General features: G+C 34.1%; 10 protein-coding genes across 11 annotated transcripts; 7 read left to right on the plus strand and 3 right to left on the minus strand.

Annotated features, from left to right (window-relative positions):
- The first annotated feature begins 19,731 nt into the window (after positions 1–19,731).
- On the plus strand, positions 19,732–22,117 carry LOC136813956 (piggyBac transposable element-derived protein 4-like). The gene is made up of 3 exons (XM_067070469.1): positions 19,732–19,757; positions 20,222–20,562; positions 20,604–22,117. Exons 1-3 carry the CDS (start codon positions 19,732–19,734, stop codon positions 22,115–22,117), a joined length of 1,881 nt encoding a protein of 626 aa, XP_066926570.1.
- Positions 22,118–22,156: 39 nt separating this feature from the next.
- On the plus strand, positions 22,157–22,782 carry LOC136813957 (uncharacterized). The gene is made up of 2 exons (XM_067070470.1): positions 22,157–22,369; positions 22,468–22,782. Exons 1-2 carry the CDS (start codon positions 22,157–22,159, stop codon positions 22,780–22,782), a joined length of 528 nt encoding a protein of 175 aa, XP_066926571.1.
- Positions 22,783–27,744: 4,962 nt separating this feature from the next.
- On the minus strand, positions 27,745–37,732 carry LOC136813886 (F-box only protein 32-like). The gene is made up of 11 exons (XM_067070383.1): positions 37,578–37,732; positions 35,208–35,275; positions 34,861–34,958; positions 34,509–34,604; positions 33,642–33,735; positions 33,207–33,278; positions 31,078–31,172; positions 30,724–30,921; positions 29,626–29,687; positions 29,134–29,206; positions 27,745–28,523 (listed from the first exon to the last, which is right to left on the minus strand). Exons 1-11 carry the CDS (start codon positions 37,661–37,663, stop codon positions 28,392–28,394), a joined length of 1,074 nt encoding a protein of 357 aa, XP_066926484.1. The 5' UTR covers positions 37,664–37,732; the 3' UTR covers positions 27,745–28,391.
- Positions 37,733–41,129: 3,397 nt separating this feature from the next.
- LOC136813887 (poly(U)-specific endoribonuclease-B-like) lies at positions 41,130–47,222 on the minus strand. The gene is made up of 6 exons (XM_067070384.1): positions 47,121–47,222; positions 46,922–46,940; positions 44,796–44,995; positions 43,565–43,790; positions 42,902–43,052; positions 41,130–41,485 (listed from the first exon to the last, which is right to left on the minus strand). The coding sequence occupies exons 1-6, from the start codon at positions 47,158–47,160 to the stop codon at positions 41,258–41,260; spliced, it is 864 nt and encodes a 287-aa protein (XP_066926485.1). The 5' UTR covers positions 47,161–47,222; the 3' UTR covers positions 41,130–41,257.
- Positions 47,223–48,636: 1,414 nt separating this feature from the next.
- On the minus strand, positions 48,637–56,682 carry LOC136813889 (uridylate-specific endoribonuclease B-like). Its single transcript, XM_067070385.1, has 5 exons — positions 56,484–56,682; positions 50,526–50,725; positions 49,842–50,076; positions 49,364–49,511; positions 48,637–48,978 (listed from the first exon to the last, which is right to left on the minus strand). Exons 1-5 carry the CDS (start codon positions 56,501–56,503, stop codon positions 48,736–48,738), a joined length of 846 nt encoding a protein of 281 aa, XP_066926486.1. The 5' UTR covers positions 56,504–56,682; the 3' UTR covers positions 48,637–48,735.
- Positions 56,683–57,004: 322 nt separating this feature from the next.
- Positions 57,005–65,132, plus strand: LOC136813890 (suppressor of SWI4 1 homolog). The gene is made up of 2 exons (XM_067070386.1): positions 57,005–57,294; positions 63,820–65,132. The coding sequence occupies exons 1-2, from the start codon at positions 57,234–57,236 to the stop codon at positions 65,025–65,027; spliced, it is 1,269 nt and encodes a 422-aa protein (XP_066926487.1). The 5' UTR covers positions 57,005–57,233; the 3' UTR covers positions 65,028–65,132.
- Positions 65,133–65,579: 447 nt separating this feature from the next.
- Positions 65,580–67,566, plus strand: LOC136813891 (transmembrane protein 14 homolog). The gene is made up of 4 exons (XM_067070387.1): positions 65,580–65,701; positions 66,194–66,295; positions 66,476–66,563; positions 67,380–67,566. The coding sequence occupies exons 1-4, from the start codon at positions 65,623–65,625 to the stop codon at positions 67,423–67,425; spliced, it is 315 nt and encodes a 104-aa protein (XP_066926488.1). The 5' UTR covers positions 65,580–65,622; the 3' UTR covers positions 67,426–67,566.
- Positions 67,567–70,147: 2,581 nt separating this feature from the next.
- Positions 70,148–73,685, plus strand: LOC136813892 (peptidyl-prolyl cis-trans isomerase-like). Its single transcript, XM_067070389.1, has 8 exons — positions 70,148–70,305; positions 70,485–70,852; positions 71,751–71,880; positions 72,072–72,151; positions 72,298–72,340; positions 72,604–72,742; positions 72,972–73,038; positions 73,280–73,685. Exons 1-8 carry the CDS (start codon positions 70,278–70,280, stop codon positions 73,346–73,348), a joined length of 924 nt encoding a protein of 307 aa, XP_066926490.1. The 5' UTR covers positions 70,148–70,277; the 3' UTR covers positions 73,349–73,685.
- A 195-nt stretch (positions 73,686–73,880) lies between these two features.
- On the plus strand, positions 73,881–93,033 carry LOC136813893 (vacuolar fusion protein MON1 homolog A-like). Of its 2 annotated transcripts, XM_067070390.1 has the most exons (16): positions 73,881–74,079; positions 74,357–74,469; positions 74,733–74,837; positions 75,255–75,308; positions 75,870–75,948; positions 76,189–76,275; positions 76,822–76,915; positions 77,294–77,408; positions 77,830–77,897; positions 78,248–78,319; positions 78,899–78,980; positions 79,221–79,435; positions 82,684–82,750; positions 82,912–83,023; positions 92,162–92,360; positions 92,893–93,033. In XM_067070390.1, the coding sequence occupies exons 1-16, from the start codon at positions 73,967–73,969 to the stop codon at positions 92,935–92,937; spliced, it is 1,620 nt and encodes a 539-aa protein (XP_066926491.1). In that variant the 5' UTR covers positions 73,881–73,966; the 3' UTR covers positions 92,938–93,033. The 2 variants fall into 2 exon arrangements, with proteins under 2 accessions (XP_066926491.1, XP_066926492.1); XM_067070391.1 differs by lacking the exon at positions 75,255–75,308 and having other exon boundaries at positions 73,902–74,079.
- Positions 93,034–104,774: 11,741 nt separating this feature from the next.
- On the plus strand, positions 104,775–107,005 carry LOC136813894 (green fluorescent protein-like). The gene is made up of 4 exons (XM_067070392.1): positions 104,775–104,862; positions 105,236–105,457; positions 105,819–106,101; positions 106,685–107,005. The coding sequence occupies exons 2-4, from the start codon at positions 105,237–105,239 to the stop codon at positions 106,880–106,882; spliced, it is 702 nt and encodes a 233-aa protein (XP_066926493.1). The 5' UTR covers positions 104,775–104,862; position 105,236; the 3' UTR covers positions 106,883–107,005.
- Positions 107,006–143,631: the final 36,626 nt, after the last annotated feature.

Consider the following 143,631-nt stretch of genomic DNA (forward strand, 5'->3'; position numbering starts at 1 on the left):
GTGAAAGAGGAAGCTCTAACCTTTATTTTGATGCCAGGCGGAAGTATGAAAATGGAAGGATTCCTAAAAAAAAAGCGGATTAAAATCTTCTTTTCCAATTTGTAGCAGAAGTACTTCGAAGCCCATCAAACGCCAGGTATCAAAAGATCGCTGAGTCATTCTTCTTTCGTTTCCAAAAAACCGCAAGTTACGGGACCGAATATATCTCAGGGAAATATAAGAAATGTAACTGCTGTTGTTTTTAAAATCCCAGTGCCGTAATTTAACGCAACCGCAGAAAACCAGCTGACTCGACAAATCGATTGTTGCGAAAGAACAAAGATGGCTGTAGACCTACGGTTTTTTGCATTGTAAAGGTGAATGATTTCTCTTGATATTGAAAAAAAAAGCATCTAAAAATACGTTTTCTTTGTTGAGATTTTTCTTCCTAAACCTTTTTTTTGTCTCTTTTTCGTCCGCGCCATTTTTGTCGCGTTCGAAAATCGCGTCTTCCGACCGCCCTATTAACGAGGGCGTGGTTTTTTCGTGTTTTAGGGAAATTCCCCAAATAGAGATTAAAAATAGCTCGATTTGTATTGAAACCGTGGGTTCGAAAAAAAGAAACCTTTATAACTCGTGTCTTTTTTGTAATATGATGATTTCTTTTGTTGAGATGGATAGGAAATAAGATTAAAGAAGTAGAATGAAATTATCAAGACTTTCTTACCGATTTCCTGTTCCACCTCTTCATTTTCCAAGTTTTGACCTGTCATCGGTTTTGGTAAAAAATCATGATTTTGGATATTCTGCATACTCATAATTGATTTATTATTTACGAAGATCGAAGGGAATGTTTTCCCATAACTACAAGGATATGTTGTGGCAATAGGTGGACAAGAAAGACCATTTGATGAGGTGTGAACATTTGAAGGGATTGGAACAGCTTTTGTTTCTGTGTTGACCGGCGAGAATTTAGGTTGGGAACAATCTGAAGCTGCCACCAAAAATGCATTATTTAAATCTTTGCAATGCTCTTTGTCGTATGATGTTTCAACAGAAGTATTGCCGCAATCTCCTTCATCATCTAAAATCAATATTATATCAATATCAATATCAATATCGATTGAAATTTTTTTTGAGTCCTTAGGAACAATGTTTTGGGCCTTTTGTGCACTCAAAGGAAGGAGGGAGAACAGACGTTACAATGATAACATTGATATTTTAATATTGACAGTGTGTATTATTATAGGTTTTTGTTGTTTGAGGCTTAAATGGGTTAGATGCTTTGATTGGGTTTGATTGTAGATTTGTTCGTTTTGTAATTTTGAAGCAGTTCGTCCGGCATTTGAGGAATAATTTTCGTAAATCTACAGACCAGACTGACGCGTTAAAAATATTGCAAATAAATTTACAGACTGTCGAATACTTTCGTGTCAAATGGGTTTTTTTTTTTTTTTTTTTTTAAGGTCTATAACATTTGACTTCTAAAAACGTTCGAAATTTGTATTGTTTACAAATACCCACTTCACTCGCGTATTCCAATCTCAATCAAAAATTAGCCAAAAGTTCTGCCAAATACAACAAAGCCAAGCAACCGAACCGGAACGCTGATGGTATAATTGTAGCTTCTTAAAGAAGAACTGAGATAGCCAATCAGGGAATTAAATCACTATATAGCTTCAAAACTTGAAGGTAAAAAAAACTGTATGGTACAGTGCGTTTTCCGTTTATGTGATTGCTGTTTTGTTTTTCTGCTTGGCTTTTTAAACTTTATGTCTATCGGTTTGTTGGTTCTTTTTCGCATAAAATTCTCATTTCTTGACAGAATGTTTGATTGGTTTGATTTATATATTTAGAAAAATTCAAAAAAATTGAAAAAAAACGTATAATTATAAAAATAGTAGTCCCTTTTTATGTTTCATCTTTATTTTATTTAGTATTTTCAACACTTTCTCTCCTTGAGGTCAGATCTCTGATCTTCACCATATATAGATAGGAAGGAGGTAGAAATTTAGATTATGACATATCAAACTTAATCATGGGTCTGGGACAGATATAAGTACATATTCATGGATCAATAGCTCAAGTGGTAGCGCGTCAGGATTAAGTATCAATGGTTAGAGGTTCGAGTGAAAAGCTTTGAAAAATGTTTATTCCCAAAGGGCAAAATCGCTAAACTCAGAAAGAATGTTCGCATTACATGAAAAATTGGGTGGTGCTTTCAAAAAATTTAAAAAATTTAATAAATTTAATTTACATAAAAAAAGATGACTCAAAATTTAACCACGGAGGAATGATTAAAATTGTCGTATGATGTTGTTAAAATCAATTTAAGCCATGCACTGGGCGAAATAAGAGATTTCCAATACTCGAAATATCTTGAAAATATGATATTTTCATACACTTTTGTAAATATTTCCAAAGTTGTGGAAATATCATATTTCATGATGTTTCACATTCTGAAATTCATTGAAACGTCATATTTTCAAGATATTTCCAATTTTTGTACAAAAGTATATGGAAATCTCTTATTTCACCCAGTGCTGGGTATTACAAAGGGGGTACCAATCGAAGGAAAATACCGTCTTTCGGGATCGAGGTATGAAGCTCATCCAATTGATCAAAGTCAAAGCGTTTTGTTGGTCTGGACTAAAAATATCAGACATGTGTTAAATCTTAATTTACGCTTTTAGCGTGGTTTAGAATTTCGAAAAACGAGTGGGCGTTGTTATTTGTTAATTCTTTAATTTCATGCTATTACAAGGGGCACCAGGTACGTTATTAAACTATCAATGGGGGACAGTACACTCTTTTGTTATAAGCATAATGTTTATAAGGATACTGAGGCTGAAATTTGGGTAAAAATTAAGCATATGCTAAGCATACTACCCAAGCCGAAAAAGGCTGAAATGCTAAAATTTTGATCAACTTTTCTTTCTTCCAGTATAAAATATAGTATAAAATCTCAAAATCTAAATGATCAATAAAGTCTGTCTCAAAATAATTTGCAAATTTTCAAAAATATTCATTCAATCAAAAGATATCAAACGATGGAAACTCAACCATAAAATCTTTTATGAAAATTGTATACAGTAGATCTATTGTAGATCTATTCAGACAACGTTCGATTTCACGTCTCGACAAAAACAAAACAAAATCAAAAACACAAATATTTTGTATAACAAAAAAATTCCTTATATTTTAAGTTTCTTTGTTGGCGATTCGGTTGCAAAATTAAAAGTACAACCATTGAATGTTCCCCCAGAAAATATTGAATTAATACTCGATTCTTTAGTTATTGTAGAAGTTGTGCTAGAAGTTGTATTATGGTTTTCAGTGTTACTCAAAATATTTGACATTTTGTGTCGTTGGTTTTTGCTGGCTGACTTATAGCTTCGTAAAGAATCAATGTTTTTATGACCACTGTGTTGGGCAACAAATACTTCAGGCACTTCAGCATCTAAAAGTTTTCCAATCCCAGTCTTTCTTACCGAATGGTTTGAGACTTTTTTCACTCCACCCAATCCATGTTCTCTCATAAACTCGCCGATTTTGGTCTTTTCTTAAGGTGTGGACATAAGCCATATCTTTTCTTTTTGGAAAACAACTTTTCGTCTTAACGATAAATAAAAGGGTGCTTCATCTTTCAACGCCTCAGAGGGTCTTCTTTCTTTGAATTCTTTGTACAAATCAACAGGTCAACGGTCTCCTACGATCGCATAAACACAAGGGTTGTAAAATCTTTTCTCTTCATTTTCCTTTCCTTGTCTTGTCTTTGAACCTCTCTCTTTAATTAAAACAAGACATTCTCCAACGTAATTTTCTTGATCCGTCTCTTGCACGAAAACCAAAATGAAGTGAGAGGTTCCACCACACTGTTCTTTGCAGTGGCAAAGGGTTTCCTCTTCCAGAAAATCCTTCGTCATAAAGTTTATCAATTTCAAACTGTTCGACTTCTTTCGTCGCATTGGGTTTTCCACCCTTAAGTTGTTTGGTAAGTAATTTCTCGACTGTTCGAATTCTTTGTCCTCTATAATGTTCACCAACAAATCATTGTCGTCTAAATATTTTGGAAAAGGGGTAAGAAGTCAATGAGGACATCTTAGGCGGAGTACTTACTGTGAGCCATAAAACAAATCGTGAAGTGAGGTGTGGTGTAGAGAGTTTTTTTGACTTTGCCAAAGTCCGAAAGCTATTTTCATATATGTTAATTTGTGGTGGCTAAATGTGTAAAAGGTAGATATTTGATCAAAGGGAAAGATAAACTTAGATAAGATTGATAAGGTGGTATTGAGTAATAAATTTGTGTGATGTTTTAATCGAGAGAGACAGTGGCCTTCCCTAAGGAGTGATAATATTAAATAATTTTAAATAAAGGAAGTGAAAATGAGTACTGAAGAACCATCCACTTGTGACTAAGTTACAATTTGCCTCAGTCATGTCACATTGGTGGATTAAGATATCATTGGTGCATAACTCATTTTCCATCGGTGCATAACTTATTTTTGAGAAATGATAGAAAGGTCATGAAAAAACGATAATGGAACTTTAAATTACTTTTTGTGAGTAAGGTTTGTAAATTCTTACCATTGAAGGTATCATTCATTTTGAAGGTATCATTCATTGCGCTCGCCATTGTTTTCAGTTTAAAGTCTTGTAAAATCTTTAATATCTTTGATAAATCGTAAGTATTTCTAGTAGTAGGTCTTGACTGTATGTGTCCTCGTGTTGAAAAGGTCCTTTTTTGCGTAAAGTCATTGAGTTGATGATTTCGCCAGAGTAAAACAATGATGTAATGTTTTATTGTATTTCGTTTTTGTGAGTTTATTCATTGGTTCATTCCGTTTGATTGTGTTTGAATTGGCGGTTCTTGGCTAAATTTCTAATCGCTTTGTTTTTCATGTAGGTTTTGTTGTTTGAAGTTGAATCAGGCTAAATTCTCTTTATTTAAAGTGTACAGGATGGAGTAAAGTTGTAGTGGTAGGGTGGAGGGTGTTTCGTTTGTTTATCTGAGTGTTCCTGTGAAGGGGATAAGTTATTCCAAATACTGTGATGTGAAAATTTTTGACTGATTTTTAGGTTTCCTAGGTTGGTGCCGTGTGGTGTGAAGTTAGTAGTTAATATTTTATCATTTTCAAATTTTCCTAGAAAAAGGTCTGCGTATGGAGGTGCCATCCTGGTACCCATAGCGCAACCGTGTTTTTGTTTGTATAGGTCTTTGTTTGGAAGAAAGTAATTGTTTTCTAGTACAAAGTGGAATAAGGTCTTTAGTATTCTATTATTTGGTGTAAAATCAGATACGTGCTCTTTGTATTGCTCAATGAAATGTAGGCAAGCATCAATACCTTCCTCATGGGGGATATTTGTGTACAGTGATTTTACGTCAATCGTGACAAGGTAGGTAGTGTTTTGTGTTTTCCTATTAACAATAATCTTTAAAAAATCTTTAGTATTGGTTATGTGTGATTCCAGTTCGAGTGTTAGTGGTTGAATACATTTGGTTAAAAACTCAGATATATGTTCGTTCACCTCTTTGAAGAGCTGTTAAACTATCAGGCTCATACTCATCTCCGTCTCGCTTCAAAGCTGTCATGTAAAATTTAGAAAGGATTGTATTCAAATCAGCTTTGCAGAGCAATAACTCCTCAATTCTTCTTGTCTCTTTGATTTCTGAGCAAAATTTGTTGAACCTGTTCATTGCAAAGTTCTTGTTATATTTTGTATTCTTCGCCTGTTGATCACTGATGAATTTTTAAGAAAATCATCTCTTTTATTTCATTACCAAAAAGAGAGTAGTCAATCAGCTCGAAAGAAGGGTTTTCAATCGACATTTTGTCCTTTTGCGCCTTATCGTCTGGTTTTGTTCGAAATTATTTTTTGTTTTCATTTTTTTTAAACTGCGTGAAAATAGAGACCGGTCCCGTGACACATCGAACGCCAATTGACCAATCGGCTTTCTTAAAAAGAGAAGCCGCTGTATTGCAGGGCTATAATACAACAAACTACTTTTTTTATTAAAAAACAGCAAAATTCTATGAAAAAGTACCCAAATAGTCTCCTGTACTTGCTTGAAGAGTGAAAAATACACACCCCCACCCCCAAAGTAGTACTGGGTACTAACTTTTTTGAAATGCAAAAATAGACACTGCCACCTGGCTATGGGTCAGTACCCTGTGTCTGTACCCCCCTGGTCCGAAATAATTGCACATTACCCTCATTGTAAGAACTTGATTTAGGACGGGAGACAGTATAGATTAAGCGCAAATCATCAAATTATTTGCGAAAAATTATATATCATGTTAGTATGAGTCCCTTTGAGCTGAAATTTAGATTGTATCTAAAAATAAAAGTATAAGAAAGTATTTCCACCTTGGATAAGTTGTGCGACTCTTTCGAAATGCAGAAATCTTTGCTTCCCTCTTTGCCCGTCTACAACTGTCATGGCGGCTCAAAGATGTCTGATTTTTGAAAATGTTTATCAGTCTTATTTTTAAAGAATTCTCTAGCTCTTTCTTTTTGTACATTTGCAGAAAAAAAGTTTGAAAGTAAGGCATTCCGAGCTGGATACATTTGTGAAATGTAATGTGAGAAAAACATCATTAGACAAGAAATTCAGACAAAATGCTTATAGTGACACGGAATTATCAATTGGAAATATCTTTCCAAGACTGTCCCCAGATGAGCTAAAATTAACATACATAAGACTTGAGTGTCTTGGCTCCACTGTGGTATGGAAATCCTTTGGAGGTACGTGGTGGCAAAGTGGTTTTTTTGAGGTTGAAGTTTGAAAATTTCTGGTGTCAACATTAAATTTCTTATACACAACACGTCTTTTGCATCTTTCTCACAGCTTGTAACATCATAACGACTTATAATTAGCAATTAAGTGGAAGAATCTGGCTCTCACAGGAAAGTTTTAAGTCTCTTTTGGGAATTGGATGAGTGATTTTCGATAAGAAATGCAATAAAAATGCTTCGAAAACTCATTTAATGAGGGAAGGAGAGCGAACAATAATATCATTGCTGCGGACATAGCTAGTACACGAGAAATCGGCAAAAATCTGTTACTTGTATATCCAGTGTATAATGAATCCTTGCTTTCTCATCACATTCCTTGTGTTTTCTTCAAATTGCTGTCCGCCAATCTTCGACAAATTTTTAAGCTACAAAAGAAACAGCGCATCATTCAGTAACTTTTGATCAATGAATAGGAGGGTCAGTACTTAGTTCTCGATTTGCACGAGTACTAAAAATTGAAAGGGTTCACTGGATTTATTTCATATAAAATGCATTAAATTTTGAAAATTGATATTTTAGATCACATATACTTAGATCTTAACTGTTTGGCTAGTTGAAGCAGCAGCATCAGATGTCATATGCGTAATACATTTATTAGACAGCTCCATCATTAATTAACTGGCTCTTTTGTTGTTCATTAAGTTGAAGCTGACTGCAATCCATCGAAATTTCTCTAGAAACACATCAGTATTGCTCGGTTTGAATTTGAGAGTCATTTCCTTCAATAGCTCAAAAGTTCCTTTGAGTTCTCCTCTGACATTTCAAAGCCTATAAAGACATCTCGAAAAGATGATGGAAAGCCCGTATCTTCAGCAAGGTAAGATGCTGATTCTTTGATGAGTTTTTTAAGATCACATGGGCCTAGCCTATCTTTTGCCGTTTTATCGAGCTCTTCTTGAATTTTCTGCTTTTCAGTCAACACAACATCAGGGTGTTTTGATACCCTGTGACGTTTGATACTGCCTTTGGTATTGCAGATTTTATTACATCCGTCAACATCACAAGTGAAAGACGATTGCTGGAAACTTTCCGCAAGCTGAAGAAGAAAACAAAGGGAAATCAAAATATAAAAACACAAGCAAAAATAAAGATTCTATACAATAGTGTGGTGACCAGAAAATGTGCATTGTATCATGGCTCAAATCCAACTTACATTTCTAATAGTATATATAAAACAAATAGGGAATCATTAGAGAGCATACATGAAAAAGAAAAAAGATTGATATGACCCTTTTAACTGAAAAAAAAACAAGCAAAAAAAACAAAACAAAGCTAAATCTTACATCAGTTTCAAGAGAATACACCTTTCTCGTAATTCGCGGATCATTGCGTCATCGCTGCTAAACTGGATCCTTTGAAGCTCGAGAAGGTAAACAAACCCGTTTGTTAGTGAAATCTGTAGGAATTTGGCTGAGAAATGTCTTGTGTTGTGCTTCAAGAAAATAAAAATCTCTAAAACTTCAACATAAAAAGTGTTACAATATACGAAGATTCACCTCAACATATTCATCTATACAACAACAGCTTTTTTTAAGCTACATTCAACTTCAACAGATTTTTTCAAAGCTACATTCAACTTCAAAAATGTCTTGTAATTGTGCTGTTCCAGAATGTCATAATGGAGATTACAAATTGATCCAATGGAGAGCAAAGAAATGTGATATCCATGCTCCTCTTAGACAACAAGATTGCCCAAGCGAAGAACCTTTCAAGTAAGCAATTTATGCTCTCTTTTTAGCAGTTTTCAGTCAGGTATTTAACTGAAAAGAAAAAAATAAAGAAGGAACGTTTTAGATTTTTTCTAGCCCTGTCTGCTATTGAAGTAGTTATATTATATCTCTATAATTCAAAATCCTTTCTGCTTTTCTCTATTTAAGGTAAGTATCAGCAGAAATGAAAGTAATTGCTGTCTCCTCAATCCTATCTCTTGACATTCAGGAATATCATGCCACAACTGAACTGTATCTATTATTATTTACAGATTGCGAGCTTTCCCTGGTAAGAAAAAGGACCCAGAACGTCGAAAGCATTGGAGAATTCTTATTAACCGCACAGATCCCAAAACGAACAAGCTGTGGAGCCCAGGATCAAAATCACGAGTGTGTTCTCGACATTTCAGCGAATCACTACCACACTACCCATCAAGATTTAGGGTATAACGGAGTCGAGGAGAAACTTAACCGAATGTTTCCCGAAAAATTTGCGAAAAGGAGGAAGTTTGAATATAAACCTTTGGAACCTTCGGAACCTTCAACTCCTGATGAGGCTGAACCTTTTTTCACTGATAAAGATGATGATATTTCTTTTGAAATTGAGACTTCTAAGGAGCGTGAATTGCAGGAAAAATTAGATCTACTTGAAAAAAAAAATTCAAAACTCACATCATAATTTGAAGCAAAAGTTTATACCCTGGAAAAGAACATTCTGAACTAACTAAGAACGTTAAGAATTTAACTCGTGCAATTAAATCATCGAATAGTTGTTCAGGCACAAAAGGTGTTTTTGTATGTAAAATGTGAGTGTAAGAAATCAATGGTGGATCATTTGCTTACCTCTGACCGTAAAACAAAATTTTACACTGGAATAGAAAATTTGCAATCGTTTTGTAACGTTCATGACATATGTAAGCCTTATATCATGAACAAATGGCAGGATCCAAAGAGAACATTGCTTGGGGGTGGCTACAAACGCAACTTCAAGAAAAAGGTCACCAAACTTTGGAGAAAACCGAAGCTCTCATCAGAAGATAAGCTATTGTTGACCCTGATGAAGCTTCACCTTGGTTTGATGGAGGAGGATTTGGCTCATCATTTTGGTACATCAACCACACACGTCTCCAACACCTTCATAACCCGGATTAAAGTGCTTTCCCTAGTTTTACGCAATATTGTTTTTGTCCCTAACCAGGGTCAGTTAAACTTCACCTGACCGCAACGTTTTGACAAAAATAGGGATGTTTGCCAAATCATAGACTGTTTGAATGCTTTATTGAAACACCAAAGTCCTTAGATCTGCAAAAACTTACGTGGTCAGAATACAAGCACCAACGTGTAGCAAAAGAATAAGCCATAAAGGAATTACTTGAAAATATGAACAACTCAAGTAAGAGAGTATCATAATGCATAAAAGTGTTAACAAATCTTAACAATATCTAATGTCAACACTGGGGTCCTGGAATCTGATTTGAAAAATCACTAATAAAAGTTACTTTTATTGTTCTAAAGTTCAACAATAGTCTCATTTTTCATTTTACATTCATTGCTCTTAAATGCCATCTGAATAGACATTTCCCACTGGTCTGTTGTATAGATAGTTTTATTACGACACGCACCTTCAATTATCGAATGGGCATTGTCATTTTCATTCTGAGAATGACCAGACACCAAAAAATTTAAGGAGATTGAATTAAAATTGAATTTTTCAAGGGCTTCACTCAACATATTTAAGATCATGCGATTGCATTTCTGGCCACCACACCTATCTGCAAACAAATTTACTTCCTTGTAGCCTTCAGAACTCTTGATTTCCAGATATTTCCACAAACAACTGGCAACCTCACATGACCTTAAAATGTGAAAAAATAACTAATCTTTTTGAATAAGGGGATAATCAGATTTAAAACAATCTTAATACCTACACCATAACTGGTAGTAAAGCTTGTTATTGGTCAACAAAATGAGAGAAATTCAAAGAATGATAGACATTGGTATTATACTCTACAAGACTTATAAATATCGCACTTAAAAAACTAGTATGTTCAGACACAATTAATATAAAAAATTTTTATACCTTTGTTAGCTTCTTCCTCATTCCACAGAAAACAGTATGTTTCCATCTTTGCTATATCAGTGATCGTAAAGTTATGATTATTGAGTCGTCTCGAATAATAAAATGAAGATGTTTGACCATGGGGGGCCAAGAGTACTTTCTCAAGGTCAAACACTACTAGGTCAAAAAACATTGATTAGGCCAATGTTCAATGCTTTTCATTGATTGTCAGCAAGTTTTATTGACTGTCAAAATCAAATTATTGACAAAAAGTACTTATCGCTGACTGTCAATCAATTTTCTTGAAAACTAAAAGAATATATTGACTGTCAATATTGAAAGTCAATTTTTTGTATTGACCGTTCATTACTTACATTGACAGCTAGCCTGGATATCCAGCCCGTAAACTTTTTTTTGATTTTGATATTTCTTATGTTTACGGTCTGGTTTACCTAGATCGTCTGCATTCTGATCTGAGGATGATTATGCGAATATTCTGATTGGTTGGGTTCAAGCGAATCAGAGATCTGAATGGTGGTGCGCGTATAAGAAATTATGCGAGCCAACTTGAAGTGTTCGCCTAAGTATTTGGATGAACCGCGCGGGCGATCAGCAAGGCGGGTATGCTGCTTTGTAAATCTCCCTGATTTTTCTTCTTCAAGGCAAATAACAATAGAATGCCTAATTATCTCCCTTGGGTGTTTGACCACGCATCCAAATAAAAATAACAATAATGGTAGAGAAGAAGTGGGAAGAGAAGATCAAAACATGGGAATTTTTAGATGTTCTGGTCGTTTTCTTTTCATACTTGCTTAGATATTTTGTTTTAATTTTCTTAATGACATGGTTGCACCGTGTAAAGAACTAAAGGTATATCTTTATTTTGCTTCAATTCTTCTTTTCTGTTTGCCAATTTTGTAGTGCTGTTTTGGGTTGGAAGTTTTGTTTTGATAATTTTTTTCTCCAAAATTCACTTTTATTGCACTTTCTGTCTAACAGACTTTCCACCACACTGTCTATATTTTATGGTCAAGGCTGCCATTCTAAATTGATTTATCACTGCTGAGGTACCATCTTGAAATTATGCATGTCATTATGTGCATATATTTACTTGCAGCCATGGGATTCATGCAAGAAAATCTGTCAACAGGGGTTCACCTGATTTCTAGGTGAACCAAGCTCTATAATTTTAGAACTTTGTCTGACTGAGGTAAAACTTATTTTTTCTAAAATTTTGAGCTTGGATATCCAGGCTAATTGACAGCTGGCAACAAAATAATTGACAGTCAATAAAAATCAATGACTGTAAGAAAGGAAATATTGATGGTCAATGCAAACAATTTGTTGTCAATAACTTACAAATGACAGTCAATAAAACTTGATGACAGTCGATAAATACATTGAACATGGGCCTAATCAATGTTTTTTGACCTAGTAGTGAAAGGCAGCAGTCAAAATGTCTTTTGATGCTCCTGCCTCAGCTTTCTTATCTTCTTTGAATTCTCTCGCTAATTTCTTCTGTCGAATGTGTTTGTCATGTTCATCACAGGCTTCCTTTGTTTTTGCCTCAGCTGGAGTGTTTTTAAATGTTGTACATTTATCGCATAAATCTTTTTTTGGTTTTTGAAACTTAAGGTTAAACTCTTCATGAAATACCCTTTTATAAAAGGCATAATTTTCAGGAGTATAATCTTTTCAGCACACCATTCAACATACAATCTGTGCATTTCAGTAATATTCAAAGTGTCTGGCAGATATTCAACTTTGCTAGCTTTTCTCACGTAATGTGATTCCACAACTTGTAACTTTTCAATATGGTTCATGACTCTTTCCTTCCTTTCCTGGCATGTTGCATGTTGATTATGTTTGCCTCTACAGTCTGGTTCCAATGCTCCAGTGTTTGTTGTTTTTGCAATTGCTGTGCTGACTCGCTTTTCATTGATGGATAATGTATTCAAGAAAGTTTTTTGGCATACTTGTATATCTTCTGTTGATGTTGGATGATCAAAGTTGTACAACCTCGCAAACTCGTTTTTTAGTTTTGTAGGTGTCTCTTTTTCTTTCTTTCTCCTTTGGAAGCATTTGTGTGAGAGCGAGAATGAAACATCTTTGCAACTCTATGTTACCCAGTTTCCAAAAGTCATCAAATATTACCAAACGTTCCTCCTCTGAGAACTTTTCAGTACCTTTCCGTCGACATTTCTCCCCACACGGAGGCTTCATGACCTTTGCTGGTTTCTTGATCTTTTTCCCATTTTGTTTGATCTCATAACCCTCACCACTATTTCTTTTTCTTTTTTTGATATTACACTTCCATTCTTCAGTGTTTCTTTTTCTCTTCTTTTCATTCCTTCTGGGTGGCGGTGTAGCTTCTGTACCAGAGGATTCATACATATCAGCTAGTCGTATTTTGATGACAGCCTTTGTTAGTAGGGGGAATTTTGTTCGATTTTTTGGAATCGCTTGACTGTTTTGTTAGAAGCACATTTTTGGAAAGCTAAGGGGTAGGGTAATCAACCCTTATTAACCCTTGAAAACCGTGTTTTTCAGCCAGAAACGGCTATTTTGTCCAGTTTTTGCGCTTTTTGAAGCTCAATATATCGAGTTAGGTACTGAAATCACCTATACTTGCAATATATCTCTAATCCTAATTTTTTGAGAGCTTTCCAAAAATATACAACAGGTCTCCGTTTTCTCGAGCTAAAATTTTCATTAATTTTTAACCCTATGATTTTTGCCTGAGACCGTCATATTTGTCCGAAAATCACACCAAAGTGTCCGAAAAAAAATTGGAAACATAGTAATTTCGATTCCCCTACCCCTTAGCTTTCCAAAAATATGTAACCAGTGCTTTTAACAAAACAGTCGAGCGATTTTACAAAATGCCCTCTACTATGTGCTCCATAAACTAGCTCCACCAACAGCATGTTTGTCAATATCAAAATCTTTCCAGCTAGAGGCAGATTTTAGGACCTTAGTGATGAAAAATCTAGCATCATTATCTTTCATTTCAACACCATGAACAACTTTATCATTTGTTTTCTGATATTTTGCTTTGAAGATCTTTTTGCCATCAAATATCAAGTAGACTTCTTCATTGTGGCACAGAGTTGTAGCATATTTGTTTGTTGTCACTATAAGAAAACAAAGAAATTTTCTTGCAACCTGAAAGAACGTTTCGCAAATATTAGTAAAATATCAAAAACGGTGTTATTATGTTATTCTCATAACATAACATCTATGCTATGTAGGACGATCGTCTAAAAATCGGAGGTAGCAATTGCTGAATGCAGGTTCACATCAGTATTAACTCAACTGCATAAAATTAGGGCAAGCTACAACCTGACCTGGGTAAAATAAAGTCAAAAAAAATTCTCATTCAATTCATATCAAATTAAATACCACCAATGGATCTTTAATATTTATATTGTCAAAGTGTACACCTTATAATGGTAGAAACACTTACATGGTGTACCTGGTGTTCCTGGTGTGCCTATTCTGTTTTTGAGGACAGGATTTGCTGAAGACTGCTTCTCATTCTCAGTGTCCAAATGCTGATTGTTAACTGTCAAGAGAAAAACAGGGAATTAATACAAAGTTTGACTGGAAAGAAATCATTTACTCAAAGTGTTAAAAAGCCTATCCCTAGTACCTGAAAAACTTACCTGGTGTACCTTCTACTCCTGTAGGATTATCAGAGTTTGCTGAAGATGACTGCTTCTCATTCTCAGTAGCCAAATGTTGATTGATAACTGTCAAGAGAAAAACAGGGAATTAATACAAAGTTTGACTGGAAAGAAATCATTTACTCAAAGTGTTAAAAAGCCTATCCCTAGTACCTGAAAAACTTACCTGGTGTACCTTCTACTCCTGTAGGATTATCAGAGTGTGCTGAAGATGACTGTTTCTCATTCTCAGTATCCAAATGTTGATTGATAACTGTCAAGAGAAAAACAGGGAATTAATACAAAGTTTGACTGGAAATAAATCATTTACTCAAAGTGTTAAAATGCCTATCCCTAGTACCTGAAAAACTTACCTGGTGTACCTTCTACTCCTGTAGGATTATCAGAGTTTGCTGAAGATGACTGCTTCTCATTCTCAGTGTCCAAATGTTGATTGATAACTTTCAAGAGAAAAACAGTTATTAATACAACTGAAAAAAGTAATGCCATAAAATATAATAATTTGGGAATAATTTCCAAGACAAAGAAAATGTCTAACTGTAATAATAACAAAAACAAGAACTAAGAGCTAAAACAGGAACCAAAGCTTAACTGTAAAAATAGCATTGGTGCAGATTATTGAAATATTTAGCACATACCTGTAGCACATGAATTTTCTTCATCATTTTCTTTGTGTAAAACTGTGGTCTCAAATTCTGATTCTTCGCCATCAATATCCCACAATATTAGCAGCTTTTCTCCAACCCTCTTTACAACTTTCCCAAAGACACGCGCATTTTTCCAACTTTCCCCAAATTGATTAAATGACCACCTGTCTTTCTCTTCCAAAATTTTTGCATGATCAAATCTCCATGCCTCTGTAGAGACTTGAGAACTAATTTTTATTCTTTTACTCGTCTTTATTTCTCTAAACAAAACAATCTCTATTTATTATTGTAGCCTTTAAAATTCACTGCTTCAAAAACTCTCAAAAACTATACCATCCTTACTCTTCATGGCATTATAAATGGGAGCAACGCAAAAATATGCTCTCTATCATTCTTGGTCTCTTTTTTGTAATGAAGACATTGCATTGCTTTTCAAAGACATTCGAACCTTCCACACTTTTTCAAAAACTCTCCAGACCTTAAAGACTCATAAACCCCCTCCCCTCTTTCTAGCCTGGCTCTATCAGAAATTTTGAACTTATCCTTTTCCTAATGTTAAGTGGCTTTATTGCTTTGTAAAAAGAGGCTGAAATACTAAAATGTTTAAAGTAATTAAAATGTCCAAACTATTCAATTTTCTCACTACACAGTAAGGAAAAGTGTGAACAAAAAAAGACCTATGTCCAAATTTCATTGTGATGGGACATAACTCTTTCTTTTATTACATAGTCCATTCAATTATGGACGTAAAGAAAATTTATCTCAAGAGCAAAAAAATATTATAAAAAAATGAACAAAATTTCTTAAAATTTATTGCCTGGGGAGCCAGAAAATAATAAAAACAAAAAATTCAAAAATTGGACATAAGTCTTTTTTATTCCACAGCGACGATATATGTATCATATTTTCATATAGGATATTGCCAACAAAACCTCCTTGCTTAGGTCAAGGATGTACAAAAGCCTGATCTTTGATACTAGATAGAATTTCCTCCTTTTCATAAGATCAAAGACATATGATAAATCTTTTTGCTGATGTGTTTTGAAAACTTTTTAGGGAAACGACAAAATATCAACAATAAAGAAGAATGTTCTTTTAACAAAAATGAGATATTTTGCAAACTAGTCTTAATAAAAACAAGTGTTTATTTGCAAGAATCACAGTAAAACTTTTTGTTTCTTGGGGGTATAGCTTCTTCAGTCAGGATCCATATGCATCCAAAGTGCAACCACACTTTACATTTTTCACAATAAACACTACCAGATTCCAATTTGTCTGGTTGAGAAGTCTTTTTGACATTTTGCATACAGATATACAGCATATTTTTTGCTGAAGACGTTGAGGATGTTTGTTTTCTTTTCCTTTTTGTTTTATTTTTTTTACTAGCATTTAAGATATTTTTGTTAGCTACATTTACTCCCTTCGAATTTGTTGAGGCTTCAGCTTTTTTCGTTTTTTGATTTGAAGAAGTTGATGGAGCACTGCTAGCCAATTTAAGGGTTAGACTTTTCTTTCCAAGTAAGGTTGGAGCCAAATAATTTTGCCAACAAAATATTAGATCTTCCAATATTTCATTGCACCAATAGTCTCTATCAAGTTCGATAAGCTCTAAGTGATGGCCATGTTTGGTGTAAACGAAAAACCAGGCCTTATCTCTACCAGTAACTGCCATTTGGCCCTGAACTTGTGCATAATAGACGTGTTTCTTGTGTAAAACTGTTTTCTCTGCGCCGTTTTCATTTGTCATTATATTCAAATATGCTATATTGTAAGAAGTTGGTACAGTTTCCCAAACAGAAAATGGGCATTTAATTTCAACGACAAATCTTCCACAGCAATCACATTCCCCCTCTCCATCTGGACTGACAGAAATATAAGGGTGGTCCTTGTCTATTGTCGTACCTGGATTGTCAGTGAATTTCAGAATTTTGTGGCCTTTTCTTCTTAAGATTCGTTTGAGTTGATTTCTGCCCCGGGCCTCCATATTTATGCCATGCTTGAGAGCATTCTGAACCTTTTCCCCCCTCATTGGTGGTCTCTCTATGAGATCATTGATCATTGATTAAAACATCAGGAGTCTCACTAGCCTGGAGATCCATGCTATGATTTCTTATTCTATATACTGATGGCGAAATATATAGCATGGTATGGGCTGACATATCCTAATAACGGTTGAAAACACAGCCAATCAAATCCTGTTATTGTTTCACTGGTCACACTTTCTTAAAGAAAGCGCAAGTTCCGAAATTTGGTTTTTATTTTAGTAAGTGAGGACAGCGCTAAATTCGAATTTCCCACTGTAATTCTTTTGAGGCCAAAATCGGACTCACAGCTCTGACCCGTCAAGTATTCATCAGATTTTAAAAAAATACGCAGACGGGTTCCTGTCTAGAGTCTCACCTGGTTTAGATTTCATAGTGTTCGTTCTTGTGTAAACGTTATAGAATTTCGAGTCTGACATCCTGCCCTTTCTCTGATCTTTCCAAATTTCTGACTTAGCTTGTTCTCTTGTTAGGTTATATATTAGTGTTATTTCATCATTTTTCAACTCAATAGATTTTAAATTTTGAAATATTTTTACTACTTGGGTAGTTAAACCTGGTAAAATTAGCAAATTTTAGCTATTTTTGTAGTTCTTTTAATTTTTTGGATGACTTTTCTGAAAAAATCTGAAAATTTTTATAATTTGAAAAAAATTTTGTTGGAAAGTTGTTTGCCGCAAACAAAAAATTCTCGACATTTTTTGTTAATATAAAAAAACTTTTAAATTCTAAGGGCAAAACTTTAGATTTTGCACTAAGTGAAAAATATGTCACAGAAATAATCATTTTTTAGCTTTTTTTGTAAAATAAGTCCGAAAAGCAACCAAAAAATAGGTGGTCTCCATGACAAATTGTCCAAAAAACTTTTACTACCAGGGTAGTAAAATACCTCTTCCAAGAATCTGGGTGGTGGTATGTAAAAATTCGTAAAAATCCTTTTACTACTCATAAGGGAGGGGGGGGTTGAAGGGGTTCCCAATTCCGTTTTTCCGTCATATTTTTGCTCAAATTCCGTAATTCCGGACACTTTAAAACTAAAATTCCGTCTCCGGCATGTTTTTTAGACGATATGACGATTGACATAAAATATATACAAATTTACTAAAACAAACCATGTAAATGTAAAACTATTACGCACTAAAAAGATAAAAACTATACCAAAATATAAATAGTTTATGAAAATTGTATGTATAAACGAGCCGCCCCTAGCGGAACCAAAATTCACGCCATCACGCCAATTTTTTTTCGATTTCTCGCCATCACGCCTGAAAAATTTGATTTTCACGATCACGCCAATCTTTTTTCGATTTCACACCATTACGCCTAGAAAATTTAGTTTTCACGCTCATATTTTGTTATATAAACTTAATTTTTGCCCACATATATGTGTGTTTGGTTGTCAATCAGGTTTTCGGCATTCTCATCATTTTTCCAATCGAAAACACCCGAAGAATCTGGAAAAAATTTGATCTCTGCTTTCCGAGGGGTAAAACACTCGGGAAAATCACGTACACTTTTTCGAAAAATCAAAAAAATCAAAGTCAAAATCATAAAAATCAAAAAAATCAACGTCAAAATCAAAAAAATCAAAAAAATCAGGGTCAAAATCAAAAAAATCAAAGACAGAATCAAAATAAAATTTGACAAAATTTACAAAATGTTTTTTCATAAAAAAAAAGACATGAAATTCAAAGAAATTAGATTTTCTTTTATTTTAAATTGGGGAATTTTCATTTTGTGCCATGTACCTAGTCATTAGTTTAAAAGAAGAGAAATGAAACCGAAACCATATTTCGGAAAAACACATATTTGTTAATTGATCATGAGAGGGGAAAACCACGACCATAAAAGGAATGTACAGAAAATGAGTAAAATGAGTAAAGTTCATATGCGAAGGAGAACATGTTTCGAGAGAAAAGTGACGTTTCAAGGTTGCAACTTATCACTTGAAATCAAATTTGTTGTGATATTTTTGTCACTGAATATTCTTTGATTGATTTGTTTTTTAAATGATGGAGAAAAATGACGGGAAAACCTCAGAGGTTTCGGATGTAGATAATGTAAATAGTGATGTAAATAAGACGAAGAGCTGCGTGGTTTGTTTAAGTAGATTAACTGAACCAAATACCATTAAATGCGGTTTTTGCCATGGCTTTTTTCACGCTGATAAATGTTCTGGTATCGGAGATGCCAATTGCCAATCGTGTGAAAAATCAAACGTCAAAAGTAAGTTTTTCTATTTATCTCAAGAAGAAATCTATTTAGTCGTACAAATTTTTTGCTGAGTTTGATAAGATTGAAAGATTTAAAACTCCCGGAAATTCAGCCGAGTTTTTTATTTTTATCTTTTACTGTTATTGAAACAGGAGTGACATTTTCCAATAAACTTTGAAACTCCACTACAGTTGTTTTCCAGTAAAGCTTGAAATTAAATGATGAGCTGACTGCATTGAGACAGGGATGACAATTTTCAGTAAAGTTTGAAACTTCACTAGGCACTGACTGTATCGATATAGGGGTGACTTTATAAGATCGAATTTCATTTTTTTACAGAACCATCGCAATCGATTGCGGATGACGAAGATAATATTTGAAATTCCCTTCCACCGAGTGCTAACTACTTGAAGGAGTGTATTGTTTTCAGTGGATATGATAACATTGAATCTATAATAAAACTGGAATCGGAGGATGAACTGAAACAAATGTTTGAATTTAATATGAAGATGAAAAAGTCGGTACCCGACCCTAAAGCGACGTTCGGAATATTCGAAAAGGAAACCGAAAATCTAATGCTACTTCCTGGATTAAAACATGTTTTTAGCAAATTTATCGATAGAGTAAAGAAATTTGAATCTCGAAAAAGAAGCTCTGTAAATCTTGGTGTTCAGAAAAAATCTAAAGGGACATTCAAAGCAAAAAATGCAGTTGCCAATAAAACGTCAGACCCTATTGTTGTTCCAACTATAAAAGAGATAGAACAGCAAATGTCAAGTTACATGACTAAAAGTAGTATTACCAAGCCTTTCACCATAACTGCAACCGAGAATCCTTTAAACTTTTCATTCAAGTGTGGCCATTGCAGATGGAACGGTATCATAAATATCAGTAAGCAGGGAAAAGCTTTACTCTCAAACGTCATGCGCCATTACAAAAGCCAATGCGACAGAAATTTTACCAAGCTCAAAACGGTTAACCCAAATTATTATTTGTGTATTTTTCCTTTTTCCACATTGAAAAAAGATTGAAAACACACTTTACACCAACTCCATAGCCTTATAGATTGTGTTTTACCTATCTTCAGGTGCTCAGTAAACCTCCATGAAGAAGAAGAAAGTCAATCTCAACCAACAAGCACCACAACAAGCAGTGAAAATTATATCGCTAGTACGTCTAACGAACAAACAGTTGCTGATGATGTGTACAAAGAAAACATTCAGAGTGTGGTAAAAACTACTTCCACAAGGAGCAAGAGGGATGTTGTTGAAGAGAGAAAAACCTACCCAAAGAGACAGCGAAAACCACTTACTACTGAATATTTTGCTGCTACGAACCCGAATGACTCCGACGAATACTCTGATGTTTGCAGTCCCTCCTCGCCAGTCAAAAAGAAGAAAGTTGAGAAAGACATCACTACGAAGAAAGGTAACCAAAAGTTACCAACCCAAAGAAAAATACACCCAAAGAACCTAAAGCTACTAACCCAAAGAGAAATACAGCCACAAAACCTAAACAACCTTGTGAACCACAAATCGAAAATTACAAATCATGCGATGATGTCGATTCAAAATTGAATACCGTAAAAAACTTTGCACCTAGTAGAAATCCAGGGCCTCAATTAAATGGCAACCAACTGCGTGGCTTGAAAACTGCATTCGATTTTTTCAGTTTATTTTTTGACAAAAATATTATTTCCAAAATTGTAAGGCACACAAATGAATATGGCCACATGACTATCCACGGTAAATCTACGTACGCTGGAAAAGATGGGGAATGGGTAGAAACATCAAAGGAAGAAATTAAAACACTAATTGCCCTTCTGGTATATCAAGGATTAGTAAAAGTTAGCACTCTAAAATCCTATTGGAGTACAAAGTCACTATATCATGGACTTTGGGCGCGGATAATGATGGGACGTGATCGTTTTAACGCACTCATGTCAATAATCCATATTGTTGACCCGGCAACTGAAAATAAAGCAGATAAATTGCGCAAAGTCTCTGGATTTGCAGACCTCATCAAGGAGAAATGTAAGGAACTATACCACCCCTATAAGAATGTTGCTATAGACGAGAGGATTGTGAAAAGCAAGCATCGGTCAGGTATCCGTCAGTATATCAAAAACAAACCCGTTAAGTTTGGTTTGAAGCTTTGGGTTTTGGCTGACAGTCGAAATGGTTACACGATTGACTTCAATGTCTATGCTGGGAAAAATGGTAATCAACCAATTCATGAGAATGGTTTAGGTTATCATGTAGTTACAAAGTTGATGACCCCATTTTATGGGCAAGGGTATCACTTGTTCACAGATAATTTTTACAGCTCGTGTGACCTTTTTTCTGATTTATTTGATGAATCTATCTACTGCTGTGGTACTACAACTGAGAATAGAAAAGGCTTTCCTGTTTCTATGAAGGGAGGAAAATTTTGGATGAAGAAAAAACCTAGAGGAGATATGAGATGGTCCAGGGATAAACCTAATCTAGCTTTACAATGGAAAGACAATAAAGCGGTAACCATGCTTTCTACTATACACAACGCCAACGAGTTTGTCATGGTGAAACGAAAAGAAAAGGTAGAGGATAAATGGGAGTCAATTGATGTTAAGCAGCCAAAAGTTATATCAGAATACAAAAGTTACATGAATGGGGTAGACAAATCAGATCAAATTTTGTCATCCAACAATCTTCTCAGGAAATGTTTGCGGTGGTGGAAAACATTATTTTTTCATCTTATTGACATCGCAATTGTGAATAGCTTCATTTTGTTCCAAGAATTACGAAAACAAGGCAAGCTTGGTGATGTAAAAAGGCCAAAAGACTATTCCTTGCTACATTTTAGAGAGGAGCTAGTAAGAAATATCTTGGGTATACCAGAATTTGCAGACCCGCCGATCTATAAATTGTTGACCCCCACAGAGCGTAAAGTCCCGATAACGCACATCCCTGACTTTACTTCATCACGGAGAAATTGTCATTGATGACCTAAGCAACTCGATAGAGACTTTTATGTGACCGAAATGGATGTTAGAACAGCCATCCAAGGCCTCAACAAGAATAAAGCCCCGGACCCTTTTGGTATCAAAGCTGAACATCTCATCAACGCTATGTACAGTCAAAATCTATCATCTTACCTAGCTCAGCTGATCAATGATATTTTCCAAAACGAATCATTACCAAATCTACTTTCAAGGTCATACATTATTCCTGTCATCAAATCGTACAGAAAACCAGTAAGTGACCCAAATAACTATAGGGGCATTAGTCTCATACCCATAATAACAAAACTGATTGAAAAGATAATTGTAAATAAAAATGTCCGCAACTCAAGGATCATAAGAATGCTCAATTTGGCTTTGCATCAGATGCATCCACTTTACACGCAGCATTTCTGATAAATGATACTATTTTGAAATATAACACCGAAGGGACCCCAGTGTACATTTGCAGCCTTGATGCCGAAAAAGCGTTTGACAGCTGCAATTGGTATCAACTATTTGACAAACTCCATCAAAACAACACTCTTCCGAAATTGGTCATTCGTTTTCTCATCAACCTCTACATGAACGGTGAAGCTAATACGAAATACAAAGGAACAGTATCGAACAGCTTTACACTATCCCAAGGAGTACGACAAGGCTCATAATATCTCCATATCTATACAACCTGTATACACAAGAACTCATCCAGAGAATACAAAACCTATCGATTGGCACCTATCTACCCCCAGGCATCAACACCTCCATTATAGTATTTGCCGATGACATAATCCTGATGAGCCCCAATCTATACCAACTACAATACATGATCGATGAATGTGTCAGGTTTGGCCTACCGAAAAGCATCAAATTTAACAGCGACAAGAATAAAACCCAATCGACAACCCTGTACTGAAAATGAACAACGAGACAATTTACCCACAGAAAAAACTCAAGCATCTTGGCTTCACCTGGTCAGTCCACTCAAACCATATTTCTCTTCTCAGACATAGACAGGATCGCATTTCTGAACTGTGGGCGGTGACTTCGTCCCTAGTATCGAGCGGGATTCGTAAATTACACCCAGACACAATCACCACCATATTCAAATCAATAGTAATTCCAAAGATGCTCTACGGAATGGAATTAGTGGACACTAATAAATCATTCTCTGATCTGATGAATAGGCAATGTCGGTCGGCTCTCAAGTGCTTGCTGGGTCTCTCGAAACACTCAACAAATGAACTGTTAAAGCACTATCACCTATACGATACAGCACATTTGGTGGACCAACGAAAAATCAACTTTGTCAAACAACTTTTGAAAAACGAAACTACTCGGAATTATCTTTTCAACCTCTTACACAGTGGAAGTCAGTCTTACTCTTGTATGAAAAAAGTTTTTGAAATTTGTTCTACTGAAAATGTTGATTTGGTTAGTTTAATTCTGAACCCAACCTTGAAATATAGAATGATCGTTGATGGAGTAAACAACTTGGATCCGGAAACTGAGCAGAAATTGAAGGACTTACTGACTAACTGGCACATTTATGAGAATAGAAAAGAACTGAAGGCAATGCTTCATAGATTTATACCATCATAGATTACTTTATATTATAGACTTATCAATTATCACTTCTACATAATCTCCTTGTGAGGCCTACCCCAGTGTAACTTTCAATCCAGCAACTACTATTTTTCAAGATTTTCAAGCTCAACACCATTATTGTGTGTTTACACAATCGGGGAATCTCCCCTGTTTTTCGAATTCTACATATCATTTCGTGTATGTGTGTACCAAGCCCTATTTTAGGCCCGTTTCCCATCTAATCATTCTATTTCTATCCAGCCTGGTTTAGCGGTGGTCTCTGTTAGGAGTTTTTCTTTTTACTATATCAAAAAAATTCATTCTGATGTCAAATAAAAACTGAACGGATGTGGAAAATCTACGAAAACAACCGAATTCAGCATCAATTTACGACCTTTGCAGCCCATCTGAATGTGTTACAAGTGAAGAAGGAAGATCCAAAGGCACACTTGAATGTAAAAAGTGCAATCGAATCGTACACTACATTTGTTCAAAGCTCCCCGTCTATCAAATCCAGTTATGTCTAACATACAAATCGAGAGCTTTTGTCTGTCAAAACTGTGTCGTGTTCACCCCTGATCTATTGGAACGGGTCAACTCATGTAAAACATCAACAGTTTCAAGATTCCGAAAGGAGATAAAAGTTTGCGAAAATATAATGAAAGCCCAGGACGTAGAAATCACTCAACTGAAGTCCAAAGACGTTAATACAATGATCAGCGAAATAAAGGATAGCTTTGAGACCAGAATGGCAACGATCGAAAAGAAGATGGAAGACATCGTTGAGAAGAAAGGAGAAAATAGATCACAAAGCTACGCAGCAGTCGCGTCGAGGCAAATCGAGAAAAACATAGAAAACGTACTTCGAAGGGAAAAACAGGAGGAACGACAGATTCAATCCACGGCGTGCAATCTAATTCTTCATGGTGTTGGCGAGTCCACTGAAGATTCAGAGGAGTCAACCAAAATCTACGACGAAGAATATCTAAATGAAACAGTCTTACCTAAGAAACTAAGCTTAAGGAATATAAAGATTGAAGAACCTCAAAGAATCGGAAAATTTTCGAAGGAAAAGGAAGATGAAAAACACTATCGACCAATAAGAGTCCGATTTGCAAACGAAGAAGACAAAAATACAGTGAAAGTGAAAAGTGAAAGGAAGACAATCAAAGAGTGGTGTATGAAAGCCAAAGAAATGAACACGTCACTAAAGGATGCAAACTTTAAATTCAAAGTCAGGGGGAGCCCTAGGAAAAAACTCTATTTTAAGAAAATTGTAAACCGAACAAAGAGCGGTTCATAGAGGCCCATGTGCTCGCACGGTGGCCTGCGAACTTGTATAGCATTTTTATTATTATTATTACTATTGTTCTTTGAAAAAGATGAAATCACCAAACCCGCATTTGACAAAAAAACCTGTCAGTCATACTTCAAAAAGACACTATCGAGAGAAAAAACCAAACGCACCTTCGAATTCCCTGCTTGGATGAAGCAACTTGATGCACCAACGGACATATTCGACCTTCAACAACCGTCATACAGAGAAATCACCGGGATTATCAACAAACTAAAATCAAGCGGATCCCCTTGCCCTCACGATCAAATGAGCATCATAATCCTCAAACGGTGTCCAATACTAAGAACAGTTATGCACAGAATCATATCGAAATGCTGGAGTGATAAAATCTTCCCTAGCTGCTGGAAACATGCGTTCACCATTCTGATTTACAAAAAGAATAGCAACACTGACCCAGCTAACTTTCGACCGATTACTTTACAACCAGTATTTGCAAAGGTTTATTCGTCACTGATACGGAACAGAATTTACGGTTTTCTAAAAAAGAACAACTATATCGAGTCAAATATCCAAAAAGGTTTTTGGAAAGCTATATCAGGAACAATTGAACACACAGAACTTTTGTCACACATCATCAAACATGCCAAAAACAAACAACGCCAAGCTATTGTTACACTCCTCGACCTTAAAAATGCCTTTGGTGAAGTCGACCATCGTTTGCTATTAAAAGTTCTGAGTTATCATCACATCCCAGAAGAAATTAAATCACTCATCAGTGACTATTACAAACATTACAGCATAACAGTTGGAACCGAATCCTTCTCAACTGATTCTCTCCTTGTCGAGAAAGGAGTCCTCCAAGGAGATTGCTTAAGCCCACTTCTCTTCAATATGATAGTTAACACATTGATCAAAACAATCGACAACGAAAAGATCCGCTGTATGGGATATAACTTTTGCAACACCCTAGCACCACGCCATTGGTTCCAATTCGCTGACGATTCAGCTCTTGTCACATCAACTGAACAGGATACTCAACTATTGCTGAATGTATTCACTAAATGGTGTAACTGGGCAAACCTGATTGTCAGAGTTGATAAATGCGTTACCTTCGGTATCAAGAAAAACGGTTCAACATCAGCTCAATTCAAACCTTATCTTCGTATACTAAACGAAATGGTACCTGCAGTTAAAATTGGTGATAAATTTACATATCTTGGAAAGGACTTTTCATTTGATATGAGCACAAGTAAAGTGAAAGAGGAGCTAATCTCAGAGATGAACAAGTACGTTGACACCATAAACCGTCTTCCAATTCATCCGAGAAATAAATTGCTTATTATATCGAGATATGTATATAGCAAAATGCGCTGGAGATTTTCGATTTACAACCTTTCAACAACTTGGGTGATACAGAATCTAGACTCTATAGTGAAAGAGTACACAAAACGTTGGCTCAGATTACCCCAGAGTGCAAATACCAGACATCTTTACCTCCCAGTCAAGAAACTTGGTATGAAATTTATGTTACCATCTGATTGCTACAAATCAAGTCAGTTGACTACTCGTAATATCCTGAAAGAATCCGCCAATCCTGAAATTCGCAATCTTTACCAGTTAACAGCACAGAAACACATCGAGATAGATACCCTGCTTCATCTGAAAAAACCGAAACAACCGAAAGATCGTCTTGTCAACAAAACCGTCGAAAAGATTTTAAACGATATGAATGTTTTAAAAGAACAGAACACGATAATGAATCAGGTTGCTCAGGAATGCTCTGTCAGTGCCATCAGTCAATGGCAAACCGTTTGCGAAAAGCTCCCAACTAACATCTTCGTTTTCGTTAGAAAAGCAATCATTCTTCAACTAGCGAACAACACCAATTTATTTCGATGGAAAAAGATCCAATCAAACCTTTGTGGATTATGTGTCAACAATAAGCAAACCCAGTTACATATCTTCAATAATTGTTCGTTTGCTTTAAATGGTGGAAGATACACATGGCGTCACGATTCTATTCTGTTCACAATGTGTCACTATTTGAAAACTACTTGAGAATATGGGCTTTGAACTTTTTGCAGATCTTGATGGATTCCGAAATCCAGCTGAATTCTTTGATGGACCACGCCCAGATATCTTATTAAAGATAGGAAATGAACTTACTGCAATTGAACTTTCGTGCTGCTATGAAAACAATTTCACAAAAGCTCACGAGTATAAAATCAAACGATATGAAAATTTAAAAGACACTCTAGTTAATAAGGAGCATGTTCTGAGTAAATTGTTTGTTGAAATTTCATCTCTTGGATTCTTCCCGAGAAGAATCAAAGACTTTCGAAATTTCTGCAGACAGTTTGCTCAGATCAATACCACACGAATGATGCTTAAAATGTCTGAAGTAGCAATTAGAAGCTCTTATTTTATTTATTGTAGACGAAATAGTATTGAATGGGAAAACCCTGATATACTTAAATTTTATTGATATATTTTTAAAATTAATTTTGACGATAACATAGATATGGTGGCCAACTTTTGTAAATTGTTGAGATAAACATATCTAATTTTTATTGTATATTTTAGGAATCTTTTTAATTTTTAAATACAAAAAAAATGAAGTTTAAAAAAAAAATTATTATTACTATTATTATGAACTCCTATAACTATGAGAATCAATAACCATAGCAGTATTTTGAAAATGTGAGGTGAGTGTTTGTCGTGCCGGGATAGAAAATGCAAAAACGCATTTGAAAATTCAATTTCTTCCAATTCTATTGATAAGATACGTCTTAGCTTATATATACAAACGATAAATGCGAATAGATACAAACAAGGAGGTAGATATAAAAATATTTACAAAAATAAAGCTTGTCAATCACGCAATGGACTCGTGTTTAAAACAATATACAGAGCATCGGGAGAGCATCCGATAAAAAGTCTAGTATAGTTTTCTTGTTTACCTATTGCGAAATCAAAATTGTAACAAAACAGAAAACTGCGACAATGTTACAAGCATTACCAGAATAACTTTTCGATGTATCAATTTTGTTTTAAGTTTTTACACACTTCACTTTCCTTGGAGGCATTTCCACTATTCTTATGTTTCGTTTACGGCTCTTTCTAGTTCAATTGATGTAATCCCCTCAACTGGAGAGTGGTATAATATACTCTCTATAGTTCGAATCTCGTTTTCAAATTTTTGGTCCTTGAAGATCGAATTAGGGAGAATCAGCTTTGAAAATAAATTTATCTGAAGCTATGACTAGTGCAATGTTGGATAGGTCATGGGTCACGTGACTCTGCCTTTGAGCGATCCACTTGAGGTTGAAACACGACTATTACAAAAACATTTTTCACATAGTACTATTTACAATCCAATACCTTTGATAATGTTCATCTTTCGAACAAATGACAGAATCCTTTGGGTGTAATGGGAATTGCTATAGGTGGTTTCTTACTGATATTTTCATTCGAATTTTGTTGTTGCTGTTGTTGTTGTTGCTGTAGTGTACACAAGTGCGTTCCCTAGAAATAAGGATATTTCGAAGAAAAATATTTGTTAGGATTTTTTCCAAGCTAGTTTAAAATAAACAAATAATCAAAGGCCAGGGCAAACCGATCCAATATTTCATCCAACATGCTTTTTTCTGATGTTGGATGAAATGTTGGACCACCATCAAACATTTCATCCAACATTTACGGCGAGATCAAAGAAGCTCTCTCATTGAATTGTGTAATTTTTCGTGTTGGATTGGTTTGGTGGTACTTTTTTCTTTATTTTTTGAATTTTCATTTTTTTCCAAGTCATGTCGGATGAAATGTTGGATCGGTTTGCCCCGGCCTTGATTTTCGCTTCATCCAACGCAAGTTTTTCCATCAAACATTTCCATCCAACATTTAAAAATCATGCTGGATGAAATGTTGGACTGGTTTGCCCTGGCCCTAAAATAATTGGAGCCCTTGCATTCTTTATATTTGATTAGTGTTTAGCTCCGGATTTTCCATATTCAATGGCTGAAAAATCCTTGTATAAAGCATAAGGTTTTTTATAGCTTGGAAATGCGAGGCAAATTTTTGTGATTTTGTTGCTCGATTCTGAAGGCATTGGCAAATACAAGGAAAACCATAACCTCACCTTCCAACAAACAAAATGACAATCTGAACATATAATCAACAGGTCTGCGAATGAATGTCGCATCGTCGTACGTCTAAAGTAGAAAGATATCGCATCATTTTCCGCGGGATACAAAATGTCGACAGCAGCAACATAAACAATGTAATGCAATGTCGTATATAATACATGTATATGTCTGAAAATTGTGAACATTTGTTGTCTAAATTCATTTAAAGTTAAATTTAAGACGGACTTTTACAAGCCGTGTCACACAGCCCGCGCACAGTCAGTGGAAAAATCCACCAAACCTGCATCCCTGGTGATTGGAAACTACACTAATTCTTAAGCCCCTGGAGGAGGCATCACCCATCCTCATTTGTATTCCCCTTTATTTAAACCTAAATTGTTAAAAGATTTTCAGCATCACTGAGAGAGACAGGGGTTTACATAGGTTTTTGTAGACAATGTTTAAAAAAGACAGGTTTATTAAAGTCAGCTAGATTACTTTCTTACTTGATATATGTTTTGTATGTGTTTTTCCATGATGAAGGTATGTTAGGATCAATTCCCACTAGCTGAAAAAAAAAACAAGAGTGAGATTCAATTAACAACGAGGCTCCATTCTCTTCAAGTAATAAACTTATATAAATCGAAACTCATGTTGCGACAAGTTTTGTACTACATGCATTGTGTGAGCATAACCATGGAATTCACTTTTTTTGTTGTCTGAAAATTTTGGTAATTTCAAAATACTGACTTCATAAAGTAAAAAATTGTATCAAAATGTACCAAACTTAGGTTTTCTTCTGACTTTTGCGTCCTTATACAGTGTCTCATCATGAACATATAAACGACTGGACATCTATCTTTTATTGTCTCTTTGAAGCGAGCTTCGTTGCCGCCTGTATTTCAAAATTGGTATGAAAAATCCGACAATATTCCGTCATAATTTTATTTATTTGAATTATCTAGGTAAAAGGATTGATAGAGCTTGAACATTACTCCTAATGCACAAAAAAATTATTTTCGAATTTTTTCACAAGTTTGCAATATATTTTATCAACATTTTCATTTCTAAAATGCAGAATTTCAACTGCGTGTATACTTTTGAATTCCTTTTGTCACTCCAATAATTTTTTTTATGACTTGCCAAAGTTGAGAGCCTGTGTCATAAGAATATCGAAATTAGAATGTGACACTCTCTAAAATTATTAGACACTTTTAAGTCAAAATTTAGAAATATTAGTTGGAGTTTTGACAAGCTGACGATGATTTTGCCTCAGTTATCTTTGCTATGATATAGATAAAAGACTTGAGAAGAGTAGAACAACAGAGACTTTTGTCGAAGTTTTGACGTTTTAGCAAGGTATTCCTAAGAGATATACCATCAAAATTTATTGTTTCATTTGATGATTTTAACGAGGCGGCAACGAAGCTATCAGTGTTATCTTCAAAAATACAAAGGGAGATGGATGTCCAGTCGTTTATATGTTCATGGTCTCATGTAGACCCTTGTTGTGCATTTTTGAAAGCTTAAGAGCTCAACTTTTAAATATCCCGACGACCTTTGTCGGGCTAAGGTAATAATATGACTATGGGAATATAACTTACTTTAGAAGGTGGTAAATGATATAAACACATGTTTTTCCACAAGCCTGGGTCCTTTGATAATCTGTTAAATTGCTGATTGACACAGGCTAGTGCGACGATGTCTTGATGGTCAGAGAAACAGCGGAATAAATAATGCAACACAACACTTGGTAGATCGGTTAAGTGAATGTTGCTTGAATTTCTTGTTCCACGACATATCTGTTGAAAGAGAAAATGCGGTGAAAAAAAAGAGTGGTTAAGAATGAATTCTTAAAAATTCAGTACATCATACTTCATGTCTTTGTGTGCTTAATTCGTTCACACAACTGATTAAGTTGAATCTCGGACAATTACGCTGGAAAGAAAAGAGGCTACCTTTTTAACATGAAATCTGTGTAGTCTTCTCTCCATGCTACTGATCTTATTCAGAACTGTGTTCCATAATTTTTGTCGTTTGAATGTACCTTTATCTAAAATAGAAGATGACAGAATATAGTTTTCTATGATATCTATATATTAATACACTAAAACGTGTGTGTTTACAACGTTTTGTAAAAAGTTTCCGAAAATCTAACAAAGCTATACAAAGCCTCCTCTTCACGGCGTTGAACCATCGTCTTTTTACACCTCATGCAGTTTTCCTACCACTAGACTAACTTTGAGACGCTAAGATACTATTTTCTATACAGGAACATTGGACCTGGATGGGTTAAAATCAATCTTTTTCCCAAATATAATTTTTGCTTTTGAAGAATTCTTATTCAGATGCTCTTTAAAATTTTCTGTTTATAGCGGCTCCCTATCCATTTTAAAACATTTTAAGGTCTTTTAAAGCATGAACATATAAACGACTGGACATCCATCTCCTTTTGTATTTTTGAAGATAACACTGATAGCTTCGTTGCCGCCTCGTTAAAATCATCAAATGAAACAATAAATTTTGATGGTATATCTCTTGGGAATACCTTGCTAAAACGTCAAAACTTCGACAAAAGTCTCTGTTGTTCTACTCTTCTCAAGTCTTTTATCTATATTATAGCAAAGATAACTGAGGCAAAATCATCGTCAGCTTGTCAAAACTCCGACTAATATTTCTAAATTTTGACTTAAAAGTGTCTAATAATTTTAGAGAGTGTCACATTCTAATTTCGATATTCTTATGACACAGGCTCTCAACTTTGGCAAGCTATTTTTTTCAAGTCATAAAAAAAATTATTGGAGTGACAAAAGGAATTCAAAAGTATACACGCAGTTGAAATTCTGCATTTTAGAAATGAAAATGTTGATAAAATATATTGCAAACTTGTGAAAAAATTCGAAAATAATTTTTTTGTGCATTACGAGTAATGTTCAAGCTCTATTAATCCTTTTACCTAGATAATTCAAATAAATAAAATTATGACGGAATATTGTCGGATTTTTCATACCAATTTTGAAATACAGGCGGCAACGAAGCTCGCTTCAAAGAGACAATAAAAGATAGATGTCCAGTCGTTTATATGTTCATGTTTAAAGTCACTTTCGAATGTCCAGTCACGATGGCTAGTCACGATGGATAAAAAGATCCGGAACATAATTCTTCTAAGCCATTTACTTAATTGTGGTTAAAAAATGCAATGCAAGGCGAAAATAAAAAATGTAGTGTTTCCGGAAACCGGCCGGGTGAAAAAAAATAATTTTCTGACCCGGCCGCAGACTTCGTTAGTAATTGATACATTAGTAGTCAGGGCTTACTTCATACTGTTTGTACATAAAAGTTATCTTTATAGCTCTATTTCAATGATCTTAAGTTATCAAAAATAGCAAAAAATAGCAAAAAAAATAATTTTTCCGGCTGGCCGCATGAGAGCTTTTTTCCTTCACCCGCATTCCAGAAACACTGCATTTTTTTATTTTCGCCCAATGTTATCTTTTTTTCTCTTTCTTTCATAAAATGAAAATCGTATCATTATTTCGGCAGCTATCTTTCTTCCTTTAGAGTTTTTTATATGTATAGTGATTCGCTTGATTGGGACACGCAGCGTGCGACGCTGCGCATACGGTTAGTTTTAATATAAAACTTCTTGATACTACCCATTAGGAACGGGACAACTGCACAGCCTCTATGAAAATTCCACCCCCACCCCCCGGAGGGGGGCACTCGATTTTGAAAACGACCGTACGTTCGGCCAAAAACCAGGTCTCTAAAATCGGACCTTTATAGTGCAGGAAAAAGTTGGCTGAAAATCGACCCTTATATATATAAATTTTTTGAAATTTCTCAAATTTTACCTCAAAATTTGGTATTTTCTCAAATTTTACACCCTTACAGTGCACTTTTTCCCACTTGTTCACAAATCAACCCTTACAGTGCACTTTCCAAAGTCCAAAAAACCTACCCTTAAGGGCCGCACGTCCGGTATGTCACTTACCTGGAGTGCCCCCCCCCACGACTATTTCCATCCCCAAACTATAATAAATCTCAAATGATGCTAATGACATTTGGGTTGAATAGAGATCCTTACTTTTTAAATGTTTTTCTTTGTATAATGAGACCAGATGTTTTGCAATGTGGACATTTATTTCTGTAGATAAAACTGCAAAAGAAGAACAAACGAAGTCAAAATTACAATCTATTGACATATGCGAACAAGCATTAAGAGGCCAAGGGTAAAAAAAATGTCAAGTTGTCAATAATATGGAATTAGAAAACCATTGAGGTTGAGTCCCTCAAATATTAACAAGTTAAAAGTTCAGCAAAAGATGGTTAACGGATAGAAAACTCATATGATTAACCAATGTAATAGCCTTAAAGATCACTTCTATTGAGTAAAGCAACCAGAGTGCATCAATCGAACTTTCGGAAAATTTAAATTAAATCTTTTTGTAATAGATACTTAAAGCCAATCAATAATGACACAGGGGTGTATGGATAACAAAATTCCATATTTTCAACATACCAGTATTGACGAGTTGTTCAAAGAGGGTTAGCAACTTTTTCTGTGATGAACTACATGTGGAAACAAAATCTTGCTTCAGAACAATTTCCAGCATCTTAAAAAAAGGAAAAAAATTAAAATTGAAATCAATCGTTTTTAGCTCAGAAGCAGGAATTTGATATATGGTTTGTCCGTTTTTACTCAGCGAACCGTTGGTAAATAATTGGCTAGGAAGCAACTGTTGTCTCCCATGAAACAGATTTGGCGACTTTGTTTGAGGATCTACCGTAGACATTTTGAACTTAAATACAGTATCAATGATTATCAAAGTGAAAATTATTTTCATTAATATCAGGTATTATCGGCGATCCAAAAAATATCTGCAATCTGATTGTTTAAATTGAGTACAATATATCTTGTATTTTACATGTACAAAATATAAATGGATTAAAAGATGTTGTTGCATTGTAGCGGTAGCAGCAATCTAACGTCAATTTGCTACAAAAGTGCCCTGCGCTTTTTTCCAACACAAAAAGTGCATTTTTTTGGGTCACCTATAAACCAGTTATCGGACAGTTGCGAGTACAATATGGGAAATATTTTACGAGTTCCGAGATTTTTCCGTACAATATTTTCCGAGCCTTTAGGCGAGGAAAATATACGGAAAATCCGGAACGAGTGAAATATTTTCATATTGTGCGAGAAAATTACATATACTTATGCAGAAATTATCCTTGTCAGTAACAAAATAAAAGTTTCCGTTGAGGACGTCCCCTCTCATTATTACACGTAAAAGCTGTCAAATTTGCGCCTCAGTATATCAACATTCTAGTTATCCTTCTTCTTCTGTACTACCAAGGATTCGAACTAAATAATAAGATTGCTTACATTAGTGACGTAATTGAATCGTCTTGGATTACGCAATGATTGTTTAAAAGAAAGTTTATTGAAGATGTAGACAACAGGAGGTGATTTGATCGTGCACTAGAAAAGGGAAAAGAGAAATTTAATAAATGCCATTCTTTATTACTGCATTACATTTGCCATTCGATGTTACCCCGATACTCCAACATAAGACACATGATCAGAGAAGGTTGGATCTGCCTGAAAAAATGATATGTTTTCCCGGATCCACACTTTTTGAACAGTGTTAAAAATACAGCCTTACAAGAAGAATGGATGGCGTGTGGATTGGTAAAGACTCTCTTGTAAAGGTTAAGAAGAATGCAAAATAGTTTACCTGTGTTTGCGAGTTTCTGGAGATGAGGTATGAGGTTTTACGACATTCACCAGGTAGAATGACAAACGGTGGCCCACATTCCCAATATATCCCACAAACTAGTGAACAATTAGTGAAACTTCATATTAAAAATTTAGGAGAGAAAGACAAGGGGTATGATAAATGAAAAGTCTATAAGCTACCCTGTATAACACTATATCCCACTGGAGCTCTTAGTGGAGCTCTTTCATATTGCCCTCTTATTTGGCAAGTCCTCACAGTGCTAAATCAATTTAACAGAGTACATGATTCACTACTAGCTAACATTCCTCTTAAAATGCATCGAAAGTAGTAGGTGCTTGGCGTACCGTGTTGTGTTCGAGCGATCACTTCATCTTCACTGTCACTACTGTAAGGACTCGTCACCAGGGGAATCCTAACAAGAAAATATGACGATAAGGTGTTAGCTGTAAAACTTGATATTAGTCAATTTTGTAGAGCGCTTCTGGCTCTTAGTTTCTGAGCTAATTGACAATTCTGAAGTGCCAAATGGATGGCCCGTGAAATTCTCACACCTACCAGACCTCTCTAGGACCTTCTAGACGACCGAAGGAAAGTTTCTTATTTTGCTCTAAATAGGCTAAATTCGCTTCAACATTCAAAAAGTACAATTTCCAGCCCCTTGCAACTAGAGTGCACTGACTGGTCCATGAGTTTTTCATATTTGACCATCATGCTTATTTTGTAAGGAAAGAAGATACAGATTCGTGAACAAAGCCAGGAAATAAAATAAACAACAATCTTTTTACAAATTCCCAGTCTGGTTTCCGCAAGGGTGACTCTTGTGTGTCTCAGCTGTTATCCATAACACACAACATCCTGAATGGTTTTGATGTTGATCCACCCCTAGATACTCGTGGAGTGTTCCTTGATATTTCCAAAGCTTTTGACAGAGTTTGGCACGATGGTTTAATTTTCAAACTTAAGTCATATGGTGTTTCTGGCTCCCTTCTTTTATTAATCCAGAATTTTCTACACGGGAGACGGCAGCGGGTTGTTCTTGATGGTCAAGCTTCTGATTGGACGGAAGTCTTGGCAGGTGTACCTCAGGGATCTATTCTCGGACCCCTCTTTTTTTTGATTTACATTAATGACCTCCCTGAAGGAATCATTTCCATGATCAAAATTTTTGCTGATGACTCATCCTTGTTTTCGCTTATCCTAGACCATATTCGCTGTTCTCAACAACTGAACAGTGACATGCAGAAGATAAGTGAGTGGGCTCATCAATGGAAAATGTCCTTCAACCCTGATCCTTCTAAACAGGCAGTTGAAGTGTACTTTACCCGGAGGTTAAATCCAGCTGACCCCCCAGAAATTATTTTCAATAATGCAGCCATTGCAATTCAGGATCATCAAAAACATCTTGGTCTCATACTTGATCAAAAGCTGGCCTTTGACCGTCATCTTGATGAAAAAATAAAAAAAGCTAATCAAGGTATTGGTCTTATTCGCAGACTTCGTAAGCTTCTACCCAGGGAATCTCTTGTCACTATATACAAAACCTATGTTAGACCACACCTAGATTATGGAGATATCGTATATGATCGTCCTGGTAATTCTACATTTTCTGAAAAACTCGAGTCTGTTCAATATGATGCCTGTCTTGCAATTACTGGATGCTTCAGAGGAACATCCAGAGAAAAAATATACCTTGAGCTAGGCTTTGAAAGCCTGGCAGACAGACGGTTAATTAGAAGACTCGTATTTTTTTATAAAATAATCAATGGCTTTGCTCCTGCTTATCTTACGAATATTCTTCCTCCCCAGAGAGGAGAGGAAGAACGCAATACAGGGCGAAGGATAAAACCACCACTCGAGGCACCTTTCTGTAGAACCGAGCGTTATCGTGCCTCTTTCTTTCCTTTTTGCATAAATGAATGGAATAACCTCGGAGATCATATACGAAATCTTCCCACTATTAAGTCTTTCAAGCAAGCAATTCTCCGATTTCTCAGACCCAGTGCTAACTCAATTTTCAGAGCTAGTGACAACGATGGTGTTGTTCTCCTTAACCGATTAAGGGTTGGTTTCAGTCATCTTCGTGAGCATAAGTTCAGGCATAATTTTGCAGACACAGTTGACCCCTTCTGCAACTGTCGACAAAATTCAGTAGAAACAACACAGCATTTTTTGATGCATTGCTCTGATTACTCTAATGACAGACTTGTGATGTTTGACAGCCTTCTTCAACTTGACATAACCTTGTTTCCATTTAATCCCAAAACATTGTGTAGAATACTTCTTTATGGCGACCCCGATTTTAGCATTGTCCAAAATCACGATATATTGAGTATAACAATAAAATTTATCCGTGACACAAGCCGTTTTGGGGGACCGTTTATTTTAGTCTTTTACTCTAACTGCTCTCCAAGCTCTTTTTGTTTTTGTTTTTTTTTTTTTTTTATTTTTTTTTTTTGTTAGTATTTATCCTCTGTAGTAAGTTTTTTTTCCATGCATTTATCAATTGATTTATTAATTTATTGTTAGCTTAGTTTGGGTTCCTTCCTCCTGGCGGTATGATCTGGTGGTCCTTTTGCGGGAGGTTAGGAACCCTTAGTTTTGTACTATTTGTTCGTGTTTCATATACTATAGATAAAAAAAAAAAAAAAAAAAAAAAAAAAGAAATAAAATTTTGCGACTAATGATCATTGCCAGAATAATTGATCAATGCATACCTTTGTTGTTTATTGTTGATGACGATGGTTCTGATGGTTCGCCAACCTGTTTGTGTTTTGATCCATGTTTCTCCTTTAAATGGCATCTTCTTTTCTAGGCATTCAATTCCAAAAGCTTTTTTCTAAAAAATCGTCTTGAAGAAAATGAGAAAGAGGTACTTAACAATAACAAAGTTTTTCCTATATCAATTTAAATTCGGCAAATTCAAACCTTTTCAACATTACGCCAGATTACGCAAAAGAATGGAACCTTAAGGTTTGGCACCTCAAGTTCCACGTCGATATCAAAAAAAATCACTTTCATTTAAAGTTTCTGGCCATAAGATTTCAAAGATGGCCCTACGTGGGCCCTACGTCTTAAGATGAAAAGATATGAAAACAAATTAACATCGCAATGGTTAAACGGCCAAAAAACGCAGCCAATTATGTACAATTGTAATTCATTGGAGTCGAGCATTCCTATATGCCTGATGAAATATTTTCTATGATAAGATAGAGGTTTTAAATGATTACGCAAAAATGCTTGTTTATGTCATGAAAAGTAAAAGTAGAAAATTTTTTAAGTTTGGTATAAAAACAGGAGCAAAGAAAAACCGTTACGGTTGACGAAAGCAAAAAAAGTTTAGAAAAACATATTGGAGGTCGTGAGAAACTGGTTTAAGGTTGACTTTTCATCAAAGGTCAAAGAAGACATCTTATCATAAATAAACATACGTCAGAAGTTTAGTTTCCTAAAACAGAATTCAAAATAATCAAGAATAGTATACTATATCGGAAAATATTGACAACTTAAACAGATTCAAGAGGGGTGCACGATGCTGCAGTTGGGAATCTTTTGAGTCATAAATCCAATATCATTAGACAATCAAGGACTATTGATCGATTGATTCTATCCTCATAGGAAGAACTAGAGAGCTTAAATTACTGACCCAGGTTCTTACATCATTTTGACCGTTAAGTGCGATACCGTAGGCCTGTACATAACTTGCCAAAGCAAACCATGCAAGTGAAATCTTATGTACAGGCCTACGATATCGCATTGAACGGTCTAAATAAACACTTGCTTAACCTCGCTAATGTCATGTCGTAGGTGGACCTTTAGCAAGTTCAATAACCTTCAACTTTAGCTGTTTAACAGATAGAATTCATAAGGACATTCCCTACTACAGTGCTCCACCGACCAATTCGACCAGCAAGCAAAGAAAAAGGGGAGAACAAGCAATCATGCCTTCGTTACAAGTAGAACTGCTCTCATGACATAAACATAAACTTAGTAGGTTTTTAATTGACTCAATCGGTCTCAAGAGACAAACCGCAAGCCATATCCGAAAACATGTCCTCCAAAATCAAAACAATAGCTTTTCTGTGTAACACATTCTTTGCAAACTCTTTGTAATCTGCAAAGCCTATTATAACATACATGGGAAATGTTTGTGGCTTGTTTTGAAAGCCTTAGTACTACTAGTATTTGTTTCCTAAAAACTTGCAAAGAATGTTGTTAATTTATGCGGGACTTTATAACAATCCACTTGAAAAGGTCATAAAATAACTATTGTTCTCTATGCTATTCTGACCATCAATCTCTTGTTACTGAAACGAAAGATGGAATCGATAGGCTCAAAATTGAAATTCGAAAGTCTCTTCGCAATACTGTCAATATGATCCCAAATTAACGGTACTCAATCAATCAATCAATCAATCAATCAATCAATCAATCAATCAATCAATCAATCAATCAATCAATCAATCAATCAATCAATCAATCAATCAATCAATCAATCAATCAATCCACCAAAAAGAATGAACAGCTATTTCTTTCCAACCAGCCAAATCCACTTTTCTCAACAACTACAATTATACTGTTTCGTTTCTTAAATGGAAAACATACAGTTTATAATGGAATTACAATCTCATCGAAGTATTAAGAGAGGAACTTCTTGCAACCGGAAACCCTCAAGCCTTGATCCATTAATTATATAACGACATGTTATAATCATCAATCAATTCGGTTGATCAATGTGTCAATCATACTTCAATTAAAGCAGTGGCGACACTGTTGGAATGCATCACTATATCTTTGGAAAATTGGAAACGTTTTTAATTAACTCTGTTTAAAATGCTGTGAGGTAGAAAAGTAAAAAGTAAATATTCAATTCTATAAATACATATTGGCCAAATAGGACAACCTACACTTCATTGGAGAAAATTGTTAAACAAAGTGGAGATTAGGTTCAACATCAAATCCTTCCAACAATTCGTTCTTCATAATTTAAAAGTGATCACATGACACAAAGGAAAGAACTCAACATTCCAAAACAAAAAACAACAACACTACCAAACTGGAACACATTCTTCACGAATAACCAAAAAGCAAGTTATATTGATAATAATTGATTTCACAAAACAACAACATCGTAACCTTTCATCGCAGAAGGATTACATCAACTTTACATAATCATTTCTTTGGAAAACTCAATGAACTTGATGTTGTTGTTGCCATTATGCCCATCAATCAATCAATCGTCACATGTTCTCTCTCTCTCTTTCTCTACTTACTCGTACTTATGAAAGAAACAAAAAGACATTTTATAAATACTTGTTACTTTTTACTGGTCTTTAGCTATAAGATGTGTTTCTTGATAAGAACTCACTATAGGTTTCCTATGAAAAAAATACTACGATTCTATTTCTTGGACTTGAGTCAAATGAAGCTGAAAAGCACTGCTACGAAAATATAGTGATTGGAATTTTTCCCACATAATACAACCTATAAAATAATCGCAAACCACCATAACACTAATCGACAGTTAATAACAAGTCTGCCAAATAAATATTTCAATACAGTAATGCAAATTTATGTATCTTCTTATAAAAGACTCTTAAAACGTTAAAGATCTAAACAGTTATAATATCATTATCAAATCAATTCTAACCCACGTTGTACCGCACTTCTTTCTGAACATGTTGAATATAGAAAGTATCATCCGACAGGACCTCTTGTTACGACTATAGTTTTTCTCTTCAAACAAAAGTTTTTGTACAGTAACATAGGAAATCTGATAACGGTTTAGCTGGTTCTAACCTCTTTTATCTTTCGAGACAAGTCATGTGAGAATAATAATTTTTTTTCTTAGCGTAGGTCATTGTAATGTATTCTGATTTCGAAAGGAATAAAGGTTTTAAGGTTCCATGGGGTGATTAATGAGTAAGACTCCTGTAGGTGGTCCAACAGAAATCAGAGAACTATTTACGAGAATATGGTCGAAATCTTAGGACAAAGTAAATTATCAGTTCATCGATATACAGTCAACTCTCTCTAATTCGAACCTCTATTATTTGGTTTGAATTACTCTCTACAATCCCAATCTTTCTCTAATTCGAAGAAAATTTTTTGCCCCTTGAAAATCGAATTAGAGAGAGAGTCAACTGTAGACATGTAAGCCAACCTCTGTAAAACGAAGCCTAATGCTTAATAAGCACGATGCGTAAGGAAGATGACAGCCGTCCCCATTTTGCATATAATTGAATGTACAAAAGAGACAATCTTGGAAATCTAAAGGTCGAAAGGAGAATATTTTCATCCTTTAAACAAGTTTTTTAAAGAGTAATAAACGAATATTCTTCAGCTTATTCAGAAAAGGACTATCAAAATACCAAAAAGCTTTTAAAAGAAAGTCTCTCTAGACGAGATCGGGATAACAAGTTCCGATATTACGATTTCGGTTCATTCCAAAACACGTGATTTTGACTTGCATGCCGTCCAATGAGAATTGAAGTCTTTCATAACCCATCATGTACACCAAGCTGTATAACGCAAATTCGAATTCAGGTGAAGTACCATAAAAGGAAGAGCCAATATGTTTGATTTTCTTTTGCCATGTGTATTTGACAATACTCAAATATGGACTCTGAAAAAAAAGGAACATAAAAAGGATAAGTTCAAATTTGCAAATGAAAAAGATCTGACTGAAAGAATTGCTCAAGCTCAGTGAAGTAATTATTAGTTTTTCTGGCTTTCAGTTATATGGATTCCGCAACAGAGAAACTTCACTAAAAGTACTGTAATTTCGAGTATCTTTTCAACTGCAACAGAGCATGAGTGCGAAAATAATCTTTAAAAACAAACGAAGGGTAAAGTTTTGTAAATAGCCTTCAACTGGTTAAAGACTATCAATACAAATCCCAGCCAGGCAGCAACTGGCTAAAAAAATCTGGACAGCTAATTCTAGGTAGTTTGTGTCTAGTTCTCTTTTTCATCTTACTGTCAAAAGTCTTTCTTTTCGTTCTTTTATTTTGGTAGAAGACATTTTAGCACATGATTAATATTTTCATACGTTTACTTGCCGAAAGAAATAAGAGGAAGTGGTAAAGCCTATTACATAAGCTTTCATGAACCGGCTTATTTTCGATTCTGTGCCAGATTAAATTCAATTTCTCGTATTCGAAACATTTCTTTTTGACTTATTTCTATTTTCGAATAGGTGAAAAAAGTAATTTCTTTCTAATTCGACGTCGGAAATATTCTTTTTAAAAATCACATGTTTAGTTCGAGACTGTATTAAAAATGCCTCGTTAACCTTAATAACTTTATAAGCCGCTCTGATACATAAGACAAAGCTTTCAAAGTTTTTCCAAAAGGCATACTGAGTACAGAGAATCTGATGACTGTCTAAAAGCAAATTCCAGGCATTAACATCCGGCAGAAATCATATATCTATTCCAAAAATTTTAAATTTCCCGGCCTTTCTTTTGATTATTTCGATGTTTCGACCAATGATTCGGCATCACGTAATTTGAACCATCCATTTTCATTAACAGTGGTTCCAAAAGTTGATCAAAATTTTATACCAAGCAAATTTTGGTCAGTAAAAACAGGTCCAAAATAATCTACTATTTTCTTTAATCTACTTGCAAACCACACAAGTAGACCTCATGATATCCAACGTTCCAGGGAGGGGGAGTAGGGATTCACTTTGAAAAACAAACAGTGCAAAAGGACAGACAAAGTTATTTCTGCCGAAAATTCAATTTAAATGCTCCTTGTGGTTAATTTTCATAATCAAATTAAAATAATGAGTAAAAATTTTTGCAGAAAGTGTATAAAAAATATAAATGAAATTTCGAATAAATAACTGAAGTTCAAATAACCAATGAGGTTTATCCTGAAATAAATAAGTAAACCCAAGGGGAGAGCCACAATTGAGCGAAATTTCTCGAATCAAGTGGGGGTTCAAATAACTGGCGGTTTATCGTATCCTAACCGGTTAGCAGCTGCAGTAGATTCTTCTTTTCTATAATAAGCAGTCGACAAAGTATTTTCTTACCGAGCTACTTTTCTTGAGATAGCCATAATAATTCAAATTGCGATTTTTCTCTTCCAAGTAAAATTGAATCCAGTTATGAAATCCAGATACTTGTCCATCAGATTTTGTTTCACCAACAAACACGTGTTCAAAACCACTGGAACCACGAACGCTGAAAGCCACAGAAAAATGTTTGTGTACATGCTGTTCATTATGGTATCGTGATAGGAAAACTGAGCAAAAAAGGACTGTATAGCCCAGCTGGCACACAACGTTATTTTAACGTTCAAATAACGTTATTTGGACGTTATTAATGTCACATGGACGTTGTTTTGACGTTGTGTCCCGGCTGGGAGTCGTTAGTGGACAGTAGCAAAAAGTAGTAGATTATATAAATTTTGAATATCGAGTCAAATATTTTCTTTGTTTTTTTTTATGGAAAATGAAAGTTTAGTCAACCTTTTTTTATCAAATCCCTGTAACTCGAACTGAAGCACTGAAGCATTCCCCTCAGATGGAAATTCGTTTATAATTCGACCCTTTCTTTAGTTCGAAGAGAATTATTGGTCCTTTGCAGATCGAATTAGAGTCATGTGTAGTAGTAAAACAGTAATATTTAAAAAAAAGTAAGCTAAATTGAGTAGTTAAAGAGATTTAGAATTCACATCTTTTGAAACCCATTACCTTGATCGATAGTACATTTGAAACCACAAGTCATATAAAGCCGACTTAAATTGACTAGAAGAGTAAGGAGCTTTGTTCTTTCGTCTCAAATACTCGTGAACTTTCTTCATAGCATTTGTTTTCAATACTTCATTCAAGAAATAATAATTTTCGTTGACTTCTGATGTAGGGACAGATTCTCTGCTGTACGTGTCTGATTCATAATTGTCCAATAACGCAATGAATGCTGAAAAAAGAAAGAAAACGATACATCGTTTTAAACAGGGGGGGGGGTCGATAGTAAAATCTCAGACATATATGAGTAGTAAAAGGATTTTTACAAATTTTTACATACCACCACCCAGACTCTTGGAAGAGGTATTTTACTACCCTGGTAGTAAAAGTTTTTGGGACAATTTGTCATGGAGACCATCTATTTTTTGGTTGCTTTTCGGACTTATTTTAAAATAAAAAATGATTATTTCTGTGACACATTTTTCACTTAGTGCAAAATCTAATGTTTTGCCCTTAGAATTAAAATCTTTTTTATATTAACAAAAAATTTCGAGAATTTTTTGTTTGCAGCAAACAACTTTCCAACATAAAATTTTTTCAAATTATAAAACTTTTCAGATTTTTCAGAAAAGTCATCCAAAAAATTAAAAGAATAAAATAGCTAAAATTTGCTAATTTTTACCAGTTTTAACTACCCAGATAGTAAAAATATTTCAAAATTTAACACATAGATACCACCCATTTTAGTATTTAACTACCCTAGGTAGTAAATTTTTTTCTTCGATTTTTCGTCACACCACCACCATAGTAAACGTCATTATGTCTGAGATTTTACTACCGACCCCCCTGTTTAAAACGCAGACATAAGATGGGTTTGAGTTTACCAGGGTAGAAACCCTCTACCAAGTGCGAGTCAATATGTCATCATCATAGTTCGCAACCCCCTCCCTGGGTAGGGAAGTCCTGAAAATCGCAAAAGGGGGGAAGATTTAAAAAGAGGGGAGGTTAATCTAGGAAGGGGGATTTAAAACGTTAGCAAAATTCTTTGAAATCATTTTTCTAAATTTCTAGAATAGACTCAAAAGAACCTCTTTTTCAAGAATGAATATGCGATTACTTTAGTTAATATGAGTGGTGCATAATGCCTTGAAAGTGGGAATAAATCCCTCTCCCTACTCTAGGTTCTAACAAATCTCACATTATTGTAAAATGTATTGTCGAATGTTAAATAAATTACCTCTAAACGTTGGTTTACTGAACACGTTAGTGTTGACCGAATAAAACAATGGTTTGTATGAAACATCTCTGGCTGTCGACCATGAAGCTTGGTTTTGGTAATTCAAACGAATGTCTTTACCAAAGACTAATCGGTTGGTGTCTTCTTTCCACAAAGTATTTATCAGAGATTGTAATTCGTAGCTTGCTTTGACTACAGTGCTGGTGGAAGAAATAAAAACTATTGTCATTCGATACAAGAGCTTCAAAAATTGAAGGAAGGACGCATAGATCTTTAGAAATTGAAAGACAACGACCTATTTTAAGAATTTCAACAATACTAATGAATTTCTCAAAATTTGGACATAGATTTGGAAATAGATCCCTAAAAGAAATTTTCTGTTCCATTCCAACTTAAGGTATGTGTACACCTTTTTTTCGATTTTTTGTCAAAAAAATTTTTTTCAGTCAAAGTGGAAGAATAGTTACTGGATTTCATTTTGGTAAAATCGCGATCTTAAAATCTTTTTTTGATCCAGAGTTATAACCATTTAAATTTCAAAACAAAGTTCGTCTTATGATGGATTATTTACTCAAAAATTGTCTCTTCGGAAACAACAAAAAAAAAAGAGAATTCAGGCTGAGTTTATTCTCACCTCTATTGAATGTTATATTTTTGAAACATTTCATGATTACTCAATAAACACCAAAACTTCGTTAAAATTTCAATTGATGTAGAAAAAACCGAAATTTTCCACACCATACTCTTTTACGAAGTTATATGCACCCATAGCATTTAGATATCGCTTCATTTTTTTTATGAGATTCCCAACGATCAACTAAAAAGTGTCTTAGGATTTTTTAACCGAGTTGTTTTCCTCCTTTCAGATAACTGAAAAACCACATTTAAATTACTTTTAATCAATATTTACAGAATTTAGGATTTAAAGAGTAAAGTCATTCCAAAAAAAATCCAAGACACTTTTTAGTCAATCTATGGAAATAGTATCGAAATTTTTTTTCAAAATTCAAAAGCTATGGGTGACTTTAAACTTTAAAGTAGGTAAGGTTAAATCTTACGATTTTATTCCTGCCCGTTTTTAATCAGCTGAACTTTTACATTAGAAAGAGAATATTATTGGCTTTCAGAAAATATATACTTTTGATATATAAAAATTTGTTGTTCTAAAGATATGATAAATTAAAGAGAATGTGTCAAGAAAGGTGAACACAATACCTTAACCAGACCATGGAGGTATAAAGAAACAGGATAAGTATGCTATTATAACCATGCTCGACCTACGATTAAAAATATTACGATGTATGCATGCTCATAATCTCATATATCGTGCATTTTTAATGAGCTCTTTTGTTGATAGGTAAGGGACGAGATTCATTGTTTCTGACATTGGTGTAAGAAAATATTTGGATTAAAAAAGGGCCTGTAAACTTCGCAATCCTTCATCAAATGACAAGATTTTTCAATCAACATTTTCTTCAAGGTGAACTCTATTGCTTAATACTTTCCTCCAAAATTCTCCAGCGACTTTTTGTCTACAAATTGGGTCTGAAATTGTGTGTGCTTATAAAGAACTTTTCATTTTCTGGCTTGAGAAAATATCTTTTCAAAACAAAATTTAATGGATGACAAAATTGAACGCAAACTTATTTCGTGGAGCTAAATTTTATTTTATTCTCGTATATTAGAAGGCTGGAAATCTTCGATGCTGATTGATAATAAGAATGTTCAGAGCAAACTTGAGTTCTACTAAAAAGTCGTATTTCATCGGGCGAGCCTAGAATTTCTTTTGATTTATTACATAAGCGAAATCAAAAGACTTTAACGACCAATTACCGACAAATTCATCTCCTGTCTTTCTTTATACCTCTATGACCAGACTTAACTTCCAAGTAGTTGTACATTTCACACCACTTCAATTAGTTAGAAAAAGCGTTGTAACATTTTCCATTTTAGGAATATGAATATTTTCTGGAATATGCCTAGCTGATTTACGAGAAATGAACGATTTCCTTACTAGTTACTTGAGTATTCTAAAGAGTTTGGGATCAGTCTGAATCAATATAAATCTTTTGCTTTCACTAGGCGACTCTCGATTATCAACTTTTGAAAGGAGAGGTTACACTTACCCACTGCCACATTCCACACCTAAAATTGAAAAGAAAAATTTAATTTAATTAAAGAACATAAATCAATAAGATATTGTAGGTTATATTTTCAAATTATGACACTGATTATATTTTTAATGAAAATAACAGAAAAGAAAATACTAAAAGTAACAAAAATCAAACGAATGAAAGAATGAGTAGAATCATTACTAACACTTACTGTGAGCAAGAAATACCAGGAATAAAACGGACAGCATCATGTTGCTTTATCCCCTGTAAAGAAACTTAGAACTTGTTAAAGAACTGTAATGGTCGAACTCTCGACATTTATAGAAACTTTTTTTAAATTACCTGAAAAAAAAGAAGATATTATTTGAACAACTTGGTTATAATATAATATTATGGTAGATGCAGCTTTTCAATCGTATAAGGGGTTTAAACAAATTGTTTATTTTTGTGTGTCAAAACGTGGCAATGGTGATTACTTTCACCTTGATTTAACGAGGACTGTTACATTTCGTGTTATTACATAAGAGAGATCAAATTTTTACTAAATTTAATATACCAATTTCTGAGGTCATCAGTGAACTTAGATGTCGACAGAAATAATCAAATATTGATGCAATACTTAATTTCAAAATGCAGAGAATTAAAGAACGATTTAAAAAAGGAAAAATCATTTTGAAAATAAAATCTATTTATTCATTTATTCCATCGTGACTAATAATAAAATACAAATTGGATACGAAAAGTTCATGAATGTGTAAATTGTAAATTTCTCCCATCAAAAAATATAAATTGAAAAATAATATTGAGGATAAAGAAAGATGTATTACAAAAAAAAGTTAAAACAAGCTAGATGCTGAATGGACCTACCTGATGATGAAAGTTAGATAGCAATGCAAGGAGAAAAATGAAAAAAATCAGTCAGAAAACATAGCGTTTAGCGAAAATGCATAACGCAATAAATTCATCATTGATTGTTGATGAGGGGAGAGGGAAGGGTTGTAGGGAAAAAATTAATAGAAAGTTCTGGTCGCAAAAATCAGTTTTATCGACAATTGAACCATGCTTGATCGTGGACATTGCTATTAATAATGTTTTTGTGTGAAAAAACAACGAAATATAAGGAAAAAGTCCGATGAAAATCTGCAAAAACGGCGATTTCCGGCATATTTTCCGGCATTTTTCGGCCGGAAAGAATTTTTCTCAAAAATCGGACTCTGCCATGTTTTAGGGGCATGCTAATACGCATCTTTGTGCAAAAAATCTGAAAAAACTAATGATGAAATCTCGAGAAAATGCCAAAAAACCGGTTTTTCCGGCATATTTCCGACATTTTCGGCCGGAAATGATTTTTTTTCGAAAATCGGGCTCCGTCACATTTTGGGCATTACCATTTTGCATCATTGTGCCAAAAATCAGAAAAAACTAATGAGCCAATCCTGAGAAAAGCTGGTAACAGACGGACGGACGAACGAACGGACGGACGGACGGACGGACATCGGTTAATTTATAGGACCTCTACCCCACCGGGGTAGGTCCAAAAAGCAAGTGGACATGTACGAAAAAGCCATAATACGAAAATAAAAATGTTTAAGTTAAAAAAAATAAAAAAATAAAAGTCAAAAAATATACCACTAAAATTAGTTGAAAAATTCTAATCAAAATCCACTTCGCATTCCCTCTAGCCCTCACCACACACTTTAATTCAAACAAACTGCCTGAAAGGCGTGACTAAAAAACATATAAAATGATAAATAAAATACCATGGATTCATACTATAAAACCTTTCGCAAGGATTTTAAGAATCGTTTTAAAACGACTTTTTGTCTTTACTTTCTTCTTCCCTGCCATCTTGGTAACTGTGGGTAACAAGTACCGATCTTACCTGCAGTCTGATGGCACTTGATGATCACCTCTTCTCCGCCCAATGTGATCTTATAAGAGTGCTCACCTAACATATAGCAAACTGTGTAAAGAGCTAGCTCAAATTCAGGTGAGACACCGATGAAGATACCACCTTTTGGTTTGACTTCGCCTTTCCATGAGAATTGGACTGTCAATAAGTGAGGGTTCTATTGAATGAAAAAGCAAGATAGATCTACAGCAAGTTGAAACAGAAAAATGAAGTGAAAACCATTTCTAAACAAAAGCAGTTTATAAAAAACGAAGAACTGTTTATCTATTCAAACTTTTTTATGGGATTGTTGATTGATTTGACGGGGCAAGATACATCATAAACCTTAATAGTCTATGAAAAACCGAATATGTTCCAAATAGCTTCCCACTAAACGGCTCAGTGATTCAAAGTGAACAAATAGTTATAATACAAAATTAACCTTTTCCTAATTTTCCCCTCAGTAAATGTAAGCGATGATTGAAGAGTTCACATCTAGAATGACACGGGGAAGAAAGACGACGATAATAAAAAGTTGGAATTGAAATAAAAAGGCTACCAACCCTGTCACTAGCCATGAATCCTTTGTAATCAACATTCTTAGCTTTCTCTTGTAAGTAGAATTGAATCCAGTTGTGGAATCCGATGACTTCTTTATCGCCCCTGGTCTCCCCAACAAACACGTGTTCAAAACCAGATGAATCGAATTTTCTAAGAAAACATTAAAAATGATTTTGGTTAGTAAATTAAGTTGAAAGGGATAATTAAACATGCTGAATGGAATATCGACCGCATATATTTATGAATCTAAACGCACCCTCCATTTAGAAAGATCAAGCATGAATATTTCAGATATTTTTCAATTCTTCGCTTTGACAGACTTTAGATTGAATTCTTAATTAACATTATAAGTCACCTTCTATTCTTCACACCATAATTTCAACTTTCATTGAAAACTGTTTGCTTTGTGACAGAGTTCAATGTGATTAAAATTTTAAGGCTACTTTGATTAATGACCATTTAAAAAGAGGGCAGACAAACCTAGTTTCCCTCGATCGCCTGTACATTTTGAACCACATATCGTACAATTCTTGTTTGAATTCTTCAGGTGATTTATTGATTATCTTTTTGAATTTCAGATATTGATAACAAAGTCGCATACAGTCGGTCTTGTAGCATGCATTAATGAATTCCCAATTCTCACGTAGTTCTTTTGGGGTGACCTCTTCAGCTACACCAGTGGCTGTTTCGTAGTTGTCCAAGAGAGCAACAAAAGCTTTATGAAAATTGATAAAAAGTTAACAAAAAATGAGACAATGAATACCCTAAAAAACGATCTTGTATGTCTTGTCTTCTTGATTGTCATAGTTAATAACTTTACACGTTTTTTTTTAATGAGAATATCCAAAATTTTTAAAGTCTTGAAGGGATGTTCTTAACTTTTTGGGTTTCAAGCCTTTTGAGACCATTTTTACCCATTTTCCTAAGAAAACGGTTGTTTTTGAGTACACAAAGCCTTAAAATACTCTTAACTTGTTCTTAACATTTTGGCCATTGAAGCCCTATGTTCTTATAAAAGAAAACGCGTGTCTTAATAAGAATAAATTCGCTAAACTATAGTGTACATATTTCAATTCTCTTTGCTCAAGGTGCTCAAGGGACAGACGAAAAATCATGGTTCACTTTCATATAGCATCTGTATATTCAATTGATCAAAAAACAAACCTTTATATGTTGGTCTCGCAAGAGCTTCTCTAGATACAGAAGCAAAGAGAGGATCAGCAGCCATGTCTGGTCCGTCATAAGAGAAACGAGTACGTCCTTGCAAATCCAATTCATAATCTTGATCAGGAGTTAAACGATTCTTATCATTCTTCCACAGTTCTTCGCACCAGTTGTTCAAACCATTATCCTCAAAAGGTGGACTAAATGAGACAAGTTTTTGAATAGTTTATCCAATTTCCTGATACTAAGAAATGTGAGACCATGAAGGTAATAAATACAGATGGCGAGTCAATGCCCTTTGTTCTATTCTGATTTATCATCGGAAGCAAACAGCTGTTTGGTTGCTTTGGGAATAAGATGATTAATTTTGGGTATACTCACGGGAATGTTTAAGATGAATGAAAAGACATTACATTTTTAACAAGTATATTGAAAAATAATAGCCTTGTCATGAAAAATTGTAAAAAAACTTCACATAATAAGCACAATACTCCAAACTTCTAGGGGAAGCTGCCCATAAAGCCATCGATAGATTTAAAAAAGAATTACGTGTTACGATTAGGAACCTTGTATCGATCATTTTGTCAGAGTATGAAAACCGCTGCCCACTTAGACGTGAAGATTTTAAGATAAGAAACTTTCAATGATAATGTGATGCGACTACCAATTTTCACAAAATGCCCGCTCAAAAATATATCCTTATGAAATCAATATATTCTTTTATCCTTAAATCAGTTGAAACTATTTCGAATCGCATTTTAACCAAGATTTCTCGCAAAATTAAGTTTTTCAAAATAAACGGACCAGCCTCTTTCTGTTCTTATAAAGTTATAAATTAATGTTTTTTGCTTCCAATGATGGTACATCAAAGAAAAGCCGCTTTGAATAGATTTATAAAAGATTTCAACCACCATTTAGGTCATTACCGAGACGTTTTCTCTCCATCTATATCTTTATTACCTTCATGGTGAGACAGACAAGATTGTTATCTTAATTAAAGTTTTTTTAAACTATGTTGACGTGTCAGTCGGATAGACACAATTTTTGTCTAACTATAGTACCAACTTTTTGCAAATGAGTCAAAAAGGTGGTATGACCCATTTTCAAGGGGCCTCTGGAAATAGAGGAACAAAAAGTTATCCCAGAAGAATCCCAAATGAAAAGAAAATCCATTTCGGCAGAAATAAATTTTTTTTTGAGACAATCCCATGGTGAAGAATCGAAAAAGTGAAACAAACTACATGAAAATGAAAGAACTAGAATTAGCGAATGTGATTTTTTAATTCCTCACCTTTTTCTGATAATTTTATAAGAGGAACACCTCAAAATTACTGGGAAAGTCTCATGCAGCTTAAGATATACTCACTGCAGAAAAGGAGAGAACGATATATACTTGGAAAATTCTAGAAACAAAAGTTCTAGTACCAAACATCAATGATAGCTTCAAAGCAAAAGACCACTCGCGTCTAGGACAAATGTGTGTTAACAAGTAGATTGGTCCAAATAATTTGAAATTACGTAACAGCAGTACCTTAGCAATAAAAGGTGCAAAGCTGTTCAATGCAATGCCAAAGTGCATTAGAAACTTGAAAAACGTTCCTGTTGATAAATTCAAAACTGCACTGGATAAGCACCTCAAAACAATTGCCGATGAACCCCATAGTGAGGTCTGTTAGCACAAAAATACTTCAGATGGCGATTAAGCATGAAATTTGGCACAGATGATCCTTAGAGGGTCTAAAACTTAATTTTAAACATGTATAAAACATGAAATTTGGTCAATTTGTACCAAAATTACAAGGTTTTTAAGTTTTGCCTGGAAAAGCTTATGATGACGTCATCAAAAAACTTTCAACCTCCATAACTTTTGATAGGAAGATTTTCAAGGCATGTTTTATACCTCAATTTTTATCAGCATTTCATGCTCTTTCTGCTGGAACCATCAGATTTTAAATATTTTCAAAAAAATAATTTTTTGCCCAGCCACCTGATGACGTCATCTGGCAGGTTGCCATGTGGCAAAATTTGGTGTTACTGTTTAAAATTAAGTTTTAGACCCTCTAAGGATCATCTGTGCCAAATTTCATGCTTAATCACCATCTGAAGTATTCTTACGTTTTTATGTGCTAGGTGACCTCACTACCAAATCCGTGGTTATACAGGGTGCCCTCTCTGCTGTTCCATTTTTCCTTCAAGAGTTGTGGATTTAACAAAGATTGTGGTGTGGATCAAAAGATTCTTGCCAGAACTATATGCTCGAAGACAATCAAAAGTAACCAAAAGTTAAGTAAACAAAGTTTCAGCCTTCAACTAGTTATCCTCCTTTTCCAGAAACATTTGTCCATCAATAGTCGCAACTTTGTTTTCTCCCGCGGCAAACAAATTTTGAAATGTTGCAAAACGTTTGGCACTTTATCAATTTGCCGTCTAGCCTGTGTGGGCGTCCACAGCGTTATACACTGCTAAAAAGCTATAAATAAGATCACTGGCTTTCTTTTAGTAAAAACCGGAACACTTTAACACTTCAGCATAGCTACATAGAAAACAGTTAGAAGGGTTCAAAGTTCACAGAAAAATGAAACATTTGGTTTGACAACATCAACCAAAGTTGTGTGACTTCTGGAGTGGCTAACTCATGACGTCTAATTTCGAAACTGATTACATCAACTTTTTTATCAATATTTCAAACGAAGGAAACTGTATACTATTGGGCTGATTTTTATGGAAATGCATAACATACTCATCGTCTTTGACAAGTATTTTTATGAATGGTAGTTGAAGTTTTTTTTTCTCGTGAAGCTTTTTTGTGTATAGCGTACACTTGCCTAATTACAGACGATTTTCAATGTTTTCAATCAAATCTCAAGCACAAATTATCAAATGAAAGTTTTTGTTAATAGAACAAAATTCAACCTTAGGTAGGGGCCTTTCCAAACAAATATTTCAAATATTCCATTTGCCGTTAAATAAATATAAACAAAAACATCAAGCTCCCAAACGTTCCTTATTACAGACATTCGTCCCTAATTCCGGATGATTTCTCTTTTCTACAAAATCAAGCGAACTTTCACTTGAAATTTTTCTTGAAAGTTGAAATGAATTATCATAATTCAACATAGAATAAATAAAAAATAACAAACTTATCCCATGTGATTGCGTAGATGATCAAAGGTAAATAGCAAGGAAAGCCTTGCGGGCTAACTTCTTTGACTGGCTAGTTCGAGTTGTAGGTAAGGTATCCGGAATTAGGCATTGTCCGGAATTAGGCATTGTCCGGAATTAGGCAAGTGTACGCTATGTAGCTATTTTGTATATGTTATAAAAATACTGTTTTTCGCACGTTTGTTTACATAGGGTAAAATGGTGAAATGCGAAATCGATTAGGGAAATACTTTTTATGAAACATGGCAATACAAGATTTGACTTTATTTTTTTATTTCATGAAACAAATTGACAATGAATGGGTAAGCTTTCTAGAAATCCAAACATGAATTGCATAGCTTTTACCAAAAAATAGCAGTTTATGATCAGAAACATCAAAAACCAGCTTTTACCAATTTTCATTGATTTACAGGAATTTATTCCTTTTTTGTTTTGATCCTGTTTGATCTGAAATTTTCAGGAAAGGTGGCCAACATGGTTCCCTCGCTCATGTCAAGGCGGCGTGGGATGAGGGTAACAGAATCAAAGTTTCTAAGTGAAATCTTTTAATTATCACCCAAAAAAGTGCCTTTTTTGCCCATTTTTTAAATAAATACTCCCCGCCTTCAGTAAAGCTTCCTATACCAAAAGCAATGGCCTTAATAGTTTTCTTTCAGTTCCTGTAGCCAGTAGTGTTTATCTTATTTCTATTTTATTTTGCATGGGTTTTTCAATAGAGATGTCACATGACTCAACATTGGACTAAAGAAAGCAAAAGTGAAATCGTGCAATCTGATTGGATGAAAAAGTTTCCATGTAAACTGGCACAAAAAATAATTCCACTGATCTTTGTATATCCCTGGACCAAGTTATTCAATGCCGGCCAAGCAAAACATTATGATCAGAGTTTTTTTTTAATTGGTACCAGCGGAGAGACCACTAGATCTTATTTCTCTTGTACATTAATTATGAAGACAGTCCAGACGTCCGCGCTCGATAGGATCGATCATCGGAACGGCTTGATATGTGATCGATGGATTACTAAACGATCCGGATAGGAGATCGATGGAAGATTCAGCCATTAAAAAGTCTTGAGTATTGATCCTTCATTGATCCATTATCGAGCTAGTATTTCAATCAAGTATACCGATTCGTCATCGATTGTTAATCGATTCGTCATCGATTGTTAATCGATTTGTTATCGATCGTTAATCGAGTATAAGTCGATAGGGTCGATAAGATCGATATCGTATAGCTGCAAACATCGATATCGTCGATGATAGATCGATAAATAATCGATAACTAATCATAAGCTTAAAAAAATCTTGAGTATCGATTCTCTATCAATCTCCTATCCGGATTGTTAAGTAATCCATCAATCACATATCGATCCGTCATCAAGCTGTTCGGATGATCGATCCTATAGAGCGCGGACGTCTGGGACGGTGAAGGTTTCTTCGTAAAGACGAAAGACATGTATCTATTTTTCGGATCCGGTATGCGGGAATAGTGTCAGGACCTGCAGGCGACCTGGTAGGGTTGGTTATGGGTGTGGTTTGGGTGTGGTTACGTATCAGATTGGCTAGGAATTGGGTTATTATCAGTTAGGGTTAGGGTTGGAGCTCGAAACAAGCACTCTTTTGTGATTTTCTCTTAATACAGTCTGGTCTGCAGTTTGTACAATATAAATAGCCGTCAGAAGCGCTATCCTGGCATGAATCCGTGGCGCAGTGGATAGGGCAATGGGTTTCAAAACATCGGAACTTTGCATTTAGTGGGTTCGAATCCCACCGGTGGCGATTTGTCGGTAAGTCATTCAGTAACTTAGAAAACATAGAAAATAACTCACAAAGAATTGGAAAGTCAGAAAAACTACGGACAAGAGACTGGAAAGTACGAAATAAGTCCAGATCTGTCTTTCGTCTTTGTGAAGAAGCCATGACAGTCTGGGACAGTCAGGATATTGTATACATTTTTGATTCGACGTTCGATTCGTTCGATTGACACCGTCGATTGACACCGTCTGGCAGTGGTGGTCGGAAATTCCGATAAAAATTCATGTATTTTTGTAAAATACATCAGAAATTCCACTCTTTTTTGCCTTTTTTAGTTCAATTGCCTTAAAATTCATACATTTTCTTCTCAGGCCTTGGAAATTTCGAATTTTGGTGTGTCGTTCGCCCCCCTCGCCTCCTGTCACAGACAAATTCTAGAAATGGCCCATTCATATATTCGCAAACTAGACGGGTCGCCCGAATTGGGAGGGGGGACTCTAAGGCGGTCATCGAAAAAATACTCTGTTCGCGTCGCAACGGGTGTTAAAAATGCATGCGGGCGGACGGGCGGTCAAAAACATTCCCAGCTTTTTTTAATCACCACGCCAGTAACTCACAGCTGGGCGGGTGGTAACGCGTGCAAAACAATTTTTCGATGGTCGTCAAAGCAATTGAGAAAAAAGCTATACTTTAAAAGAACAAATTGCTTTTCCCAGATTTTTTTCCGCATCTCCGCACGCACCCACCGGAAAATCAGCAGAAAATTTGATGCGGGCAGGTGACGCGAATAGACCCCTTTCATAATTTTTCAGCTTGTTTTGATTTTCTCGTTTAGTCTTCTTTTCTGTATGGTATTTTTTTAACAAAATCTGGAATAAAAGAGACAGAATTCGGAGGCAAAGTTGGAGGCATATTGCCTCTATCATCCAAATTTGTAATATATTTTATTTAGGCTAAACAAGGTAATCCAAAACATATGACATCACATGAAAGGGGTCTATAGAACAATTTTTCGATGACCGTCTAAAGCATAAATACTTACTCCTCTTCTCTGTAGGGCATCCTTGTGGATTGAAATTGTTGCAGTAACTGATGAGATATGAATGCTAAAAGTGTGAATACAAAACAGAAGGAAAGTGTATCCACGTTGTTTGACGTTGCGTTGCGTTGTCGACCGTCGTCTGTCGCAGTCTGTCGTTCGTCTGCAGCGTGGCGCACACCTACCTACTGATTGTCAGTCGGGACGAGGGGAAGTAGTTATTGGGAAATCAAAATACCATATACGCACAGCGCGTGATATTATAACCCAGAGATACTACGGTATAAGGTGACGGCCAGGCACGAATACCGTACAGATTATCTTATATAATACGAGTGGACCCGACTGAACTTGTAAAGTGATGACGGAGCCTCATTACCTACTAAAAACGCCAGAAGTTTATCTTTGTCTTCGCGCGATTTCAATTTATCTTTTTACACGATTTTTAGTATTTTGCTTCACCTCGCAAGAATATTCGAAAGAAACTCTAACTTTAGGTTTTTCACGAGGCTAACAAAGGGATACCAGAACAAAAAACATAAAGGAGATAGTTTGAGGCATTTCTTGCTATAACAACCTCCCTAATATTTTATCTACAAATAAAAATATGACTTCTTTGTAAAACACGAGCCAAATGTACCAAAAAAGAATAGAGCTGAAGGTTTGCAGAATTTAAATTTATTCCTGCTCACTTTTTACTTTCTCCTGGCCGGTGGGGATTGATTTTATCAATTTAAATTATCAATTTAAATCATGGGTAAACAACGAAAGAAGAAGAACCTTCCAGCTCAAGATGAAGTTCAGGACACTACAGGTATTGATCTCAATAACCCAAAAAAAATAAAATGTTTTCCTTTTTAAAATCTCTTTTATTAAATTAAAGGCCTGCCTTAACCTTTTTGAACCTAGGTACCTCAAGAACCTAGGTACCTGAATGCCGTACTTGATACATCCTGCTTCTGAATGCCGTACATGTACGCAATTTAATAGACACGTCTTTCTTGCGCCATATCTTTTATTGGCTTGCTTGGTAATCCCCCAGGCGTATTAATCGAACAGTTAGATTACTAATCAAATTTTGTCGAACTTAGTCGAATGACAAAAGTTCGTTTAAATTCTTTAATTGAACGACAAAAGTTTGATTAAATTCTTCAATCAAACTTTTCAAAAGTCGCTAAAATTGTGAGTATTTAAATTAAGTTTGACAAAACATAATATTACGACCCAATCAATCTAGAAAGTAAGGCATGTACGCCCCGGATAGCCTGGGAATCCATGCTATGATTTCTTCTTTGATAAACTGATGGCGAAATGTATAGCATGGTATGGGCTGAGAGTTTGAATTTCTCAGATCCTAATAACGGTTGAAAACATAGCCAATCAAATTTTGCTATTCTTTTACTGGTGACACTTTCTTAGAGAAAGCAGGAGAAAGCGCAACTTTCAAAATTTGGTTTTTATTTTAGTAAGTGAGGACAGCGCTAAATTTGAATTTCCCACCGTAAAAAATGTGAGTCCAAACAGAGGTCCCGGCCGGGGTTCTGCGGGGAGTTGGGTCGGTGCCCACTGGTCAGGGGATGTGAGGGTACACGCCTGCACCGGTGGGGGTCCTTCAAAGTTCCTCAAAGTGTTGTCAAAATCCGGCAAAAATTGGAAAATTGGCGAAAATTGGTCAAAATTGGGAAAAATGACCTCATTTGGGTACCACCGTGGACGGCCCCTGGGGGTCCCGGCCGGGGTTCCGGGAGTTTGATCGGAGCCCACTGGTCAGGGGGATGTGAGTGTACATGCCTGCACCAGCGAGGGTGCTTCGAAGTTCCTCAAAGTGTCGTCAAAGGCCGGCAAAAAGTGCCTTCAGTTGCTTGGGTTTTCTCAAATTTTTATTTGATTAAATTTGACAAAGTTCGATTAAGTTTGATTAAGTTCGATTAATGTAATTGAACTAATCCAACTGTTGAGGTCTCTTTAAAAAAAGTATGATTAAGTTCAATTTCAGTAATCAAACTTTTAAATCGAACTTTGTATTTTGAGAAATTTGTGAGTATTCGATTAAAGTTTGACAACCGAACTTAGTCATACATTAATCAGCCAACAAAGTTCGATTTTTAAGTTCGACAAAGTTCAATTAAAAATATCGTTCGATTGGTTTGATTGATTACGTCTGGGTAATCGTCCAAAAAAGACAAAAAAGAAAGTAGAGAGTCTAAGCTTTCCCTTGATATATAATGATGTAATGGTGCTGTGGTATAGTGGTCATTGACCTTGGTTGTTACACAGGCGACTGAGGTTCGATTCCCACTCGCAGCAGTTCACTTAAGGCAAGTGAATGAACCTTCCCCCGGGTCAACCCATGCCATAGGGGAATTGGGTAGTCAGTCCAAGGTGCTGACGGGGCGCTCATTGAAAGCGTCTATAGTTGCAAAAAATAGGCCTCAAAGCCTCCTGCAACTCAACCAAATAGAAATAGAAATAGAAATGTTATTATCATATGGTGAGTCAGCACTTTTCAAAAATAACACTTATTCAAATGGCGGACAGAAAATCATTGATTTCTGAGAAAAGTGACTGCTGTTTGGAAAGCCATTGTGAGCAGTAGAATGTTTTTTAGATGCTAATTTTTGGTATAAGGCTTCAGGACTAAGTATATAATGATAAAATACTAAAGAAGAATTTAATAATTAAACTTCCCCCACTTTTTTTTGCATAGGAAGTGAAAAATACCAAAAAAGTGACATTACCGAGAAATGAGGAAAAAAACATGGTGAATAAGGAGCTACCATTTTAGTTAAAGTATTTTATTTGGATTGATACCCAACCTAAAAGCTGCAAAATTTAACTAGCTTTTCAGCAATCTCTGTCCTCGAGATGATTTCTGCCATACTCTGAAAACTGGAAGATCAGCAAGACAACCTTTGTCCTTTGACGAGGAAAGTTGCATTCAAAGTTGCAATGATTTGACTCAAATCATATCACTTCATGCATCAAAAGAAGCCAAAAAAGGCGCTGTGGTTTAGTGGTCATTGACCTTGGTTGCTGCACAGGCGACTGAGGTTCGGTTCCCACTCGCAGTGGTTCGCTTGGCAAGTAAATGGGCCATTCCAGAATTTGTCTGTAAAAGGGGGGCAGACGACACGGGATTTCCAAGGACAAAAGTTTTCACCAAATTTCAAAATTCCAAGGCGAGAGAAGAAGATGAATGAGGCCAAAAAAAAAAGTAGTCTTGTTTCCGGAAATCGGCCGGGTGAACTTTTTTTTGGAAAAAAATAGATCTCACCCGGCCGCAAATAGAAAAAAACTTTTTTTTTTGTGCAATCGAAGAAAAAAAACTTTTTTTCAAACTGAATATTTCAGACAAGTAAGCTAAAGAACGCAAAACGTTTTCTCAATATGTGACGAGTGCAAAGGTAACGGAAAAAAGTCATGAAGAGGGGTCCAATCCAAACCGCCAAAGCAAACAAACAGCGAGCTCGTCGCAATAAAAAAGATACATAAAGAGTTTATTTTCCATTTTACGATCCATTTAACGATTTTATTCAAAGATTTATAAAGAGTTTATTTTCCATTTTACGATTTTACGATCCATTTAACGATTGTATTCAAAGATTTACGTATGTCACTTGTGTTTTGAAAAAGAAAATCTTCTGTCACAAATGTTTTCTACTTTCCTGTTTTATGTTGTTGTGAATAGAATTACCTTAGAGTACAGCTTCTTCTTAAAATTTCGTTTTTTCAAGTAAAGAGACATCAAACCTGGATTATTTTTTTGTACACGTCAATTAGAGTTTTTCTAGGAAAATTGAAAAAAAAAAAATTTTCCGGCCGCCCGGGTGAGATTTTTTTTCGTCACCCGCATTTCCGGAAACAAAACTACTTTTTTTTTTGGCCTGAATTTCCAAGGTAATTGAATTAAAAAAGGCAAAAAAGAGTGGAATATCTGATGTATTTAGCTGAAGTACATGGATTTTCATCTGAATTTCCAACTACCACTGGAAAAAAAAAAATATTTCCGAGGCTAGAAAAAATTTAAAAATGCAAACAAAAATTTTCTGGAGTGGCCCAATGAACCTTTGCCCGGGTCAACCCATGCCATGTGAGGATGACTGGGGGTAGTCAGTTCAAGGTGCTGACGGGGCGCTAATTGAAAGTGTCTATAGTTGCAAAAATGAGCCGCCTCAGACAGTGTTGCTGGAATCCCTCAGATCCTTGTTTAGAAAAAGCTATACCTGTTTACTTATTTCTTGCCAGATTCAACAAGCCATCAACCAACAAAATTAATACTAATATCAGAAAATTCACACGACCTTTCCACTAGACACTTCTAAATTATCTGCCATTATGAAGATGTTCCGAAATTAACCAATCGGGTTTACAATCGGAATTCCTCTGGGAGTTAGCGAGTCGGGAAATGTAAAGTTATGTAATAGGTAATACATAATTTTTCCGGGGGTAAAACGTATAAATAAAATTGAAATGGTTTGTTTTTTTCTTCATTATAAATTTAAGTTTCTATTATCAAAATTCTAGAAATGCTAGTTTGTAGACCATATTAGAAAATGGTTATATATTTCGCAAAATAAACACTTACAAAAGCTATTACTTACTTTTTTTACCCCCGCTTTTTAAACAGCGTCTTCTGTGGGTGTGATATCAGGCGGAGACAAAACGCCCTCATCGTAAGATTCTCGGGTCGTCTTATTGTTTGTTCCTTTTGTCGAGTCTGTCGGTCCTATTGTTCATGCTAAATCCATACACGATGACGTCAATGTTTGGCGGCATACCTGAAAATAAAAACAAAACGATTATCATATTATTTTTGCATGAATTACGCTACCTTATACGTCATTATAAAATTATACAAAACGAAAGCGAGTCTAGGCCGCCTGCCTAGAGCGCGGGCCCTAATATTTTTTTTCTCGCGGTCTTCAGGGGAAAACGAAAGTGATCGATATTCTTCGAAGGAAGAATTTGCCAAACAAACCCCTAGACAAAAAGATGTATTTTGAGGTTGGGAATGGATCCTGCGAAGATGAAAAAATTTTGACTTGGCGTTTTTTTGGCAAAGCCAAAAACTCTAATTTTTTTTTTCTCTCAAGCTAAAAAGGTTACGGGTTTTGGGCAATCGAGGCAAAAATCAGCAAAAAGCTGGTGTTTTCCGTAAATCTTAGAATCGCGATAAGATCCTCACTGTCAAAGCCTCCTGCGACTCAACCAAATAGAAAAAAAGCCTATTGGAGTGTAATCACTGAGAATTGCTATACCATGATTAATATTTTCACCCAACAAAAGATATATATGGGCAAGCATCTAGACCTTTTTGCCTTTTCATCCGCCATCTTGAATTGTATGCAAAAAATGATGATGAATTTGTTGTGGTTAGATCTCATAGGAAAATATGCAAATCAAAGTTTGTAAATATGAATGGCAGCTTTCAAGAGCTTAATCTTGGTACCATTGTCAACTTCCCCCCAACTTGCCTTTCCTCAAAAGTGAAGAAGAAGAAATATGTGGCATTATGATGGAGTGCCTGAGGTCACCAGCGGTGGTATATTACACACTTGTAATTTGTTCATTATATTGAAGCGTTATCTAATATTTCCATGGCAGATTGGCGGCCGCTCACGCTAGAGCTCTAAAGGAGCAGGTCAATTTCCCATCAGAGAGGAATGATAGTTTGCCTTTGATGTGCTGTATCTCCAGTCGGGTTCAAGTACCCTTGTGCGTAGACCTAAAGATATTTCGCGGAGGGCGCTCTATAAATTTCAAATCAATGTCAGCTATTTCGAAAAATAACAAAATAATTAATAAAGCGCGCTAGCAGTGAAAATTCATTTGTCATGGTCTCTTGTTGCACAAATGTTGGCTCATTCGTATTGTTAAATGCTATGTCTATGGACACAAAAATACGACTATGTGTCCTACAGATATTGTTCCAATGATTATAATATTTCTTTATAAGATGCTTTTTGTCTTTTTAATCTTTTTGTAAACTTGCATATGTTTTGCATATTTTTAAACTAAATCCAACCATGGTTTTTTCATTCCTGTATTTTTACATATATAATATAACTCAATATGGCGTATGTAAAGGCGAAAAGGTCTATACTGTTGCTAAGATGTTACCTTGAAATAAAAAATAAAACCACTGAAAACGAAAATAAAATAGACCCATACTCTAAATCTCATAATTTCGATATGCGAGTTTTAGTCTAAACTGTTTGGTTATCACATTAACCCTTTTTCCCACAAAAACTAAATATGTGTTTTGTTGACTAAATAAACATTTTATAAAACTACTCAAATTATCAACGCTAATTGGTTTCCTCCTGTTTGGTGGCCATTGAAAAATTATTCTTTTCAAAACAATGATAAGGAAAAATAAATGCACATAAATACGCATAAATATGCATTAATGGGTCATTGTTTTCATGCTGCAATTTTTAATTTTTCAACATGCCATCCCTACTAGCAAAAGGTCTATTCAAGGTCTGTGCAGGCCGTCAAACAAAGGGAACCCGGACATGGATATCAGGTTGTCTTTTGGTTTTTAAAGCTGCAAAGCGATCGAAAAGAAACATGGAAAAGGACAATTTGGCATGGAATGAACTTCTCTAAAATCGATATTTCGAGTGATTTGCATACCATGAATAAACATCCACCTACCAGGGCCTGAAATAACGGTGGGACATCAGAATTGTCCGACCCAATTGCTGGAATGTCTGACTAAATTAGATTCTGGTCAAACATAATATCTGTCCCATTTTCTTTTCAGTTCCCTTTAAAAATTGAATAAAGTTAAAAGATTTGACTTAAAATTAAAATTTGAAGTTAGCAACTTCCTTTATTTACACAAAGAAACTCTCTGCAGTTAAAAATTTCCTCTATTCTTTGTGTCTGAAAGCAAACAATTCATTCTTTTTCAAGTTTGCTTAAGTCAAAATCATTAGTTCCTGAAAATTACCAAGGAGTCTGTTTACCTTCTTTGTGATCAATGCAAAATTTTACAAGAAGCTGGTATTAGACTAAGGTATTGGGGGCCTATAAATTTGGAAATAAATTGTGGAACACCAGGTGAATTTTCATTCATAAAATAAAGACTACCCATAAATTGCTTGTAAGAAACGCAGTAGGTTAAGATAAAGAGTCCTGTCTGAGAGGGAGAAGTAAAAGGATCTTGGATGTATCACAGATTTTAGATCAATTTGTAGTACTTCTTCAATCTTTATATAATATCAGAGTACTTTAGCACAGATTAAACAATCAAAATCTTTTTCTTAGCAAACCTAATATTGTTGCTACCAGTAAACATTTTGAAACTTTTAACTTTATTTTTCTATCATAGGTGTTCCTCGCTCATTTGTTTTTCACCGTGGAGTTGTTGGAAAGACAGTGGTCAACTTGGTCAATGACATCAAACATGTAATGCAGCCTTTTACAGCCTTGAATCTCAAGGTGACCAAAAATAATGTTCTAAAGGACTTCGTTCATGTAGCTGGACCATATGGTGTGACTCATTTTATCATTTTATCCAAAACAGAAAAGGCACCCTATTTAAAGATTTGTAGACTCCCTAGAGGCCCTACACTGACTTTTAAAGTGAATGAATATTCTTTAATGAAAGATGTTATTAGTATCTTAAAAAGACCAAAATCTCTTGATCAACAATTCAAGCACCCCAGTCTTGCAGTACTGAATGGATTCAGTAATGAAGAAGCACACACAAAGTTAATGTCAACAGTTTTTCAAAACATGTTTCCTCCTCTGAAAGTTCAAAAGGTCAAATTGAGCAATATCAGAAGATGTAGTGTTTTTGATTATGATAGTTCTACTGGTTTGGTGGAGTTTAGACACTTCCATATAGAAGCCAAACCAACAGGGCTCAGTCGTGGTGTGAAAAAGCTTTTGAAAAACAAAATCCCAAACCTCGGCAAACTTGAAGACATCAGTGATTTTATGGCTGGTGGTGCATACCTTTCAGAAAGCGAGGGAGAAGAACCTGCTGAGTCTCAAGTCACCCTACCACAAGCAGTGCGAGGACGTGGAAATATGAAGTCGTCACAAAGTGCCATTAGGCTTACAGAAATGGGTCCAAGACTTCAATTGATGTTGCTAAAAATTGAAGAAGGAGTTTGTGAGGGAGAAGTGATGTATCACAAGTACGAAAGCAAAACAAAGAAAGAAATGAAGGAACTTAAAGCACGTAAAGTTAAAGCTAAAGAAGAGAAGGATAAACGCAGGCAAGAGCAAGAAGGAAATGTTGCACGCAAACAACAAGCAAAAGAAGATCACAAGGAGAGGAGTTTGGCTGGCATGAAGAGAAAAATGGAAGAATCAGGGGAAACGCAGGAAGGATCTAGTGAAACTGTGGAGGAAAATGAGAAGCAAGATACCTCAATGAGTGAAACAGAAGAAGAAGAACAGGAAGAAGTCGAGCTAACAAAACCAAAAAAGAAAAAGAGAAATATACCTCCTCAACCAAAATCCAAAGCAAAACCAGCTGGCAAGTTTAGTAAAACAAAAGGAAAGAAACATTTAAAGCATAAAAAATGATGTAGTTTCTACTTTTGTAAACAACTTTTTATAGGGTTTTTATATTTTACTATTTTACTAGATAGCATAAAAACAATCATGATATGATAAAAAAATTTCTTAAACTATTTTCTTTGATGATAAAGACGGAGCCAGTCAAAATTCCAAGCAAATAGTCTCTAGCCATTTTTTATGTAGAAATTGAGTTTTGGCCTTCAGAGTAACAGATCTAGGTGGTAAATACCTGCTTCAGGCCCCACAACTTTTTGAACTCCCTCAAGTACACCTTATGAAGTTTTAATTTCAAGGATAAAAAAAAATTTAATTTTGTTCACTATCTTCATCATTTTAAACTTTTTAATACAAAAAAAAACAATAATTGAGTTTTTCAGTTGTATAACGGCCACAAAAAAGTGCTTGGAATTTTCACTGACGCTATATGATTATTGTTGGTCTTGGTAATGACATTGTTTTCAAATATTTCTTACCTATCTTTTCGTCCCAGAAAGTAATGTCCAAGATCCAAAAATGAAAAATTTTTGTAAAAATTCCTCCAGCCTATCCATTCCCTCTTATTTTATAGTGTAAACATTGTTAAAAAAAGGAATAGTTAGAGATGGCATCAACAGATTATACTTCATACATTTTTGCTATTATTGTTTTGCTTGGAGGTATTATTGGTTATGCAAAGAAAGGTATGTTGTACATACCTTAAAGTGGATTAGATTTTGGCTGGATGTATTTGCAAAATTTTTGATCATTTTCATGATTGGTCCCTGCAAAAAAATTAAAATCCAAGAGAAACAGGCAAAATTTTGTCAATCCGAAATTTGCAAAAAAAAGCCCACTTGAAAATTAATCCACATTAAGGTATATATAATGTGCTATAACTGATTGAACTGCCTTTATGGGTTCCCACTGGTACTGCCACTGTTAGGTCCCAGCTGGTGGTATGCAGTGCGAGGTAGCGTATCTTGAACAGGATGTTAAATGACATTGTAAAATTAAATCTTAATAAATACTTCAAGGCAGGGTTTCATTTGCAAGTGTGTTCTTGTGTCAAAATGAAAAAATATATAAACTAGATATATATAAAAGTATTTTATAAGCATCAGTAGTAGCAAGCTTTTTGCTTTGCAATTTCAGAAGGTACTGCTTACTAGGTTTTAACATTATCTATGTTTTAGGAAGTATTCCATCTTTGGCAGCTGGTGTTGTGTTTTCAGCTATTCTTGCCTATGGTGCTTCAAGGTCTTCAGCAAACTCAAGAGATGTAGGAGTCTTGCTAGGTAGGACATCAACAAACCAATCAGTAATTTCCAAGTCATTTAGATTGCCATTTTGATTGTTTGAATAAAAGAGCAATATAATATTTTCAGTTCTAAAATTGTGTGTCATCTTACAGTAGTCAATACTTTGTTACTAAGTAAACATTATCAATATTCGATTTGCTCTACTTTTAATTTCAGTGGCAAGTCTAATTTTGGCATTTGTTATGGGCTCAAGATTTTTCAAGACTGGAAAATTTATGCCAGCTGGACTTGTTTTCATTCTCAGGTAAACTAATAACTATAATCATGCGAGGTATGTAAAATACGCTTGAAAATACCAAACTTTTCTCTCTCCATTTGTGTCTTTTTCTATGTTTTGTTTTCTTTTTTCTCTGTCCTCTATTTTGATAAAATCAACATCAAAACATTTGAAAAAGAATCGAGTCATAAAAAATGGAAACATTTCATGATGACTCTTTCTATAACTTGTTGTATATTATGGATTGAAAGAAAATTTTTCAGAGCATAGCATTGTACAATTAATAATAATGATATTCATATACTTTAGGCGTACAAACTTTTGCGGGAAGAAGCTTTTGCGAGGTTGAAAAATCGCAAAATTTACAACATTTATTTTCGCAAACTAGAGGAAATCGTTGGATAAAAATGAGAATTTCTGAATGAAAATTGACTTAAAAGTGAAAATTTTCATAAATCCGATTAAGGTGGTTGCTCTTCGACTTTAAAACGGCATGAAAGGATAATAATATTATGCCAAAATTTGATATTTACTACGATTTCATGGTTTTATAGATTTTTTTTGAGAATTTTTCGCGAGCATAAACTTTCGCGAATTGCCCTGTTAATTTACTTTTGCGAAAAAGGCCAAAATTCGCGAAAATCGCGAAAGTTTCTGCTCGTGAAAGTTTGTACGCCTTTGTATGCCCAAAACATAAGAAACAAAATGAAGGTAGTAAATCCTAATAAGGGGTTTCAAACCATATCTTCTATAACTAACTTGCATTAGCTTTTTTTAGATTACTGTTGTGTTGAATTAAGACATGAAATTAAATGTTGTTTTTATTTTTGTTCTTCGTTTTAGTGTTGGAAATTTGATTAGAAATGCATACATCTACAAACAATCATAATAATTTTGCAACTATTTTGTAACTAGACATTATTTTGTATTTGCATTTTTTACTACTCTATACTGGGGAAAAGGCTTTCGCTCTTGTTTTGAATATCTTAAATTTTGTATTTATAGAGGTGGATAAAATGGAAGTTTTTTTTACTTTTTCGTTTATTAAATTTGGCCAAGAATTTTATTAGCCTATCCTTCTAAAGCGTTAGAGTGCTATAGACAATTTATCTACCTAGCACTTAAAAGAAAAGATGTCTATTTATTTTAAGCAGCAGTAATTGTCAATTGATGTATGTTTATTTTTTAGGAAAAAAGAAAAAAAAGATGTATTGAATACAAAGAATTGGAACTTTGAAGATGTCATATTCTGTGAAAGGTCGTGTTGAATTTAAAGACGAGACAGTGATTGTCTTGAAACCTGACCATGTCTCACTTGGAAAATGTGCATTATGTAATAACTTTGTTCGAAGGTATTCCTCTGTCAACGATCTAGAAATTGAAAGTATGCTGAAAGATGGATGCGTTTTTAAAGGTTACAAAAAGGTCAAGACGGTATCTGTTGAGGAAGAGGCATTCTCCAATATGCATTTTGTTTTGTTGCTGTCGAAATCAAACAGTGATGTCGACGATGAGGTTAAACAAGTTTGTATCCGTAGAATCGCCAAAGTTAGAATCCCAATGGAAGGATTGGGCACCACTCATGAGGTGGTCACCAGTAGCAATGCATCCTCGGTCATAATAATCATTGACAGGAAAAACAAAAAGATTTTCCTCTCTCATTTCAAAAAACAAACTATGAAACAAATTGTTATACCGATCGACGAACAACACAGGGGTCTTTGGAAATTTGAACTTGTATCGGATGTGTTATATATTGATAATAGTGAACTGCAATTTGTTAATTTCAACACTGAAGTTCCCTTTTACCGTAAAATTCATTTGGGTTATGGTCAAGTTGCTTTATTCTATTCCAACGATATGGTGGCACTTGCTCAAAAGAATGGGGAAAAATCGGAATCACCAGAAGCTGCTACGATTGTATGTGATATGTTGAGGGAAAATATACACCACAAACAAGTTTTGGTTGAAAAGGAACTTCTTACTCTTCTGCTAGAAAGTACAATAAGCGTCTTACATATCAACAATAAATTTATTTGGTTGGTTTTTAATGGTTCTGAAATTAAAGTTTTCAATACGTCTGGTTTTGTTAATGATTTGATCGAAATCACAACATTGAACGTTTTGGATTTATTTGTAAATTGTGATTCAGCTTCTTACAAAGGTGTTTGTTATTGTCGGAACACACAGCAAGCTTACATTGTGTATGCAAGGACCATTCATGAAGAAGTTTCAAGCTCTATTGTTGGTTTAAATTTACAAACCCTCAAAATTTCATGTGTATTAGACTTGCAATTAACTTTGAACAGAAGGCCTGAGATCAAGATTCACGTATCACCAATAGGGCACAAGCTATTTGTCCAAGAAACATTTGATGACAAATTGATTTTCTTTCAAGTTTTTAAACTACTACCTGCAGATTTGAAGCTACAAAATATTATAAAGCAGTACATTTGGGAAAACTTATCAGAAGATGCTCTGCTCGATCGTTTTTTGCCCAAAGATTTAAAAGCAGAACTTGAAGAAGGATTTTAAAGAACATCAGTTTTATTATTGGCAATACATTGGAGGGCTCTACCATTATATTTCAAAAGAAATTGACGAAAATTTTTGACTTAGATTCATAGTAGAGTTTTTAAACTTAAAATTTAAAAAAGATATTTTTTAAAAGACATGTACCTTTTTAAAAGGAGTACTTAACTTAGCTTTGTAAATGTAAAAAATAGCTTGGTAATAATTTATGATGAAAGTGTTGATAGGATTTGAGGAGTACGAATGAAAGAATTGGCATGACTTATGGTAATTTTCATTTTTAGAGTTCTGACAATAAACAAAAATTGCGAAGGATGGGTGTGTGTGACCTGTGTTCTTCTGAAATCTGTTTATAAGCCTTCATTATCCATTGCACAATAATGAAATTTAGCAGATAATTTAGTATGAATCATAGTGTATGTAAATTATACACTAAAAGTAGAGTTTGTAAATGAGCCTTCAGAAATCATAATAATCTTTTGTAAATATATACAGTTTTCATTCTTTACTTCATATACTTGTAGTGTTATTTAAAAAGAAATTTTAACAACGATTTCTTTTTTTAATCCTTCCAAAACTATCTAAACCTGTCACTACCTTTAAATGGGATTAAATTTCGCGGTTGAGCTCATCAACGAAATTTTAAGATTTCACGAGGACTTAATTAATAATAATAAAACATATATTGCAAGTGGCATGCTCCGAAAAATTCTTAAGAGTTTGGCAGCTGAAGAATTGTTCCGGCACAAAGGGCCACTAATTTCGCGGATGGCACTATAAGGAGACAATATTTTCACGATTTTGTGCCTTTTACTGCCAGATCATGATAACTTGAAAAGAAATTTATTTAAAGTTTTTTGAGTTATGTTTAAAAATTTTTTGCGGTTGAGCTCTTTTCAAATCTCCATTCGGACTTAATTTCGCGGATGACACCCAAATCCACGACATTCGCGAAATTTAATTCCCGCGATATTTTATCCCATTAAAGAAAGATCTTATCCTCCTATTTTTTCAAATTCCAAAAGGAGGAGTAAAAGTTTTATGCTACTTATAATAATTATAGTCTCTTCTATTTACATTCAGAAATAAAAAAAACAACATTAGAAATAAAGCAATAATACCATCAAAGACAATGTTATGAAAATAATGACACACTTTGGGTTGTGATTACATGAATAATACTTGCTGGTATCCCTACCACGTGGCAATATGGCTAACAAAAAAATCATCTATATTGGTAACTCTCAATTTTTTTTTAAATTGTTTATTTATGTTTGGTTTGGGTATGTGATTTTTCCCGGACTTCTCTAAAAAACTCAAACAATTTCTTTGGCTACCAATTCTCTGCCCTAAATAGAAACCTATAATCTGCTCAATAAAATGTCCATCTCGTATCAATTTTTTCTTTAATTTTAGGTGGTCTTGCTGAGGAGGTTGACGATAAAATGATTCAAGCAGCGTTCATCCCGTTCGGTGATATATTAGACGTCAACATTCCTATCGATTACGAAACATCCAAACATAGAGGATTTGCATTTCTTGAATTCGAGCTAGCGGAAGATGCAGCAGCCGCCATTGATAACATGAACGAAAGTGAACTGTGTGGTCGAACCATTAGGTGCAATATTGCCAAACCGATGAAGAATGTGGAAGGAGCTTCAAGAGCAGTGTGGAACAGTGATGATTGGCTACAGAAACATGCAGCAAATGAGGGCGTCGATAAGGAAAATAGTGGCGGCGAAAAAGGCGACGGTGAAAAAGTCGCAGGACAAAACCAAGATGAAGTAATTAATATATTCGTTAATACTGCAGTGTTGATTTTAGATGCAATTCCTTTCTTTTTTTTTATGAAAATATTCCACATTGTACTCAAAGTGTCCTAGTGACTTTGATAAGTGTTGGAAAGTGATACCGGCTGACCCACGAAAAAGTATAAGAGTTTGGAGGGTAACTGTGTCCGAAAAAAATTGAATTTTAACTAAATTCTCTTTTCGTGATAAAGAGGAAAGGCAAACTTAAATTTTGATGTATCATTTTTTAATTTTGGAAAAGTAGTTATCGAGATATGGCGGTATAAAGTCAAAAGTCATTATAAAAAATAGTCAAAAAACGTCAAAAAAGATTTATTAATTAATTAATTAACAAATAAAAAGAGACATCGAGTGAGAAGCATATTTTAATTTCTTTTACCGGAAGGATGATAAAGGTTGACAATTCTTTTTTAATCATATTTATTCATTTGGAAAAGTGCGACCCCTAGCATTAATACAGCGACGATCCCTAGCCCTTTTTTTCTTAACGAAAAGACAAAGAAATCGCAAATGATCAAAAGAAAGATGTTTGTTCTGATACAAATTTGTCTTTTTTGACGTTTTTTAACTGTTTTTTATAATGACTTTTGACTTTATACTTCCATATCTCGATAACTACTTTTCCAAAAATAAAAAATGATACATCAAAATTTAAGTTTGCCTTTCCTCTTTACCACGAAAAGAGAATTTAGTTAAAATTCTTTTTTTTTTCGGACACAGTTACCCTCCAAACTCTTATACTTTTTCGTGGGTCACCCGGTAGTATCACCACATTTAAGTGAGATCCTTACTGAATGAAATAAATGCGGGCCTTCTTTTAAGCTTAGCAACGAGAAGTATATAATAACTAAAGACCTTTTCATTTCACCAGACATCTAGTGAGCCAGCTGCTAAGAAGAAACGCACGAATCCTAAATGCTATCTGGACATCAGTATGAACGATCAGTACGCTGGACGAATCGTTATTGAGCTTCGAGCTGATGTTGTTCCTATGACTGCTGGTATGTGAATTTTCTAGCAATTTCCTGATCATTGATAACTTCATCGTATTCTCATTATAACCTTTTCTTCCTTGAAAATTAATAAATGAACTAAAGTTGCCCCTAAATGTTTTATTTGTTGTGTTAACTGTATAGATACTTCTACCCCTATTGTACTAATAGTTTGTTTGTTTTTTGTTGTTTTTTATCAGAAAACTTCAGATGTTTGTGCACACATGAGAAAGGATTTGGTTATCGCAAAAGCTCATTCCATAGGATAATCCCTGGATTTGTATCCTTTTCAAAGAATTTCTTAATATTGTTTTCTAAATTCTACTAACTTCTACTAAGATCGCTTAAATAATTAGTTTTAAGATTTTATCAGATGATTAATAAAGAATACAATTTCCTTAACATTTTTATCAATAATAATAATAGATGTGCCAGGGAGGTGATTTCACGAGAAATGATGGCACGGGAGGTAAAAGAACTACTTTCATATAATTTTGTTTGAAAATCAGTGGAAATGTGGTACTTCCGGCGAATCTTCATCTGCGAACATTTCGTCCGTGCGAATTTTTCTTCGGCACGCTAAATGTTTCTTCTTTTATGGAATATATAAATAATTTGTTCTAGAAATTCTGAAACATTATTGTAAAATGGTAATATTATTTTGTATTCTGATTGTAATAAGATCGCTACTTACTTTGTTATTGAAATTTGTTTTGACTCTTTTTTATTCAGGAAAATCCATATTCGGTAAAAAGTTTGAAGATGAAAATTTTGTGTTGAAACATACTTCTTCTGGTATAATGTCGATGGCCAACTCAGGGCCAAACACGAATGGATCGCAATTCTTCATTTGTACTGAAAAAACAGAATGGTAAGAATATTCTCACAATAACTAAATTACCCAGAATTACCTAGGTAGTCCATTTTTTTAGTTTATCATTATAGTCCATTTTCTTTGAATACTGCGAGACTATATATTGGTTGTATGTACATTCTGCCAATGCTGTGATTGATTCATCGCTATTTCTCATTCCATATTGTCAGCAGAGCTGAAAGACTCATGATGAATTATTAAACTATATACGTTTCTAAAACTACAGGTTAGATGGTAAACATGTTGTATTTGGGAAGGTGGTTCAAGGTATGGAAATTGTCAGAAAAATGGAGGTATGTTTTATGGTTTTCTGCACCCATTAAATTGGATGCTAATCTGACTACTCTGAATGGATTCGCAGAAAATAGGAACTGAGTGAATCGCTTGAATTCTCACATTAATTTATTTTGCTGTTGTCGGTAATGGTTCGTGTATGTTATTCTCCAACCTCTTTGGGAATATTATAATGAGATTGATCAGCGTAAACAAGTTTTCCTGTATAATAAAGATTTTTGAATTTGAATTGAATTTTAGAGTGTTGGAGCAGAGTCTGGGAAAACAAAAAAGAAAGTTGTGATAGAGGACTGTGGTGAATTGAAATGAAGTAGTCTTCAACATGGCACTCGTTTGTTGGAGATGCGCTGAATGGAGTATGCAACCCTGGCATGATAATGTCTACAAAAACCAGTCAATGGTGAAATAAAGAATTAACCCAAGAACTATCGAAGATGGAGCAATCTACTACACTTGCGATCTTTATAGAATTTGATGTCATTGGCATTTAATATTTATCAGAAAACAAATTTTTAACCGTTTTTCAAACTATTTGTAAAATTTTCTTTTAATAACTTTACAATGATAGGAGGGCTAGTATTTTGACATAAGCTTTATGATACAGTTTACAAACGTTTTGTTTTCGAGAGACGATTTTAATTTTCGACCTTTGCTTTGACTCCAGTGTTATTTGTATTTTTATTGTTCTTTCTTAACTACCGGACCTTTAATTGGATTTGCAGACTCGAAAAAATAAATCTACGTGAAATTGTCAAATTCCTTTGTTGATACAAAAGTTACTTTCGATATACTCGTATAAAACCCCTGTGCAATACTAACAAAATGTTGGTTTTTTTAATTTAGATTAAAAACGAAAATAGAAAATGACAATATAACAGAAGAGTTAAATAATGATGTGTTTTGATATGAGATGATGAATGAAGGAGAATGGCGTCAACATCTTCAGCAGCAGCAGAACCAGATGGTACATTTGAAGAAATTGAACAAGTTAACAATGAACAAGTAGAAGAAACATTAGTCGGAAAAGAACCCGGTGCTAAGTAGGTATTTTCAACAGCTGTAAGTATAATAGGGTTGATATTCACGGGCTCTATGGCTAGCCGGAACGGTTATCTATAAACTAGACGGGACAAGGGAGGTTTGCTCCGCTACTATCGGTCTTTTTTATTGTTTTCAGTCTCCTAAGGATCTGAAAGACTTTCTTTGGGACTGGCGGCTTTAGTAATAAAAACACAAAACACGAAAACAGGATATTCTTTAAAGGTTAAAAACTGATTTTGTTAACACTGGTCCTTTTTCACATTCATTATTCTTCAGGAATCCTAATGAATCACTGTTCGCAGCGGAATCTTTCGAAGATTTGAGCAATGAGGCAGTTGGGAAACTTGACGGAGAATGTTCAGCTCGCACCCTTTCTGTGGGTTCAAGAGGTTTTGCTCTCTTTATTCAATTCTTTTAATTTTCATATTTATTGAGATTATTCAAACTCTAGGATATCTTTTCTACAGATTTCCACTTATTTTATCTTTTTTTTCCTTTAATAAAAATCGGGGATCTTGCCTATTTTGGGTCAAATGAGTGCTACGTTCGTTTAAAGTGGGTTGGCTATTCATTTCAAATCTTCGAACACATCGAACTTTACTTAATAAAGCATCTAGCACTCTTCTATATTTTCATGTTCTTTTCATGCTAGGTGAGCTTGAAGCCTCAGCTGAGCTTGAAACCTCAAGCGAGACCAATGAAACGCAACCAAGTCAACAAAAGGTCGATGAAAGTAAAGCACCTGAAACGCTCGATGGTAAAGCTTTTTTCACATGCACGTAAAATCCTACTTAAGACCTTCTACGGAAAATAGTTCGTAAAGCTGTCTTTTGGGAATTTACCCGATATTACGTAGAGTTTTTATTGATTAGGAGGGTCTTACGTGACTATTCCTTCCGTTCAAAACATTTTGAACGTAAGCAAACTTCACGTAAGGCCTTAAAACAATACGTAAGCTTAGGGAAATTCCCCACTCCTGAAACTCTTAAGTAACATTATTTTTACGTGCAATCATGTGAAAAAAGCTTATAGGACAAGAGAACTGATATTTCCAATTCCGTTGTGTTTTGATTTCGATTTCCCTTTTAAATGGACTTCACTCCTCAGAGTTTAATTTTGTTCTTTTTAGTTTAATTTTTTTTTGCTATTCGTAAATCTTGTTTTCATTTTTTAGAAGTCCGTATGAAACGAGCAGAATCGATTCAAGAACGTCAAAGTTCTATCGAGGGTAGGTGTATCTTTCTTCATATCAACAAAATCTTACAGCCCGTTGCGGGTTTGAGAATAGAATCTTGAATTTTATGACAGAGATTGAACCATGAAAAATAACAGTCACCATCTTTAAATAAACCCGCAGCTCCTTTTTATCCGCCACCGTGCTCTTGACCTTTTGATAAACATTCCACTCTTCATGACGCAATACAATTGACGCTCTCTAATTCGATTTTTAAGAAGAATTACAGAGCATATCAAATAATAGAGCATCGTTTATGAGATATTCTTGTTGACATCGGTTTTCAGTATTATCGAATAATGGATCGTATCGTATAGTAGAGCATCGAATCAGAGAATCAGAGAGCGTTCCTAAAGTATCGCAAACTGTGTGGATGGACAACGTTACGAACAACGTTGACTTGTTCTGAAACGACTTTTTAGATGGTTATCTTATTCGTTTCTGTTATTCAAAGCGTAAGTTGTCGGGTAGAATGACCAGCGTGAGCAAAGATCGAATATAAAAATAGATTTTAAACTCTTCAACTTGTTATTTTATTGCCTTTCCTTTCACTAGACATGAACGATCCGGTGTGGAAAGGACACAAGAAACATGTCTTCATCCTTAGTGAAGCCGGTAAACCCATCTATACCAGGTAAAACACAACGAAGGGTTTCAAAAAAGTTCTTAATGGAAAAGTACATTTCAAATGGTTAAGTTTTTTCATATTGGGGAATTCCAGGAGAGGCGACCGAATGATCAAAGGTTGTCAAGATCTTGGGGAGGGGTGTGAAAGACGATTTTGAAATCCTAAACAACTATTTTTCCCATGTAGAGATGCTCGTTCAGTCTCTATTCTTCTTTGAAGTAATATTTTCATTCATTTCGTGTTCAGATATGGTAATGAAGAGAACTTGGTGACAATGATGGGACTCATGCAAGCCATCGTCTCTTTTGTTCAAGACAATAAGGACAGTATCAAGTAGGTATTCTGTGATTACAGTAGAATCTCGCTAGTTGCAACTTCTATTATCCGTTAAGGGGAAGACCCACGTAAGATACTCTCTGTTATTCGAATCTCTCTGTATTTCGAACAGATAGGACTTCCCGCTCGAATTCTAATTCATGGTATGCATCACTGCAATGTCTTCGACATCACACCCAAAGACTCAACAGCTGATTGGTTATAAGTTACGTAAAATCAATCAATACCCAACCAATCAGCTGTTGGGTCCGGATGATGTAATGTTAGAAGACATCACAATGATGGATTTCATGAATTATTAAGAGTGAACTTTATGAATTTTGATACGTCACAAATACCTTATCGGTGAATGTGACTAAACCTTGGAGTGTTGACCATATCTTTCCTGGTTAGAACTGTAAAATTTAAGTGTTTATATAGTTTGTCTTAGGAAAGGTTTCTTCCCTGTTTCTGCCTTTCATTACAATCCTGCTATTGGTAGAATTGTCTTATGAACTTCAAAAATGCAAAGAATAGTTGTCAGATGCCTTCTCTTTCATTTAGATGTGTATCGGCTGGCAATCACAAATTCGTTTTCTTAGTCAGAGGACCACTCATCTTGGTAGTTGTTTCTTCTTCCAAAGACTCGCAAACACAGGTATTACGTGTAACAGTACGGTTTTTCTAGCCCAATGCCGAAACTAAGCAACTCAAGTACTTAATGTTTGGAGGGGAGCTAAAAGAGATATAAAACGATTTAAACGAAAATAATTTAAGTCAACATTCTCTCTACTATTCAAATCTTTGTATATTTCGAACAGAAATAATTTTCCCCTCAGCTAGAAATTAGTATGAATATTCTCTAATTCAAAGGAAATTTTCGCTTCCCCGAGGATTGAGTTAGGGAGAGCCAAATATATAAGTCTGAGAGGAAGTGACAGACTAAATGTGACTTCTTTAGAAATTCATCGTATACGTATACATTATCTGTATAATCACCGATTATACACGATGACTTTAATTTTTTTTTTTCAAGTTGAACGTACAGTTGACGTATGTTTATCACCAAGTACTAAGCGTCTTGACCTTCACACAATTGACCAGAATATTCGAACACAGGCGCAACTATGATCTTCGCAAGCTTCTTTCAGGTGCGTAAACCTCGACTTTGTCGATAGAAAATTTAAGGGTAAAAATTGAGTTAAATCGAGAAAAACTCATAAAAAGGAAAATGTATGCGATATAGGAGTTCCAGACTAAAGCTATTTGTCTTTAGCGAAAGTTAGATTTTAGTACTTGGCAAGAAGTTACATGCTAGATGCTTCGAATTCAATACGGAGTAATAGTAATAGTAAAATTTTCATATCAGAGGGGCTTTGCTTTGTTTTTGGTAGACTGGCGAATGAAAAACTAACTCCGGCAATATTTTTAGCAAGCCCAGTGCATTGATTTAAATTGATATTCACTTGAGGGGGCGAACCGAATTTTTTGACCGGTAAATTTTAATTTTTACTAAATGAAACCCCTGCCAATCAATCTGTTATATGTTATTGTTTCACCCTTTCTATACAGGTACAGAACGTTTCATTGATAATTTGCTAAACTTGATGAGCCACGATCCTAGTTACCTTCTTACTGCTGTAAGTTTTATTTGAACAAGTCAATTTCCTGATACTTTAAACTTTTTGCATTAACGCCGCGTTGTGCTTTCTAAACATTTTAGGAGTTGTTAGATTGACCAGTACGTTCAAATCCAAGCTTTGCGTGTGCGAAAATTTTCCAAATGCAACTAAGTTTTTTTGATCTGCAAGATTTCGATAAATTTTCGCGGGGATTAATTCGGCTACTCAAATTTGAAAGGCATCCGCGAACTAGTCTGAATAGATTGCAACAACCAATCAATTTGTTTTGGAATTGCGAAATCCACAACCGCGAATGTAAAGCGAGGTCTGAAATTCATTTCGCATTTTTATTGAACTTTTCTTTTTAGGTTCGATGTTTACCTTTGCCTAGTAATATTCGAGATCACATAAGCCAAGCATTGCAGAGTCCAAAATCAAAGGTATGTTCATTCTACTTGGCCATAACTGCTGTAGTTTTAATCACTCTAACCGAAGGCGCAGTAGTGTAGTGGTTATCAATCTTGACTGCCGCATAGTAGGTCGAGGTTTCGATTCCCACATTTTTGTGCTTCGATTCACTTGGTACGTGAATGTACCCTAGCCCGGGCAAACCTATGCCATGCAAAGGGAATTGGGTAGACAGAAACACAAGAAGCCGTGCTGTGCTAGGTATTGATCTCACGATACACCACCGTCTATGAGATGAGAGTACGCTGGCCTTGTTCCCTTTAGTGGTTCACGCCGGATTAACGCACATGATCCGAAAAACTGAGTGTCAGTGCCTCGCGAGCTGGCAGGAAGTATAAACTACAGCGTTATACGGTTGTAGCGAGATTCCTAGACTGCCCAATACAGACCCGGGTATCCTCTGCAAGGAGGCACCAGTCATTATCATCATCATCATCATCATCATGAATTTTTTTTTAATTTGTGGACCATTCTATTATTTTAAACTCTTAAGTTTTCCTCCGTTATATTCGAATTTCCGAAAATTTACCTATTTGATTTTTTTTACTCAGGAATTATTATTTGCAATTTTGGTGGTAGATAATCAACTAGTTACGATGGTTCGACCCAAGAAAATAAGTCTCCATCCGTCAGGTAATTATCGAAATTAAGGAAGTGTTAAAATCAATTGATGGTATCAAGTCTTCATGGCTCGCCCTCTTTTTTTCTTAAGATGGGATGGCCCTCCCGAACAAACCAGGAAAGTTAAGGATTTGAAACTTTTCGCAAGAAAAAAACTTTTTCCTGGTCAGGAATTTTTAGTACATTCAAAGGAGAAATATTTGCCAAATTTGAAATCCAGATGTTCTTTGTATCTCTCCTGATCTCTCATAGATTTATATCTGATTTTCAACTTGGTCAGTGGATCAACCTCCTTTCACACCGCCGAATCGTGGACGCCTATTTGTCTGCCTCGTTTCGATAACAGTGGTTACCTTTACGCGCATGTCTCTTATCTTGAAGATGATTGTCCCGCGTGTTTGCTACTCATGTCAACTGACAGGAACGCTTTCTTTGAATTATCTGATTGCAAAGCCAAAATATTAGAGGTAAGCATTTTTGTGGAACTTTTAACACGAGACTTATGGACCTTAATCGTTTGATAATCTATTTTTTTGACAAAAATACCTGAAAAAAAAACACCCGAACGCCTTTGGGAGATCTTTGCTTTTTTGAAAAAATCCCGCTTCCACAGAGACATCCGGAGAGTACCACACTTACCTATAACAATCCAAAAAAAACCCTAACAATCCAAAGGCGCCAGAATCGCAAAAATTCGGAAATTGCTGCGGTAAAGCCAATTATTTTGTGATTTTGTAGCTTTTGGATTGGTAGGGGGCTTTTTGGATTGTTATAGGTAAGTAGGGTAACAAAAGCTGTTTCAGAAACGAAATGGTACCTAACTGTAACAAAGTCCAGGGTGTCTACGGGACCTTGAAAACTTTGAAAACCTTGAAAATGAACCACCCAACCTTGAAAACCTTGAAAACTATCAATTTTCTTGGAAAAACCTTGAAAACCTTGAAAAATCGTTAAAAACCTTGAAAAGCACTTCTTCCTATTCAATTTTCATGAATAGGAAGAACTATCATAACACTTTTCTGAATAAGACAGTGGCTAGAGTCTAGGTTCTTTTCTAGTATGGCAAAGTAAGGTATCTCCATCCCTCTACTAGCCTTTCAATGAACTAGGTTTTTTCATCATTCTATCGATTGTCATTGGTTCTACCAAGTTATTCCAGTAACTCCTAAATTAGTTTTGATTTGTAATGCTCTTATTTTTTAATACTAGCTAGGCTTTTCTCATTCATTACTGTATACTAATTTTAGTATTTTAGTTTTTATCGTTATATACATACAGGTGGGCAAATAAAGTGGTGAGACAAAAACATGCTTATTGCATGGAAATTAGTGCCATATAGAAATTCTAAGACTTTGTCCTTTTATCTTAATGAAGTCTTTTTACGACATCCTTGAAGACATTCCATCTTATTGCCGACCCAAAAAAATATCAGCGTTTTGATTGGTCGAGAGCATCGAGATATTTGCGATATTTCATATTTCTTTAGTCTGGAAATATGACCGCGTTGACTTTTGGGGGACTGGGTAAGCGGCGGGAGAAAAATCAAAACAAAACAGCCGAAAAGAACTGACTTTCGGAGAAACTGACTTGGGAATCAAAGGGGAAAACGCTACGCAACAAAAATATGTTCAGATTAACTTTTACTTTGGAGTTCTTCCATAAAAGACACTAAAATCAAATCTGATGAACTAAGAATTTATTATAAAACTACTTGACACCCCCCAAATATTTTCAACTTTTGGCAAATTTGTCCGTGTGATAACCAAACAGTTTTTTATCAATGCATACAAAAAAACTTGAGATTCTTGAATATTTGCCAATAAAATTTCTCATAACATAACAAGGGAAGTAAAATGTCTTGTATTAAACCAAATGACGAGTGATTTTTATAAAAGTTATATCCTAATTCTCGTTCTCGACAACAACGTACGTCCTTGTGACTTTTCAACTCAACAATCATTACATCTTCCTTCTAAAATTCGAAACATTTAGAGCTTGAAGATAATCAAGAAAGTATCCAAATTGTTTTGCTGTTGAAAAAATGTTGTTCTTTAACCATTATTAAAAGCATACATTTCCAACGTGGGACTCCTTTCCTCTGCTATTCTTTCCCATGGCCATGTCATCGAAACAAAAACATAGAAAAAGACTGAATGTTATCAATCTGATTAATCCAATGATGGAGGGTTTATTCTCTATCGAAACAATAATGTACATCATCTGCATTTTGAATTATCAATCTAAAAACTTTCAAATACATAGCTCTGAAAAATCTGCAACTCTTCCAAAACAAAACTTCTGGATCGAAAATGATCGAAAATGTTTCTCTATTTTGTTTTTGTGTGAATATTTTCGGCGGGAAGTTATCGAATGTTATTTTGTTCGAATCTAACGTTCGAATTAGATTTTCGAATAAAAACATTCGAAACTACACAGAAGCAGAAGAAGGCGGAAGTAAGTTTTAAAACAAAAAGATGACAATTTTTTTGAGTCGACAATAAATTAGTTATCACATGACTTCTCGTGCAATACTCGATATTTTACTCGTTCCGAGATTTTACCGATATTTTTCCTCGCCTAAAGGCTCAGAAAAATATTACGGAAAAATCTCGGAACTCGTAAAATATTTCTCGTATTGCACTCGAAGTCATGCGATAACTAGTACGTAGTTTCAATTCAAAATGGGTGCAAATCAAAATATAAAGATACATGAGATTTTGACTGCCAGACTAGTAATTTATCAGTCCCCAAACACACCCTTACATTGTACCCAGCTAAAGGAAGACCTTTGTAGTGCACCCTATCAAAAGTACACCCTTACAGTGCATTTCCAAGGTCTCGATAAACCTACCCTTAAGGGCGGCACATATGAGTGCCCCCGGGTGGATACCTATTGAGGAAGTGGTCTTCCTACCTTAGGGGGGGTCTTCCTGTTTAAGAAGGGGTGGTCTTGACCCCTCTAGAAACTGATGTGATGTCTATCAAATGTATGACGAGGTTTCCAGTGCAACTAACAAAAGAGAAATAGAATTTCTATGGCACTAATTGCTCTACAACCAGGGAAGGCACTCAAGATAAACGAACATGTGGCTCTATAGGGTCCTTTTTCCAAGCTTCCCAAAGTGCACTGTAAGGGTCAAAATGAGCAAAGACAAGAAAAATTGCACTCAAAAGGTGTAAAATTTGGTAAATTTGACCATATTTTGTCTTGAAATGGTCAATAATTTTCAAGAAAATGCACCATAAGGGTAGATTTTTCCCCAAATTTTCTAAAATTTGGCTAATTTTCTTCTGCACTGTATGGGTTCAACTTTAAAGGCCTTATTTCTCGCTGCATCTACGGTTTTTAAGTCTATAAGTAATTTTTGATTTCTATTTGCCTCCGAATATTTGTTTTTCACAATGTCTACTAGTAGTATCTTACAAATCTTATCTGAGAGCCGTGCCAACTGATTATCAAAAAACCTTGAAAAGTACCAAAATTTTTGCCTAAAAACCTTGAAAAACCACTTAGAATGACCAAAAAAACCTTGAAAACCTTGAAAACCCTGAAAAAAAATCAGTAGACACCCTGCAAACCCTACTACGCAGTTCTTTTCCTACGAAGAAGAATTGTGGCTGCAGGCTAGAGATAAAGCCATACCCACCCTTTTGTATTAAAATTATTTTTTTTTTATAACGCCAACAGAAACCTTTTTCTACGTTCCCTTTTCAGAAAATGCAGAAGTACAACTGCCTGCAGTTATTGACAAGTGCAGCTAAAAAGGGAAATTATAAAACTGGTAAGAGCTTTTCTACTATCTTAAAATAAGTCGTTTTCAATACTAATTCGTTCATAACCCTATGTTTCGTTTTTTTCCGTTCTTTTACTGCAAGTCACTAAATTTTCTAATGAACAAGCTACTGAAAAACACTTTTAAAAGGCTCGACATTTTCTTCGCAGAACAAGTTGGTATATCTGAGCTGTGGCATTTCATCTACAAATCTCGAAGTTCTTCACAATTTACGTCGCCGCAAGTCGGTGCTCCCTACAACACTGCTGACGAAAAAGAAAGGTAAATCTTATGAATTCTCTCCTACGCATTCGTAACTTCACTGAGAAGTAATGTGAGATTAACTCGTGAATCCTTCACTGTTGATAGTTGATATTGTGAGCTGTTGATAGTTACTGTGTGTACACCTATCAAACCTTATCTGACCGTGTTAAAATGTCAGCAGCCCTCTTACGAACCGACTGCGTTTTTAAAAGGTTGATGGATTTATTATGGTGAATGAAAGGTCAGAACCGTCATTTCGTTTGGTAACCTTCTTTTGATCGATCCCTTTTAAGCAACAACTCGCTGTTTGTCCATTGGTTATTTGGTAGCTTCGTGATGGTCCTGTATTGGGCTGTTCCATTAAATTTCCATACAGCGTGGGGGTCTACAAACCTTTTCAAGTCAAAAAAAACACTCTCAGAAAAGTGTTTTGATTCCCGCTGGAAAAAAGCAAAATTTGCAAAAGAAGACTTCGAAAAATTCATTTCACACCTTAAAAGTGAGGGTGGACAAGCTAAAATCAGTTTTTCATCCCCTGGAACTTCTTCTCGTATTGACGCCCCCTGGAAATGCTCATCCACTCCCCTGTATGCATATAAAATGGAATGGGCAATTATTTCTTCTCTCTAAACATTAAAGTGTCCTAAATTAAAAATACTTCCCGATTCCGTACAAATTTGAAATTATTTGATAATGTAAACGATAAACATTGCACTGCTTTGAGAAAAGCAATATATATTTGAATATAGAAATACTGCAACGAATTTTGCGCATTCTCTAACCAGCCAAATTAAGAAGCACTTTGCTCCGTTTAATTAATACATAGATCGCCTGATATTTATCATGTACCGTTAGTTTTGGCAGGTTCTGGAGCATTGCGAGACATACCACCCTGTTTTTTTATCCCGCCCAAATGGAAAATAGGGCTGATCTGCCGTCCAAAGCAAAAAGCAGGTAAGTCCATAAAAGTCAACATTAAGAAAAACGCAAAAAACCATTTGACCTTGGCCGAGGTACCTTTTCTCTATTAACCAGCTCAAGTTTTGTATTTTTGGAAAGAAAGTAATTGTAGAAAGTAAAAGGCTAGTCAATTTCTTTTACTCAGCTATTTATTATCGATTTATTGAGAGATTGTGGACTTACCTGCTTTTGACATAAGAAATGAATGTCGTGGTTATATAGTATTTTTTCAAAAAAAGAAGGTAAGTCCATGTTTAAATTAACAAGACGAGTTCAGAGTGAGGGGAATTTCGAAACAAACAACATTTTGTTTTAAACCGCAAAGGAGCTAGAAAGGCCGAATCTTCAAGTAAAAAATGCGCCGCATTTAGAATGACGGATTGAATCTTGCTCTTTCTTTATTTTTCAAAACTTGACGATGGGTTTCACTTTCAACCTGGTGTTTGCGTGAAAACCACGCGGGTCACTCGTTTTACATGGGAAATAAGTGGCTTCATTTTCCGACCGATAGTTTCAAATCTAGCCCCTTCGGGGCTTTGAAATCAATGCAATGGGTATGCTCCTTCCAAATAAATATTGGACCTACCTTGGAGGTCCTATAAATTAACCCATGTTCGTCCGTCCGTCCGTCTGTTACCAGCTTTTCTCAGGGTTGGCTCATTAGTTTTTTCTGATTTTTGGCACAATGATGCAAAAATGACAATACCTAAAATGTGACGGAGCCCAATTTTCGAAAAACATTTTTTTCCGGCCGAAAATGCCGGAAATATCCCGGAAAAACTGTTTTTTTGGCATTTTCTCGAGATTTTATCATTAGTATTTTCTGATTTTTTGCTCAAAGACGCGTATTAACAATGCCCAAAACATGGCCGAGTCCGATTTTTGAGAAAAATTTTTTTCCGGCCGAAAATGCCGGAAATATTCCGGAAATCGCCGTTTTTCTGGATTTTCATTGGACTTTTTCCTTATAATTGGTTGTTTTTTCATTCAAAAACATTATTAATGGCAATGCCCACCATTAAGTATTTGAAGCCGGAACTATTCAAAACTCGCCGGAACAACCTGATTTCGCCGGAAACACAGTATTTCTTGAATTTTTCGAGCTGTACTTTATATTTTTTTATGACATTTTGCACACTAATGCAAAATGCTAATACCTAAAATGTGGTGGAGCCCGATTTTCGAAAAACATTTTTTTCCGGCCGAAAATGCCGGAAATATTCCGGAAAAACCGGTTTTTTGAGATTTTCTCGAATTTTCATCCTTATTTTTCTCTGATTTTTTGCACGATGATGCGTATTCTCAATGCTCAAAACATGACCGAGTTTGATTTTAAAGAAACAATTTTTTCCGGCCAAAAAAACTGGAAACTTCCGTTTTTGCAGATTTTCGTTGGATTTTTTTTAAGAATTATTTATAAGAATGTCCAGGATTAGTGTGCTGAATATGAAAAAGCTCATTTTTTGAAGAAAAAAATCTTTAATTGGGCCCAAAAATGCTAAAATATAGGTTTTTTTGGACCTTAGTATTTGTACAAAGAGAAGAAAACTTTTGGCACCAATTTGCAAAATTTTATTCAGTTTTTTTGCTACATTGCCTTCATTAAACTTTTATTATTCATTTTATGAACAGGTAGGTCCATAAAAGTATCACTTGTTTTTTGCAGTTTTGAAGTAACGGAGTGCTGGCATTTAATGGGTTAATAATATTCAAATGTAGAGGAAGAAGTCAAAACACTTTTTTATATCTTACAAAATAATCATTTTGTGATGTGTGATGAAAGTTAGTCTTAGAAAAAATTGGTTTATACGAACATACCTGTTTCTCTATTCCGACGTCATTAATGTTGTTCACTGTCTTCTATTCATTTGCTTCATCTCTTGAGGTGTTGAGGATTTCACTATACACCATCCAAAATAATACTTTTTAATCCTTTTGTTTTTCAATATGTAAATTAAGGCGTTGATGCCTGAGCATGCGAAATGGGGTAAATGGAAGAAGGTGTGTAAGTAGACTATGTTATAGTCTAAGACGAATCACTATCAAAGAAAAAAGCCCAAAGCCGAAGAAAATTCGCAAACGGGTTTTTTTTGCCGAAAAGAGTTTACAGTCGGTAGAGTTGCTAGTCTTAGACTATACGATTTTGGTACAAAATACAAAAACAGCTCAAATTGTATGAATTGGAGTTTCCGTATGCGAGGCCAACTGTGTTCGGTATTCGAAAAGATCAAAACAAAAAAAAAGAGGCGGGAGAAAGAAACTGAGATTCCTAGAAATAATGTCTTTCTTTTTGAATACCCTCTCCCTTTTATTCCTTTTATATTTTCTTGGAACTACAATTTCTTTTCTTAGAATAACAAATTTTTATGAGCAGTCAATTCTTTAATAAATTTGTAATTTCTTTGCAACAAGGATATCTATCTAAACTTTCACCTTACAAATTTCTTAAAAAACATCAAATCATGTAAAGTTTGTTTGTTTGTTGTTGTTTTTTTGCCTGAGGATTATATCCTTATATTTACCCCTTTTATATATTAAAGTCCATGTAAATAAAAAGCTATAGTATATTCTCCCCACCACCATTTGCTCAAAGACAAAGGATATGTATACAAATCATTGACAGTTTTGTAAATACTTGCAATTTCGAATTTGTGACTTTCTAGAAGGGGCCCCATCTAGTGACTTTCTAGACGGGGCCCTATCTAGTGACTTTCCTGTTTTGTTTGTTAAAAATTTTTACAGTAGTGGATGAAAAATCTTATGGTAACTTTTGCAGGGAAAAAGTAAAAAAGTTCCAGCTTGTAAGCTTTGCAGTATGTTGATCTTGCTTTGATTTGAGCTTGAATTTCTTTCTACCCAAAAAGAGACATTAAAAATGAGGATGAAATAGGAGAAAAGTTAAGAAATCCCCAGAAATTAGCTTAAAATGGAAAAGTACCAATTAGTAAAAACCTTGAGGCAGATTTAAATGACATTAAATTTCTTATTTACAAAACTGATAAATAGGTAATTCAATCATGATAAACAAATGATTCTAAACTGTCTTCCGACAGTATTACAGTCTCGACTAATTCCAGAAGGCTGATGTAAATTTTTCCAAGTCATAATCTCAAATTATATCAGGACGACGTCAAGTGAAAAATTGCATATCATGATGACATATTTCAGTAACAGTCTCAATTTATACCAGGGCGTCGGTGAAATATTCCAAGTTATAATCCCAAATTAAACCACGACGTGAAGTGAAATATTCCAAGTTATAATCTCAAATTGTACCAGGACGTCAAGTGAAATATTCCAACTTATAATCCCAAATTAAACCAAGACGTGAAGTGAAATATTCCAAGTCATAATCTCAAATTGTACCAGGACGTCAAGTGAAATATTCCAATAGAGGCAGATTTAAATGACATTAAATTTCTTATTTACAAAACTGATAAATAGGTAATTCAATCATGATAAACAAATGATTCTAAACTGTCTTCCGACAGTATTACAGTCTCGACTAATTCCAGAAGGCTGATGTAAATTTTTCCAAGTCATAATCTCAAATTATATCAGGACGACGTCAAGTGAAAAATTGCATATCATGATGACATATTTCAGTAACAGTCTCAATTTATACCAGGGCGTCGGTGAAATATTCCAAGTTATAATCCCAAATTAAACCACGACGTGAAGTGAAATATTCCAAGTTATAATCTCAAATTGTACCAGGACGTCAAGTGAAATATTCCAACTTATAATCCCAAATTAAACCACGACGTGAAGTGAAATATTCCAAGTCATAATCTCAAATTGTACGCAGGATGTCAAGTGAAATAAGTTATAATTTCAAATTAAACCATGACGTCAAGTGAAATTTTCAAGTTATTATAATCTCAAATTATACCAGGACGTCGTGAAATATTACAAGTCTTAATCTCAATAATAAACCAGGATGCTGTGCCAAATATTTCATTTCTGTATTGTGCTCTCTGCAAATTACTGCCATATTCATCCTATTTCTGAATTTCTGATTCTTACCTAGAAAATTTAGAATAATAATCTGATAATTTTTACAGGTACGACTAGGTAACTGAACTTCTCGACAATTCAAATCAAAATGAGAAAATGTGAAAGTGTTTGAACAAAAAGTATGTTTTAAAAGCATCAGTCAAGTCCACAATTGACAATAAGTACTTTGTTTGACATTTTTCAAAGTTGTCAAAGAACTGCTAACACCAGATGAAAATAACTTTTTAAGAGTGGAGATATGAGGGTATTCACATATCTAATGAAACACTGCCTGTGATTCATAGGATTCATAAGAAATATACAAACTGACTTACCTTACTTAGTTTCTCTGTGTCTTTTTGCTGTATGTAGACTTGTTGAAAAATCATTTTAAAACAGCTTCTACAGAAGCATACTTGAGGAAAAAGTACTCCCTTAAACTAAGTTATCTTGTAGTCTCAATGAGACAAATGAACCAAGAAGAAAGAATCCATAATGAGCTGGATTTTCACCGAAAAACCATAGATCCATCCATCTTGTCCTTGTCTCTCTTCCCAGTGACCAGCGTGTTTTTGATCGTTTGAACCAAGCTCGGCCTTTAAACTTAGGCGGTTTTCACCACGGAGCGACTAACCAGTCTCACTGGTTAGTCCAAGCAAAACCGCAAATTTTTTTTTATGCCAAAGAGTTATCGTCCGTTTCTTCGAAACTCTCCCGCCCATTTTTTCCCGTATACCGCCATAACGCCATACCGCCAATTTTCCCGCCTTTACTATCACTGTAACGGACGATAACATCGTCTAGTGTGTAAGCTGAATAAAATACCAAAGAACCGTCTGTGTGTTTCATGAAATTGTATTGAGATGGCCAGGGCGATGGTAATAAAAACTGAAAGATAATGTACATATGGCGTACACGAACGTTATGGTGTTGAGCGTTCCCACTGCTGCTTGATTACGTTTGAAGGTCTGGTATTCTGATGTACTGAACATAGAATCTGAACGTTTTACTTTTAAAATTTTGTTCGACCAAAGGTTCAAAAAGATGACGAGTAGAACAACAGCTCCTGGAATCAACGCATCTAGCATCCATGATAGAATGTAAAGTGATAAAGATGTGTATTTCGGTTCGAACGTGAAATATTTCAGTAATGCTTGCAAGAAGGCGATTAGTAATAGTAATGATATGACATTGAGGGAAATTAGGGATTAATACCCCGAGTTTCATTTTGAAATACTTTGAAATAGCACGAACGAAGTGAGGGCTATTTCAAAGTATTGCAAAATGATACGAGGGGTATTAATCCTAATTTCACGAAATGCCATATCATTCCTGGTTAATTATATGACTGATTTTATCATTTCTTAAAGAGCTATCCGAAATCGGGATTCCAGAATTAAGACAGAAAATTTATGATGTATTGTAGAAATATGTATTGCTTCAAAACACAAATCATTCCATCCCATATCACTTTCAAATTTTTGCAGATAAATATATCAAAAATATAATGTCAAACAACAAAACTAATAATCTATTATCCAAACTTTCAAACAATATTATCGGTAAGAAGATTCTTCATAAAAATTGTATTTTCGGCTCCTTTGCAAAGACGCCTGCATTATTATCAGCGAGTCGGGCTCGTAATCAGTGCCATACTCTTTCTTTCGCGTATCTTCACATAAAATGGTCACAAATGAAGTGTTCATGGGTATTCGGATATGTTCTCCCGTTCTCCTCAAAAGTCCACGAGACTTCGCCCATTTCTGAAGTGTGTTTATCCAAATGTTCGTGTTTTTGTTGTCTGAAGTTTGCCATAATAAAAGAATACATGTTTTTTTTTATAAGCATAACGCTTATAAGCATATGAAGGCTCAGATTTGCCAAATTCCTAAGCATAACATGAGCATATATGTCAGCCTAAAATATTTTTCAAGTTGTCATTTTTATCTGTTTAAAAAAGGTTTGGTAGAGGTCAAGTAAAAAATAAGACATTCCACGGCTAGCTACATTCCACTTTCCCCAAAATCTGAACAAATTTTTACAAAATTTCTGAAATTTCATTAAAAACTTGGCTCGGGGGTGAATCATAAGCATGATTCTTAAGCATATAATAAGCATAAACTAAGACTGGATGCTTTGAGAACTTAAGCATACACGAGCCTGACCAAGGGGCATACACTTGCTTATAAAAAAAAACATGTAACATCATCATCCAACAGCCTGAATTTGTTGTCATCTTTATTCTTTGTACATTGTTCTTGTACTTTTCCTCCTTTGATTTTGATCGAACGGCTATCTTCTCAAAATATTTGTGTTTTTTTTTTTAAATCGAATGTTGTCAAAAATAATCGAATGTTTTGGAAATTCGAACACTACTCGGCGCGTGAAATTATGTTAGGAGAAAATGGTTTTGATCAAAAATATTATTTCTAAAAATAAAGTGAAGCATCTTAATTTCTCCTGAATGGTTCAACAGTTTTGTTGTTTTCGTATTTGTAATCTGCGTTTTGTTTGTGGCGGGACGGCGGAAAAGAGGGCGTATTATCAGAAATTTTTGGCAGGAGCGGGGTATTACAAATCAAGCGGGGTATTACAAAATAATACCCCGACTTAGGATAAGAGCGCGCAACCTAAATAAAATCAGTCATATAATTACATATACTTAGCAACATAGCCAAGAATACACAGCTTGCACTTGTATCATTTTGAACGACTTCCGAATGGCTAAATTACGGAGAAATGAAATGGTAGCGAAAGTGAACAAGCCGATGGCAATCGAGTATAAAGAAATTGCCATCCCTACACTATACATTGAACAGGTACCCATTAATAACAAGTCGATTGCTACAAAGTAGGGTATGCATACCAAGCCTATAACACCATCACTTGTAGACAAGTAAATGTACAATTTTTGTGAAATGGTCAGTTTTTTGTAAGTTTTCTTTAAAGCAATGATCAAAGCTAAGTTAGTTGTGATAAGGAAGATACCAAAAACTCCCAACAAAACCATTTTTGATGGTGTCAGCTGGAGGCTCTCTATTGCACTGCTTTTGACGACTTCGTTATCAAGTGAAGCATTTGTGATAAGGTGTTCATGAATAAACGGCATACAGATGGCCATTTTGGTGTTCTTGGTGTGATGAATCGATTGATTTCGATGTAAATCGTATAGAGATTGCTCGCTCCTTTCTCTATTATTTCAAAACTAGAATAGAGAAACTTTCCTAGCCCAAGTATTAACAAACATTTTTTTTACCTAGCGTTCGTTTTATTGAAAATTAATAAAAAGGATTTGGTAAATACCAACTGAAAATGTATGCACAATTTTCTGTTAATTAGAACGTATACATCCTAATAAAGGCCGACCATATACATAATTAAAAAACGCGAAATTTCCCAAGATATTGTAATGTCTGTTTCACATGTTTTTGCCACAAAATATTGTACCTTATTTTAATGATACAGGAAGAGGGGCCTTTAAGGGTGCTCCCAGAAAGAAAATAGAGAAAGAAAAGATCTTAGGTTTTCATCTTGAAGATCATAACTATTGAATTTTTTTTCAAAAAGTGAAAAAAAATTGAACGAAACTTAGCATCGTTTAATTTTCAAATGAACCATTTTTTTCGACCCTGAATTCATTAAAAATTACCGGAACAGCCAAAAACCGGCGTCGAATGGGTTTCCTTTCCCTACGTCACAAAATGTGAAGAAATTAAAACTGAAAAATGAAATAAATTATCAGGTATTACACGCTTTACTTTTTATAAGAATAGTGTTTGGATGAGGGTCAAGTATTCTTAAGAAATTGCCAAAACTGAGGGTGAAATATTCTTAACGTATTCTTACTTTTTTAGACTTCACTTTTTACAAACATGAGAAATGATTTTTGGACTTTTGAATGAACTTTTGGAACTAAAATTACATTTCTGCCTAAAAGTTTAAATTCAAGTCTAACAAAGGAAGCAGTTTGTTTCTGTTAGCCAAATACAAGATGACTGTATTCTTATCAAATTCTGTGATAATCACCCTAGAGTATTCTTAGGGTATTCTTACGATTTGGCCAATTTTCACCCTGATATTCTTATAGAAGATATTCTTATAAAAAAAGCGTGTAATTTATTTATGAATGATTGTTGACAGTTTCAGTATTTTTCTTTATTAGATTCATCTATAAAATAATCACTTACTTTTTTGTTGTAGGTTATTTGGCTTATACCTTCACCTGCATGATCGAATGCATTCAATATCACGCCCTCTTAAGATGCTTTGTTATACTACACCAAAAGAAATGTTGTTGGGCTGGGTCTCACCTGCTTTCGAATTGTATGCCGCATTCACGCCCTTGACCAGCAAAGCAACCGCCATGAATGCCATCACACGCCTCTTGCGATGGATCAAGGTAAGGATACGACTGTTGATTTAAAATATGTCTCAATAGACCTTTTCATAAATTACGTCATGAACATCACTTGCCTCGTTTTGAAATTATTGCCATGGTGATTAACTCCCAGCGGATTTTATTAAAACTACTTCAATCACCATAGTGATTGTTTGAATACGAGGCAAGTGACGTAATTCATGAAAAGGTCTATATAGACCATGGCCATGAACAACTTTTTGATATGTTTCTTACTCAATTTGAGGGTGCTGATTCCGAATTTGAATCTTACCAAGCTTGAAACCCCGCAGTTTTTGCGTGATTTGTGATTTTTTACGTTTTTAGGCAAAATTGTAAGCCCTGAAAATGTTTTTTGGGGGGTCTTCAAAATCAAAAAAGACCTTTACCAAGTGATAGAGCTCTTCAAACTGCGCAAAAAAATGTATTATATCAAAGTTTCAACTTTTCTAGATATTTTGTCATTTTCATTTTTATATCTTGATGGAAATTTCTCATCAGTCAATGTATCCCTCGTGTTTTTTCTATTTTTCAGAACGAGGAAGATGTGCTGTTCATTTCAAACTCTCATTTCTTCTGAAACTGTGTGTCAACACTGAAATAATTTTTTTTCTTATTATAAAATTTAATTTCGTTTATTTTTGTATAGGCTTCTAAGTTAGACTTTCCTTCATGGGTAAGTTCAGGGGAATCTGTTGTACAGTATATTCCCGGGATACTCGATGTAAGCGACCCAACGTAGGTGCGGCCTTGAAGGGTGTGTTTTTGAGGCTTCCCAAAGTAGTCGAAATGCGAGAAAGTACATTCTAAGGGTTTAAAAAGCGGCAGGTACAAAATGCATAAAACATAATGCATATTGCATAATGCATAATAGTATTGTGTAATTTACAGAACGATTTTATATTTTCTAAAACTCTCTTTTGTAGAGGCTAAACACACGATCCCTAATCAGAGGGATTTCCCAGGACATGATATTTACTTTTAGAATCCGAACGAAAAAGAAAACATTCGAATCATAACTTTTCCGTCAGCATAAATAATAAGAAGATGCATCAGAAAGGTTTCCCCCTTCTTCTTTCTCAAAAAAAGGTAAACACATAAACATTCGAATGTAAAACGATTCAAGGTCTATTTTATTGTTCGAAAAGATCTCTGAGAAAACCCAGAATAAAGATCTTGCTATAAAATTTACGTTTTCGAGTTTTCGTTTTCGAAGAGTAATATACAGAGGAGATATTTTCGTGTTTTTTTCTACACTACTTTAAGGACAGAAACTTTCGCGGGCAGAAACTTTCGCGGGCAGAAACTTTCGCGTTTTTCGCGTTTTTGACATTTTTTCGCGAAAGATTCTGCCAGGTAAGAAATTAAACAAGAAATTCGCGAAAGCTAATTTCGCGAAAAATGAAATTTTCCTAAAAATCGCGAAAGTTTTTTCCAAGTTTTAAAAGCCGAGGTGAGTCGATATTATCGATATTATCGCAGTGACTAGGATTCGGAATGGGAGGAAGAAGTGCAAAAGTTATTGCCACTAAAATTGAACATTCACAAAAAACCGCGAAAGTTTCTTCCGTAAATTTTCTTCAAAAAGTAAAAATCGCGAAACTTAAATATACTACGTTCTGTAAAATACAACTATGAAAATCAAAATGGCGACAAGCATTTTCAGTGGATCATAGATTTTCTTCATCATCCAAAATTCAAATTTACAGCTTTCTACCCTTTATTTTGGGACAAGCTGGAGTTTTTACAAGCTCTTATTTGATTTGGTTGGTCGTTAAGATGTAATAAAAGAATCTTATTACTTTTTCTAAAGAACGCGTCATCTCTATCACTTTAAATGACCAATTAGTGAAGTATCTTGTAAAAACTCCAAGGCATCTCTTTATTTTCTGGTAGAAAATGGCATGTTTGTTTTATTGAAAGTAATATCTTTCAAATTCTCCTTATTATAGCCTCTAAAATAGATATTTTTCAAATATTATGCATTATGCACTTTATGCATTTAGGACCTGCCAGTTTAAAAAGTGAGGTTTGTTGTGTAAAGTTTTGGAAAATTATACCATTTTTTGCCTTAAAAGAAAAAGCACCATAAGGGTATATTTCGCCCAAATTTACTCACAGCGTATTTTTTTACTTACGCGTAATATTTGGCCGCCCTTACGGTTGTTTTAAAATCAAGTCCTTCCAACGTCAGTCAGTTTGATCTGACTTCTACATAAAGAAGTCGAAGACTTTGCAGTGAAAAACAGTGTGGCTGGAGAGAATCGAATCATTTTGAATTTGTGTTATTACTCAATTAATTACAACAAAATGCCTATTCATGCTCCACGGGAATTGATCAGGATTTTTGATGGAAGGAAAAGCGTTGCTATAAACTATGAGTATCTTCCCACTGTTTAATCGGACGCACTGTAGGCTCATTCAAATACACATTTTATAAGCAACAGCAATTTTCGGCTCAGGCTGGTGTTGTTAAGGATGCTCTGGATTTCAGTCGAAAATTGACCATAGATTTTTAGCTATGCTAGTAAATGTCTAGCAAATTCAAAAATTTGTCTTTTTATCTTATTCATTGTATGTCCAAAATACCTCAGTTATATATTCGAATACCATCGGTACACATTTTAATGCCAAATAATGCCGAAATTCAGTTTCAGGGCTAGGTTGCTAAGGCCAAGTTGCTTAATATTTTGGCCATTTTCAGGGCTGGACCATTAGCAACTCGGCTGTTTATAAAAAAATGTGTAAAATTTAGATTAAGATTTTTCAAAGCCCTGTTACTTTGAAACTTTACACTAATTCTTATCAATAGAATCCGATAAAACAGCTTTTTTACTATTTTGGGATTGGCTGAATTCTGTAGACTGATAAACTTAAAGTGTTTCAATTTTAATGGATTTTTTTTCCAACAGTACATAGGGTATTATTCACAATTTTTATTTCTTTTGTACATCCAATCGAAAAATAGACGATAGATTACCACAAAGATAAGACTCAGGTTACTTTTGTTTTTCAATACCATTTTTGCAAGGAGTGAACTCTACCCATTTGCTAGAAAATAATCTTAAAGTTTTTTTTTAGACGAACAAAAGTGACGCCCTAAAATTAGTGCTATATTTCAGGTTACGAGGTACCTTGTCAAAATCTGACAGTAGATGTTATTTTGTTATTTTACATATGTCACGAAACTTAGAAATATGGTGCCTTAAAATCCGACGTAGAGGGATTCTGCTCTACCTTTTGACTATATCCTATAGTCAGGTAGAATTAGTGGAAGTTTCACCGCAGCCCGAGAAAAATTGCTATCAAGCTGAAAATTGGCTCGATAACTCAGGATACCCTAAAGAACATCTGTGCCAGAATTTTCAGCTTGATGAAAATTTTGTCCAGGTCCTCAGGTCTCCGGCTAATTTTGCTAGCCAAATTCTGGAGCCGCTCGCTGCGCTGCAGTTGATGCCCGTGTCGGGACAAAAATCGAGGCGGAAGCCATTTTGTTTACATTTTTGGCTGGGGAAGCACTGCAAAACAGTGCTTTTTAAGTAGATTTGGTGATTCTTGGGAAGAAAGAAGAAGAATACTGCTTGGAACCAACATCAAATGTATTGGAGTAGACTTCTATCATACATTGGAATAATAGACAATACTTTTTGAACATAATGAATGTGTGAAACTTGCTTTTTTGTTTACAAACTTCACTCAAGTAGTTTTGTCGATTTTGCTGCTTTCCAAAGCTGTTGATGATGGAGACTACTAACTTGCAAAAGTAACTTTATATTGGTGCAAACAATGACTATAATAGCTTCACAAACATTCCCTATCATGGAATTCAGCTGGGAAAGATTTTTTCGATCGCATTAAACAGTTTTGATATGAGAGAGATATCCAAGATATAAGCTCACAGTTCAAACATGGTTTCACCCATCCCTTTTAGATAACAAAAATTTCATGATTCATTTTATTCATCTCAAAAATGGCTGAAGAGACACCATCGGCCAGATCGGCTGCAATAAAGTATAAACTTAACTTTAACTCTCAAAATTTTGTCCTTGAATCTTCCCAGTCGTCAAAGACCGAGTTATAATGTTATAAAAGTGACTGATTTTGGGGTACGTTTTACGTGCAGGCTTTGATTGGATCCAGGACAAGAAAAGGATAAGCGAATCCGAAGAAAGTGCCCAAAAATTCTGAAATTTTGGAAATACTGCAAAAAATTGAAAGTACGTTACAACATTGACATTGTGTATATCATATAATGGATTGTTATTGTTTTGGATATCTGGCATACCGTCAACGGCTCTAACTTGGGACGGGTGGTCATATCATGGGATGGTTGACTTTCTGGACTGTATTTTCAGTTAGGGAAGCCATCCAGGATCCTGCCATTCTATAAGCCAGCAAAAACTAAATGCCACTTGTAAAGTTAAGTTTCTTACTATTTTCCATCAAAAACAACCAAAAACATTGCTACTTCCCAAAGCTGGAGACCAAAACAAATTATCTTCCAAGATTATGACGCCCTTTTGGATCTATTGTTATGGCCATCTAAAATGGTGGAAAGAGTTGCGGAAAGACAGGGGCGCCCCCTAGCTTCGAGGTTGGTAACGCCAAAACGCCCAATATGATCTTCCAACAAAAGGCGAGCTAGTTACCGTGAGAGTTACGCCATACACTCCACCGCAGCGCACAACGAACGGTGTTTTAGGGAATATCAATAATTATAAGAATATCTAATGTGCTTAAATTCAGTAAACTTTGAGTGCTTCATTGAAGCTTAAGAAGATAAGAAGATAAAAAATGCGCTGGATAATTTTCATTGTAACAGTTTGGTCAATCATTGCTGAAAGTTTGAAAAAGTTTTTCCGACGCAAAAAAAAAATTCAGCCAATTAAAAGCACAGTGTGCTTATATTTACTATGTTTGCTACATCGTCTAGGCTAAAAAAAGTGCGAAAAGACACGAACGTCATTTTTTAATGAGTGTTGTTATGATTTTTTAGATCGCGGTCGCGTACAGGAACTCGGCAAATGTTCCTAACTGATTTTCACTGTTAAATCTCTGTTGACAACAAGTTTGTTTTCTATGATTTGCGATTATGCTAATTAAATGAATTTGGAGGCTCGGTAAAATAATTGCCGAATTGCTGTCCCATGTTTTGTCAGACTGTCCCAAGTGAGATCCCTTGACGGTACAAATCCACTTTGTAGTCATTGCATTCTCAGGCAAAGTTATGATGCCTAAAGCACTGTCTGAAATTATTTTTTTATTTGGATTATTAGTTATCAGTGCTCAATTTCTGTTTGGTGGAAAAGCTTCCAACTTCCCAACAGAAAAAGTACACGTTTTTTTTTATAAGAACAAACTATATAAGAACAAGGCTTCGAGGCCCAAAAATTTAAGAACATTCTAAGAACATTCTAAGGCTATGGAGACTTAAAAACATGCATTTTCTTAAGAAATTACATCAAAATGCTCAAAAAATGCTGAAAATAAGAACATTTTAAGAACATTTTTAGGCTTCAAATCCAAAAAACTAAGAACATCCGAAGGCTTCGAAAATTTTTGACGTTCTTATAAAAAAAAAAACGTGTACTGTCACAAAGGATTGTAATAAAAAAATTTCGAGATGTTTTTACTTTATCATTTAAATATATAAAATTTGTACAAAATTTGCTTCAGCCAAATATTTTTATGCTTGAAAATAGTTTATAAATTTTGTTGGATAATTTTGTGGTGGTAAAGATCAGAAAAACATAACATGAAGTCAAGTCAAAATACTCTCAAATACTCAAACATGTTTATGTATAATTTTACTTTTTACCTACTTCCCAACCCAAAATCTACCTATCATACTCAATTGAGGCCCAAAGTGAGCAGAAAATTTTTTCTACGAATAGTAATAGCCAAAATAAAGCATATACAGTACAAAAAGTTCATAGGCTATAGGCTAAAGACTGAGGCCGGGATAATTGAAAATTCCCCCAAACTATGAGTGATTATAAACGTTCCATGTTTGGAAGAGGCTTTTTCTTGAAATCCAATAAAAGTTCCAACATAAATCCAATCTCTTTTTCCTATTTTTTGCTGGTAAAAAGAAAGGGAGTCTCACTGTTTTCTTACCAAATATCTGCGAATGCCGCCTAAAAACGAAAGCGAAAGTAGTTTTTGTCCCTACAAGCTGCGCACGGCAGCGCAGCGAGCGGCTCCAGAATTTGGCTATTTCGTTACCGCCTGTATTTCAAAATCAGTATAAAAATCCGAAAATTTTATTTCTTTTAATTACTTAGGTAAAAGGATCGATAGAACTTGAACATTACTCATAAATTCACATGCAGAATTTCAACTGAGTGTATACTTTTGAATCACTTTTGTCGCTCCAGTAATTTTTTTTTATGACTTGAAAAAAATAGTATGCCAAAGTTGAGAGTCCGTTTCATAAGAATATCATAATTTGAATCCCATACTCTCTAAATTATTTCATACTTTTGACTCAAAATTGAGAAATATTGTCATGATATAGATAGAAGACTTGAGAAGAGTAGATCTACAAATATCTTTTCAATGCGAGCACAAAATCATAACTTGATTCGGGGGGAAATTGGTTCGTTTTTTTTTGAGGTCGCTCGACTTTTTTAGTCAGAGCACTTGTTATACATTTTTGGAAAGCTAAGGGGTAGGGGAATCAAAATAACTTGGGTGCCAATTTTGTTTCAGACACTTTGGTGTGATTTTCGGACAAATACCACGGTCTCAGCCAAAAATCATAGGGTCAAAAATTAATGAATATTTTAGCTTGAGAAAACGGAGACCTGTTGTATATTTTTGGAAAGCTCTCAAAAAATTAAGATTAGTGATATATTGCGAGTATAGGTGATTTCTTTACCTAACTCGAGATATTAATCCTTAAAAACAGTGTTTTTCAGTGTTTTTCAGCCAGAAACAGCTGTTTTGTCCAGTTTTTGCGCTTTCGGAAGCTCAATATCTCGAGTTAGGTACTGAAATCACCTATACTCGTAATATATCACTAATCTTAATTTTTTGAGAGCCAAATTTAGTTTTTTCGTCCATCCGCCAAATTAAATTCCCTCTGAAAAAACTTTTTTGGCCATCCGCCAAATTAAATTCCCGCCAGAATTTCTTCCTTTAAGGTAGCTAAAAACTAATTTTACTTTCGATTAATAAAAGTGACATTTATACTCCTGGAGAATCGGAAGAACAAAGCTTTTTTCAGGCGGAAAGAAAAAAGTAAAAAATTTGTGCAATGAGGTCAAAATACGTTAGCAAGAAATAAAGTGAAGGGTGTAAATAGCTTTCAAAAGTCCAAGCGATTTTCAAACACTGAAGTGATTAACATCGCTTTAATTACTGTAAATCTTTCAAATTATAAAACATTGATTCAAGTCCAACTTCACTGTTTAAGGATAAAGAGCCTCCGACATATATACATTATCTTGGTAGCAAAATTTAAAAATTGTTTGAAAAGTATATAGAGCAAACGTATCGTGAAACAATTTTCAACACTGAAGTGATAAACATCGCTCTAATTCTTTGAAATATTCTGTAAAAATATGAAATTAATTGGTAGAATCTAATTTTACTTTCGAGTAATAAAAGCAAGATTTATTGACCTGAAGGACAGGAAAAAAATAGGCCATTTCAAACGGAAAAAAATGCAGAATTCGAACTAGTTTAGCAATATTCAACACTGAAGTGATTGAAATCCCTGTAATTGTTTTAAATGTTTTAAATCATGAATTATTGATTCAAGTCCAACTTCACCTTTAAGGACAAAAAACGTCAATTATCTAAACCATTATCTTGGTAGCAAGATTTAAAAAATTGTTAATTGCCAGAATCTAGTTATACTTTCGAGTAATAAAAGCGAGCTTTATCGACCTGAAGGATCGGAAAAATAATCTATTTCAAATGAAAAGAAAAATGTAGAAATCTTGTGCAATGGAATCAAAGTATTGTAGTAATATTTAAGAAACGGTTTGGAAAGCACATAGAGAAACGTATTGTGAAACAATGTTCAACACTGAAGTGATTAACATTGATCTACTTGTTTTAAACATTTTGTAAAACTATAATATAAATAGCTGGAATCTAATTCTACCTTCCATTAATAAAAGTGACAATTATAAATCTGGAGAATCGGTAGAACCAAGCTTTTTCAGACAAAGATTAAAAAAAATTAAAAGAAATAAAGTGAAAGTTGTAAATAGCTTTCGTAAGTTCAAGAAATTTTCAACACTGAAGTGATTAACATCGCTGTAATTATTGTAAATATTTCAATTATAAAATATTAATTCAAGTCATATTTCACCTTTAAGGATAAAAAGCGTTCGTTATCTATACCATCATCTTGGTAGCAAGATTTAAAAAATTGTTTGAAAAGTTTATAGAGCAAACGTATGGTGAAGCGATTTTCAACACTGAAGTGATTAACATTGGTTTAATTATTTCAAATATTCTGTAAAACTATAAAAATAATTACCAGAATCTAGTTATACTTTCAAGTAATAAAAGCAAGGTTTAATGACCTGAAGGATCGGAATAAATAAGCTATTTCAAATGAAAAGAAAAATGCAGAAATTTTATGCAATGAAATCAAAGTATTGTTGCAATATTTAAGAAATGAGTTGGAAGGCACATAGATCAAACATATATTGTGAAGCAATATTCAACAGTGAAGTGATTAACATTACTCTAATTGTTTTAAATATTTTTTTAAACTATATTATTAATAGCTAGAATCTAATTTTAATTTCCATTAATAAAAGTGACATTTTTACCCCTGGAGAATCGGTAAAACAAAGCTTTTTCAGACAAAAAAAAATGTGTCAATGTTGTGCAATGTTATCAAAATATGTTTGCAAGATTTAAAAAAATAAAGTGAAAGGTGTAAAAAGTTTTCGTAAGTTCAAACGATTTTCAACACTGAGGTGATTAACATCTCTGGAATTGTTGTATATGTTTCAAATGATAAAATATCAATTTAAGTTCAACTTAACCTTTAAGGATAAAAAAGTTTAAAATCTATATCATTATCATGGTAGCAAGATTTAAAAAATTGTTTAAAAAGTATATAGAGCAAACGTATTGTGAAGCAACTTTCAACACTGAAGTGATTAACATAGCCTGGATATCCAAGCTCAAAATTTTAGAAAAAACAAAATTTACCTCAACATACAAAGTTCTAAAATTATAGAGCTTGGTCTCCCTAGAGAATGAAAGTGAATACCCATGTTTCCTAGCCAACCCAGGGCAGCAAAACAGAAATTAATAAAAAGCAGTCTTACAAGATCTAAAACTATTTAAAACATCCAAAGATTACACCAAAGTCCATAAAAAGGTTTGCATGCATTATCATGACCAACCATGTTTTCTTGGAAAATGAACTTGCCTCTGTTTTCTTCTTTTTCATGTTTTCATGTAACAGAAAGTCCTATCTTCACTAGCAACTGGAGGACCATCCTATTTTTGCTTTAGAATTGCTCAACGCCGTGTAGATTGGCCCTTACGGTTTTAGCGAAGTGAGCGCAAGCAAGCGGACTGCATTCTCTTAAAGAGAATGCAAATCGCTCTAGGGAGACCAGGCTGTAAACCAGAACATAAAATATCAAAAACTAGACTGTGAAATAGTTTACAGCCTGGATATCCAGGCTATGATTAACATTGCTCTAATTGTATTAAATATTTTGTAAAACTTTAATAATAATAGCTAGAATCTAATTCTACTTTTCTTTAATAAAAGTGACAATTATAGATCTGGAAATTTGGTAGAACAAAGCTTTTTCAGACGAAGATTTAAAAAAGAATTAAAAGAATAAAAGTTAAAGGTGTAAAAAGCTTTCGTAAGTTCAAGCAGTTTTCAATACTGAAGTGATTAACATCGCTGTAATTATTGCAGGGTTGCCACGCCTGCTGAAAATGTCTGGAATTTAGCAAAAGTCTGGAAATGTCTGGAAAGTCTGGAAAAAGTCTGGAAATAGCATACCTGTGTGGAAAAAGTCTGGAAATAGAGAAACATAATACTGTAATGTCTTATCAGCAAAGACATTTGCAAAATGTTAGATCAGATAGAAATACGATGGATGTATACAAACCCAATAGAATCAGAGAGTTTGATATCATAAGCCACCCCTATTATAGATTATACTTGATTTCGACGCCTCTTTTTACTCAAATTAATGATAAAAGAAGGTTTACGACAATGCTGAAGTGGACTGTGGCATATTAAGCAAAATGAAGCTCAACCCATCAAATGCCATCACTTTCAAATAACTTTCAAATTTCAAATGCAGGAACACAACCCCAACTAATAAAACAGAAGGTGGGAGAAGGAGTGGTGGTTGCAGCGCACCTAGGTCCAAACCTACATACTGGTTCGGGACCACAAAAATCGAGAAATCTCAAATGATGGTAACGGCATTAAGTTAATTGGAAAGTGGAACTAAGCAGGTGAACAAATGTTGATTTTTCGTGTCCGTCTATATTCAAAATGTTTCAAAATTCCGGAGCTATTAAGTGGTGGGACGGGTAAAACAATCTCTCGATATTATTTCGGTATATATGCCCCATACTAACAGGAAACTGATCAACATTTTACTGGTACACTGACTCAGTTGTTAAGTTATATAAGTTTGTGTAGACAACACATTGAAAAATTAATAGAATTTCAATTGTGAAGAAAAAGCTGGAGAAAGTAAATAGAAGGAGGATATCAACCGCAATGATGATAACTTTAAAAAGATCAAACGATAATCGTCTCTCAGACAGCATTATTTTAACTGTAATACTTTGATAAATAGAGGTTTGTTTTTTGATGAAAGTACATTTAATACTCTCCAATCGTAGTGGAGTGCACCAGAGTGTTTGATGTTTGAATTGAACGTGTCCCTGAAAAAAAAGAACCTAAGTGATAATCATGCCCTTTGCTTTGGCCATGCCAGTGTCAAATTTATGAGGTCCCACCAAAGTTTACCTAACCCATTTATGGTTATAAAGATTGTTGCCAAATTATTACTGAATCCAAACTTTTGAGGTTTATTCGGATACTTGATTGATTTTATTGGAATGGAGTTCTCTTTGGCTCATTTCGACGAGATTTATTCACATTCAGTAAAATTGTAGCAAAATTTGATGCATTCCAAAACGTGTAGTAAATTTGCAGTATACGTAATCTTGCTATCTATATTATATCTCTCTCCTCACTTGTGAACTCGCAAACTGCATATGACAAGATGGGGGGTTCCCTGCTAAAGACTGTGCAAATTTTTATGGGCCGAAGACTGATGGAGCTTACTCCCGGGGGGGGTACTAGGATTGATGGGTGTCGGGTATGTGCGTGCCAGACCTCTGGACCCTTACCCTTAGAGAGACTGAATTTTGGTGAAAAGGTGACCCTTAGAGAGACTCAGTGTAGAAAAACCCAACCCTTAGAGAGACTTTTTCACAAAAAATTTCTATCATGGGCCAAAGAAATTCGATTTTTAAAAGAATTTCTCCAATTTTCGAAAAATTTCTCTAATTTTTGAAAAATTTTCTCACTTTTTTTAAAAATGTTCTCACTTTTTTGACTTTTCACTTTTCTTTGACCCGAGTTTGTGAAAAAACCGACCCTTAGAGAGACTGATTTTGACTTTTGTTGTTTTGGTAACCCTTAGAGAGACTTTGGGAGGGTGAAAAACCCTACCCTTAAGGCACGCACATACCCAGCACCCATTTTTGCCTAAGTACCCCCCCCGGGAGCTTACTACAACTTCAAATTACCGTATTGAATGTTTTTCTCGTTAAAGGATGAAATATTAACTAAGACAGCTGTGCAAATTGTTTTCTCGTTAACCCTTTAAGTACCAGGACCTTTATTTAAGAGTTTGTTTCTCACTCTTTAAACTCTTTGGGTAGCTTAGAGTAATAATAACCTTTGACTTCGTGCGCATGCGCGGTTAGACCTGACAGGATTGAAGGAGAGGGTTGCAGTTATGAAACTTACAATTAACTCTCTAGAGGACAAAATTTATTATCATATCCGAATTTGTTGAATGATGTTGACACCGGTATGGAAAGGGTGAAAAAGATGAACTAGAATGTTTTTCTCGTTAAAGGATTATGTCTGAAAAATGCGAGGAAATGAAATTAATAGTAAATTATGCAATTTAGTTTTTACTTAAACACTCTTTGACAAAAGAACGACAAAACAAGTTCCCTTATATTACGCAACACTCTGTACAGGCGTGTGACCAGGAATTGTAGGTGACACAAAATAATTGAAATCTTGGCTGGACGACTATACTATGCAAAGCAAGAGACTCTATCGGATTTAGATTTGTAGTGAGTCTGCCCAGGGTGGATGATTCACTTATCCAGGCAACATGGGTGTTACACGTGACTATTCTCTGTATTCTGGGTATAAATATGAGTCGATCACTTGACCAAAGCATCACTACTTTTGAAGGAGTTCTGAAGACTCGCACATTAGCTGATACATCTACCACCTCAAAAAGTAAGTCACATTACATATCTCTTTTTACGCAACATGTTCCTCTATTTTTTCAACAGTGTCCTCTTACTGAGCTACTTTGAAACCAACGAGTTTGAAGCAAGTTTCAACCTTTTAATCATCTATACCAAAGTCGATAGTTGTTGCAAAAAAGATTGACCTTCCACACCATCATCCGTAAACACAATAATGGGGGATTGGTACGAGTTTACCAGGAAGGGATGACATCAGAAATATCTGTCTAAGAGAATCAATGCAGCAACTTCAGATAGTAATGAGATTAATTAGTGTGGTCAATCCTACCTGGTAAACTACAACCCAGTCTACACATAGTAACGGCAAAATTCAAAAAAAATCTTTCGCAATGTGGTTCTAGAATGGACATGACCTCATTCAATGTTGGCGCTCTGATTTTCAACAAAGAACTTCCTTTTGTCGTGGAAGTTGATTGTGACATTGATGATCACAAATTCTCCATTCGTGGCAAAGGTGTTGGCAATGCTGAGAAAGGATTGATGGTTGGCAAATATGTTGTCTCCGAAGGTGAATTGCCATGCTCATGGTCAGCAATCACTCATAATTTCCAATACGGACAAGTGTAAGTAGAGCTTTATTTTAATTGTACCACAACTCTAGTGTCAGGTCCTTCACAATGTGAGCAAAATTGACTTGCTTAAACTTTAATTTGATCTAGATGGAATTTAAAGCTCGTTGGTTAGAGTAGGACCTATCCTTTTCATTTTGGGTGCTTTGGTTTAAATGTTAGCACAGAAAGAGTTTAAATACGTAATGTAATACACAATGTGTAAAACAAATCTTGGAAAGTTTCTCATTTACAAACGCCGATGGTGCATTATGACAAAAGAATTATGTGTTTAAAAAAGACTTTTCAAGGTCACTTAGACTCGATCGAAAATGTCAATCGTAAATTTTAAATTTTCTCTTCCCCACGTATTTAGTTGTTTCACCCGTTACCCAAAAGATATACCTGATCACGTCAAAAGTCTGTTCCCAGAGGGTTACGTCCAAACACGACACAGTCATTTCGTCGATGATGGAGAATATACGTCCGTACACACGTTAACGTACGAAAACGGAGTGATTTACAACCGCGTCAAAGTTAACGGTGGTGGTTTTAAACCCGATGGTAATGTTTTTGGTAAACGTCTTCGGGAAGTGGAACCTGATATCTGTTCTGTCTATTTCCCGGGAAAAGATGGATACAACTGTGAATTTATCAAGGTACTGAAATTTCGACAATTCTATTCTTATACTTTCAGGAAAATGTTTTTTATCTGTGCAGTATGACTGACAATAATAATTCAGTTTCATTTGAATGTTTCAGAAGAGAATAGACTGTCATGATCTCTAAGAGGTTTTTTTCTAAATAAGTTCTGAGTTGAGAAATCTAGCTAGTCCAGTGGTGCAAAAAAAATGCATTTTTTTAACCAGTAGCGTGGTGGGTCGATTAAAATTCGGGCAAATTATTTTATAAGATTTAGATTTTGGCGCCCCCTATGAAAAGAAAATATATATTTTTTTAAATTGCGCGAGCGAAGTGAGCACGAAAACTTTGAGTATTTTCTTTCGTTTTGACCGAAAAATGCCATATCTAAGGTATAAAAGAGCAAAAGGGCGCCGAAATTAGTAATCAGAGGCGTCTTTTTGCACCCTAAGAAATTCGGCCGCTGGGAGAGGGCTCCCCCTGTCACCACGCTACTGTTTACAACATGCGTTTAGTCAAAGTTTAAGATTGGAGCATAATAAGAGCTGAAACTTGTACATGTAGTCATCATAATCTGGTTTATATCCTTATCTTTCACAGCTTTCGGAGACGGTAGATGGCGATTATCAAGCAATCCGTATTGACCAAGTGATCAGACCTCTTTCTGACGGACCCTCCCTTCCAATGACCAAGCAATATCATCATTACAAATTCGAATATAGTAAGGATGCCAACGACACAAGGGAACATATCATCATGAAGGAACAGGTTCATGCTAGTCACCATACCTCTAAATAATGAGACTTTAATAATAGTTGATTGTCATTAATTATATGATATTAAAGTTTTATATATCTATTATATAATCTGTTTGACTCATACTTAATTTTCATAGTTGAAATAAATTTTATATATTTTGCACATGATTTACCCCTCAAAAACCATTCCACCGTCAATTTTATCTATCCAAAATTTTGAGAGATGATTGGAAACATGATATTCTGAATTTGTACTAAAGTTCCTTTAACTATTGTACGTAAAAATCTGAAAAAAGGGTGTTTTTAAAAACACCCGGTATAGGCCATTCCAGGGTCAAAGGGAATCATGGGTAATCAGATATGATGATAGTAATTGTATTCTTTTAGTATTTGAACTGATTTTGACCCGTCGCTACATCTCTAAGCTAACATTTGTACTCAAACAATAATGAAAAGGCAAAATGGGGTTCACATTACTTTATTAAAGTGGTCTTGGTTATAAATCATTTCATAATCGCCCCTTCTTTAAACGCCCCGTCGAATGAACGCTTCTTCTAAAAAAAACTAATATTCTTAGATGTACTAATACACCCATGTCTCGATTCTCGAGTAGGTGTTGAGTACATAGATTTATAAAGCCGGAAGGGCTAGATGTTGTGCTTATGCTGAAAAGTGCGCCGAGAATAGGTAGAAAATCCTTCCTAGAACACGTGACATTACAAAAGAATTTTAGCGCTTGACTAATCAGAAGCTTCGCTGGTTTTTGAAAACAATAGCAGCAATATTTTTTGCGAAGTTCACTTTTTTTTGCCAGGAAGAGCTTAGATTACTCCATCTCACTCCTTCGGGCTTTACAGTAATCTGTGGTTGAGCACCCAGGGATTTTATAGAAGATAATTTTTATTTGTGATGAAACTATAAATAAAAAAGATAAACAGTCTTCAAAACATTCGTAGTTAGAATTGTACTGTACAGGGTTGCCACGCCTGCCAAAAATGTCTGGAATTTAGCAAAAGTCTGGAAATAGCATACCTGTCTGGAAAAAGTCTGGAAATAGAGAAACATAATACTGTTTTCACTGTTTTCACTGTTAACTTTATTATCATTGTTAAAGACAACCTTAAAATTTTGGTTTTGGCACGTTTTTTTACTTGTATATACTTTGTCACTTATAAAAAAGTCTGGAAAATATTGGTGTTTTTTACCTAAAGTCTGGAAAAATTTGGCGATTTCAAGCAAAAATATCTGGAAAAAATTGAGCCTTTTGGGCAAAAGTCTGGAATTTTGAAAGTTTCCTACCCGTGGCAACCCTGTATTGTAAATATTTCAAATTATATAATATTAATTCAAGTCCAACTTCACCTTTAAGGATAAAAAGCGTTCGTTATCTATACCATTATCTTGGTAGCAAGATTTAAAAAATTGTTTGAAAAGTATATAGAGCAAACGTATTATGAAGCGATTTTCAACACTGAAGTGATTAACATTGATCTAATTATTTTAAATATTCTGTAAATCTATAAAACTAATTGCAAGAATCAAGTTATACTTTCGAGTAATAAAAGCAAGCTTTAATGACCTGAAGGATCGGAAAAATAAGCTATTTCAAATGAAAAGAAAAATGTAGAAATGTCAAGCAATGGAATCAAAGTATTGTTGCAATATTTAAGAAATGATTTGGAAGGCATATAGAAAAAACGTATTGTGAAGCAATTTTCAACAGTGATTAACATTGCTCTGATTGCATTAAATATTTTGTAAAACTATAATATTAATAGCTACAATCTAATTCTACTTTCCATTAATAAAAGTGACAATTATAAATCAGGAGGATTGGTATAACAAAGCTTTTTCAGACGAAGATTTAAAAAAGCTGAAAAGAAATAAAGTGAAAGGTGTAAATTGCTTTTGTAAGTTCAAGCAATTTCAACAATGAAGTGATTAATTTTCCTGTAATTGTTGTAAATATTTCAAAATAAAAAAATATTAATTCAAGTCCAACTTCACCTTTAAGGACAAAAAGCGTTCGTTATCTATACCATTATCTTGGTAGCAAGATTTAAAATTTGTTTGAAAAGTATATAAAGCAAACGTATTGTAAAGCAATTTCAACAATGAAGTGATTAACATTGGTCTAATTATTTTAAATATTCTGTAAAACTTTAATAATAATAGCTAGAATCTAATTCTACTTTCCTTTAATAAAAGTGACAATTATACATCTGGAAAATTGGTAGAACAAAGCTTTTTCAGGCGAAGATTTGAAAAAGATTTAAAGAATAAAAGTTAAAGGGGTAAAAAGCTTTCGTAAGTTCAAGCATTTTTCAACACTGAAGTGATTAACATCGCTGTAATTATTGTAAATATTTCAAATTATATAATATTAATTCAAGTCCAACTTCACCTTTAAGGATAAAAAGCGTTCGTTATCTATACCATTATCTTGGTAGCAAGATTTAAAAAATTGTTTGAAAAGTATATAAAGCAAACGTATTGTGAAGCGATTTCCAACACTGAAGTGATTAACATTGGTCTAATTATTTTAAATATTCTGTAAAACTATAAAACTAATTGTCAGAATCTAGTTATACTTTCGAGTAATAAAAGTGACAATTATAAATCTGGAGAATCGGTAGAACCAAACTTTTTCAGACAAATATTTAAAAAAGATAGAATAAATAAAGTGAAAGTTGTAAATAGCTTTCGTAAGTTCAAGCAATTTTCAACGCTGAAGAGATTAAAATTCCTGTAATTGTTGTAAATATTTTAAAATAAAAAATATTAATTCAAGTCCAACTTCACCTTTTTTGAGGATAAAAAGCATTTATTATCTTTACCATTATCTTGATGGCAAGAATCTAAAAATTGTTTGAAAAGTATATCGAGCAAACGTGTTGTGAAACAATTTTCAACACTGAAGTGATTAACATCGCTCTAATTCTTTTGATATTAATTGCTAGAATATAGTTTTACTTTCAAGTAATAAAAGCAACTTTTATTGACCAGAAGGACCTGAAAAATAAGCTATTTCAGATGAAAAGAAAAATGCAGAAATTTTATGCAATGGAATCAAAGTATTGTAGCAATATTAAACAAACGGTTTGGAAGGCACATAGATCAAACATATATTGTGAAGCAATTTTCAACAGTGAAGTGATTAACATTACTGTAATTGTTTTAAATATTCTTTTAAACTATATTATTAATAGCTAGAATCTAATTTTAATTTCAATTAATAAAAGTGACGCGTATTTTCGCGCAGTCGAAGATAGAGCGAAAATTAGTTTCTCCGCGATCTCGCACTCAAATAGTAGGGCGTCAGGGCGTGATCGTGAATGGGCGGACGGGCGTCCGAGAGACATGGGTTCGAGTACCCATGCTCAGATGAGACATGTATGGGTTTAAAAATGGTAGCCCTTTTTCAAAACAACATCTCGGGTCGAGGGCTCTGGACAGCTCACAGTTGACAATCAGCAGAGACGTACTTCACAAACAAAACACCATGCCAGAAGGAGACGCCCCTCAAGAGGGAAATCAACAAATTACGAAAAATGATCTTCAAAACATGCTTGCAAACCTACTCGAAAAAGCAAACGAGAATACCAAAAGAATGCTGGACGATAGAATCCCAGAAGAAAAATCAGAGAAGCGCAGAAAGCTTGAGAAAGTAAAACTGACCTCAAAAGCAAATCAGCAACAGTTCGACTATCAAGGACAAGTTGTGGACATATTTGAGAAAGCCGAAAACTCCCTCCGAAAGCAAAAATATGACGAAGTGTCAGACCTATTGACCAAAGCAACAACAAAAACATCAAAAACAGTGGTTGGAAAAATCCTTGAAGCGGCAGAGTTTTGGAAGAATGATTTACAAGCTTCACCTTTCGTTCTTAGCATCATTGAAAATGGATACAGAATACCATTTAAAAACAAGCCCACAAGTTTTTTCTACAAAAACAACTTATCAAGTTTCAAAAACTATTCATTTACAACCAAAGCTATTATTGATTTGATTGATAATGACTGCATTTCAGAAATCCGTGAACCAGCTTATTGTTGCAATCCTTTAACAGTTGCAGAAAAGAATGGGAAATTAAGACTTGTACTTGATTGCAGAGGAATCAATGAACTTTTGATAGAAAGAAAATTCAAATATGAAGGCATTAGCACAGTATCTCAAATAATGGAGCCTGAGTTTTATTTTGCCACTTTCGACCTAAAATCAGGGTATCATCACATTTCTATCGCACCAGAAGATCAAAAATTTCTCGGTTTTTCTTGGGTTTTCCCTAATGGGGTCCAGAGATACTTCAAATTCAAAGTTTTACCATTTGGCTTAGCTTCAGCATGTTATGTTTTTACCAAACTAATGAGACCATTGATCAAAAGATGGAGAGGTTTAGGAATCCGTTCTGTTGTTTACTTAGACGATGGTATATTGGGAGATAAAAACAAAGATTGCTTAGAAAAGAGCATATCAATTGTCAAAAATGATCTAGATCAGGCAGGGCTCACTATAAACGAAGAGAAATCACACTTAAACCCCTCAAAATCTTGTGCATGGCTTGGGTTTATTATCAGTTCTGAAACTTTCAAATTTTTTGTACCTGAGAAGAAAATATCTGCTCTGAAAAAACTGCTATCCAGTTTTATCTTACGTCAAAGAGGCTCTGCTAGGGAAATATCAAGAGTTGCAGGCATGATTATTAGCATGAAACCCGCCATTGGTTCGATATCCCAGATTTTGACGAGGCACTTGTTCTTTTTCATAAACGAAAAACCAACTTGGGATCGCCAGCATAACTTGAATAATGAAGTATGCGAAGAGCTTTTTTATTTTGGTTCAATAACCTTGATTTTTACAATGGGCACAAAATCAGAACAAACAATAGTATTACTAAGGTAGTTTTTTCAGATGCCAGCGAAAAGGGTTATGGCAGTTTCATTATCGAAAAACTCGGCAATATCGTGGCAAGGGACAATTTCAATTATTCTGAAAAAGGAACAAGTTCAACTTACAGAGAGCTGTTGGCAGTCAAATACTCATTAGAAAGCTTTTACTCACTTTTAACCAACCAAAAAATCCTGTGGCATTCAGACAATACAAACGTAGCAAGAATAATTCAAATAGGCAGCAGAAAGCCTCATCTTCAAAACATTGCTTTAGACATTTTTAAACTTTGCTTAAAATTTGACATAGAAATTACAACACAGTGGATACCTAGGGAGTACAATCAAATTGCAGACCAAATTTCCAAATACATAGACTATGATGATTGGAGCATCGATTATGAATCATTTAGTTACATCCAAGAAAAATTTGGAAAATTCACATTTGATCGATTTGCCTCATATACAAACAGAAAGGTTGACTCATTTAATTCAAAATTCTATTGTCCAGGCACCCTAGGAGTAGATAGTTTTACATGTGATTGGAGTAACCATTTCAATTGGCTTTGTCCACCAATATCTTTAATAGGTGACACATTACAACATTTGAAAAGTTGCAAAGGCAAAGGTGTATTGTTTGTTCCGCTCTGGAGATCAGCATATTATTGGCCCTTGATAACTAAAAAGGAGGGGACTTTCGAGAGTTTTGTGTCAGGATATCTAATTTTGCAACCATATTTTCTATCAAATTGTAGTTCATTATTTAAAGGATTCACAAATTTCAATTCGATTGCTTTGTATCTAGATTTTTCATCTCTAGAGAAGACATCCAAATAATTTCATTTTCAAATGATGCTAGAACGACTTTTTCCTACTGCCATATGTGACCAATTTTATGTTAATGATGGGATTGAGACTAAAAATTTGCCATTTATCTTTCCCTGTACCAGCAGTGGCTGGGTAGTACAGAATGGATTTGGATTTTATCTGTACCAGTAGTGGCTGGGTAGTACAGATGGTAGTAACTGTTTTCTCATGTACCAGGAGTGACTGGGTAGTACATGGTTTAAATCTACTGTTCCTGTACCAGCTGTGGCTGGGTAGTACAGGGCTAAATTTTGTTTTTCCTGTACCAGTAGTGGCTGGGTAGTACAGGTGCATTGATTAGTATGCTAGAGAAAAGTCAAGTGAGATTTTATTTTGATTGCTTGTAGGCACAGAAGAACAAAGTCTGGAGGAGAGATTGGAAACTATCCAAAATAAAGAGCTCCGTGAGAAAGGAAATAACTTGTATGAATTAATCGATGCCAACTGGGCAAGGAGCACAGCTAGAAAGTATTCTTATGGATGGAACGCGTGGGTAAAATGGAGTGACCAATATGATGAAGTTTTAGCCATACCTGCAGATCCTTTTCACATTTGTTTGTATTTGAACGATCTATCAAAAGAGAAAAAACAGCCAGGCACAATAACTAACGCCTTAACAGGAATACGGTGGGGTCACTTGAGAAAAGGGTACCAGTCTCCTACAGATGATTGTCTTGTACAGTTAACTTTTAAAGGTGCATTACGTATAGCTTCAGAGCATAAAGTGTCAAATCAAAAAGAGCCATTACCACCTGAATTAGTAAAAAAGGTCTGTGAAGAGTATGGGCACAGTGACAACCTTATGCATAAACGTTTTTTGTTAACAGTTTTAATCGGCTATTTCGGTTTTCTTCGCATAGACGAAATCTTATGGTTACAAGTTAAACATTTTGTTTTCAGCACAGATCACATTGACATTATGTTAGAAAAATCAAAAACTGATCAAAACAGACATGGTAATAAAGTTACTATTTCAGACATAGACAGCAATTGTTCGGTCAAAGAAGTTCTTGATGATTACCTCACAAAGGCTAAACTGAAAGACGATTCAGAAGCATACATCTTATGTAAAATGGTCAAGACGAAGGAAGGACATAAGGCAATAGGACATCATAAAATCAGTTATACCACGGCAAGGAAAGAGTTCCTTAGTTTGTTAAGTTCAGTCATGCCAATAACAGAAGATGTTAGGCAATTTTGTACACATTCCATGAGGTCAGGTGGAGCTACAGCAGCGATTAATAACGGAGTGTCTGAAAGAGAGATTGATTTGCACGGGCGTTGGAAATCGGAAAAATCACGAAATAAATACTTAAAGGACAGTTTGAAGAGAAGACTTAAAATTACCCGTTCTTTGGGAATTTAGACTCAATTTCATATCAACTGTACAATCCTTTGCTCTTTGTATTCTCAGTGCTTGCAAAGACCCGTCCACCAAATTATAAATAAGACACTGTGTCTTTTCTTCTGTGGGTATGGGAGTCGGGAGTTTAGGGTGTGGGAAGTTACTATGGTTTAGAGTTAGAGGAGAAATTTATACCCCTGGAGAATCGGTAAAACAAAGCTTTTTCAGACAAAAAAAAATGTGTTAATGTTGTGCAATGTTATCAAAATATGTTTGCAAGATTTAAAAAAATAAAGTGAAAGGTGTAAAAAGTTTTCGTAAGTTCAAACGATTTTCAACACTGAAGTGATTATTATCTCTGGAATTGTTGTATATGTTTCAAATGATAAAATATTAATTTAAGTTCAACTTAACCTTTAAGGATAAAAAAGTTTAAAATCTATATCATTATCTTGGTAGCAAGATTTAAAAAATTGTTTAAAAAGTATATAGAGCAAACGTATTGTGAAGCAATTTTCAACACTGAAGTGATTAACATTGATCTAATTGTATTAAATATTTTGTAAAACTTTAATAATAATAGCTAGAATCTAATTCTACTTTTCTTTAATAAAAGTGACAATTATAGATGTGGAAAATTGGTAGAACAAAGCTTTTTCAGACAAAGATTTAAAAAAGATTTAAAGAATAAAAGTTAAAGGTGTAAAAAGCTTTCGTAAGTTCAAGCAGTTTTCAATACTGAAGTTATTAACATCGCTGTAATTATTGTAAATATTTCAAATTATATAATATCAATTCAACTCCAACTTCACCTTTAAGGATAAAAAGCGTTCGTTATCTATACCATTATCTTGGTAGCAAGATTTAAAAAATTGTTTGAAAAGTATATAGAGCAAACGTATTATGAAGCGATTTTCAACACTGAAGTGATTAACATTGGTCTAATTATTTTAAATATTCTGTAAAACTATAAAACTAATTGCCAGAATCTAGTTATACTTTCGAGTAATAAAAGCAAGCTTTAGTGACCTGAAGGATCGGAAAAATAAGCTATTTCAAATGAAAAGAAAAATGCAGAAATGTCATGCAATGGAATCAAAGTATTGTTGCAATATTTAAGAAATTGTTTGGAAAGCATATAGAAAAAACGTACTGTGAAGCAATTTTCAAAAATGATTAACATTGCTCTGACCGCATTAAATATTTTGTAAAACTATAATATTAATAGCCATAATCTATTTCTACTTTCCATTAATAAAAGTGACAATTATATATCTGGAGGATTGGTAGCACAAAGCTTTTTCAGACGAAGATTTAAACAAGATTGGAAGAAATAAAGTGAAAAGTGTAAATTGCTTTTGTAAGTTCAAGCAATTTCAACAATGAAGTGATTAATTTTTCTGTAATTGTTGTAAATATTTTAAAATAACAAGTAATACTTTAATGGACCTACCTATTTATAAAACGAATAATTAGAATTTAATGGAAGTAATGTATAATTTTAAATTTCGATTTATATATCTATTGGAACGGAGAAAGCAATTAAGAAACGCATCGATGTTTAACGGTGAAAGAAAAATAATATCGACACTTTAATCAATCATTCAGAGAAAATTAAAACTGAAGTAAAAAAAACATTTAGTTTTCAGTTTTCATTATTTCATCACAGATTGAGGAGTGTCGGGGTGGAGGATGGGGGAGGGGGTAGTCAAAAACAAACTATACACACAAACTCAATCATAATATACATATTAACAAATTGCTAAGTTTTTGGCATCATCATAAAGAACATTTTTCTGTAAAGAAGCAATTAAATAAGTTGAAAAAATGTGACGGAAATGTGAAAAAAACGACGATTTCCGGCACATTTCCGGTTCTACAGACCGGAAAAAAAAATTTTTCGACAAACGGTTTTCGACACCTTTTCGGCAGTACTAATGTGCATCTATGTGCAAAAAATCGCAAAAAACTAATGAGAAAATCTCGAGAAAATCTCAAAAAACCGCTTTTTTCGGGACATTTCCGGTTCTACCGGCCGGAAAATCTTTTTTTTCGAAAATCGGGCTCCGTCACATTCGAGGGTTTATAGTAATGCACCTTTGTGCAAAAAATCAGAAAAATTGAATGAGCCAATCTCGAGAAAAGTTGGTAACTAACGAACTAACTAACTAACGAACATGGGTTAATTTATAGGACCTCCACCCCACCGGGGTAGGTCCAAAAAAATATTAATTCAAGTCCAACTTCACCTTTAAGGACAAAAAGCGTTCATTATCTATACCATTATCTTGGTAGCAAGATTTAAAATTTTACGTCATTCTAGTTTCCAGACTCTTCGAGAGTATAGCGAAGAGAACGCGGAGTGGAACAGTCAGTTCATGACGTGGCGCTCATGCAGTCAACATGACGGAGGAAAGAAAAGACAAGATAATTTTGTAATATTTATTTTTAAACTTGAGAGGTTTTTAAGATTGTTTAAAGAAACATCAAAGACAAAGTTGTCAAACAAAAGATAAGTACCTTCTTTCTACCCTTTATTTATTTATATATTTTTCTGTCATAAATAATACACTGCAAGCTGCTTGATTTTTCCAGGAAAAAATTTAAAAATGCCTAATTCTGAGAAATCACTATCAGAATTAAATAAACGTTTGAAAGATATTCAATCCCAAATAAAGGATATGAAGGATAAACAACAGGAAAGATCAAGCAGTTTGCAGTCGAAATCAGATGATGATGGTGAGGAATCCTCATCATCATCACCCTCAACAAGAAAAACCAAACAGAAACATAAGAAAAAGAAGAAAAAACATAGCCGAAAACGTAAATCAGGGGAAGAAGAAGAACAACCTGCATCAATGCATGCAAAAAGGAAGTGCATCCTGGTGCATCCCAGTGAGGATCGATACTAGCCCAGTGCGGCAAAATCATAGCATAAATCGTAACATCGGCTGGGAGACAGACCACAGATCTGTAAAGCCCGAAGGGCTAGATTTGCGGCTTTTATCGAAAAGTGAAGCCTAGGTTTGGAAGGATTTCCTACCAAAGTCACGTGACTAAAATATGCAATTTCACCGGTTTGAGAGATGTGAAATAGCGTTTGCCGCCTACTTTTCTTTATCTCGCGCTCCGAAAACAATTAAAATGCTAGATCCTATCCATCGGCACGAAATTTAAAAAGTCAAATTTTTGCTTCACTTTTTTTTTGCTGGAGAAAGCTTAAAGTTGCTTATCTAGCCCTTCGGGCTTTACAGATATCTGTGAGATAGACTCGGACAACCCAGCTCCTTTTAATGAGATTGACTTATCAGAGCCAGAGGAAACATTCAATGCAAGGGCTAGCCAAACAGATGGCTATGAGTCACTTGACGAAAATGAGAATCAGAAACCTGTAGTTTTAGTAGATAAGCAGGAACAGCAAAACAATGGGGAACTAAAAGAGCCAGAACTTGAATTAGATGTCGATAAGCTTGTCTCTGTGTCAACTGAGGAAGAAAGGTCAAGCCCTATTCGAAAAATTGGCTCAGTTAATTAAGACAAACTGGGAGATTGAGAAGCCCTTTGAGAACATGAAAAAGATTTTCAAAACATAGCTATTTTGGGCCATGCCTCCCACGAAATTTCACTAAAACGCAGAATCTTCATTCGTGGCAATATCAATCACAATACAAGGACTTATGTGCACAGTCACAGCGAATAACTACAAAATTGTTTTAAGAAGTCAAACTGAGCAAAGAAAATATCCAAAACCAGGTAATAAACAAATTTAACCTTGACACAAAGCTAGAGGAATTTGAAGGAGGACAACTATCTAAGCATCAGGCCCAGTGGGGCAGATATACATCTGATGCTGCTATCATGAATATCATAAAAGGAGACACTTTTCTCTTTTTGCTTACCAAGGTCAAAACATTTTGCAAAAAATGCACAATTTTCTCCAGAGGAGGAATCTTTCATCAGGGAAGAAATAATCAAGTATCCTTCCATTGATTTCACACCTGACGAAATGATCGATAATATTCCGCTATTTGTTAAGGATCTGCAAGACATTTCAAGTTCTACTGATATCAATGACACTCCCCCTACTATGGATGAAATACAATCTCACATACAAAAGCTGAAAAATAACAAAGCCAGCAATGACATCGAACCAGAGCTACTCAAACAATACTCCCATCGTATTATGCTTGAAGTGATCCATAGAATCACTAATAATATTTGGTCTGGAGATGACTTACCAAATAGCTGGGGACAATCTCTTCTAAAAACACTATGGAAGGGTAAAGGGCCGAAGAAAGATCCTTCGAAATACAGTGGGATCAGCATTGGGTCCACTGTTTGCAAACTTGTAGTAAATATCATTCTCACCAGACTTCGTGAATGGTACGAAAAACAGCTCTCAGATGAACAAAATGGGTTTCGTTCCAACCGGGGTACAACCGATGGGATATACACCGTCAAAAGAGTCCATCAAATCAGCCACCGCAAGAAGCAACTCGTTTTTCTCTTATTCGTAGACCTGTCAGCAGCGTTTGACCATATACCTCGCAAATGGTTATTCGATTCCATAAGTTTACGATTCAGCAACAGACGATCTCCAATTCTGATCCAAATCCTTGAAAAATTATATCACCAAACGTCTCTGTCGTATGAGGGAAAAGTATTTGAAACCACGTCCAGTGTACGCCAGGGTGGCCCAGAAAGCCCTTTTCTCTTCAACCTGTACATAGACTATGTCATGCGCCTGATGATCGAGAAAAGTCTTGCTGATCCATCCATTAAATTTTTCGTCCACAAGTATCGTATTAACAGTAATTCGATCTCAAGAAAGGAAAGACTGTCTTTGCGAAAAAATAGGTTGAGTTCATTAGGGACATCATCATTACCTTGGTGTGGCTATGCTGATGACTTAGTTCCTACAGAGTAAAATTGGTCTCCAACAGGCTACTGTTTTGCTTGATGAAGTCTTCACGAAATTCGGCTTAACCATCAATTCTCAAAAAACCGAAACAATGATACTTAACCATCCCGATGAAATACCGTATCCCACTTCTATCGTTGATCTGAACGAAAGTCAACTGTCGAATTTCAAATACCTTGGTGCTTATCTCAATTCGAATCAACCTAATACCGGAGAAAAAGAAATCGCCCATCGTATTCAACTCGCAACTGCAAAATTTTCGCAAATGTCAAATGTCTTACAAAACTTTCATATTAAACTGAAAACGAGAGTATTATTTTTGAATATCTTTGTCAGAAGTCGGCTGGTGTATGCCTGCCAGAATTGGAACCTCAATCAGGAACACTTTGATCGTCTTAATGTGACATATCGGAAATTTTTGCGTCGAATGGTACGCGGTGGGTTCAAGTTTATGAATGAAAATGAAAATGATTATAGATATGCAATTAGTAATGCCCAGCTCCACAGAATCTGTGGAACTACCGATGTTGACTATTTTATTAAATCCCAACAACATCACTATGCTGGTCATGTGATTCGAATGTCATCTACTCGTACGAAGTTATTGACATTTAATGACGACCATTATACGCGAAGAGGTCGTTCTGCCAAGTCATTGCTGGATCAAGTTGTTGATAATAAAAATATCTCCATTAGTCAATTTTGTTCTCTTGCCTTAAGCGAGAAGTAGTGATTGAACTTGAATTTAACTAGTTCGACATGGGGAAATAGCAAATGAGTAGGCCTCATGGTGAGGTATTTCTCCATGTCCAACCATGCCCAGCAATGGGCGGTTGTAGAATTGTATTATTATTATTATTATTATTATAAAGAAAACGATAATAAAAAAATGCTATCATGAAGATGAGGAATTTATCTCTCCAATTTTTAACAGACAAAAATCAGATGGTTCAATTAGAATGATATTGAACTTAAAAATATTGAATGAACACATAAAATTTGAACACTTCAAAATGAGCAATATTTATTCAGTACTCAACATGATTTCCAAGGGATGTTTTATGGCAAAAATTGACTTAAAAGATGCATATTACAGTGTAAGGATAGCTAAGAGATACCAAAAGTATCTGAAATTTGAATTTGATAATCAATTATACCAATTTACTTGTTTTCCAAATGGGCTTGGGCCATGCCCAAGAAAGTTTACAAAAATAATGAAAGTACCAACCTCAAATCTTAGAAAAGCTGGTATCCCAGTGTGTGGATATATTGATGATCTCTTTACTAAATCTCAATCCTATGAAGGCTGTCTTAAAAGCATTATTGAAATAGTAAAAGAATTTCAGTATCTTGGTTTTGCAATTCATCCAATAAAATCTGAATTTGAACCAAAACAGATTTTAACTTTTTTGGGGTTTGTTATAAATTCAATTGAAATGTCAGTATCTTTGACCCCAGAGAAGGAAAACCGACTTAAAAATCTAGTATCACAATTACTAAAAATCAAGTATCCAACAATAAGATTTGTAGCAAAAGTTGTTGGTACCTTGGTATCTAGTTTCCCAGCTGTAAAATTTGCTCAACTGCACTATAGACATATTGAAAAAGTAAAATCTGAAGCATTGGCAAAAAATAAAGGAAATTATGAAGCCAAATGCCAACTTTCCAATGAATCTCGGGAAGAATTAAAATGGTGGAAAACAGCCAATCTTAAAAATTGGATAAGTCCACCACCAATAACTCTAGAAATGAAAACTGATGCATCCACGGGTGATTTCTCTCCAAATTCCTCTGGCGGTTGGGGAGCAACATGTCAGGGTATTCAATGAGGAGGTGCATGGGACATTATAGAGCAATCTTACCATATAAATACTCGTGAGCTTCTGTCTATCTACTTTGCACTTCGATCTTTTAAAAACCTTTATAGAAGTAAACATGTTCGTATTCTGAGTGATAACACTACAGCAATTGGCACGGTCAATAAAATGGGCTCTAGCAAAAGTCTTATAAATAATGAGATAAGCAAAGACATTTGTCAGTTTTGTGAAGAAAATGAAATTTGGGTCACAGCAACTTACATTCCAGGAATAGAGAATGACATTGCTGACACAGAATCCAGAAGAGAGTATAAAGAGGCAGAGTGGAAACTGAATCCTGAAATCTTTGGATTTCTAACTGCTACTTTAAATTTCAAACCAGAAATAGACTATTTTGCTAGTAGGCTTAACACTCAGCTACCCAAATATGTCTCCTACAGGCCTGACCCATATGCTCACTCAATAAATGCTTTAGCCTAAAACTGGTCCAACACTAAAGGCTATATCTTCCCTTCTTTTAGCTTAATCGACCGTGTACTTCACAAGATTCGACACGAAAAAGCAACAGCAATGGTAGTAGTCCCAGTGTGGACCACCCAACCATGGTATACAACTTACATGGAAATGCTGAGATCAAAGCTGGAAACGATTCCACCCTGTCCAACCGTAATGACAATGCCACAAGCTCCGGATCTGGTACACCCTCTTCACAAAAATCTTACCCTAATGGCTGGGATCTTATCCGGCAAAGATATCAAAATGAGGGAATAGATGAAAGCTCAATCAACATTCTTCTGACAAGTTGGAGAAAAGGTACAAAATCTTCCTATGCTAAGTACCTCGCAGCTTGGAAAGACCTCTCTTATTGTCAAGAGGTATTGATTCTTTTGACCCAACAATACCACAAGCCTTAGCTTTCCTAACAAATTTATTTGAGAAAAATCACAGCTATGGTCAACTCAATACAGCTTGCAGTGCTCTTTCAGCTGTATTTGCACCAAAACAAGGGACAACTTTCGGAAAACTTCCCATTATAAAAAGATTCATGAAAGGTGTATTTGAAACTAAGCCATCTTTCCCCAAATATACAGTCGTTTGGGATGTAAACAAAGTCTTTGATTTCTTCAGATCCCTTGAGATCACTGCCAACTTGCCACTGAAAATGCTAACTCTAAAACTATGTATGCTTTTAATGTTGATATCAGGGGGTCAAAGGTCACAAACCATACATTGCATTGCAAGAGCTGATGTCAAATTTATTGACGAAACGTCAGTTTACATTCCTATTATGGAAAAACTGAAGCAAACAAAAGCCACAAACCATGTGGAACCCTTAGAATTCAAAATGTTTTCTGAACATAAGTTGTGTGCAGTGATACACTTAAAAGAATACATTAATAGAGTTGAAACCTTAGCACCAAATGCAAAACAGCTGTTCGTTAGCTTTGCAAAACCGCATAAACCTGTATCTAAAGACACAATTTCACGCTGGTGTAAGGAGGTGCTAAGGTTGTCTAGTATTGATATTTCTAAATATACGACCCATTCTTCTAGATCGGCAGCTACATCGGGTCGTTGTAAAACATGGAGTAGCTCCATGGAGTACTCCAATGGAGTACCTATTGGAGTACTCTAAAAATATTGCAGACCAGATTTTAGATCGCCGCGAGAGGAAAATAAAGAACTGTATAATTTTGTATTTGCTCTAAAACCACTCTGTAGCAAGAATGTGGCTTTCATGTTGGTCTCTTTTTATGGTTTTATATCCTTTCATGTCATCACATTGAGTATGAAATTGTCATATCAAAGAAATAAGTTGGCGGACTCCATTTATTGTGATTGTCTTATTATTTTGTTAATTGAAGTGTATTTTGTCAATAAAATGACAATGAATAATTTAATAATCTAAAACCCCTCTGTAACCTCTCTCACAGACTGTCCCCAACTGCCATTTCATATCCAGTCATACTACCTGCATCATATTGAGTATGATAAAAATTCCTTTTGGAAATGGGTTGATAAGCTATTTATTCTATGATTGTCACAATATTTTATAAAATTCAATCTGTTGACAAAAGGACAAAAGAAAAATATTGCTTAAGAAAGCTCTAGTGCCCTACTGGTGTTACATAAATAATATATCACATAATACTATATACAATTACACTGATATTATATGTATTATTATAAAGTGTTTGATATATCAGAGCTATTCTGCAAGCTAAATCTGGTCTGTTAATTGTAGAATCAACAAAGATTTTTAAGCAGAGAGCGTGCGCTATATGAGTTTTACTGCCTAGCCATTTTTTCACAAACAAATACTTGAGAAATTCTTTTGATTGCTATAAATTGGAAGTTTACAGCTGGTGGAAAAGGTTGATTATCAAATTTGTGATATTCATCGCTCTGACTGGTATTTTAGGGGGTACTCCATTAGGTACTCCATTGGAGTACTCCATGGAGCTAATCCATGTTTTACAACGACCCAGCTACATCTAAAGCATCCAAAAAGGGGATACCTCTAAAAACAATTACCAACAAAGCTGGTTGGAAAAATAAACGTATGTTTGCAACCACTTATCAAAGGACAATTGAATGCGACTTTGACATTGTCACTTGAAAAAATGAACATTATTTCATAGTTGACTATAATATTACTTTGAGTTATGTATATGAAATTTTGGGCAAATCTGGCGTATTAGAAGCCATTTACGTACTAACTAAATGAGATGCGAATTTGATTCAGTTTGAATGTTCTTTATTTATTGATTATCTGCTGAGAATTTGTTCTAAAGTTCATGACACTAGTTGTGTTTTTTGATAGTATGATAATACTATTTTTACCTACCTTGATGTAAGTTGCATTATATATTTTTAATTCACAGAAATAATTTTCTAATTGCACCGAAAAAGGTGTTACATGATATCTATTTCGTTAAATTATATTACCTCGCATTGGCTTACAGAAAAACTTGCGAAATCTTCGCTATACTCTCGAAGAGTCTGGAAACTAGAATGACGTAAAATTGAACAAATAAATGAGACTTACCTAAGTTGATATTTATTTGTGATTTTATGATTTCTAGTTTCCAGTAACGATGAGAGAGATTATAGCGCCCACCCAGGTGCTTTACCCTCCCAGGTATCTCTCTCATCGTTATTTCTGTAAGCTGATTACTTGCCAATACTGACTCTTCCGGTCTACGTTCTCTTCGCTATAATCTCTCTCATCGTTACTGAAAACTAGAAATCATAAAATCACAAATAAATATCAACTTAGGTAATTCTCATTTATTTGTTCAATTTGTTTGAAAAGTATATAGAGTAAACGTATTGTAAAGCACTTTTCAACACTGAAGTGATTAACATTGCTCTAATTGTATTAAATATTTTGTAAAACTATTATATTAATAGCTAGAATCTAAATTCACTTTCCATTAATAAATGTGACAATCATACACCTGAAGAATCGGTAGAACAAAGCATTTTCAGACAAACATTTAAAAAAGATTTAAAGAAATAGAGTGAAAGGTGTAAATAGCTTTCTTAAGTCCAAGCGATTTTCAACACTGAAGTGATTAACATTGCTCTAATTGTTTTAAACATTTTGTAATACTATTATATTAATAGCTAGAATCTAAATTTACTTTCCATTAATAAATGTGACAATTATACACCTGGAGAATCAGTAGAACAAAGCATTTTCAGACGAAGATTTAAAAAAGATTTAAAGAAATAAAGTGAAAGGTGTAAATAGCTTTCATAAGTTCAAGCAATTTTCAACACTGAAGAGATTAAAATTCCTGTAATTGTTGTAAATATTTCAAAATAAAAAATATTAATTCAAGTCCAACTTCACCTTTTTTAAGGATAAAAAGCATTTATTATCTTTACCATTATCTTGGTAGCAAGATTTAAAAAATTGTTTGAAAAGTATATAGAGCAAACGTTTTCAACAATTTCAAACAATTTCAACACTGAAATGATTAACATTGCTGTAATTGTTGTAAATATTTTAAATTGTAAAATATTAATTCAAGTCCAAATTCACCTTTAAGGACAAAAAGCGTTCATTATCTATACCATTCATAAGTTCAAGCAATTGTCAACACTGAAGTGATTAACATCGCTGCAATTATTGCAAATCTTTCAAAATATGAAATATTAATTCAAGTCCAACTTCACCTTTAAGGACAAAAAGCGTTCATTATCTATACCATTATCTTGGTAGCAAGATTTAAAAATTGTTTGAAAAGTATATAGAGCAAACGTATTGTGAAGCAATTTTCAACACTGAAGTGATTAACATTGCTCTAATTGTATTAAATATTTTGTAAAACTTTAATAATAATAGCTAGAATCTAATTTTACTTTCCATAAATAAAAGTAACTACTATACACCTGGAGAATCGGTATAACAAAGCTTTTTCAGACGAAGATTTAAAAAAGATTTAAAGAAATAATGTGAAAGGTGTAAATAGCTTTCGTAAGTTCAAGCAATTTTCGACACTGAAGTGATTAACATCGCTGCAATTATTGTAAATCTTCCAAAATATGAAATATTTATTCAAGTCAAACTTTAACTTTAAGGAGAAAAATTGTTCATTATCTATACCATTATCTTGGTAGCAAGATTTAAAAATTGTTTGAAAAGTTTATAGAGTAAACGTATTGTGAAGCAATTTTCAACACTGAAGTGATTACCATTGCTCTAATTGTATTAAATATTTTGTAAAACTTTAATAATAATAGTTAGAATCTAATTCTACTTTCCTTTAATAAAAGTGACAATTATACATCTGGAAAATCGGTAGAACAAAGCTTTTTCAGACGAAGATTTAAAAAAGATTTAAAGAATAAAAGTGAAAGGTGTAAAAAGCTTTCGTAAGTTCAAGCAATTTTCAACACTGAAGTGATTAACATCGCTGTAATTATTGTAAATATTTCAAATTATATAATATTAATTCAAGTCCAACTTCACCTTTAAGGATAAAAAGCGTTCGTTATCTATACCAATATCTTGGTAGCAAGATTTAAAAAATTGTTTGAAAAGTAAATAGAGCAAACGAATTGTGAAGCGATTTTCAACACTGAAGTGATTAACATCGTTCTATTTATTTTAAATATTCTGTAAAACTATAAAATTAATTGTCAGAATCTAGTTTTACTTTCGAGTAATAAAAGCGAGCTTTATTGACCTGAAGGACCGGAAAAATAAGCTATTTCAAATTAAAAGAAAAATGCAGAAATTTTATGCAATGGGATTAAAGTATTGTAGCAATATTTAACAAACAGTTTGGAAAGCACATAGATCAAACGTATTGTGAAGCAATGTTCACAACACGGAAGTGATTAACATTGCTCTAATTGTTTTAAATATTTTGTAAAAATATAATATTAATAGCTAGAATCTATTTTTATTTTCGATTAATAAAAGTGACAATTATACCCCTCAAGAATCGGTAGAACAAAGCTTTTTCAGACGAAAAGAAAAACGTGACAATGTTGTGCAATGTTATCAAAATAAGTTAGCAAGAATAAGAAAATAAAGTGAAAAGGTGTAAAAGCTTTCGTAAGTTCAAGAATTCAACAATGAAATGATTACATTGCTGTAATTGTTGTAAATATTTTAATTGTAAATATTATTCAAGTCAAATTCACCTTTAAGGACAAAAAGCGTTCATTATCTATAACCATTCATAAGTTCAAGCATGTCAACACTGAAGTGATTAACATCGCTGCAATTATGGCAATCTTTCAAAATATGAATATTAATAATTCAAGTCCAACTTCACCTTTAAGGACAAAAAGCGTTCATTATCTATACCATTATCTTGGTAGCAAGATTTAAAATTGTTGAAAAGTATATAGAGCAAACCGTATTGTGAAAATTTTTCCACACTGAAGTGATTAACATTGCTCTAATTGTATTAAATATTTTGTAAAAAACTTTAAATAATAGCTAGAATCTAATTTTACTTTCCATAAATAAAAGTAACTACATACACCTGGAGAATCGGTATAACAAAGCTTTTCAGACGAAGATTTAAAAAGATTTAAAGAAATAATGTGAAAGGGGAAATGCTTTCGTAAGTTCAAGCAATTTTCGACACTGAAGTGATTAACATCGCTGCAATTATTGTAAATCTTCCAAAATATGAAATATTTATTCAAGTCAAACTTTAACTTTAAGGAGAAAAATTGTTCATTATCTATACCATTATCTTGGTAGCAAGATTTAAAAATTGTTTGAAAAGTTTATAGAGTAAACGTATTGTGAAGCAATTTTCAACACTGAAGTGATTACCATTGCTCTAATTGTATTAAATATTTTGTAAAACTTTAATAATAATAGTTAGAATCTAATTCTACTTTCCTTTAATAAAAGTGACAATTATACATCTGGAAAATCGGTAGAACAAAGCTTTTTCAGACGAAGATTTAAAAAAGATTTAAAGAATAAAAGTGAAAGGTTTAAAAAGCTTTCGTAAGTTCAAGCAATTTTTAACACTGAAGTGATTAACATCGCTGTAATTATTGTAAATATTTCAAATCATATAATATTAATTCAAGTCCAACTTCACCTCAACGGTCGTAAGGGGCTCATTTTCGGTTTTTTCAAAAATGCATGTACTTCCACCTCATAAACATACCTATTTTTGGACTTTTTAGGAGAAGCTTAATTTAGCGGTCATGAATGTGTCCTGTCAGATGTCCCATAATGCACCAAACTCGAAAAATTTGGAAAATCCTTGAAAAATCCGCCATTTTGATGACGTCATTGACAGAAAAACTTGAATAAGTTCAGGTAGAAAATAGATTTCGAGCTGAAATTTTTACCAGAGATACAAATTAAAAATTAAAAGCATTTTAGATCGAAATTGTTTTGATTTTTTGATGACGTCAGCATTTTTTCGCAAAAATGGTTTTTCAGCCATTTTTGCTGACGTAAGCATTTTTTCGATTTTGTTTTCCAATTTTCTAATTTGTTTTATTTATATACGTCTCTGGTCGAAATTTCAGCTCGAAATCTTCATTTTACCTGAACTTATTCAAGTTTTTCTGTCAATGACGTCATCAAAATGGCGGATTTTTCAGGGATTTTCCAATTTTTTTCGAGTTTGGTGCATTATGGGACATCTGACAGGACACATTCATGACGGCTAAATTAAGCTTCTTCAAAAAAGCCCAAATATAGGTATGTTTATGAGGTGGAAGTACATGCAGTTTTGAAAAAACCGAAAATGAGCCCCTTACAACCGTTGAGACCTTTAAGGATAAAAAGCGTTCGTTTGGTAGCAAGATTTAAAAAATAGTTTGAAAAGTATATAGAGCAAACGAATTGTGAAGCGATTTTCAACACTGAAGTGATTAACATCGTTCTATTTATTTTAAGTATTCTGTAAAACTATAAAATTAATTGTCAGAATCTAGTTTTACTTTCGATTAATAAAAGCGAGCTTTATTGACCTGAAGGACCGGAAAAATAAGCTATTTCAAATTAAAAGAAAAATGCAGAAATTTTATGCAATGGGATTAAAGTATTGTAGCAATAATTAACAAACGGTTTGGAAAGCACATAGATCAAACGTATTGTGAAGCAATGTTCAACACTGAAGTGATTAACATTGCTCTAATTGTTTTAAATATTTTGTAAAAATATAATATTAATAGCTAGAATCTATTTTTATTTTCGATTAATAAAAGTGCCAATTATACCCCTCAAGAATCGGTAGAACAAAACTTTTTCAGACGAAAAGAAAAACGTGACAATGTTGTGCAATGTTATCAAAATAAGTTAGCAAGATTTAAGAAAATAAAGTGAAAAGGTGTAAAAGCTTTCGTAAGTTCAAGAATTCAACAATGAAATGATTAACATTGCTGTAATTGTTGTAAATATTTTAAATTGTAAAATATTAATTCAAGTCCAAATTCACCTTTAAAGACAAAAAGCGTTCATTATCTATACCATTATCTTGGTAGCAAGATTAAAAAATTGTTTGAAAAGTATATAGAGCAAACGTATTGTGAAGCAATTTTCAACACTGAAGTGATTAACATTGCTCTAATTGTATTAAATATTTTGTAAAACTTTAATAATAGTCGAACGTGCGCACCGCACTGGGCTCAACTTCAGATTTTCCCGTTATTAGAAGGCCCAATTGTAACATTTCAAATATTTAGTATTAGGTAGCAAATATACTTTGTCCGTTTTGGCTGAAATTTGGTCTGAAATTAAAGTCTCCAAGCTGCCAGCCTCGTTTTGGTGAAAAACTCGTCCCCAGGCCCCAAAAATCAAAATTTTCAAAAAATGAAAAAAAAGCCTTCAGATATTCACCCAAGGAACAAGTGTGCCAAATTTCAGTCAAATCCGACCTTTTTTGAAGTGTCCAGCCTGCCCCAAAGTTTTAGCCTCGTTTTGGCGAAAAACTCGTCCCCAGGGCCCAAAAATCAAAATTTTCAAAAAATGAAAAAAACACCCCCAGATATTCACCCAAGGAACAAGTGTGCCAAATTTCAGCCAAATCCGACCTTTTTTGAAGTGTCCAGGCTGCCCAAAGTTTTAGCCTCGTTTTGGGGCGAAAAACTCGTCCCCAGGCCCCAAAAATCAAAATTTTCAAAAAATGAAAAAAACACCCCCAGATATTCACCCAAGGAACAAGTGTGCCAAATTTCAGCCAAATCCGACCTTTTTTGAAGTGTCCAGGCTGCCCCAAAGTTTTAGCCTCGTTTTGGCGAAAAACTCGTCCCCAGGCCCCAAAAATCAAAATTTTCAAAAAATGAAAAAAGCACCCCCAGATATTCACCCAAGGAACAAGTGTGCCAAATTTCAGCCAAATCCGACCTTTTTTGAAGTGTCCAGCCTGCCCTAAAGTTTTCGGACGGACATACATACATACAGACATACAGACATACATACAGACATTCTCAGATTATAGCTCAACTGAAGTTGAGAATAATAGCTAGAATCTAATTTTACTTTCCATTAATAAAAGTAACAACTATACACCTGGAGAATCGGTATAACAAAGCTTTTTGAGACGAAGATTTAAAAAAGATTTAAAGAAATAATGTGAAAGGTGTAAATAGCTTTCGTAAGTTCAAGCGATTTTCAACACTGAAGTGATTAACATTGCTGCAATTATTGTAAATATTTCAAAATATAAAACATTAATCCAGGTCCAACATCACCTTTAAAAATAAAAGGCGTTTATAATTTATACCATTCATTATCTTGGTAGCAAGATTTAAAAAATTGTTTGAAAAGTATATAGAACAAACGTATTGTGAAGCAATTTTCAACACTGAAGTGATTGAAATTCCTGTAATTGTTGTAAAGTTTCAAATAGTAAAATATTAATTCAAGTACAACTTCACCTTTAAGGATCCAAAGCGTGTAAAATTTATATCATTATCTTGGTAGCAAGATTTAAAAAATTGTTTGAAAAGTATATAGAGCAAACGTATTGTGAAGCAATTTTCAACACTGAAGTGATTAACATTGCTCTAATTGTTTTAAATATTTTGTAATACTATTATATTAATAGCTAGAATCTAATTTTACTTTCCATTAATAAAAGTAACAACTATACACCTGGAGAATCGGTATAACAAAGCTTTTTCAGACGAAGATTTAAAAAAGATTTAAAGAAATAATGTGAAAGGTGTAAATAGCTTTCGTAAGTTCAAGCGATTTTCAACACTGAAGTGATTAACATCGCTGCAATTATTGTAAATATTTCAAAATATAAAACATTAATCCAAGTCCAACATCACCTTTAAGAATAAAAGGCGTTCATAATCTATACCATTCATTATCTTGGTAGCAAGATTTAAAAAATTGTTTGAAAAGTATATAGAACAAACGTATTGTGAAGCAATTTTCAACACTGAAGTGATTGAAATTCCTGTAATTGTTGTAAAGTTTCAAATAGTAAAATATTAATTCAAGTACAACTTCACCTTTAAGGATCCAAAGCGTGTATGATCTATTATCATTATCTTGGTAGCAAGATTTAAAAAATTGTTTGAAAAGAATATATAGCAAACGTATTGTGAAGCAATTTTAAACATTGAAGTGATTAACATCGCCCTTATTCTTTTAAATATTCTGTAAAATTGTAATATTAATTGCTAGAATTTAGTTTTACTTTTGAGTAATAAAAGCAAGCTTTATTGACCTGAAGGACTTGAAAAATTTGCTATTTCAAATGAAGAGAAAAATGCAGAAATCTTTGGGCAAAATATTCAAAGTATTGTAGCAATATTCAACAAACGGTTTGGAAAGCACATAGATCCAACGTATTGTGAAGCAATTTTCAACACTGAAGTGATTAACATCGCTGCAATTATTGTAAATATTTCAAAATATAAAACATTAATCCAAGTCCAAGTTCACCTTTAAGAATAAAAAGCGTTCATTATTTATACCATTCATTATCTTGGTAGCAAGATTCAAAAAATTGTTTGAAAGTATACAGAGCAAACGTATTGTGAAGCAATTTTCAACACTGAAGTGATTAACATCGCCCTAATTCTTTTAAATATTCCGTAAAACTATAATATTAATTGCTAGAATCTAGTTTTACTTTCAAGTAATAAAAGCAAGCTTTATTGACCTAAAGGACCGGAAAAATAAGCTATTTCAAATGAAAAGAAAAATGAAGAAATCTTGTGCAATGGAATCAAAGTATTGTAGCAATATTTAACAAACAGTTTGGAAAGCACATAGATTCAACGTATTGTGGAGCAATTTTCAACACTGAAGTAATTAACATTTCTCTAATTGTTTTAAATATTTTGTAATACTATAATATTAATAGCTAGAATCTAATTTTACTTTCCATTAATAAAAGTAACAACTATACACCTGGAGAATCGGTATAACAAAGCTTTTTGAGACGAAGATTTAAAAAAGATTTAAAGAAATAATGTGAAAGGTGTAAATAGCTTTCGTAAGTTCAAGCGATTTTCAACACTGAAGTTATTAACATTGCTCTAATTGTTTTAAATATTTTGTAATACTATTATATTAATAGCTAGAATCAAATTTTACTTTCCATTAATAAAAGTAACAACTATACACCTGGAGAATCGGTATAACAAAGCTTTTTCAGACGAAGATTTAAAAAAGATTTAAAGAAATAATGTGAAAGGTGTAAATAGCTTTCGTAAGTTCAAGCGATTTTCAACATTGAAGTGATTAACATCGCTGCAATTATTGTAAATATTTCAAAATATAAAACCTTAATCCAAGTCCAACATCACCTTTAAGAATAAAAGGCGTTTATAATCTATACCATTCATTATCTTGGTAGCAAGATTTAAAAAATTGTTTGAAAAGTATATAGAACAAACGTATTGTGTAACAATTTTCAACACTGAAGTGATTGAAATTCCTGTAATTGTTGTAAAGTTTCAAATAGTAAAATATTAATTCAAGTACAACTTCACCTTTAAGGATCCAAAGCGTGTAAAATCTATATCATTATCTTGGTAGCAAGATTTAAAAAATTGTTTGAAAAGTATATAGAGCAAACGTTTTGTGAAGCAATTTTCAACACTGAAGTGATTAACATTGCTCTAATTGTTTTAAATATTTTGTAATACTATTATATTAATAGCTAGAATCTAATTTTACTTTCCATTAATAAAAGTAACAACTATACACCTGGAGAATCGGTATAACAAAGCTTTTTCAGACGAAGATTTAAAAAAGATTTAAAGAAATAATGTGAAAGGTGTAAATAGCTTTCGTAAGTTCAAGCGATTTTCAACACTGAAGTGATTAACATCGCTGCAATTATTGTAAATATTTCAAAATATAAAACATTAATCCAAGTCCAACATCACCTTTAAGAATAAAAGGCGTTCATAATCTATACCATTCATTATCTTGGTAGCAAGATTTAAAAAATTGTTTGAAAAGTATATAGAACAAACGTATTGTGAAGCAATTTTCAACACTGAAGTGATTGAAATTCCTGTAATTGTTGTAAAGTTTCAAATAGTAAAATATTAATTCAAGTACAACTTCACCTTTAAGGATCCAAAGCGTGTAAAATCTATATCATTATCTTGGTAGCAAGATTTAAAAAATTGTTTGAAAAGTATATAGAGCAAACGTATTGTGAAGCAATTTTCAACACTGAAGTGATTAACATTGCTCTAATTGTTTTAAATATTTTGTAATACTATTATATTAATAGCTAGAATCTAATTTTACTTTCCATTAATAAAAGTAACAACTATACACCTGGAGAATCGGTATAACAAAGCTTTTTCAGACGAAGATTTAAAAAAGATTTAAAGAAATAATGTGAAAGGTGTAAATAGCTTTCGTAAGTTCAAGCGATTTTCAACACTGAAGTGATTAACATCGCTGCAATTATTGTAAATATTTCAAAATATAAAACATTAATCCAGGTCCAACATCACCTTTAAGAATAAAAGGCGTTTATAATCTATACCATTCATTATCTTGGTAGCAAGATTTAAAAAATTGTTTGAAAAGTATATAGAACAAACGTATTGTGAAGCAATTTTCAACACTGAAATGATTGAAATTCCTGTAATTGTTGTAAAGTTTCAAATAGTAAAATATTAATTCAAGTACAACTTCACCTTTAAGGATCCAAAGCGTGTAAAATCTATATCATTATCTTGGTAGCAAGATTTAAAAAATTGTTTGAAAAGTATATAGAGCAAACGTATTGTGAAGCAATTTTCAACACTGAAGTGATTAACATTGCTCTAATTGTTTTAAATATTTTGTAATACTATTATATTAATAGCTAGAATCTAATTTTACTTTCCATTAATAAAAGTAACAACTATACACCTCGAGAATCGGTATAACAAAGCTTTTTCAGACGAAGATTTAAAAAAGATTTAAAGAAATAATGTGAAAGGTGTAATTAGCTTTCGTAAGTTCAAGCGATTTTCAACACTGAAGTGATTAACATCGCTGCAATTATTGTAAATATTTCAAAATATAAAACATTAATCCAAGTCCAACATCACCTTTAAGAATAAAAGGCGTTCATAATCTACACCATTCATTATCTTGGTAGCAAGATTTAAAAAATTGTTTGAAAAGTATATAGAACAAACGTATTGTGAAGCAATTTTCAACACTGAAGTGATTGAAATTCCTGTAATTGTTGTAAAGTTTCAAATAGTAAAATATTAATTCAAGTACAACTTCACCTTTAAGGATCCAAAGCGTGTAAAATCTATATCATTATCTTGGTAGCAAGATTTAAAAAATTGTTTGAAAAGTATATAGAGCAAACGTATTGTGAAGCAATTTTCAACACTGAAGTTATTAACATTGCTCTAATTGTTTTAAATATTTTGTAATACTATAATATTAATAGCTAGAATCTAATTTTACTTTCCATTAATAAAAGTAACAACTATACACCTGGAGAATCGGTATAACAAAGCTTTTTCAGACGAAGATTTACAAAAGATTTAAAGAAATAATGTGAAAGGTGTAAATAGCTTTCGTAAGTTCAAGCGATTTTCAACACTGAAGTGATTAACATCGCTGCAATTATTGTAAATATTTCAAAATATAAAACATTAATTCAAGTCCAACATCACCTTTAAGAATAAAAGGCGTTCATAATCTATACCATTCATTATCTTGGTAGCAAGATTTAAAAAATTGTTTGAAAAGTATATAGAACAAACGTATTGTGAAGCAATTTTCAACACTGAAGTGATTGAAATTCCTGTAATTGTTGTAAAGTTTCAAAAAGTAAAATATTAATTCAAGTACAACTTCACCTTTAAGGATCCAAAGCGTGTATGATCTATATCATTATCTTGGTAGCACGATTTAAAAAATTGTTTGAAAAGTATATATAGCAAACGTATTGTGAAGCAATTTTAAACATTGAAGTGATTAACATCGCCCTTATTCTTTTAAATATTCTGTAAAATTGTAATATTAATTGCTAGAATTTAGTTTTACTTTTGAGTAATAAAAGCAAGCTTTATTGACCTGAAGGACTTGAAAAATTTGCTATTTCAAATGAAGAGAAAAATGCAGAAATCTTTGGGCAAAATATTCAAAGTATTGTAGCAATATTTAACAAACGGTTTGGAAAGCACATAGATCCAACGTATTGTGAAGCAATTTTCAACACTGAAGTGATTAACAATGCTCTAATTGTGTTAAACATTTTGTAATACTATTATATTAATAGCTAGAATCTAAATTTACTTTCCATTAATAAATGTGACAATTATACACCTGAAGAATCGGTAGAACAAAGCATTTTCAGACAAACATTTAAAAGAGATTTAAAGAAATAGAGTGAAAGGTGTAAATAGCTTTCTTAAGTCCAAGCGATTTTCAACACTGAAGTGATTAACATCGATGCAATTATTGTAAATATTTCAAAATATAAAACATTAATCCAAGTCCAACTTCACCTTTAAGAATAAAAAGCGTTCATTATTTATACCATTCATTATCTTGGTAGCAAGATTTAAAAAATTGTTTGAAAAGTATATAGAGTAAACGTATTGTGAAGCAATTTTCAACACTGAAGTGATTAACATTGCTCTAATTGTTTTAAATATTTTGTAATACTATTATATTAATAGCTAGAATCTAATTTTACTTTCCATTAATAAAAGTGACAATTATACACCTGGAGAATCAGTAGAACAAAGCTTTTCCAGACGAAGATTTAAAAAAGATTTAAAGAAATAGAGTGAAAGGTGTAAATAGCTTTCTTAAGTCGAAGCAATTTTCAACTCTGAAGTGATTAACATCGTTGCAATTATTGTAAATATTTCAAAATATAAAACATTAATCCAAGTCCAACTTCACCTTTAAGAATAAAAAGCGTTCATTATTTATACCATTCATTATCTTGGTAGCAAGATTTAAAAAATTGTTTGAAAAGTATATAGAGAAAACGTATTGTGAAGCAATTTTCAACACTGAAGTGATTAACATCGCCCTAATTCTTTTAAATATTCTGTAAAACTATAATATTAATTGCTCGAATCTAGTTTTACTTTCGAGTAATAAAAGCAAGCTTTATTGACCCGAAGGACCAGGATAATAAGCTATTTCAAATGAAAAGAAAAATGCAGAAATCTTGTGCAATGGAATCAAAGTATTGTAGCAATATTTAACAAACGGTTTGGAAAGCACATAGATCCAACATATTGGGAAGCAATTTTCAACACTGAAGTGATTAACATTGCTCTAATTGTTCTAAATATTTTGTAATACTATTATATTAATAGCTAGAATCTAATTTTACTTTCCATTAATAAAAGTGACAATTATACACCTGGAGAATCAGTAGAACAAAGCTTTTCCAGGCGAAGATTTAAAAAAGATTTAAAGAAATACAGTGAAAGGTGTAAATAGCTTTCTTAAGTCGAAGCGATTTTCAACTCTGAAGTGATTAACATCGCTGCAATTATTGTAAATATTTCAAAATATAAAACATTAATCCAAATCCAACATCACCTTTAAGGATAAAAAGCGTTCATTATCTATACCATTCATTATCTTGGTAGCAAGATTTAAAAAATTGTTTGAAAAGTATATAGAGAAAACGTATTGTGAAGCAATTTTCAACACTGAAGTGATTGAAATTCCTGTAATTGTTGTAAAGTTTCAAATAATAAAATATTAATTCAAGTCCAACTTCAACTTTAAGGATAAAAAGCGTTTATAATCTATATCATTATCTTGGTAGCAATATAATGCTACATCAAAAAATTGTTTGAAAAGTACCGGGTGACCCACGAAAAAGTTCGGACGTTTCTCGGCGTCTTGAGGCCGAACAAATGTCCCAAAGTGCTTGGAGTTTTATTATTTAGAAAGTAGATATCCTAACTTAAAATCCGAGCCATTACTTTTTAAATTTGACGCACAAGTTCCCTAGTTATGAGCTTTTAAACTCAAAATTCACTTTTCGGAAAGTGTAAAAAACAGGTAAAAAAGGGGTATCAAATTAGGTATTTTTAGACGTTTTTGATATACAGTTTTTGAGAAAATTCCTTGAAAGTGCCAATTTTGATAAAAACTAGTCTTGGTTTAAACAAAAACTACTTTAAAAGGTGTTTTTAATAATTATTAATGTCATAAAACTCGTTAAATAAGTCGATTTATAAGAGATTTTCTAATTGATTGCATTAATTTAATACCTCTTTTTTACGTGTTTTTTACACTTTCCGAAAAGTGAATTTTGAGTTTAAAAGGTCATAAGTAGAGAACTAGTTGGTCAAATTTAAAAAGTGATAGCTCAAATTTTAAGTTAGGATATCTACTTTTTAAATACCAAAATTCCGAGCACTTTGGGACATTTGTTCGGCCTCAAGACGCCGAGAAAGGTCCGAACTTTTTCGTGGGTCACCCGGTATATAGAGCAAACGTATTGTGAAGCAATTTTCAACACTGAAGTGATTAACATCGCCCCAATTATTTTAAACATTCTGTAAAACTGTAATATTAATTGCTAGAATCTAGTTTTACTTTCGAGTAATAAAAGGAAGCTTTATTGACCTGAAGGACCGGAAAAATACGCTATTTCAAATGAAAAGAAAAATGCAGAAATCTTGTGCAATGGAATCAAAGTATGGTAGCAATATTTAACAAACGGTTTGGAAAGCACATAGATTCAACGTATTGTGAAGCAATTTTCAACACTGAAGTAATTAACATTGCTCTTATTGTTTTAAATATTTTGTAATACTATTATATTAATAGCTAGAATCTAATTTTACTTTCCATTAATAAAAGTAACAATTATACACCTGGAGAATCGGTAGAACAAAGCTTTTTCAGACGAAGATTTAAAAAAGATTTAAAGAAATAATGTGAAAGGTGTAAATAGCTTTCGTAAGTTCAAACGATTTTCAACACTGAATTGATTAACATCGCTATAAAACATTAATCCAAGTCCAACATCACCTTTAAGAATAACAAGTAATACTTTAAAGGACCTACCTATTTATAAAACGAATAATTAGAATTTAATGGAAGTAATGTATAATTTTGGGCATTGCCATTTTACATCATTGTGCGAAAAATCATGAAAATCTGTCGAGTATAAGTTGAAAAAATGAACGCCGGTTTTCGGCTGTTCCGGCGATTTTTAAGGAGTTCCGGATTCAAAGGATGATTTTTTTGGAAATCAAACGATGCTAAGTTTTGGGCATCATCATAAAGAACATTTTTCTGTAAAGAAACAATTAAATAAGTTGAAAAAATGTGACGGAAATGTGAAAAAACGACGATTTCCGGCACATTTCCGGTTCTACAGACCGGAAAAAATTTTTTTTCGGCAAACGGTTTTCGACACCTTTTCGGCAGTATTAATGTGCATCTATGTGCAAAAAATCGCAAAAAACTAATGATAAAATCTCGAGAAAATCTCAAAAAACCGCTTTTTTCGGGACATTTCCGGTTCTACCGGCCGGAAAAATTTTTTTTTCGAAAATTGGGCTCTGTCACATTTTGGGCATTGCCATTTTACATCATTGTGCAAAAAATCATGAAAATCTGTCGATTATAAGTTGAAAAAATGAGGGAAAACCGTTTTACGCCGGTTTTCGGCTGTTCCGGCGATTTTTAAGGAGTTCCGGATTCAAAGGATCATTTTTTTGGAAATCAAACGATGCTAAATTTTGGGCATCATCATAAAGAACACTTTTCTGTAAAGAAACAATTAAATAAGTTGAAAAAATGTGACGGAAATGTGAAAAAACGACGATTTCCGGCACATTTCCGGTTCTACAGACCGGAAAAATTTTTTTTTCGGCAAACGGTTATCGACACCTTTTCGGCAGTACTAATGTGCATCTATGTGCAAAAAATCGCAAAAAACTAATGAGAAAATCTCGAGAAAATCTCAAAAAACCGCTTTTTTCGGGACATTTCCGGTTCTACCGGCCGGAAAAAATTTTTTTTCGAAAATCGGGCTCCGTCACATTCGAGGGTTTATAGTAATGCACCTTTGTGCAAAAAATCAGAAAAATTGAATGAGCCAATCTCGAGAAAAGTTGGTAACTAACGAACGAACTAACGAACAGGGGTTAATTTATAGGACCTCCACCCCACCGGGGTAGGTCCAAAAAGTGTTCATTATACTTCATTATCTTGGTAGCCAGATTTAAAAAATTGTTTGAAAAGACCAGTGGGCAAAGTGCTTAGATGTAAAAAGTCATCGTACAGCTTCGATGATTTGAAACGATCCTAAACACTGTAATGATTAACATTGTTCTAAATGTTTCAATTATTTAGAAAACTATAATATTAATCAAAATTCAATTTTCCTTTTTAACATAAGTGACCATGTTTATTCTTAAGAATCAGGAAACCGAAAAGCCGAAGGCACAAGGTAGCCTGGTAAAATCTGTATTGTGTTTAGATTCTTTTTCAAATTTGACGGATCATCACCTACGTCTTGGCCCAAATGTGCTGAATAGCCATATTTTGAAAGTCAAATTATTGGAATATTATCATATTAACAAATGCTGGTAATCAATGATAGTGGAAAGAAAATGCGAAACTGAATTGGAGGGGATACCGGTGATTAAAGCCTTTGACTTTTAAAACAGAGATTTGACCCAGAACAGCAGGATGGGTAGAAACGAGTAACGGAGAAGCTGGATGACTCGATCGGCTCCTTTGACGAGACTATGCAGGCAAAGAATCTTGTCAAAATCATTGAAGATGTTGTGAAGGAAAGGCACCTCGAATGACAAGCCCTTTGAAAATTTCACCACAGGGTTATTATTAGCCTTAACTAAGGGTGACTGTATTTATTACAGACGCCTCTCCCCTTCATCGACAATTTTATTGCTCTTTTCTTTCAGCAAATACAAGATACAATTCAAGAAGTAGTTCCATGTATTACACTAGAAGATGCCATGTAAAACGCCTGAAGCAGGGGTTTTGTTATAGCGTTCCTGTCTATGAAATTGCCTTTTCTTTGATAGAATTTCCCTTTGAATCTGGATTGATTCAGACTGAGCCAGGTCAAATTGGTGTTGCGGAAGTCTTTATGGGTTTATCAACGCTGACTGGCTCCAAACCGACTTGGGTCAAAGTTTTTGAAGACTTTAATTTTTTTTCTGTCACTATGTAGACATTGCACTAAGGCGTTTAAAAACCTTTTATGACTTTATAGAAACAAAAGGGAAGCCAGTCTAAATTCAAAAACTTGTTCCCTATTTTTTCAAGGCCAAATTCGTAACCACAAGCGATTTTACTTCCTGCATATTCTTAAGAACACATAAAGACGCTTGCCGTCTACGCTTGTTGTCATAACCATTCAGCGTTCAGCATTCACGTGCACTTCAGTACGATGAGATGAAGGTTGTTGAAAGTTCGCTCTACAATCGCTGTCTGATATATTAAATTTAGTTGCCTGGGATCAAATATTTCCGTTGTAAATCTTTGAATGCAAACCAGTGCAAACTCAAAAAATAGCAAGAGTTTTTAATATTATTTTTTTACCTCGATATGCAAAGGAAGTAAGTTAGATCAAGGGCACGATTTTTTTTAATGAGTGAGAAATGGAGATGGCTTATAATCGTTGTATGGTAAGTCTTGAGACATTTTTCGAGTTGATTACAAATAAACTGGACGTGCATTTTAGTAAACTTGAAAAAGAGACAGAATTTTGTCAAAAGTAAGTGCCAGGCGGGGATTCGATTTCCGGTTATCACTAACAAAATCATTCCGTCAAGCCAGAGGATAACAACGCTTTTGAATGAATTAAACAAAATATATATGCACAAAACCTAAACAAGCCTTTCAATCAAGTCCTTGAAAAAAATAACTCTTACCGGCAAGTCCTACTAAAAATCAATTTAGGAGAAATGCATTGACAACAACGAAAATTAAAAAACCGACCAGTCAGTCTCTTGATTACCGAAAGATTCTGATCTCAATTTGCAAATATTACAATAGATATAAGCACCTATCTACATCTGGAGCGAAAATTACAATAAAAGCTAACAGACTGTCCATCCAACCTCTGAACAAACAAAATGAAGAAAAATAGCGCCCAAAAAAAATAAAATGGACACCTAAGACTGCTACGATCATAAAAAGCAACAAAAGTTAACAAACCGACCAGCCAACCACTCAATAAACCAAATAAAGTTAAACATTTTCAAAATACTAGAATAAATATAAATATAATCTATTTCCTAAAAATTTGAGACAAGTGAGATCATTCATAAAAGCAACAAAAACTGAAAATCCGACCTGCCAACCGCTCAATAAACAAAATCAATATATCCAAATAAATACAACGATGAATGTAACTACTAACCAACCGCTTGATAGTGTTGAAATTATCTACAAAGTCAATAACATAAACAAACCGACCATCCATCCTCTCAATAATCAAAAGAAAGTATGATAATTTCCTAATAAAATAATGAATATAAACAATGATTACTGACCATTCTCTAAAGAGACCGATAAGTGCTGGGATTATTTACAAAAGCAACGACCTTAACAAACTAACCTTCCAATTTCCAACTCTTTAAAAGAAAATGCAATAATTTCTAATTATAACCATGAATAAACCCATCAAGCAGCCTCAAGCGACGCCTGTGAGTCTTTTTTCATAAAAGCAACAAACATCAACAATCCAATCACAAGCAAACATCTCAAAAAATAATGTTGCATATTTTCAAACATTGACGACAATCAAGTTTTTGGGTTAACATTAGACCAGTACGAGTGATCCCTTTGAAGATCCGTTGAAATAAAAATTTCAAACGAGTTCGACTGTATAGTGTAAAAATAAATCGAGAGCACAAGTTGTCTTATCATTTTTTTCAGAATGTAAGAGTGTTGCTCGCGGTGCGACTCATCAAATTGTAAATTGTATTTTTCTTGTGATGACGATATTTCTTCCTAGTCCGAGCTCAATCGAGTCATGACATGTCTAACTTCAATTTAACCCGATACAAGTTATCTCAAGTTACTCATTTATACATACACACGCGCATTTCTAAAAGAATTGACGAGATTGCTTTGTTGAAATTAATTTCTAACTCCTTTTCTAGGAATCTACTCATCAAAAATACATTAAACGAGATTTATAATCTCTTGCTGTTGAAATGAAAACATCAAAAACAACTGTAAACACAAAAAGTAAGATTTTTGATGACGTTGCAAATCTCCATTTGAACATGAAATAATGGTTTTCGAAAACTTGAAGTTGTTTCAATTCATTGTTATGACGTAACAGGAAAGTTTTTGCTAAATAGCCGTTTTAGGCGAGAAAAAATAATTCCAACACAGCAAGTCCATCAATGTACATCAGAATACGCTTCATTTGATGTAGAAATAGGAAACTACATATTGATGCTAGTAGTGTCATGCCATAGTAGGTCCTAAGTCAAGGTGATGGTATAAACAACTCGGGTAGAACCCCAAATATAGCAAAAATCTCTTCAGATTTCAATGCAAAAAATTCATTGACTATGCAATCTTTGATTAACAAAATCGACGAGGAATGACGAGTACTTTGCAACTTCTGAAAATATTCTAACATAAACTTTAATTGTAAGTTAAAGCATTTTAGGGGTGTTGAATTACGTGAATTGTGCAAGTCCAGTGATTTATGTCAGGCCTCAGAAAATGAAAACCTTATAGGCTTATATTGAACCGAGAGCCTTTTCAGACATACAAATCAAATCAGCTTAATTGTTTAAGGAATGAGATCAATAAGATTTTCATGTTATTTTGAAGAAAAAAAACAGAAATCCAAGATCAATTTTTCGTTCGTAGCCGTCCACAAAGGGCTAAATATCGTTTGCGTCGCTCTAGTAAATTGAATACTGAAAAACGATACTGATAGTGGAATGATAAAAGAGGACATGCAAAAAGGCTGATGACTGGGGAATGAAATCTGGTAGCAGACAAATGGCTAGGAAGACTTCTGTTTCGAGATCCCTTTCCACTGGCTACACCAATTATTACAAAAAACTATAAGGCCTATTGAATATTTAATTGAATAGATAGAAAAACAGCTGCATGGGGGATGAACAACCATTAATGAGAATGTTCTCGTGTTTGATATATTTTCTGGATCGGTCGCGGTCACAAAATGATAATTTGGTCAAAGATTTCAAAAGAAAGATTATAACGGAGCAAAACTATTGATATTTTAAACTCTACTGGGGTGCGTCAAAACCCAAAATGTTTTGGTTATGTATTTTTGATTTTTTTTGGGGTCAATTTCAGCATTAAAATTCCAGTCGTGGGAAAATGTGTTTTACCTTGGTAAAGGATTTCAATGAGTTTCCCCGACATTAACGAGCACAGACTTCTTGTATGCAATCAAAAGCTAGCAATTTCCATAGTATAACAAACGAAACTTAACAAAAGTTATAAAGTTTAGCTAAATCATTTTGGTTGGTGAAGTAAGGCAATCAGTTGTTAATTTCAATGATCGCTTTATTGTAACGACTTTATTACTGTTTATTTTTATTATTACTATTTTATTAGTATATTTCCTGCATTTCATTTCATAACAGTAGAATAGCTACGAAGAAAATTTTCGTTCAATATATTCTACGTTTTTTGTTAGAGATGAAAGTAAATTTGATCTGCAGGAGTTAAAGTTTTTGCGATACATGAACACCTGAAACTTTAACATGCTGCTGAAATTTCAGCTGAAACAAACAAGATGGCTTCAATTCTTTCACAAACGTTCAATGTCACTTATCATGCGAGATTTCAGGGATAATGACAGGAAAGCACTTACAATTCTGAAAAAATCGTGTAAGCTCCAGTAAAACAACGATTATAACTTTGTACACCCACAAATTGAGTTCAGTGAGTAAGAGAAAACCGACTCCATCACAGATTATATTCTACAAGCCAAGTTTACTGTTATTGCCGTTTGGACTGCCAGAGAAACCGTGAGTGATGGGCGTCTTGT

The sequence above is a fragment of the Clytia hemisphaerica genome, unplaced genomic scaffold, assembly GCF_902728285.1.
Source record: "Clytia hemisphaerica strain Z4C2 unplaced genomic scaffold, Clytia hemisphaerica genome assembly, whole genome shotgun sequence".
NCBI lineage: Eukaryota > Metazoa > Cnidaria > Hydrozoa > Leptothecata > Clytiidae > Clytia > Clytia hemisphaerica.

What these genes read in the sequence shown, in the direction of transcription:
- LOC136813956 (XM_067070469.1), top strand. Translation starts at nt 19,732, where the DNA reads ATGTTTTTAGCAAATTTATCGATAGA. An exon ending in TTAGCAAATTTATCGATAGA is followed by an intron (nt 19,758 to 20,221) that starts GTAAAGAAATTT and finishes ACCTATCTTCAG; the next exon opens with GTGCTCAGTAAACCTCCATG. An exon ending in AGACATCACTACGAAGAAAG is followed by an intron (nt 20,563 to 20,603) that starts GTAACCAAAAGT and finishes ATACACCCAAAG; the next exon opens with AACCTAAAGCTACTAACCCA.
- LOC136813957 (XM_067070470.1), top strand. Translation starts at nt 22,157, where the DNA reads ATGGATGTTAGAACAGCCATCCAAGGCCTCAACAAGAATAAAGCCCCG. An exon ending in TCAAATCGTACAGAAAACCA is followed by an intron (nt 22,370 to 22,467) that starts GTAAGTGACCCA and finishes CCGCAACTCAAG; the next exon opens with GATCATAAGAATGCTCAATT.
- LOC136813886 (XM_067070383.1), bottom strand. Translation starts at nt 37,663, where the DNA reads ATGCCATTTAAAGGAGAAACATGGATCAAAACACAAACAGGTTGGCGA. An exon ending in TGAACAACTCGTCAATACTG is followed by an intron (nt 33,279 to 33,641) that starts GTATGTTGAAAA and finishes CTTCTTTTGCAG; the next exon opens with TTTTATCTACAGAAATAAAT. An exon ending in ACAGATTTCATGTTAAAAAG is followed by an intron (nt 30,922 to 31,077) that starts GTAGCCTCTTTT and finishes CTCTTTCAACAG; the next exon opens with ATATGTCGTGGAACAAGAAA.
- LOC136813887 (XM_067070384.1), bottom strand. Translation starts at nt 47,160, where the DNA reads ATGATGCTGTCCGTTTTATTCCTGGTATTTCTTGCTCACA. An exon ending in CAAATGTACTATCGATCAAG is followed by an intron (nt 43,053 to 43,564) that starts GTAATGGGTTTC and finishes TGTGGCTTTCAG; the next exon opens with CGTTCGTGGTTCCAGTGGTT. An exon ending in ATCTCAAGAAAAGTAGCTCG is followed by an intron (nt 41,486 to 42,901) that starts GTAAGAAAATAC and finishes CTTTTTTTTCAG; the next exon opens with AGTCCATATTTGAGTATTGT.
- LOC136813889 (XM_067070385.1), bottom strand. Translation starts at nt 56,503, where the DNA reads ATGCCCTACAGAGAAGAGGA. An exon ending in ATGCCCTACAGAGAAGAGGA is followed by an intron (nt 50,726 to 56,483) that starts GTAAGTATTTAT and finishes TGTCTCATTTAG; the next exon opens with TCCACCTTTTGAGGATAATG. An exon ending in TGCGAGACCAACATATAAAG is followed by an intron (nt 50,077 to 50,525) that starts GTTTGTTTTTTG and finishes ATTTTCATAAAG; the next exon opens with CTTTTGTTGCTCTCTTGGAC.
- LOC136813890 (XM_067070386.1), top strand. Translation starts at nt 57,234, where the DNA reads ATGGGTAAACAACGAAAGAAGAAGAACCTTCCAGCTCAAGATGAAGTT. An exon ending in TGAAGTTCAGGACACTACAG is followed by an intron (nt 57,295 to 63,819) that starts GTATTGATCTCA and finishes TTTCTATCATAG; the next exon opens with GTGTTCCTCGCTCATTTGTT.
- LOC136813891 (XM_067070387.1), top strand. Translation starts at nt 65,623, where the DNA reads ATGGCATCAACAGATTATACTTCATACATTTTTGCTATTATTGTTTTG. An exon ending in AGATGTAGGAGTCTTGCTAG is followed by an intron (nt 66,296 to 66,475) that starts GTAGGACATCAA and finishes TTTTAATTTCAG; the next exon opens with TGGCAAGTCTAATTTTGGCA. An exon ending in GGACTTGTTTTCATTCTCAG is followed by an intron (nt 66,564 to 67,379) that starts GTAAACTAATAA and finishes TCTTCGTTTTAG; the next exon opens with TGTTGGAAATTTGATTAGAA.
- LOC136813892 (XM_067070389.1), top strand. Translation starts at nt 70,278, where the DNA reads ATGGCTAACAAAAAAATCATCTATATTG. An exon ending in ATAGGATAATCCCTGGATTT is followed by an intron (nt 72,152 to 72,297) that starts GTATCCTTTTCA and finishes TAATAATAATAG; the next exon opens with ATGTGCCAGGGAGGTGATTT. An exon ending in GAGAAATGATGGCACGGGAG is followed by an intron (nt 72,341 to 72,603) that starts GTAAAAGAACTA and finishes TTTTTTATTCAG; the next exon opens with GAAAATCCATATTCGGTAAA.
- LOC136813893 (XM_067070390.1), top strand. Translation starts at nt 73,967, where the DNA reads ATGGCGTCAACATCTTCAGCAGCAGCAGAACCAGATGGTACATTTGAA. An exon ending in GGAAAAGAACCCGGTGCTAA is followed by an intron (nt 74,080 to 74,356) that starts GTAGGTATTTTC and finishes ATTATTCTTCAG; the next exon opens with GAATCCTAATGAATCACTGT. An exon ending in GGTAAACCCATCTATACCAG is followed by an intron (nt 75,949 to 76,188) that starts GTAAAACACAAC and finishes TTTCGTGTTCAG; the next exon opens with ATATGGTAATGAAGAGAACT.
- LOC136813894 (XM_067070392.1), top strand. Translation starts at nt 105,237, where the DNA reads ATGGACATGACCTCATTCAATGTTGGCGCTCTGATTTTCAACAAAGAA. An exon ending in AATTTCCAATACGGACAAGT is followed by an intron (nt 105,458 to 105,818) that starts GTAAGTAGAGCT and finishes CCACGTATTTAG; the next exon opens with TTGTTTCACCCGTTACCCAA. An exon ending in ACAACTGTGAATTTATCAAG is followed by an intron (nt 106,102 to 106,684) that starts GTACTGAAATTT and finishes TATCTTTCACAG; the next exon opens with CTTTCGGAGACGGTAGATGG.